Genomic DNA, 144,179 nt, shown 5'->3' on the forward strand with positions numbered 1-144,179 from the left:
AAGCCAAAACTCGACAGATTATATATATCACGGACCCTTATCATGTCCCAGGTATGCTTTTTTCGAGCATTGAAACAGCCGGCATGGACAATGTTCCTGACCTGCAGTATCCAGATATATATATAACTATCTCATCAACTTTCCTTCGTCCTACTCCGGAGAGTCACTGAAAGCATACATTGAAGAATTTTTTCTGAGGAAGTTCATGACAGTAACGCATCTACAAAAACAAGTAACTGTTTCAATCCTGCATTTCTTTCTCATTGCGAGTAGTTTTAGTGCTGAATGAGCGACACCCCTTTGTAATCCACATTATAAACATTAGCCTAACTTGCCTTTATGAAAAGAAATCTGTTGGACATCGTGTTAAAACATGTTAAATAAACAAGACATTACACAACACTGGATTCTGTACCTAATATAAAGTGATCGCTACACAAGCGAAACCCGTTTCTTGAGGGATCCCACCGCTCCGTTTTCTCTTGCCTGCTTCTTGCACGTTTTATTGCAGTAATCCACATCTGCCGTCTTGTGGGATCTTTGAGAATCCTATAAAACGGTTTCCCCTTTGTTTGTTCCCGACTATTCTGGCATCCTGGGGCACAACAGCTGTCGACCGTTTCTGGATGTAATTGGTACAAGGATAAGTTAGTTACTCGCAGTTCTCAACCGAATAGTAATTTGAAAAGCGCGCTTTCCAGCCTATATGGCGGTGTTGTGAGAGATATAGTTTTGCTCACAGATATACGAAATGCACACATTTGATATTTGATATAGCAAAAACATGTATGCAGACAAAACAGCACCTCAATACTGAAATTATTCAAAGCACTATTGATGTTATGTTAATGCTCCATAGGACTCAAGAGTAAAAAAGAAAAAGATTTACTTATCATTTTTTCAGAGTGAACTTTTTTTTTTTTTTTTTTTTGGACTTAGTTCCATTAATTCTGTTGCTGTGGTTTCATTTCTAAGAAATATCCCCCAGCTCGTAACATTTACCCTAAAACTCTAGTGGTGAGCTTTGTGACGTGTCACGTATTGTTTCCACTAGTCCAACCCCTGGCCCTGACTTTTCAGCCAATTCAACATTGTATTGATGGCACAGACTAGAATATATAATATATAGAAGACTCTTTTTGTTGCAAATATTCACCTCATCTGAACATTAAAACACATGAATGTTTTTACAACAGCATGGTCATTCAGCATGATTCATGTGAGGCCAGCTCCATACCTCCGTTTGTAGCTCTTCCTAGCTAATAGTAGCTCTACTGGTTTCCCCTTTTGAATGATAAATACAGACTACTGCCACATGCTGGTATAAAGACTTACTTTCTTGCAGAATGTCTTTGCTGTGTTTTCAAGTGCAGCTTTTTTGGCCCAGGCACAGACAAAACGAGACAAAGCCACTGTCAATTTACAGATATTTAAATGATTATTTGTACTAACAACAAAACGCAGCACTAACACCTGTCTTTCATCACTTAAGAATGCATTTGGGACACACATGTGACTGATAAGGGAACACTGAAAAAGCCGATCTCTAATATACTTGTGTTCATCACACCTCCTTCTGGCTCTGCAGATGCCACTACTGTGTTGGTGACATTATGGGTAAGGACGGACCTTGGTGGTGAGGTTGCAGATAATGACTACGTCAGTAATGGTGGCAGTAGGAGTAATCATAGTCTGACATTACCATAACTGGCCCTGCTGTCACTGATGAGGGCTCAGCAGAGTTACAATCTGCAATAAACCCTGCAGGAAGTAATGAATGATGGCATATAGAGCTGGCAGAAGAAACATGCTGGAAGGCACCACCCTCATGTCCAATAACTTCTCTTGTTACTCATAATCGTCCTTCCTCCAGCAATAAAGCGGGAAAAGAGATTTCACACGAGATCACTCGTCACTGTCTCAAACTTCACAGTCACATCATGGCAGTTCAGCTTAAGGTTAGATGAACAAATAAGAAAGGTTTGTTTCCATAAACATTTCATTCAGCAAGTAAATCTGCCTCACAAGGTGTGCTCAGATGTGTTTACATTCCATTGCTGCCTGGCCTGGAGCCGGTCTGCTGCACCTGTCTGTGAAGAAGAGAAAGTTCATCTATCTGTAAATCCCATCCTCTGGCAGAGTACACTCATTAAAAAGCACTATCACCAGGTGAAGCCTACTTGGAGTGGAGGAAAATGGGCAATAATAACAATACAACAGGACGTGGCCGCAAATGACTTGATTGACGTGATGTATTATATTACTTCACGGGACATGATGTGACATGAAATAACAATATGATATAACATGATGGCTACAAAATTAAGTTTATTCCAACACATTATGCTGACTTCTGAAATCTTCATCAGCCATCCCTTTTATCCATGTCATGTTGCTTAGTTTTAGACATTTATTCAGTTGGGGTTTTGTTATAGATTCTTCTCATTTTACTTTGAAAGCCTGAAAGCTTATGTTTTGTGTTTTGCTTACTTCTTGTGTTATTTTAAAAGGCGTCTTGTCTTTTATGTCCCTGTTTGGGCCTGTTTTGCAGAATAGATTCTGAATTATTTCAGCAAATTATGCAGCAAGACAATGACCCCAAGTACATGAGACCTTAATCTGATAGAAATGTCGCTGAACCTACCTGAAGCAGGCAGTTCATGTGTGCAAAATCCACCAGCATTTCAAAACTAAAGGGGTTCTCTATTAAGGAATAAGCTAAATTTTGTCCAAGGTCACCGTAGATAACTGATCAAAAGTTACTGGAAACATTTAGTTGCTGTTACTGCACAGAGAGGTCACACCAGATACCGAAGACAAGGGTTCACTTACTTTTGCAACTCACAGATATGTGCAAATAATTAATTTTCTTGCATAAATAAATGCACAAGTATAATATTTATTTTTCATTTGTTCAATTGGGTTATCTCTGTCTACATTCAGGACTTGTGTGAAGGTTTGCTGCTGTTTTGAATCATTTTTATGAAGAAATGTGGAGAATCATGAAGGGCGCAAAAATCACTGTCTAGGTGTACTCCACATTTTGCCTAATGACACCCAGGATCGGCTCCAGTCCTTGGACAGGATGATGGATAATATGGATAATGGATTGCCAGATTACATAATGTAATGGAATACTGTGCTTTATAACAGGATTATCCAAAGTGCATACAATTTACCTTAATGCACAACACATCTAAACCATAGCAGTGTTTCCCATACAATGTTAATACTATGACGGCCCGCCAGGGTCTAATTTGCTCTGCCATGGTCTCATAACAAATCAGCAATATTTTTGTACGTTTCAAACAATGTTGTGCTTGCGTTATTTTTCTTATTGCTCCAGAAATCATCTCTCTCCCTCCCCTCCCCAAAGCCGCCTCGGAAAGTCGTCTGTTTCTATAAATTAGTGAATTAAATTTATTCGCTTTATTTAATCTTACATACATTTGTCCATAGAATGCCACATGTCAACAGCTTATGTTTAGTTTTCCTGTATATAAACTGCACAGGCTGCTGCTGTTTGTCGCTAAATCAAATATTGTTATATATTATTATTGATATTAGGTACGGTAACTTAAAGACAGACTGATACAAAATGCATGCTCTTATTGTATACTGTATAAATAGTTTATAGATGTTAATAGTTAAGATAGCATCTTAAATAAAGGCTTAAACAGTAGACCCCCCCCCCCCCAAAAAAAAAAAAAAACGACAAAACAAACAAACAAAAAAAAACAACACACCACGGTCTCATGAAATTTTGTGGGAAACACTGCATAGATGGTATATTGTCCAAATCCAAACACTGAGGACAATGACAATATAGGATAACAATGCATAAAATAAAGTGGTTAGACATCATGATATGATACATATTACTCAACATAACTGTGGGACACAATATCAAGTTACAATGGTGGCAAAATGTTCAGAGGAAGACTGATATGTGCTGGATGATATTAAAGTGTACAGTGCTTCAATGTCTCATATGTAATTACCTCCATCAATGCACTGATTAAAATATGAAAGATGATAGGTTAATCTATTTTCCAGAGACACTTACTGACAAATCTGAGGTAATGACATTTGATGGTTGATATTGAAGACTTTGGAGGTGAATTCTTTTTGAGAAAGTGAAGACATAGGATTTACTGAATTGAAACTATTATACACCAACCTTTACATGTAAATGTACACATGTGAGAATTGAGAATTCTACCCCCTTAAAATGAACTGTGCATGGGGTTTCTGCTGGTATTAGAATGACAACCACATTCCTAGGATCAATGAAAAAACAACTACCTGCCCAGAGAGTAAATCCTATTCAAGAGACAAACATCATAGGAGATGCCCTTTAATGTCAACTGGAGCAACCTCTACTGCAAATAAAAATATAAAGACTTCTGCATCATGTGATGCACTTTCATCTTTGATGAAATAGATGAAGAAAAACCTGGAGTGGTTTCTCTGACAGGTCGTCTGATGAAACCACAGAAACATCAGATGGCGTGTTGTGCATAAATCTCACCCTCGGGCCATCTCAGTGAAGACCCTAGCTACCAGTTACCTGTCAATGTAAAGTCTAAGGTTGGATCTCTTAGTACCCAAAATGCCTGCTACCTGGCTTAAGTGTCCTTGAGTTAGATATTGAATCTTTAGCTTTTTCTTCACAAGGCTGAATCACAAGTGGACCTAACCACTAAACTTGGTAAAACCAGGATGGGCACTGCTTATTATCAATTCTGTATTTCTTTTTAACTTGCACACTAGGGCTGGGCGATATGGACCAAAAGTCATATCCCGATATATTTAGGCTGAATATCGATATACAATATATATATCCCGATATAGAGCTTTTTCGGGTTGCAGTTTGTGCCAATGTTTTAGGTGGTGAAAAAGATTTGTAGTACTTCCACCCCTGGCTGTAACTTGTTTGTGGCACTCCCTACATATAACCAGGGATCACGTTAACCAAATATTTTCTGTCATGACGGAAAAATCTGAAGGCCATCTGTCATTTTGACAGATTGCAATTCACACCCCTGACCACTTGGTGGAGAGTGACATTATTAATTTGCTCTTGTCTCTAATCGCAGTTTACATTCCAAAGATTGCAGAACTTTTATCAGGGAACGATTTTCTGGTACACCGATTATACTGATGCACACATCAGAGCTCGGCTAACCATAGACATGTATACAATATATATTATGTCTATGTCTATGCGGATAACGGCCACCAAAATGGAGCAATTGGATGAAAGCATGTTGCTAGGACTGATGAGTTTTTGTGCAAATTGTGCTAAATAAAAGAGTTTGCATACCACCGAAGCACTTCAACCCTACAGTACCATCTAAGAGCTGTTAAGAGTCCCGGTACGAGTACAGGCAAGACGTGTCGGCAGCCCAAACTTTATTTTTTTTCCTGCCATCTAGTGTCAATACTGAAAAAGTACTTAAAGTTAATGAAATTTTAATGAATATTAAATGTTACTGAATTGCATTATTATCATTTTAAAAAATTAAAGTGACGGGTAAAATAGATTATGACGGGATTTTTATGACCCTGTCAGTCAAAATGACAGACAACGAAAAAGTCTAGCGCAACCTCTGCATATAACGTAATTTTGTTGCTGATCTGATACTTTTAATCTCCAAATTACTGAGCCACTGCTTTTTCTTTTACGAACCAATTTCCCCTCCGTACACTCCGCTGCCGTTGTTGCGCCCCTCCTCTGTGCATGAAAGAGGAGGGGTGGGTTCGCGGGGAGCAGTGCCGAAAGCTCCGGGTCAGCAGCTTGCCTGGAGCAAGGATCACAGCGCAAATTTGAACTATATCGATATGTGCGATATGGTCTAATTCCATATCACATTAAAAAATATATCGATATATTTTTTATATTGATATATCGCCCAGCCCTATTGCACACTCAAGGAGTGCATTAGGACTGTGAAAAATTGAGTATTCGAAAGTGAAACGTGAGAGAAACATGTTGAAGCTTTAAACAAAAGACTGCAAAGATTATCTCCAACACAAAAAAAACAATACCATCATACAGAGTACATCTGTGGCCTGAAACAGCTGCACTGCATTATTGAAATCCTGAAATGCCCCATTCAGACCTTTCATTAACATCTGTCCTGGGCAGTCCAATCACAAGTGCACTTGTGAGGTATAAACACAGGCACAGATGTGAGCACAGGTACTTTAAGCTGGTCATGAATTCGATGCGCAGTATGCTGTTGTATACAGCTACAGCTGTATCAGACCCACAAACAGCTTTTTCTTGTGTGTACACCATGACTGGGAAATTAATTTGTATTTTGGAACAAGCTGTGAAGTCTGAAAGTACATGTATTATTTAATTCTTGTTTTGGATTATTTATTATATCATTAGTTAACAGCTGCAAGGACAAACTATTTTAACCAACGTATCAATGGGGCCAAAGTCGGCTTTCATATTTGACACGGTCATCCAAAATATATGATCAAATAGACTAGAAATCTGGTCAGCATAAGGACAACTTTGTGTGAATAAAAAAAGTATATATGGTGTTCCCCAAGGCTTTGCACCCGTGCCTCTCCTGTTCACATTCAATATGGTCCCACTAGGCCAGATTATGATAGACAACAAAATACATTACCAACTTCTTAGTATTTTATATTTCATTTGTTTAGAACTGATGTGTGAAAATGTCATGTTGTAATTGTAGAGGGGGTTACGTACCCTAGGACAAGACTCCAGGAGTTAGTTTTCCACAGTGATTTCCAAGGGAAACTTTGTACAATAAAGAGATATAACCTTGTAAAATCCAACCTGTCAGCAAGTATTAGGCAACACTCATTTGACTTGATGGAAGAGTGGAAGTGACCTCTTTACTTCCACTCAAGTCAAAGTTTTACAAAGAGAGAAAGCCAAAAAGCAAACTTTTGCCCTCTACAATACAAAATGTTTTATATTATTCGGTCATGTATAAAGCATCAAGTCTCTTTCTTTCATGCTTAAACCCAGAGGATATTTCAGTGCTCCAGGCACAGTCTAAACACAAAGGTGAATTTCCAAGAAAATTACAGTCAAAGTCCCTTTGATATGATAAAAAAAAAAACTTTGTGGAACTTTTTCTCTGTTGTCAGATGTAGCTGAATTTGCGTTCATACGCTCGGGGAGCCCGAAGGTTACAAGAATGGCCAGGCTGAACTATTCAGAACAGAAAAAAAGAATAGTTTACTTTTCTTTGAGCAGTTGCTGCTTTCTGCCCTTGAGCGGGGCATTTGCTACTGCAAATGCACCAATAGAGTAGGTAAACTGTGTGAAACGCAGCAGAACCAGTGGGTTTCATAGGTTCTGTGGGGCCCCAGGCAAAGATATATGTGCGAGGGTTATATACAGGCAGTTAAACACTACAAATCCACGTTGTAATGCAGTGATCTAGGATTTCAGCTCGGCTGTTGACAGCAGAGGGCAGCATTGGTGAAATATTGATGAGCCTTCCTTCTCCACCTCTCTAGACTCCTTCCAGCAGCATGTAACAGCCTTTCAGAAATGAATTTCCAACACATCATTATAAATAGTATACATATTTCTTCATATCCTCTCTTCCTAAATATATTGAACTTCTTCTGTCCTAAGGAGTCTCATTAAGTGTAGCCAAACACAACGTTTAGAACTCCATTATCGGCGTGTAAATTGTAGTGTGTGTGTGTGTGTGTGTGTGTGTGTGTGTATGTGTGTGTGTGTGTGTTTGAATGACAGACGAGAGCATCTGATGACACCAACACCTGTTTTGACACCATACAGTCAGGACATAACAAATGTGATGTGAGTGTGAGTGAGTGTGAGCGCTTCCCTGCGTGATCCATCAATTCATGGTGTGAGAGAACTTAAGGCACCGCAGATTAAGAAAACACATGCAGATAGGTAAAACAACAACAACAACAACAATTAAAATTAAAAGAGAACATATTCATTGGTTTGACCCGTATGATCCAGATATTCACAACATCAGAGAAAACAGAAATGTGGTGCAAGCAGCACAAACATCAGAAAAACCCAGGGCTCAAAATAAATGTTTAAATATTATTAATGCAGTCAGTCTGCAGATTAATGGGGTATGCCTCAGATTATTTGATTTGACAAACTAATAAAAGCCAAACAGCTTAGAAGAAGTCATGGGATCAGGACTTCAAAACAAAAAATAATTTTCAACACCACTGATGAGAGTCACTTCTCAACAACTTCAAAAGTCATGGTGCTTTGAACGAAAGGTTCATCACTTTTTGGGGGACTTACTGGTGTTGGAGTATTTGCAGCGCACGTGTTGTAATGTGATGAGTATGTTTTCTTACCTTTCTTGTGTCTGCCTTTGCATGTTTTCTTGTGTTGTAGTGTCTGTCCACCACTGTAATGTTCGCTATTGTTGCTTGGCATAGTTTAAAGTTTGCTGAGGTTCGCTTTATAAAAATGAAAAAGACACATAACTCAGCATACCTCTCTCTTTCTCCCTCATCTCATTTCATTCCTCTCCAGAACAAACACTACACCTTCCTCCTCTTGCCTCTTGAGGGCTGTACACATGACATTATTTGCATTATTCTTGCATTACCTCTTGTTATTTATTCCCTTTACTCAGTTACTCTAATATCCTTTTAATGAAATGTAGGGCCATTCATTCACTAAACCACACACATTTCCACAAAGTCCTTCCAGTCAGAACTTCCAAACCATCTGAATCGAGCCCCTGTAGATCTGCTTCATTATTGTAAATTATGGTTTGTCTACAAACTCTGTTTCAACCCACAGAAGGCTGCTTTATCTTCTGAGTTATGTGTTGAAAGCAGACCGAAATGAAAATATCAGCTCGCTTGCTTCCTTAGAAATGGGCGTTAATGGAATTAAACTATAAATAAACAAACTGTTTAGATGATTGAGCAATGATCAAACTGAAAAACTCATTCTGGTCATAATAGGCGACTCTTTTCCCTAGAAAGTTATGTGGTGTATTTTTAGTTACAAGCTATCAGTTTGGTCAGGCATCAGCTGCCACCAGTTGTCAAACACAACCTACTTCATTTGTTTCTCTAGGTTCACTGTACAGCCATCCACAGCCTTTATAAAGTCCATGGCTCTGAACTGAACACTGGACTAAGAGCTATGTCTGCACTCTGACAGCTTTTTGGAATAATGAACACTTTCCACATATTTTTACCAAAACAGCTTTTCATGAACTCCTCCTTCGTCTATACATGACAAAGAGATAACCACCTTCATGTCTGAAGCATCACTTCTTTGTAGGGTTTTAGTTCAGTCCAACTTCATGCTGGTAGGTCCAACACTGGATATGTCTGTGCCGCTTTGGGCCTTGCTATGGGTTTCTTAAGTTCTTAAGACTTGCTGAGTGACCAGATTAGAAAGCATTCACGTAGTTGTGATAGTTTGAAACAGCAGATTAGATTTCCAACATGCTCAGACAGGCAGGCTGATGAACTAGTCCTGAGACACGTAGTAGTAGGAGGGAGGTAACGGGAAGTCAACAGTGATTCTCCAGTGATGCAATCCATCATTGTCACACATTCATGCATTGAGCAAGTACTTTCTTGGGTGCGTATATTGTACAGCCTTTTGAAATGAAACACAAACTTCTCAATCGCTCAATTGTTCTATTCAACAAATCTCTAGGCTTCACTGCAGTTTGTTATCACCAGAATATTTCAAGTTGCTTTTGTTTTTGAAAAACATCAGCGAAAGCAGCGGGGTGAAGGTCTCAGCAGGTAGCCTGTGTATCGTTTCAGTTAATTATTATTTTTAATGATTCACTGAGAAGACTGATATGAATGAACGCCCCCAAACACTCTAATGGCATTGAGAGACAGATGTTATATGAGGTTTTCTTATCATGAAAAGTTGTCTGTGTAATACATATGTATATTTTGAATTCCCATTATATATTGTGTGTGTTCACATTATTTTGTCATTATTATTTTGTTGACGTGTCTTGATCCATTCAAAGAAAACGCAGAAAATAGGATCTTGTTGGAGTTAATCTCTAATACAGTTTGTTTTCCCAGATCTCTACAATGGTGCTGGAGTGTGCAAACTCAATATGACCCATAGAGTCACTGTAGCCACATTACTGTAACATTTTGAGGTCAGCTGAACACAAATAATAGGTTTGGTGTTACGAACTAAAAAACCCATTGAGATACAGAATCCTTTGCTTATTTCTGGGTGGGTTTCCGCCTTTATCATTTGTAACTCGAGTGAGTGTGTGAGGACATTTTATACGTTCAGTTAACGTGACTTGGCATTCATTTGGTCCTTTGGATCCAGAAATGAACTGTGAAGTCGGTCTTTCTTGTGATGGTATTGCAAAACAGCTGGACTTTCATGTTAAATCCAACAATGTGCTGTTGTTCTTTAACCACAAAGCAATAAAGCGACCAGAGTCCAGTTCATCACATGTGGCTCTGATTTTCAGTTTCACAACACTAACAGACGGGACAACTATATGTAGAAGCTTTGAAAAATCATGTGTTATACATCTGGCATTTCTGGCATGTTAGAAATTAACATTGATAATGTTTAGTATGCATGTAACAAATGAAAGAAGCGGATAACGCAGCAAGGTTCAAATGGTCACAGCCAACGTGCTTGTAAAACGGTGACACACTGAATAATTCATGTATCGCTGATCGTTCACACACATGTGCAGGTGCAGGGTTCAGCCTGGTACACGTCTCATGCATCTTCACAGGCTGCCACACAGCGTAGCTCAGGGTGCTTAACCTTTGACCTCAACCATCCGGCTCTGACAACCCCCCACCACCACCAGCACCACATGCACACACACCTCTCCCTGTAGGCCTGATGATTACTTTCCAACATGCCGTTACCGGGTACAGACTAACACATACACACACTGGAGGTCAACAGGTGCCGTCAGCCAGCTGTTATTTTAGAGGGCACCTCTGGTGTAATTGTGTGTTTTGGCCAGCAGAGTGCAGTAGTAGGTTCATATATTTATGGCGGTGTGTGCTGGAAAGAATTCTGCTTGCCCATTGGCAGTGTGTGTTCCTGATTCAGGAGTTTGTACATCTGTGATTATGTATTTATGTTTCAGTCTGTCTGCAGTGTGTGTGTGTTCTTGTAAAGTTGTCTTTTTGAGGACCAGTTTGAGTTTTACACCTTCTGAGTGAGGACGTTTGTGCAAAGTGAGGGCATTTTAGCCAGTCCCTACATCTTTACAACGCTGTTTGAGGGTTAAGGATTAGGGGTAGGCACTTAGCTGAGATGGTTAGCGCAAGGGACTGGGGAATGCATTACATCAATGAAGGTCCTCACAAAGATAGAAGTAAGACAGGAATAAAAAGAACAGACAGGAAAGCAAAAAGAAGAAGAAGAATTTAGGAAAAGACAACAGGAAATTAAATCACAGAAGGCCGAAACCAGGCGAGAAAGAATTTGACAAAGAAAGGTGACGGTGAACTGTGAAGAAGTAAAAACACAACGGCAGAGAAGGAGAAAGAAAACAAAGGATTTAGTCAGGTCAGTCTGGCCTGTCATCACTCTGATCACAGCTCCATATGTGAAAAACTGTGGTCAGAGTGAAACACGACTGGAAAGAGAGGGAGAAGGAGAGCCAGAAAAGTGGAAAGCTGAAACTGCAAGGGCTGCCGATGAAAAGCGGAGATATAAATGCGAAAATGAGAACGAGGGAGGGATTATCGGGGAAAGCTGGTTAGCGACGACATTCAAAACAAACCCGCGGGCAGCCCCTCTTTAACCAACAGACATCTTTTTTTTTTATTTTGTTTCCACACCATTCAATAAATACAAAATACAAACCAGCTTCATATTCATAAACGACAATGATAGAAAAAAATCCATAAAATATTACTTAATTCAAAACAGAAATAGGAACAACTGAAGCGGAGAAGCAATGAGATCAGCAGGAAGTGTTTCAAACATCTCTTCCAGGGAAACGACACCGATCCCACATGACGCCCACTTGAATTATACTGAAATATACTCTTACAACAGATGGAAGCTGCAGACTGGCTGAACAGACAGGTGATAGCACGTTTTCCAGGTTTTCAGTTTTTTTTTGTTTTTTTTTACAGTTCACAAACACCTTCCTGCCACCCACTCAGTTTACTGTCTTGTACATCTGTATTGCTGATTACTCGTATTCTTTACTGGTAAAAAGAACACACACACTTTCACTCGCGCACATTCACACACATTTAAGCAGAGCTTTCCTCACTGTGTCCAGTGAGAACTGCAGCAGCCGTGGCTGTACTTCGAAAAGAAGCCCTGTTGATGGAATACAACTCGAACAGTCTTACCAACATTTAAAATCCAGCTGGATTTCAAAAGTCCCGCTTAATGACTGTGTTATATTTTACAGCTGCACCACTTGTCCCGTTGAGCTGCTTTGAAAAACAGAGCAACAAGAAAATTCCAGCAGACACTGAAGGCAGGAAGCAGAAGGCAGCAGATGAGTAAAGTCTGGTTGGTCCTCTCCATAGACTCAGCCCTTCACTTAATGAGTCTTTTATTTCTGTTTCATTATTCCACCGCATCTGCTGGTCTTTCTTCATTACAATCCTGAAGCTGATAACAAGGTGGGTGTCAGGTGAGAAGGGTTGGGTTGAAAGGGAGGACCCCAGTGTGCAGCTCTGGGTTCGGGTCCGTCTGAAAGGAGGAGGGTAGGGGGTAGAATAGCTGAAGGATTTGGGGTTCTTTTTTTGGCGAGTGTCCCAACTGATCAGTGTCTCCAGGTCCGTCTTTTGTCTGGAGCCTTCGTCATCAGGTTGTCTTCCTCTTTGTTATCTTTGGAGAAAAGTAAAATCTATTTAGGAGGATTTTGTGGTTGTGGTTTGATACTGACATTAAGCCAGTGCTTCGCAACTTCAAAGAGGTCTATTCTTTTCATGTTAGGATGGAAAAATCCAAAGGAACACTTGATTCATCATAAAACAGGAAAACCTTTCAGTTGAAGCCAGACACATTCAGTGTTTTAACCAGCAGCAACATAAGGCAGCTTTTAAATGACTGTATGAGCAAATAAGCTTTCAGTGCAGAACGTTATTACATATTTCTGCTTTATATTCTCCACTGCATCAGAGACGGCCAGTGCCTTGTAAAATGTCCATATATGTCTGTGTGTATGTGTGTGTTCATTGCTCACCAACACATTCAGGACAGCATGAGCCCTCTGTGCGGGTGATGTTGGAGCAGGTCAGTACTGGACATTGCTTCCTCTGACACTTAGTCACACCGTGCTGTGGGGAATAAGGGAGGGAGATGAAGTTAGTGAAGAGCATACAGCCTAACATTGAAAGCTATAAACGTTGAACAACAATGACAATGTGTTGACAAACAGTTTGTAGTCATTCATAACTCCATTATTCACAGCTTTTGCTCTACTTTTGGTCTCCTCCACATTGTCAGCAAATCTTGCCCTTGAGCTGCTAAAGGCTTCACTATATTAAACAGATACACGGTAACAATGTTATTTGTGTAGGACAGCTAGGATAAAATGTGTTTCTCAAAGTTTGAACAAAAAATAAATAAAAACATAAATGATGAGAATGAGCTAAAACAGTGAATCCTAAACAGTGAGCTAAAAAAAGACGCTGAAATTCTAAACAACACTGAGATGAACTGAAGAAACAAATGATGATTCACTGTGATTCATTTGTTAATATGAATGACCCTTCCACATCAGCTATTTTTGTCTGTTGTTGTCCATAGCACTTTATAAAAAGGCCCCACACACAGTACTAGTACAGCCCACTTGAGGAAATTCTGGCTTCAGATTATCCTGATTAGAGCGATCGTATTCTGTAATGTGGAAACATTAGATTTCGAACTCTGTGAACTTGCAGTTTCTTGGGACCCACAATACTTACATCACACCAGCAGTTGATGCACTTCATCTCACCCACCAGCGGCACCCAGGGGTGCCAGCTGTCACTGTTCTGGTAATAGTTCTTGCCAAATTTGCAGTGTCTCGGGCCGTCTGCTTGCATCATGTCGCTGTGCTCCAGGCCTGCGGGGGTCCTCTCCTCCTCCGGACATTCCTTGCAACAGTCAGAGGGGTTACGCCTCACCGGATGACTGCAGGTCAACACTGGACACGTCACCTTCTCACAGTGAACCTCTCCTGTAGATCCCTGCAGATAAAATATAACATCATCCCCAGGTTAGGAAATACTTTCTTCCAGCACAAATGACTTATTGCTTTCTCCACATAAATAGTCTGAACATTCCTCAAGAAAAAAATTAGGAGAAATAGATTTAAGGCTTTTTTTTTTTTTTTTTTTTGGAGTCAAAAGGAAGATAAATGATCCATTAAGATTCCTTGGGAAGTAAACTTGGCCAGATGTGAGTTGGTTTATTGATGTATATTTACCTTGCAAGTACAGACAGCACATTTAATGTAGCCAAAAGGAGGAACAAAGGGATGCCATGTGGTTCCTGGCGCATGCATCTTCTGGTCTCCTTCAAAGTAACAACCTGAGAGACAGAAAAGACGCAAAATAAAAGGTTACTGGGGACAGCAAGAAAAACGTCTGCAGAGAGAGACAACAAAAAAAGAGAAGGCCGTCAAAAGAAAAGTCAGAGGTGGTAGCTACCTTCTGGATTTTCTTCTACCCTCTCTGGAGCTTTCATATCCTTGGGCTCCTTTCTCTCTGTACAGGAAATGGGAAATGAGGCATAAAAAACAGATTAGTGTTATGCTATGATTGCTAAGGGGAGCAATTTGGGACTTTATTCAAAAGGATAAATTGTCTACAGAACCCGGGGTCTCAAATCAGTATATCCAGTGTAAAAGCTGATACTGTAGGCATTTATAGAATCAAGACTGACTTACCGTCACAGATTGGGCAGCACTTGCCCTCAGGCTGAATGGTTCTGGAGCATGTCAACACTGGACAGATGACTGGATCACAGATCACAGTTCGCTTCTACAGAAAAAAGACAGAAAGAAGAACCTTTGTGACCCTTTTCACATTTCAGGCCCAAACGTGCCTCTCCTAGTCAATTAAAACATTAATTGCTACCTTCGTGTTTGTTCTCTTTACCTGGCAGCTGCAGGAGAAACACTTGTCGTAGTTGGGCGTCCAGCGGGAACCGTGAGCCTGGTGCTGGTTTTCAAAGAAGCAGGTATGAGGGTCTTTCTTCAGCTCCTCGGGGTCCTTGACAAATAGGTCATCAAACTCAGCCTCCTCTACCTCCCCTCTGGTCCCAAACTCACAGTTGTTTGGCACATGGACCTGGATGGAGGAAATGTATTGGAAAAGAAAGGAAGGTGATAGAAGGTGGAGGAAATGAAAGGAAAACAAGAAGGGTGGGTTTAATGTTTTGGGATAAAAGGGGGAAATGAAAAAGAGGCAGAGAAAAGAAATAAAGAGAAGGAAGGTTAAGTAATGAGAAGTTTGTTGCCCACACCTGAACTAAAGGCTGGTGACTTTTAAGTGTTCCTAAATGGAGCATTTCTGTGCTCCCAGGCAGATGGCTGTTTATGTGCTGAGCCTGTTTTCTATTAAAACAGCTGGATCCTACTGTTGTGAGTGTGTGTCTTCACTTTCCTTGTTAGTACCTGGCAGCCTACAAGAACTCATCAACCACTACACCTGCAAGGTTGCAGCAGGTTTTGTGGGTCTGTGTTTGTGTGTCTCTGAACTCCAATAAAATGGACTATTCACTTAAATCTCTCCAGGCAGACAGCACCTGCTAGTGAAAGTGTGTGTTTGTGTGGGCTAGTGAGTGCTAAGTGACCAATCACACAGACACATAAACACTCGGGTGGTTAAAAAAAGCCCCAGGGACACTAGTTTACTGCTCCTCTTTTATTTGAATCACCTTTGCCTTCCCATAGCTGCAGCAGCAACAACTTTGTTTAATTTAAATATTCAATGTTTGCTCAAGAACTCAATTAAGAGTGTGAAATATCTGATCATTTATCTTACCAACTATTAAAAATATATTCCTGCACTATAAATAGTCAACAAATGTTTAGATATTTAAATGTTTTATATTCATCATAGTTCATCATTCATCACTTTTTATGTAACCCTCAAAGCCCAAGTGAACCATGACTATTATATTATACAGATAATAACTAAACCATTCAGATTTTTAAAAGCACAAAAAGTGAGAGTGCTGGCCGCGTGGCTTTTCTTTACGTACCCGTCCTCGTATTTCTCCTCGAGGGTTGGTCTTGGTGCTGACCTGGATGAAGGCCGTGCCCTGATCCAGGTGTTGCAGTAACTCAACACTGATGTCCTTCAACACGCCCTGGGCCTGGAGAAGCAGCAGAAAGAAAGGATCAAGACCAAAGACCAAGCTGAGTATGGCTCTCTATTATGTATTCATGTCCATGTGCGGGCAGTTGCCTGTGTTGTATTCGTGTACACACTGATGTACCTGGGAGCCGTAGAAGCCGGTCAGGAGCCTCTTGTGCGTGGTCCTGCTGTCGTCTATCTCTCCGATCTCGGCCAGTCCGTGAAGGTGGGCGTTCACGGTGAGGTCGTCGGCCTTACTGAGGCCTGCAACGACTATCTCATAATGCAGGTGGCACTGTTTGTCCACTGACACCCAGGCGTGGCCCGAGGCGCCGGTTCTTACTGGTGGGGACACAAAGTGGCCGGCTAGAGGAGTGGGCAGCTCTACAGGAGGAAGAAAAATGTGAAATGAGGTGGAGTAAAAACACCCATACGTTACATTTCTAAAGCATTTCAGTGTACTGTAATGAATTATAAGTCATGACCTCCATCCCCTATATCCATTGATACGTACCTTGTCTAGATGCCTCTAAACCACTATAGTACAGGGCCTTGATCTGACCCCTCAGTTCCCCCTCCTGGCTGTGTGTCGTGGCTACATTGATGAAGAGTTCGTTCTGCAGCAGCATGTGGATGTTTCGAGCCTCCAGGCGACTCCAGCTGCCCACTGCCTGCCCTGTGGCCTTGTTGTACTCTGGCGTCAAATCGTACAAGACAGAACGTTTGTTTCGCCGCCGCGGCTTCAACTCGATGGTGAGACCAACAACGTCACTGGTGAGACCTGCAACTTGAACCTGGAGGAAGATGAGGGAGAAATGGGTTAAGTCCTCCACTTTAACTGTGTTTTACTAACTTTGAACTTTTAAAGAAAATATTATTTGAAATGCACAATTTTCCCCTATGAGTGAATAAATTTATACCTGGTAGTCCAGGGTTCCATTATCATGGAGGTTGAAGATACCAGATCCAACTCCTCCTGTCTTCCCCGGGGTCAACGCATCGCCGCTAGACATCACACTCTGAATAGCTGAGCCAAACAAACACAGATTAATATCAAAAATCCACTTTAGTGCACATTCCTGCTCATATTACTTATCTAGAACACATCGCTTCTCCCCTCGGACCTTCCCTCCCTTAAACAATAGTACGGCCTGACAGCATGCGAGATGAGGCAATGATTTCTGTCATGATACAATTTTCTGGTTGGTTGAAGGAGGAGAAAGAAAAGGGACACATGACACTCTCTTGAGTTATGTAGCCAAGCACACATCGAAGCCACATAGCCACAATGTTCACAAAGAAAGAGTCACTGAGGAGACTCAGATTCAGTTGAACCACTAATCAGGAGGCGTGTCTGCTGGTGTAACTGTGTGAGGCCTTGGCCCAAAAACATACATGTTGCTGCACACACACATTAAAAAAAAAACACCAAAGGTTAAGCCTTAAAATGAGGTAACCCTCGTTGAATGCAGCAGGCTTAAAAAGACTGAGCTGAGAGGACAGGAGGGAATGAATAACAGAGAAGGATGAGAAAAGTGAAGAGAACAATTCTAAAAAGGACAGAGAGGCTTAAAAAACTCAGAGAGGTGGAATGATGCCAAAGTTACTCAAAGAGGAGACCAGATGAGGGGTTCGAGGCATGGGGGCAGAGATGGAAAGACTGAAGGAGAGCGGGAAAGAAGAGGAGAGAGAGGGGAATGAGTGTGTTGGGTCTGAATTCTTCACACATAACGTCAAGCTGTTAATCACAGCACTGGAACACCGACATGAAGAGTCAGGTCCAGCAGACTGTGACCTTGGCAGCACTAGTGTGTGTCTGAGAGACCATGTGTAAACATTTTACAAACAAGCATCTTTATGCACATTTGTGTTAATATATGTGTGACAATAAAAGCGCCTTTCAAAGTGTTTCAAAGCGCCAGACACGCTGATGTTCAATGTTCATGCTCGAGTATGCGTCGCATGGAAAAGACCATGTGTGCATGCTTTAATGGTTTCAGACGACTGGCTGTCCACAACATTCCTGAAACCTCTTTCTCCCCGTCGGTCTCTCACACACACACACAAATACACACAGATGCATGCACAGTCTTGGTGGGCCACCAAGCCAAACAGAAGGTCTATAAACATGGTTTTCCCCTAGCGATAAGACTTGAAAGAATGGAGACAGAAAGAGAGTATTTATAGAGGAGAATGACAAAAACAGCCACAGATGGACACGCACAAACCAACTACGACACAAAACACATTCTCAAATGCAGACTCAGTGTTTGTTGCCTCTACGGTGCTGAGTACCAACTCACACGTGGACGAAAATCTGTTTCCATTTGGGGGAAGGTGTTTGAGTGCAAGGACACTTACTGTCACACGATTTTCTGCCAGTGATAAAGCCGGAGATTTGTCTGGGATCCTGACCCTCTGTTGCCACAGCGATTTCCAGCTGACCACGGGATAACCAAAACAGTTCGCGGCTGTTGAGGTCTGTCAGCACCTCCGCAAAGTCCGGATCCTACACAGATTGAAATAGTGAGGCAAAGATGTTAAAAGTGGATCAGGAAATGCATAAATACAAAACCATATTCCTCGACAAATGATTTTTCAATAGCAGAAATAAAAATGTCACATTATATCATAAGCTCTTGTTGACAAGATCTTGGTACAACACTGTCATGTTACCAGAGTAACCAGACCCCAAATCGTTTAAACAAAAGACAAGCTGGCGATTTGTTTCCAACGAAAATTATCCTATTTCTTCAGTTTATACTAAACAAAATATGAGCTAAGCGCAGAGAACAAAACAATTCCCAGCACAGTGAAATATCCCGATAATAAAATAAATACAGCAGTCACAAAGGCATCAGAAAGTCAGAAACCATTAAGGACACAAACAGCTTTGTCACACGAAAACACATGACTATAAATAAACCCACTCACAGGTGCATATGTAAAATGTGGCAAAAACGGGCATAAATATGGATTGTACTGCATAAAACATTTGATACTAAAGTTTAACTTCAAACAGGCAGACTGGACTCCAAGAGAGACGTTGAGAAAGGTTGGATTAATAGGACAGATGTATGAGAGTGTTGAAGAAATGTTACTTTTATGACCTTGGGGCCTCAGTTCAATATAAATATACATGTACCATAAATCCTCACAGCGAGGAGCCAAAACAGAGCTGGGATGGAGAAGGGGCTGGACAGAGGGAAAGATATTATTTGGGAAAACGAATGGACAGAATGATGAGAGTGAAGGGAAGGAAATACTGTTGTTGCTATAGCTCTTGTGTAAATCAAGAATCACAGCAACACTGCAGGGATTGCTTGCCCATATGTATATTCAGAGCAGCAATCCTCTTCAGCTACAAATTCTGTATGTTAAGTTGTTATGGGCTTCCTTTAGTCAGCTGCATTCAATGAATGAGCAGTTTGGGTTTCAGCATTTAGCTCGAGGACACTTTGAGGGGTCGTCCCGGGATCAGACTTTGCAGATAGTTTTCACAGACTCTCTCTCTCTTGTCGCTAGGCCCGAAACAGGCGCATCGACCCTTCACGCAATTCCTGGCAGAATTAAAAACAGACCCGCCTTTCATCACTCCTCCCCCTCCCTCCTTCCTCCCTCCATCCATCTCAGCCCACAGACCACTAACCACTGACATGTGTGAGGAGTGTGTACGCAGTGCATCCTCTTTACCTCCCTCCCCTCTTTCGTCTGCGTCTCATCCCTTGCTCACATCTGTCTCCTGCAAAATCTCCGCTCGCGCACTTTCTCTCTTCTTTTCCTCTCACTCATCCTCTCCATCGATTTATTTTTTTTTTTTTACTTGTCATGTCTCAGGGTAGTTAGCTGTGATCAGAGCGCCGGCGACAACATCACTGGGATGTGGTGACAAAACCACATCCGTCTCCCAAGAGGTGTGTGTGTGTGTGTGCTGGGTCATATGTTTCTAACCAAAAACAACACTGCTCCTCCTGAAGTCACCCTCTTAACTCTTAGTCTGCCCCAGATAACACTTTTGCCTAAACCTCCCCATAGAGTTCTCAGGGTAATTAGTTATTTTCCAAATAATCCAGAGGAAATGCTAAATATTTGTGTTTCTAAACTGTTTTTGTGCAACATAAACTGGTAATCAATCTCTTAAAAGGCTTTTATTGTTTACTGTTACTCACATGAGAGGTGATGTTGGCACGGATCTCTCTCAGGATATGTTGGCGGTACACCAGCTGGACTCGGATGGGCACCAAAATAGGCTCTGAGAAGACAAGAAGACTGTTTTGTTAATATCACCCCTTGGCATTCCCTGATGTGGGGAGGTTTTTTTGAATGAAGCAATGAGACACTGTGATTCCCAGAAAATGACTTTGGTCCCCGAGGTTTTGTTTATTCTTCCAGGGAGGATTAACCAAGAGAAATTAAACTTTCATTTAGCCTCCATCTCACTGGCACAGTTTTCCCATGAGCTTTGCTTTTAACTTCAGCCTCTTCCCGCCACATGTGTTTCTCTTCTCTCACCTTTTTCTTTGTGCTTGATGAGGCCCTGCAGGATGAGGATGAAGTGCAGGTTGTTCTCCGTGTCACTCAGCGTCAACATGGCAATGCCTCCCATGCCTGAATTATCCTCCTCCGACGTTAGCATTGAACTGAAGGTTTCTGTAAATAAGACGCGTACACATTAGCATAGAGTATATGTATTCTCTTACACGAACTCTGTGCTGTAAACAAAGCCCAGACTTTTTAGCTACATTAACCCATGCAAAGCCTTTTAAGATTGCACCACAACATATACAATTCAGCTGCTCTGTATATATTGAGTTTATTGTGTACTACATCACAAATACAAGGGCTTGCACATGTTTAAAGCACCATTATAAAAAAATAATCCACTAGAATCCTGTCATATCTGAGCATACACACCAGCAAAGAGTGCCCTGTGTTTGATGATCTTTCCCTCGACTTCTTCTCGTCTGCTCGTAGATGTAGCCATGCTGATGCGCATCTGCTCAGACTGCAGCTGTCGCAGATGAGGTTTGGCCACGTTCTTCCATACTCCACAGATCTGCACACATACACACACACACGCAAGTTAGCAGTGTTGGTGCAGTTAAGATGGAATTGTACATGAACATTAAACGTAATAAATCTAATTTATTTTTATATTCTTCCTCCTCATGAAAACACATTTAAGCAAGCGTGCAAGCACACATCCAAAACAGACAATACACGAATATCTGTTAAATTAAACCGTATCACTGTTCTCTTTAACCCAGAGCTGCAAAGCGTCAACATGAAACCGCAGCTTTTTTCCTGAGAGTTGAGGGAAGAAACGTGGCAGCGTGCCGGCGCCTCCAAACTCAGGGTTCACGGGTAATCTCCATTTTAATTAGCGATACTCTCTGTCCCCCTGCTAAGCGGTGATGTAACATGTGAAAAATTCTCTCTTTCCAAAGGCACTGCTCCAGTGAACCCCCTCCTCCTTCCTTTTTTGTGTCAGAGCGCTTTTTTCTAAGGTCCTCTGGTGCTTGACGCTGACATTTATCTAAAAATAATAATAGGCCAATTTCTAGGACCTGTATTTAAGGGGCTCCTGCCTCGCTGAACAGAGTGTTCAGGTCTGAAATGGAATGTGGAGATGTGTGTATTTTGGCAGGAAATGGTGTGTGGCGATAGTCAGACGTTAGGGAGTATGTGGGCACGCATGCGTGATTATTACTGTTACACCAACATATCAGCTTACTGATTTATCTGGATAATATCAGACTTTTATTAAACTCAGTGTTGGACACCTCAGCCCTGATGTTTCTTGGTGTGAGTGACTTGTATGTTGATGTTGACTGCAATCCGGCTGACTTCTAAATGTTTAGAAACAGGCCATGAAGCAGAAAGGAAGTGTCACTGTGTGTATGTGAGTGTATTTATCGTTTATTATTGCAGAGTGAGTTATGAGAGAAGGAGTCAGAGTTTGACCGTAGAGTCATGGGGTGAGAGCATTCATCATGCGAGTACTTAATTTCTCTCCCCCTCTCAGGAAACACACAGACTCAGATGCACATGTAGCAAAAGGAGCACTAAAGGAAGCAGGAGGAGATGATTTTCTATTCGTGTAAACTCTTACCATGTCTGACTGTCCCTTGGGGACTCTGTACTCAAAAGCAGTGTTTCCATCTGAGTCCAGGAAGACTATTTTGGTGGGACGGCCCATTCTAGAAAATGAGAATGAGATGTGAGTGGAATGCAGGAATAAAAACAAGACAACAACCAAATCCACTGTATTATTATATTCAGAACTATTTTTCTGTAACTTTAAAGAATGACTCCGTTAGAGACTAAAGCTACAAAAGACCAAAAACAGCATATATTTCCACTGTGACACACACAGTGTTTTACCTCTGGTATGTGATGGAGAAGGCCAGGCTGGTTCTGGTCAAAGCAAAGCGAACTCTGGCAACTCCACTCGAGCTGGGCAGCCATGAGTCTGTCACTCCTGTCAACACTGCTACAAAGTCTGCAGAAGAGAAGAGGCACAGTGCTTTTATTACCCTGTACATGAATGAGAAGCCTTATGAGGCCTGAAAACTTTATTTTTGCAGTTACATTACAGTCGAACAAGCTGCAGTGTTTTCTATTGTGTTGTTTTAGGTTCCACATTATGCGTGTGTGGGGTGCTCAATGCTAACCAGTCCGGCTCTCCACTGGGCCCATGTCCTCAGAGCTCAGGTAGGACCTGTCGTTGTAAGATTTGTGAAGGTCGCCCTCCTTCTCTTTGCCTTTCTCGTGGAAGTATTCAAAGCTATCCAGCACAGCGTCTGTCTGTTTTTTGTCATCTGCAAAGAAAAGAAGGGGAAAAAAGTTAGTTTCTGAACATATGTAGGTTGCTTTAAAGTGACTATTGCCAATGTACTGTATATCGTATTCATACATTTGGCTAAATCAGTTGGTTCTGGTTTTATAAGAACGTGAATCTGATATGTGTTGTTATAGGGAAGGAATCCTTTTAGCAGTAATGCTATTATGGTTTCTAATAAAGACTTTAAGCATTGGCATTTGCAACTATGTCACTACCTGATGAGATACAGTAAATTACATGAACTCTAACATTTCAAAACACTTTCTGCCGTAGTGCTGTCCAAAGTCTGGTGCGCAGATGACAGTCAGACAATGGCTGTTATGTTTGGAGAAAGAATAAGAAAGTGAAACATGTGGAATTAAAGCGTGAGACAGGCACTGTGACAAATCGAAACTGATCAGGTAAAAGTTAAAGGATAACTATAAGCACTGAGAAGAAAGGATTATACAGAGGACGTTATTATCCACCAATTTCAGTCCAGTCCTGAAAGCTAACGCCTATTCTGTCTGTCCTCCTCGCTTATTTCTCCTTCGTCCTTCCTCTGCCAGGGGTAACAAGCCAGGGTAGTTTCTTGCAGTTGAAGAGCTTAAGGGGAATTGGGAGCGACACTGGCGTGCGATCCTAACAATGACCCGCTGTTCCACACAAACTGCTGTGCGTTCTGATGTAATGTGGAGACCTCACTGCTATGCACAAACGTACATAGTGACACATGCAGCGGTGCTCATTCAGCCAAACACGGCCCCTCTGCCCCTACAGCCCTCTTAGTCACCCGAGCGTTATTTCTCCAAGGCTGATTTCTGAGGAGCTGGTTTCTTTCTTTTTGCATGATTCACACACACACACACACACACAGTCCACAAATCTAAAATCTCATCATTCCTCCCTCATTTCTCTGCTCCACTGGGCACGACTGAGGGCTTCTGGGGAGTCTCACTCTCACTTCTCCCCACTTAGCAATACTGTATCCTCAGGTGCACCAGTCATTACACATGCACACATATAACACACAAATACACACACGATTTTCCATCACTTACACAAACATGCTGGGCGCAACGGTGCCAAAGCTAAGACCAACACACTCAACCTTTTCCTTAAAACTTGACCACAACACACACAGAGTCGCGGGCCTGTCTAAATTTTGACGCGCGCGCACAAACACACACACACACAGCATAGTGTTGTCCCTGCAGTGCTTTACCTTTACTTTCCATTCCATTACCAGACACACAGGATAGAAAAAAACAGCCAATCTGCTGAATAACAGTGCAGCATAGAGACCCGTGTGTGTGTATGTGGGGGAGCTCTTACTCTCTAATAAGGTGGATTGTGTGTGCAGCAGTGTGTAGACAAGGTAAGTGAATGAGGCTGAATAGATGGGTGGTACTTTCAGTTCAGGCTGGTTAGAGAAAATGTCCATTTGACATGGTTGAATGGAAAACCAATTGACTTGCTCATTGTACACAGCAGCTGTTCTGAAGGCTAACTAGTTGACCCACGGGGAAAAGAAAAGAAAATTAAAGAACTGGCATGCAACAAAGACAAAAGGAAAATATAGGGCAGGAGAGGAAGAACGACAGGGGAATTAATCAAACGGAGAATAAACAAAATACGGCATTGATGTGAACAAGTCAGGGCAATTCATTTTTGCTTTTGAAGCAATTGAAGCTTTTCTCTCGTGTTATTTCAGCTGACTATTTCTCATGCATTTATTTAAGGACCTGAGTGCAGCAGGAAAATTACCTTTAGCGCAGGTTTTGCAGCAGTGCCCTGGCAGCAGGATGGGGTCATCACAGCCCGGGTCTGGACAGTCCTGCTTGATGTTCTTGCAGTTTACCTTCCCGAACACTTTACCGCGACGACTCTTTTGCTGCAAGAAAAGAAAGGCATCACACGGACCCACCAGTTAGTTTGTTAGTGCAGTCTGGTTCTGCGCAGATCCTGAGTGACGTGTGTCGAGGACAGTAACAATTAGACAACACTTACAGGTTCGCAGTAGCACTGGACACAGTGCATGATGCCGAAGGGTTCTCCCAGGTCTGGGTGCCATGTATCCTCCAAAGAATAAAATCGGCCTCCGAATGAGCATCCTGTAAGACAGACGTTGCAGATTACACATGGGTGAGTCTTAAAGGTCAAACATCGGGTAATCACAATTCTAGACAGACTAAGTAAAATTATATGATTACGCGCTGATGTTTGCTTGAAAATATGCTAGAACTAATTACAGGGAGTAAAGAAGAGCATATTAAGATATGGCCTGGACCGTGGTGAGGCCCATATCTTAAAAAGTTCAACTTCAGGATATTTATTAAGTGTTTGCAGGATGATAAACTACACAGACTGGACCACTGTTCTCGTTTTCATATTTGGCAACAAATTAATCCCGCATAGCTCATTGCCCAGGCATGTTGGAGGCGACCGAAACTCCCTGGATGCCTCGTGAGTTTTGGGTCTCGGCCTTCCGTCCTGTCTCATCTGAATAAGACGTGCAGATTTCCACTGTAAGCTTATCAGAGATTCCCAGAAACGTACCCATTGCAGGCCAAACCATATTTTAAAACAATCGAGGTGAATTAAAATGCATGTTATAAATGTTACTAGTAGTAAACAACAGGAGGGAAGAAATAGGAAGCAGGCAAGGATTCTACGAGTGGATTCACTTTATACATTGACTCTTCTGTGTTTGTAATAAAACTCAGGCTTCAATGCTGACTTTGTTTACATCATATAAACTAGTAGCACTCTTGAGGCTGAGGGTCAGCCCCTTACAGCGTTTCACTTCTGATGCAGCTTGCTGGACTACAGCCATTGCCATAAAATACACATGGCCTACCTGTTGTAATACACAGGGCCTGGACTGTGTGATGCTAAAAATAGTCTTTAGTCTTATTATTACTACACTACCAGCCTAACTGGTTATTTGTCATGCTCGGTTACTGCAGTATAACAGTCATTTTTGGTTGGGATGAGGGCCTACGTTGGTGCGCACACAGACCTGATCCTAACCCTCGACAGCTTCACCAGAGCTGATGGCTCGTCTCGCTCGCTGCCACCAACCTGGTCCGCATTATTATTTCATTAAAGTGACTACACGCTTTAAACAGTCCGGTCGAGTTAAAAGGAGCCAAGCTGTGGGCCGCTCGCTCCGCCTGCCACTTGTGTCTCTGCTCAAATAAATCATCTCTCGGGAGCCAATGCTTGTAATGGAAAGTCGATTGATTGCAGTTTCCAGCATTGAATTGCACGTTATGAAGGCAGTAGTTAAGTCGTGGCTGTGTTCAACCCCACAGCTGATACACCTTGTTAAATAAATAAATAAATAAATAAATAAAACGCAGCCAGATCTTTCACACGTGAATCAAAAGGCATTCACTGCGGTTATGACTCAGAAGTTTGCCGCTAGTTTACACACTGAGACACATTAATTGAGGAATATTCCAAGGAAAGCAAGGAAATGTGTAGTTTTAACAGCTATCAGTTGTTAAGCTGCGTATAGTTATAGCTAGTTAATTAAGGTTATCTGCAGCTTCCAGGCGGCTGAACCTGGGGTCATAACCTGACCCCGGGGAACGACGCATCATAAGAAAATGTCACAATTTAAAGTCTTCTTCATTTTTTTGGCGATAAGTGGCTACAAGGCCTGTTTATATTTGCGAAACCAAAAGTAATAGGGTGCTAAATGAAATTCGGCATAACCGTAATATAAAAATAGCACTTTTTTGAACAATAATAATCTTTCCTCTTTATATTGGTACTAGCTAATAGTCGCTGCTTCAGGTTCAGAAACTTGAAATTATTAGTAACTGAATACAACATACAAACTGATGTTTTTTAGTGCACATAGCCTAACATTACATTTTAACCCGTGTAAACAAACGCTGAAGTTGCTTGGTTCCCTTACCTGACAAGCCTTTGGACGGCTGCGGCTCTCTCTCTGACTGGATGGGCAGAGCGGGAGACTTGAGTCGCGAGGCCGCCCCGGTGTGCAGCCACCACGCGCAGCTCAGCGCGCACAGCAAGGAGCGGAGCGCGCGGGGAGCCAGCATCCCAAACCTTCACCAAACAGCTCCCTCAGAAACTCAACGGCGTCGAGCGAGAGCGACTGATTTCCTCCTCAAAGTGGCCCACAAGTCTCCTTCTTTATATCCAAAACGTCCGTTGTCAGGAGTTTTTGAGAACAGCTAAGAATCATCCGGGTTTCAGTCAGGCAGAAGTTTTCCGAGAGCGGCATACAACACAGCACCGTGTGGCTTTCCTCAGTACCGGCAGTCTTTCTCAGAGCCCCGTCCCGTTCTGCTTTATAGCCTGCTTCCCTGACAGCTTGAAGCAGCCACCGGCGAGGAGGAGGAGGAGGAGGTGGGAGGAGGTGTGTGATGGGTGGGGGTGGATGATGGAAAGGGAAATCGACGCCCCGTATCAATTCACTAACTCTAAAGATATGGAAACGAGCCTGCGTCTGATTCACGTCGTGCACAAAACGTTCATTAAACTTTCATTTAACAAAAAGACAAACGCCCAGAACAGGTTGAACAATGCATGAAAGATGCACCACTTTTTGTGTCCTAGGCTACTGTCCTGCATTACTTGTTGATCGCAGTAGCAGTATTGTTATTTTGGAACATCGATTTCCTAATTTGTTTCTAACGTGACACATAGATTGATGACATTTCTGATTTCTACTCTGCAGCAGGGATAAAACCTGAAAAATGCGCTTAATCAACGTGGGGATAAAGTGTGCACCATCTGATCACATAGAGTAAGGAATGTGCGACAGTCTTTGGCTGGTCTCATTTTTCCAAGAGTGCTTGGAGATGAGAGCTAAGTGACTTAACAGAAACGAATGAAAATAGCTGGGATGCCTCAAAGCGAACTTCTGCCGTCCTTCCTCAGACCTGTGTCCTCTCTTTAGACCCCGCGCTGTTATTTTTGGCCGATCTAAAAAAAAATAAAATAAAAAAAATAACCCTACCTGGACGAGCCTACTTAAAATCCTATTTGTTATGACTTTGTTAAATCTGTAGGCGCGCAGGTGCCAAAAGCCATTTGACCTGGAATCTTTTAAGAAAGCGTCGAGGCCTGAGCTTCACAACATCAACATCAAGTGAAATTTATTAGGGGCCTATTTAGATCTGGGAAACGTTCCCATCAAACAAAGACAGAGTGGTTGAGTAACAGTCCAGTTCCTCGCAGCGGGTCCCTTGGGGGGCCAGAACAAACGCTCTGCGGTTCAAGTTTACATTACTGCAGTGCTGCTCATGGCTGATTTATACGAGGGGGGGTTCCGGAGAGGTCGGGCTTATTATATGCCTGAGATGTTTGGAATAAAAGAATAATTGATTGGGATTTTGGGAAGAATATAATTGTGGTAGTGCTTGCAAATTCATACATTCTGTGCTCCTCAATTTGCTGCTTTTCTTCCTATAAAAGTTTGCAGACCCCCTCTTTGAGAACCACAGAGAGACAGCAGCACTGCGTGCTTCACTGAGTTTCATTTAAATACCCTGCTTAGTCCACAAATACTCCGCTGGTCCCCCCTTAATCTCGGTTCCTGGAGGCAAAGCTGCGCGTAAAAAGAGCCAAATCTAAATGGTTCTGTGCCAAAAGCGCAGGTAAAAGTGCGAGGGCAAGGTGTTATTTTTATGCATGTGTCACATTATGTGGCCTCTGGGAGCCACTTCCATCCGGGTGTGAGCCTTCACGCGGCTCCCCAGCGGCAACCAGGCCCCTTCCACCCCCCACCCAACCGGCAAGTGGCAGTCGATGATGGCCTGTTTGCACTTCATCATAGGGTGATAAGCGACGCTTTTCTTCTGCGCTGCACACGGTGATTCATTAAGAAGACTGGATGGCAAATTGTCTATTTGCGCTAACAAAACCCAGTACACGTACAGCCCCGATGGGATGTTGACCACAGAGCTGTGTGTGTATTGGAGCAGTCCAGCCAGTAGAAACCAAGTCTGGGAGGTTTGTTCCACAACAACACCAACAAATCTGACTCTGGATGTAACAGCAAAAACAATAAAATAAAATAAAAAAAGGTTGCAAGTTCTCTATGCAGACTTGAGAAAACTTTAATCGAATCATGCAGTGCATTGATATTTAAACGTTAAGTTAATGACATTTAATCGCGAGTTTTCTGTTCCAAAAGCATATAACAAATATAAAGTTTGTGGAGCTGAGACGTGGTGTGAAGCCTGCCTAATAAAATCCAGCATTTATACGCGGAACATGATAAATACAGTATCATTTTTAAGATAGGCCCTCTTTTTTTTTTTATGAGTGTGCTTTGGCCTCAGATCCCTGGATTTCGCTCAACTCTAGAATTTTAATTTACAGAGACGTATCACAGTCATAGTCGTGTGTTTTTCTTTATTAAGCCAATGGATTTTTCTTGGATCGACCCATATCCCCATAAACCCTCTCGGTGTTTCTTTTTAGGACGGAACTGAGAAGAGAAAGAATGAGGGGGAGAGAGAGAGAGAGAGAGAGAGAGAGAGAGAGAGAGAGAGAGAGAGAGAGAGAGAGAAAAAGAGTATGAATGAACCATGAAGTCATGTCTAATGTGCCACAAAATATTACGACCTAATAAAATCGATTAACCGTGGATGAGGATGCTGGCAGCTTTATGGATTTCACGATTCCGATCAGAACTTAATCAGAAGCAGACACAATGTTCTCTCACTCTCTTTATAAATTCCCGCTCTGCAGTCCAGGGATCCCTCAGGAGAGCGCAATAACGTGATATGAAACACTGCTGGCAAGGAAGAAAATGTCAGCAACTGTTTTTTTGTTTTTTTTTAAAAAAAAAACATTCATTTATTTATTCTTCTGCAGAGCGAAATGTGACATCATTAAAATTATATTATCCAAAGTCGCTTTGCAGACATGCCTGGGGAGAGTGTGCGTGCATTCGTGCGACTGTGGGAAGGAAAGGAGGGGGGATGGGGAGGGAGGGAGGGAGGGAGAGAGGGAGGGGGGTGCGGGGTATCGGCTGTAAATCATGCAAAGTGGTATAATGGTGCAGCTGGATGGATGCACACATGGACACTCCACTCTCCATCAGCGCTGTGTATTCGCTCTTGCCTCTTCTTGTCAGACGCCCCGGCTCGCAGGTCATAAACGCGGGCCCTGTTTAACTGTATCACCCCACCCCAAATCTGTCTGACTGCGCGGCGCATACTCACGGGGGACCGCATCCTGTTTGCCGGTCCAACTGGGAGGTGTGAATGTTCCGCCAGAGAGAGAGAGAGAGAGAGAGAGAGAGAGAGAGAGAGAGCTATGGATAGCCCGGCAGATGTGCCTCCCTTTCAGTCACCACCTGTTCCTCATCACATGCAAACTTGGAGCAAGATTAAAATGCGACTTATTTGGAGAAGGATGCCTGACACACACATATATAGTAGCCAGTTGAAATGGATTGTTGGCACCAAAAGTCTCCAGCATGGCTCACAACACGTTACACTACACCCTTTCCCGTATTAATTTCCTGGAAATGCATCTTAAAGACCCAATTATTCCTGACTCATGTTTGGATAAACAAACATGAGCAGTTGTAATTGCGCTTTCCCCGTCGGATTCCTTAAGCGCGCACTGCAGATCAGGTTATTCTACCAAAGCGCAAGACATCTAAGGAGAGGAAACTCGGCTAGAGATGCTGGGAAATCCTCATTAACGCCAATAAATAAATAACAATCAGACCAAGGGGACTGCACTAAAGCGCATGCCGTTTGTTTTCCACCACGGGGGCTGCAGTCTTCGTCATTCACGGGATCATTGTGCATCAGGATGTACCTCAGAGAAAATAGCCCGAGTTGACCCTAAATGGCAAAGAGGCAGAGCAACAAAACAAGAAGCGCTCTGTGCTCTCTCTCTCTCTCTCTCTCTCTCTCTCTCTCTCTCTCTCTCTCTCTCTCTCCCCCTCTCTCTCTCTCTCCAGCCACTGTTATGCTGATGCTGATAATGATGGTAATAAGAGGCGGCCCGCTCAGTTGTAAAGCTAATTTTGGTGTGGATGCCGGCAAACGGGGGTGGGGGGGAAGAGGGGGCGAATGTGTCTTTCCTCACTCAATATGCAAATGGGAGAAGTCTTGCAGAGTTGATGTTTATTCATACAAACGGAATCAATTTGCAGACGCAGTCGAAACTTTGGTGGAGAAAAGCGCAACTCCTTTCTTCTCGACATCTCTTATTTCCGATCGTACAGGAGCCGTGATGACAATAATTAGGAGGAGGGACTATGTCCAAATGTGTGTGTGTGTGTGCGTGTGTGTGTGTGTGTGCGTGTGTGTGGCTGCTTAGTTTGCTTTGACACCTCAGGGAGAAGACATATGTACTCTGAGGGAAACCACGCCAACATTTAGACATCGTTTGACATCAGTAAAGAAAAATAATAATAATAATAAAAACACCACTTTGAGCGTAAAATAAAACAGGATCAACTTGTTATTGCCGAAACTTTATTATATTATTATTGCCAGATTTTTATAATACAATTATGATCAGATAAAACGCCACCATAATAAAATGTAGTATTTCTTTTCTTCATTAATCATCATGTTAAGCTTGTATTTGTAGGGGATAAAGATAATCTGAGGTATTTTAGTTACTCTTGTGTTCAGCCTGTGACTCTGTTTTAAATATACTGTTTAATGATGTTCATTCATTCATTCATTCATTCAGTCATTCATCTATCTATCTTCTGTAACCGCTTGTCCTGTGAAGGGACGCGGGGAGACTGGAGCCTATCCCAGCTGTCAGAGGCGGGGTACACCCTGGACATCACTAAACAAGTGATGCGGTAAACACAATATTACCTGTTCTAAATTAATATTACACAACTATCTTAACAAAAAAAAAAATATATTTTAAGCAAAGCAGGCTGTGTCATAGTTTTATATTTCTGATCACTGGTGCATTCAAATGTCACTGTTGGCCGCGGGGAAGCTAATTTCCCATACTGTTGGGTTAGTGACACAGTTTCGTCAGTGTGATTTCACCCATGTTAACACATTCCAAAGCCTATTTTAAACTGATTTCTTGTTTTTCTGAACATCATATATGTTTAAGTTCATTTAATATTATTTATAAGCCTATTGTGATTTACTGGGCCTCAGCCCAGTCAGTTTCCCCCCGTTTTCCCACTGTCCCCTGCGTTGTCTCCATCCATCTCGCTCCCCGTTTGCTGGGTGTGATTCTGCAACAGGCCTTGAATTTAACATAAATAGTGTTTAACCTAAGATTAAGTAAACTGATCAAGGGTTGCGTTGGCTACGCCTGTTTCATTGCACATTAAACACACATAACACGCACATTTATAGTGTGCTATTGTGAAACAAAATAATTGGGGACAGGTTCATTTTACTAGCTGTCTACTATTACTCACAATTGTAGCAGGACTTGAAGTCTGTTCATAAAAGTCTTACTCTGTCTACTTTCAGGTAACATGGGTCTAATTAAAAAAAACAAAATCGAAACAATATATGTTCCCTTTGGTACACCGTACCATCATACATGTTTGTATATGAGTTATATCTACAATATGGTATTCAGTCAAATTTTATATACATATCTACACCTCAGACTCAAGCATATGTCATTTCTCTTACACCTTGTTTTTGTTTTTGGGGTACCATTCATGTTTGAAGCTGACCAAAATTCCCCGGTGATGTTTCAGCAACTACTGTACGTCATGTAACTTAGGTAATGTATTTCCTCAGCAAAGCCACAGCACCAATTGCTTTGACTTACACATGTCAGGGCCTATGCATACAATGCTGTCTACTCATGCTGTCCCAACAGGGATCTGCAAAGTGACTATAAATGTGGCTGAACACAGGATTGTCTGGAGCACAGTGTAATGCGAAATACTTTCCCCACAAGACACAATTATTAAGACGTAGTCAAATGAAATAAGAGGATAAAAAGGATAAAGTGTTGGGCTTATTTAAGAAGAAAAAGAATATGAGATGTGAAGCAAGAAACATACAGTGCAACGATTTAATTGTAGCCCACTTAGCTGCAGCACTGTGATGTTGAGAAAACCATGGGCCTACAGCAAACGCAGCCAAATACTCACACATGGCACAAGGCCTTCTCCATCCTTCCTGGCAGACAACCCCCTCCCTCCCCTCTCCTGTCGGCCCTTTGAAATCTGCATCTCTCTGGTCTCATTTCTGTTTACAAGAGTCAAATTGCTTCCACACACTTTATTTGTAAAAGCGGATATATCTGCAGAAAGAGAGAGAGAGGGAGAGAGGGAGAGAGAGAGCGCTGAGCCAAAAGTGGTCACGGCACACGCATTTTTTACTCGCGCGGTAAATGCCTCCACCATTAAACATCAACACGCAGTCATCCTGATGAGTGGTCTGAGAGGCGACAGTCTAGCAGGCTTCTCCTTGACTCATCGGGTATTACCGAGTCTGACCGGCTGCTTAACGGATTTCGTGCATGCATGAGATGAATGATGCTCAATGGAAAATTGGCCCCAGCTCCTCTGCTGCTAATGCTCCTCAGCAGAGGGAGAGCTCCTTCTGACTGGTGCTTGCTTTAATTGCAAGGATTTTTTTTCTTCTTCCCCGTCTTACAATGAGATTTACAGTTTGGGTGGTCTGATTAAATATACTGAGAGTGTTCCTTGGAAAAAAGGCAAAAACAGCCACTGAAAACCAGTCAGACAGAAGAGGATGGGACAGGAGGGAGTTGTTCAGTTGGCTCAACTTTACTAAATCATAAGTCAAGTGGCCACAGGCAGAATGAATGGGAGCATCGGCGATGCCAAGTGTAAATACTCCTCGGCACCAGTGGTTCTTCAAATGGGGCTTGGAGCCCTGAAGATTGGGGAGAAAACGAGGAAGAGTTTGTACTTTAACTATTTGCCAAAATCACACAGAATGAATCCGTGCCCAACATTTAAATCCAGGAAAGTGTGGAGCTGCTAGCAAATGAGGAAGAGACACAAGAGAAAAGGTTAGCGAGGATGCATTAAATTCCAATGACAGTAAAGAACGTGTCACTTTCATTATTTAAGGCTCCAAGACAACTAATATTTCTGGTTATTACTGCAGCATAGTGGTGAGTGGAGTGAAGTCAGGGCCCCAGTGATGTATGAGGGCTTGAAAAACAGAACACTGAGGATTGCTTTTAATCTGCAAACTAGAACTTTATTTCATATTAACAGTTTAACTAAATGATTAGTAATTAGTACAGTAGCTTGTCAGACTATCTCTAGTACGTCCACTACCATTGGAAGGGTTCACATGGTGTAGTCTGCTCTTACACAGAAATACTTACTCTATAAATGTTAAATTTAACCTTATTCTGAATCTTTTAATTGGATTTTAAAGAAATAAATTTATTTAAAAAAAAAAAAAAAAAAAAAAAAGCAAAATTAGGCCGCCAGTTACTAAAATTAGAGAAAAAACCCTGTGGGACCGTAAAACAATCAACTCCACTTGCCAATAAAGATTCAGTTTCATTTCCATTTTCACGGCCTAATATTGGCACATTATACTCATAAACTTGTACACAAGTGCCGCAGGGTTATATTTATTGAAGAAGATTTTTTAATAAACATGAACTGTTCCTTAAGGCATCTGAGGTTGTACTGGATACCACACCCGTTCACTGGGGAGGGAGTCGTATCCAGTGCTGTTAATACATCCATGCGGCGAACCAAATGTCTCCCTTTGAACTTTAGCACTGTGTAAACAGAAACCACTTCAGGCTACACCTTTGTGAAAGATGAAATTAGACATATGAGGTTCCTTCAAAACACTTTTGCCATTGAATGTGGTGATCCACGTTTGCAGCTAACCCTCATTTCTGCCCCCAGTGGCTATGGACCGAATTGCATCTTGGTCGTGAACGACAACATTGGCAACGAATGTTCTAAATGGCGGGAGCTAGTCCTGACACTTATGGGAAACTTTAGTAACCCACAAGTACTATATAACAGTGGAAATAAAACATAAAACACTGAAGTTTATTCTGTTGCATTTTTATTAGAAAATACAGTAAACCTTCCCTGGGTTAAGGGTCAGGGTAAGGTAGCTTTTTCACGTTGTTTTATGCTCAAGTTTTTTTTTTGTTTTTTTTTTATGAAGACCCCCAAAAAAGTGAAAACAGTGAACGCTTCGTGCAGTAACTGCAGAAATATGGCGGACATATGGCGAGATCATTTGCAGATTTTCATTCATTGTTGATTATGTTGAGAACCAATACAGATGGACGTGTTTACTTGCTGATTCTGTTATTTGTAAAAGGATCACAGTACATTAAAAGGGGGAATGAGCCCACTGAGGCTTCCTGTGCAGAGGGCACAACGTTTTCCGATGCTACTGTATATACAGTGCTACCTCAAACAAATGATCAGATGTTGTGGTCTGAGCCAGCTGATCCGCTAGGGCTTCTTGGCATGAAAGATGTTGGGAATCCCTCTCCCAGCTAATTCCTTTTTTTTTTTTTTTCCAGTTTGTCACCTGCTGTCTTTAATTCATGCCTGCTGTTTTCTCTTTCCTCCTCTCTGTACTCCCGCTCTCTGTTGCCCCTTTTGAAGTCATTTGGAGCCCTGTGGTTTTCAAAGGGTCAGAAAAGGGCAGCCCTACTGTCCTATCTATCGAAGGCAGGCTGTGGGATAAACGTATGCCACCACCTGTCCTCGCCGCTCTGTGTCAACACCGCTGGTGTCGCTGTACTCGCACCTCGTCATCTCACCCCCTATCGCTTGTACATTGTTTTCTCTTGCTCTCACACACACCGAAATGCATGAGCGACTGAGCAAACATAGAGAAACGTGCGCGTTACAAGCGTAGGACCCCTACCGTCTGACAACAGTCACACCGAGACAAATCAAGGAGTCCCACTGCTAAAAGCCCACCCTTTCCTCACACTTCACATTGCAGAGGGCTCTCTCTGGCCCAAGCCCAAACCAGCGGGGGATGTTTAGCTGAGAGAAAGGGCCATGTCCTGGGGAGAGAGTCAATTGCAGGTCCGGGGTCACGCAGAGAGTGGACAGAGGCAGCCAAAAGTCCTTCAAAATGAAAAATTAGCCTTTCAAATGACGTTCGAAGATCAAACCACTCAGGAAGCGGTGGGTGTTTTTTTATCTTCCCATTGAAGAGAAAGTTTAAGAAGCCCTTCTTATTCAGCCCCAGTTTCCTGTCCTGCATGCCCAGAGGGAAAGCTCCCGGGAATTCCCACATCTGGAAGGGAAGCCAGTGTGGAGCAGGATGATCCAAAACTGGACACCAGGCCCGAGTCTGAGTCTGACAACGCCAGCTCCTCAAACTTCTGTATCACCGTCCTCACTGGCCGGAAGGAGACCTCCCTGCGCCACCGACCTTCACCGGCCCCGGAAGGCCCCCTGTAGGCCGAGTCTTTGCTGAGAAACACGTGAGGGGGAGGGGGTAGGCCGCAGCGCAGCCTCAGGATACCTTGGCCCAGGCCCAGCGCTGGGAGAACTCCAGCAGGACTGAAGCGAGTGGGAAGTGTGGCGAGATGCTCTTGGGTCAGGGGGTTGTGGAAGCTCAGCGTCCCTCCTCCAATGTTGAGGAAGACCCCGAGGGTTTTGATCTGAGGCGGGACAGTGCATAGCGGCTCGCAGCTTCCATCATATTCAGTGAAGAAAGACAAACCATGCCTCTTGAGCCACCAGCCATTAGAACCGTCCAATGAAATCACACCTAAAGGAGACAGAAGAGCAGAAGTTTCGTATTTACTGGACACATTTAATTAATGGAGGAATTCAGCAATCGCACAGTCTGGCCAGGATACTTCTAGATCACTTGCAGCACAATGAACACTTGTGTCTGGGATGATATTATTTTTCTGGATCTTTTGGACACCTCATCGCACTGACATCATTGATAGGTAGATGGGTACCAGTGATACCCTGGTTTGAATCGCTGGCTCCACCAGCATGACGTCAGACCCTTTATTTAATTCATTAAAGCTACAAGTTGAAAAAGCATGTCTCAAGGATTGATTGACTGAAATATCTCAAAGTCCACTAAATGGATTTTTGTGAAACTTAGTTATTCACACTCCACAGAGAATGCATCCTACCCTAACGTATTGACTTTGGTGAACCCCTGAACATATTTAGTGTTGCGTGGAAATGTCTTAACAAGGATTCAAATGGATTTCCATGAAATATGGTAGAAATATTAATATATCCCAAAGGATCGGTTTTAGTAACTATGGTGAATGGAGCACAATCATCAGGTTTTAATTACCTCAAATAAGATTTGACCAAATACGTCAAAACTAATGATAGTTCTAACATTTGTTGTGTTAATTAGCAAATGCTAGCCTGCAGGCACTGTAAACTGATGTGGTAAACTTTATGGCTACTTAACACACTGTCAGTGTGACAATGCTAGCATGCAGACATTAGCATGAGCATACAACTGATGTTGTAACCTTATGGATTATATGTTTTTGTGCCACAGGATGAATCAGGACTGCATCAGGTTATATATATATATATGAACATAAAATTAATATTATACATGGAACTACACATGGGGACATATCAGTGAATTGACACTATCATATCAACATATCAGTAATCTGACTATACCATGTGGATAAAGAAAATAAACTGCTTTTTTTTGTATTGTATTGTTGATTTTTGTGGTACATAAATAACGTGTTTCTACAGAAGTTAGGTCAAGATGTTCTGCTAACCCCACAACACAACACACATGCGTAACGCACAACTGTGCAAGCAAAAAAAAAACAAAAACACTACACAAGCCACTTTCAACAAATATGGACACTTGGAGATGGGCAAAACTATCACTGTAAACCCGTCTCTACAAATTAGACTATGTACATCTACAGATAACAAAACAGTTAACTCTTTTAATTGCAGGTAGCGTATATATCAGTAACAATGTTCATCCATCCTGTAATCAGACTTTTTTACTAATAGTTGTGTACATCAACAACAGTAGCTCATTAATTATATAGTTAGCTTTAGTACTTAAGGTTATCCTTTGTAGTCGTATATGTCAATAACAGTGTACATTTACTGTACAGTTAAATATTCCACCTGTATATCTCCTGTTTTTATATTGTTTTGTATTCTGTGTTGTGATGAGTACTTGAATTGGTGTGGTAGCAGCTGTAGGAGTAGTATATAAGTAGTTATTGTCTGTGTCTTGTATGGATATATGGATATATGTAGCACAGTGGGACTAGGAGAAACAGCATGTCACCTCTTTACCTCTTTATGTTTTCACTATATTTCATTACTGAATCTTGAATCTTGAAGTTTAAACTGAGCGTTTGAGACTCCTCAGAGTTTGAATGTGCCATGGTGTTCGGTGCCAGACGGTGCCTGGTCTGAGTATTTCAGTTGTAGATCTACTGGTATTTTCAGGCACGATCATCTCTGTGACGCCAGAGGTCAGAGGAGAAAGGCCAGACTGGTCACCAACACGTCAAACCTTGGAGGAGATGAGCTGCAGTGGCAGAAGACCTCATCAAGTGCCACTTCTACCATACACCCATTATAGTAACATTCAAAAAATAAAGTGTAACAGTAGATTTAAGGTTTAATGTCGGGGCAAGTACATCAGTGACTGATATGATCAATTCTTAAGGACTTTTGATCCATCAAATTGTGCGGTTTAGAGGTTTTGTCTGTGTCCAGAATTAATTTTGCAGCATGATATCGACCCTAACCACACATGAGCAACAAGAACAATAAGGAGTATTGCAATAAGTTGTGATCTCAGCGTTGTAGAGGTAGTATTGGATTACAAGTCCAAAGACACTGAGACAGATGAAACTACCATGAAGAACTGGGGCTTCTTCAGATGGTAAAGGAACCATACCAACAATGTTCTTTTGTTGTTGTTGTTGTTTACATCCATTTGTTTGACACAAAAATGATACATTTTGCCACATTTTGAAGCATCCCCACTTTACTGTTATGCTCTCTCTAAAGCTTTTGGACAGAATGGGAAATCACCTTTCTACAGTCTGTTAGTCACCTAACCACATGGTGGTACTATGAACTATGAAGCTCCCTGATTGTGTGTTCACATGTTCATGTGTGTGTTTACAAGTCTGCGTGTCATATTCAGACATGTGGTTTAAACAAGCACGGTCTTGCTGACTAATGGTGAGGGTTTCTGGAAACAATAAGTGCACTGGCACCGAAACAAACGAAACAAACGAAACAAACTCCAGAGAACTCTTACCAGTCATGTAGCTGAAGCTGTTACAGACGTCCACCTCCCAGTAGTATTGCCCCCGCGTTATCACAACATCAGCACACACATGACAGCAGGCCCCGGGGTTAGAGCTCATCACTGACGTCCTGATCTTGTTTTCTGAAGGTGGGGTAGGGAGACTCTCCTCGTGATAGCTGACTGTGAGGGAGGAGTTGGAAAGGTGGAGAGCTGGAGGGGCAGTTGACGGATCCAGAGCAAAACGAAGTCCTAAAAGAGGCCAGAGCAAGAATAAGACCGGATGCACAGTCTAAGGTGAATATCCAAATACGACACTTGTAACAAATACTGTAGACATCCTGACCATAGACAGAATTCTTCATTTCCTCTTCTTCCAGGTCTACAGCGACATCCACTGGTGTCATAGGGGAAATGGAAGCACTGGCGCCTGAATAAAGTGAAACATTGGAACTTTCCAGTGCCGACAGTGACAATGACATAGTAAATTCCTTGAAAGTGGAAGAAGAATACTCACAATATAAACCGGTCTGTGCTGTTCCCTCTGCTGTGGCATCCTAAATAAAGCCACCGTTTGCACCCGTAGAAGAAAGAAACAGAATTATTTTTACTATTTGAGGAATGAGACTCTAAAAATGATACATGCCCAGATAAAAATCAAGTATATTTTAATGCTATAAAACAAACTTCAATATAATTGAGTACATTTGTACACAGTGTCATATTGTGTGCTAAATATAAGTGAAGCAAACGTATAAGTGTACTTTTAAAAAAACAATACATTAATCATAACTTATATTTATTTATATATATTTTTATTGTATTCATATAAAGTATACTATCAAAAAAAGCTTTGAACGGATTAAATATTAGTTCATTTTTAGTGAATTTTCATATACTACTGCCAAGCGTTTAGCGTAATAGTTTTGACTATAAATGAGTGTGTTTTTTCAAAGTGCACAATACACCATTGCAAATCAGTGAGTCCTTTCCTTTAGTGTGATTTGATCAGTTTCATTTTAATAATAATTTTTTAATAAATATTGACACATTTTAAATTGTAATTTTAAAATTGTGGTTAATAATTGTGGTAAATAACACAACTAATGTCTAGTTAGTTCTATTAAAAAGTGCATTTGGATTATGTTTAAATCTATGTAAAATCACAAATTTGGAATGAACAAGAACCTTTTTTCCAATTTGCAAGAACAGTCGACTCAACGGCATTTCTAATATTGCTATAACAACGCAAAAACAGGACAAAGTTGAAATGTATGTGTGCAATTTTTGTAGATTTATTGCAATTAGACATCATATATCTATGTCAATGCTTGCTTCATTTCACACACATTTGACAGCAATGAAAAAAAAAATATCTCACTTGAGAACACGTTAAACACACTGGAAAATGAATCCTTTTAAAGACTTGGATTATATAATACCACTCATCTATATTTTTATCTATATTTTCTATATTTTGAGGACTGGCATCAGACAGAATCCTTTTTAAAACAAGGTCAATTTTATCAGTTCTTTAGTTACTATTTAATCTCTCTCCATGATGTCGGGGAGGGTAACAACATGCTCTTTATCTGCCGACTGGATCAAAACATTTTCTGTAGAGTGGATACAACATACACGTTCTTGGATTCCAACACCCCAGACACAAAAGTGGAAGCAACGCTAAGGTAACTGCAGAGCGGTCTAACAGTCGTATGGGCTCCTTTACTAACACAGAGCGCACTGATAAATTCCCATTTCTGAGTAGCTATCGATTCTGCATCTTCTATCTTCTGTTAAGTTGGTCAGTTTTTCAACACTTTTTTGTAATAATATATTAGTCCTCCTCACTGCATTAAGACCATAAGATCCACTAAGATTTGTTTGCAGCCAGGACAGACATCAGATCAAATAAGGTTAGCTTTAGACATGCAGGTAGATTTGTGTTAGCTTTGGAAAGAGCCAGGGTTCTGGTTTCTCTCAGTCTCTGGAAGCTGAACACACTGTGTGCTGCAGCTTGAGAGCAGTATCACTCTCACCATCTAACTCAGAAACCAAATGAAGATTCTCACAAAACGTCAAGCCATGCAAAATAAAGGAGTGCACTCTCACCTGCACGTGCTGTAGGGGATGTTTGGGGAGACAGAAAGTGGCAGATGACCACCCCCTGCATGGCAGCTCCACAAGATGTCGACAGCAGGGGCACAAAACAGAGCAGGCAGACTGCCGTCGGCCATGACGGAGAAACCGGCTAGTTTCCTCTCCAGCTGCTACACAGCGGCCGCACATGGTATGAGAGCATGGCAGGATCAGGGCGACGTCATAGTCTCGATTACAGGCTGTACAGCGGGGGAACTGCTGCAGACAGTCTGTATCTTTTTCCTCATCCTCTCCCCTTTGGCGCCGTACCACATCCAGGTCTGTGGGTCTTATTTCAGGACTAAAGTTCTTCACTGCCATGTCATTTCTTTATTTACATGTGTACTTACAGTAGATGTGTAGACAGCATAACTGTCTACACATCTTTCTGTGTATATCCGGCTATCATCTTCAGTAAGAAAAGCCTCAGAGGAGGCAACATCACCTCACAAAGATGTCCTCTTGCTAGAAAATCACAAAGATGTTGTAACGGGTAGAGATGTCCCACTGTGGCAAAGATGACGCTTCGCAAACTGAGTCGAATCTCTTTATCAGAAAGAAATCCCCCAGTTGAGCAGTCCTGTCTGTCTCCCGGCTGGCTGTGGTGAAAGAAATAGGTGGAGTGGCCTCGCTGCAGATAAAAGAGAGCGAGAGAGACTAGTGGAGAGGGAGAGCCTTTTGAAACATACCCATTGCTTGCTGTTGCCATGGTTATGGCTATTCCTGCAGAGACACACAACTGCGAGGTAATGCGCCTCGAAGACCACTTGTGCACGCACACATGCACAAAGAGCTCAGAGCGCGAGCCATGCCACTCAGACACAACCCCTGTTACACCGGTGTACATATGAAGCAACCCGCGTGCACATGTTTACGGCATGATCTTCTGCTCCTGTTCGCTTTCTCAGCTGTGCCTCCTTTATGCAGGATTACCAACGAGCGTCTCAGCTCCAGAGCTTTAGGACAACATGACATGAATGTCAAAGGAACTTTCGACGTTCTTTGTAATTCCCTTTGTAAAGCCCGTTATTATCCTCGGCTTGTCTACAATGCCTAGGGCACATCCGAGGTCATGGCAGGGAGGGTCATCCAAGGCTATGAATGGCAGAGGATGTGTCAGTCATGGAAAGGTGGATGTGTGGGGAGAAGAACAAGCGTAGGCACAGTCTTCTAGTAGAATCTGGTTCTACTATCCTTATGGAAATTCCTGCGAAAAACTATCACGTGGTTGTGGTATTGCACAATATCACACTGGAGTAATCTGTCATAGCCTGTTATCTCTCCACTATGAGGATGCAACGATTGATTTGTGGTGTTCTTTTTTGTGGTGGTAGGATTTCTGGGCTACTTTGCTCTCTGTCGATGGATTTATTTCATGATACTAGTGGAAGTTAGAAATATTGAAATTATACATAATCACACACAGCAATGTACTGCAGGGCTCACACTCATCGGCATAGTGTTTGGTGTTCACTGTGACTTACTAGAAGCAAACATTTAGCCAATTTATTGCGCTTAATATTGACTTAGAGCGGCACCAATAAGTGTTGTACTTTATAGTATTATGTAACAGTTAGGGTAGTGCAGTGTTGCTTCACACCATACTCTGGGTCCAAACCTGTTGGTTGACTGGGCCAAATCTGTGTGGTGCTTGCCACATGAAACATGGGTATTCTCTGTTCTCTTTCTGTTTGGTTAAATTGGAGTTCTTAGGCCCCGTTCAGACCTTGCATTAACATCCGTCCTGGGAAATCTTCTCACAGTTCTAATAAATGTTTCCCTCTCTGTATTAGACCTGCGCTGGACTGGCAGCCTGTCTGGTGGATCTTGTCTCTTTCTTGATGCTAGCTGGGATAGGCTGCAGACCAAGCAACCCTCTGCACTGAAAGACAGATAAGATAGATATGGAATTGGATGTGTGACTAAGCCACAGAAAATGAACACTAACAACACTTTTTACCCAGACCTGAGCAGCAGACAAAGTTAGCAACTAGCTAGTGAACAAAGTGGCGCATTTAGGGGCTAAACAGCCAGATATTCACAGCCAAAACCACGTTAAAAGGAGGGTACACATTGCATTTACATTTAGGTGACCAGAAGCATGAAAGTAAATAAAAGCCAATGTTGCTCTAGAAATTGTTCACTAAACTTTAATGCTATAGCAATAACAGCAATAACAATGGCTGTGGTATGAGGAAACACAGAGGCTGGTCCTGATGTAAAATAACAGGGCTCTTTATTTGCACATGTGAACATAGTGCAACTCACCTTTACACCAATTTTCCTGCTGAAACAAGATGAAGATGGAAAGATCTATGGGCTTTTCTGCTACCGTCTTGTGGCAAAAGTATCAATGAATGCAGCTTTAGTATTAGACTTCATATTGTGTGCCCTATTTAATGTCTCAATCCTGTTATATTCCTACTGTGACATTTGTCTACTCTGCAACACCTACTGTATGGATGTCTGTCCCCAAAAAAGTTATTGCTCTGAACAGTGTGGCTCTTGTAAATTGGCCAAAATAAATTTGTTTCCTGTCTGTGGAAGGAACATTGTCGGACCATTACTAATACTGCTGGTGGTAACAAAGTAGTATTTGTTGTTCTAGTTGTGCCACATTGGTCTGTAGCCTAGAGTCAGATAAACCCACTGATAAGGGTTTGAGTCAAAAAGGAACAACAAGAACTCATCAAAAACGTTATGAGTTCAAAAAATCTGAATCGTCATGTTATAACTGGGCACACACAGGCTCTGGTGTTATTTGCACTGACTCTAGAGTCAAACATTAACTTTAGGCCAACTCAAACACGCAGCCTACTTTCTGTGGAACCTCGCAGCTTGACGAGACGTCATTCTTGACGTGCCAGTCTGTTACACAGTCCTCAGAAAATTCAAAAGAGAAAGTAGCTGAACGCCGTCTCAAGACCTAGCACGGGTGATTTAAAACCACACCTGAACTTTACGGGCAGAAATCAGACACAGAATGAGCTTTGATCATCCGTGATCTGAGCTCGTTTCTATGAAGTCGAAGGGAAAAGGGATGCAGGGCGAGAGACCACGACTGAGACTCAACATGTATCCAGGAACGGGTTATGGCGTATAGCAGTAAGTGAAAGTGCACTGTATTATAAGTCTTATTCACAGAGAGGGAGATGTGGCATCACTGTGGTCTATGCGTTCTTCTAGTGAGATGTAAAAGATGTGACTTTCACATCAAACATGATGGTGCATACCGTTTTGAAATAATGCTGCAGTATATTCAGAGATTGCACACTCTTTGATACAAGCCGTGACCCATGTGAGATCACATTCCCTAGAAAAACGTATGTATATCTTTTGATGCTTCATTCATTACATTCCAGCTTTAACACTTAAAATAAACTTGAATGGATTTCCGATGTACAACTTGTCAGGGCACGACGTCTGGGTGTGATTCATGCGCGATAAGGGTATGATACGGAAACATTTGAAACCCACATTCACTTTCATTGAAAAGGGGCTGGATAACGTAAAGTGGGAGGGAGATATAAAAATAAATCATTGCAGGGTGGTTAAATTCTGTATGCTGCTGCGCAAAGGAGCTAGATGGCAACTCGTCAGTCATCTCCGCCGTGTGTTCCCCTAGGACTCCTGCTTCTGCTGTTGGGAGTGTTTTCCACACACCTACCTGAAGTCCACACCAGGCCTATTGACTTTTGGTGCAGAAACAGTACAACGAATACCATGAGCGTGAGTAAATACATTATTAGTAAATTTCCAGCATCGCAAACACCTTCTGAATAAATGTTTAAATATATATATATATATATATATATATTCAGTTCAATCTGTGGTGGACTTGAGTCTGTTTGTACTTGATTTCTGTTTGCGCGAGGGCTCAAAACTCTAACATTGTGTATACTCAGGTTACCTGCTCGGGTTCAGATGTACTGGTCTCTCCTGTCAAGATATGTGTTGCAGTCCGGGCAGGAGAATGGGCAAGTAAAACAGTAAGTACTGCATGACATGCACCGAAACAACTACGCACACACACGCACATATGCCACATCTACAGTAAGAACATCTGATTTTCTTTTTTTCCTCGATCCACTTATCAGTGACTGCAGAAAACTGTGCAAAAAAAAAAAAAGGCATTTTGAATTTCACTACCTCATTTTTTACAGTGGGACTTCTTCAGTGCACTAGACTGTAACAAGATCACTAGATTTATCAAGCAGCATGACAAAGATGTGTTTATCCAACAGAGACTGCCAAGGATGTCATACAAGGCGGTGCTTTTACGCTTGCCAAAAGTTGCTGCTCTTCAGGCGTAACAGCTAATAACTGTCAGGGGTTATTAATGAGCAAAAGCCACAGGTGTTCCTATTTGAACCCCAACTCCCCACCTGTTATTTAGACCTGACAAAACTACTTGGATGTGAAACGTCTTTAAGAAACCTTACAAGACCTCATTTCGGCTTGTTCTATTATATAGACCATGACCTGGCCTGAGAATCTTCCACTTAGCATCAAAGTATGTTTTTGTCGGATCTAAATAACAGGAGGGTAATTCCTCCTTACCCTGTAACACCCCATCTTCATCAAGAAAAAAAAAAGTCAGTGTGCAAGGTCAATATATTAAGTACTGGTCTAAATATGGCTGCCAAATTTTCAAAAAGTTGTTATATTGTTTTCTGAGACAATAAGTGATTTTTTTAATTTTTATTTTGGTCCTTATTAAACGACAGACCGACAGTCATTTCCAGACCCATCCACTGCTGCTGTGGCTAAAAGATGGGATGGTTTAATTAATTGTACACCGGAGTGACAAACAAGGCACTTCTCAGTCATTTCTTCTCCACAACAGACACACTTCATGCTCCCTCGTCCTGCTTCCATGTGGGCTTCCCTGGCGTCACACACCTATCATTCAAAACGTTACTCTTAGGTCAAGCATTAAACAACAAACCTCTGTGTATCTGAGAAACAAAAACATATTCCATAACATCCCATGTCGCATGCTAAGTGGCAATGGCAAAAAAAAATTTTTTTAAATAAATCTCAAAACAGTGAGTGTTGCCATGGGTGCTATCTGTAGTTGTTATATGGCTTTTGAGCGTGGGGTATGACTTTGAAGAACTGTGCCAAATAAACCTGCCATCCATCGCCTGCTTCTTTTATTTCAGGTTGAAGGAGAAACTGTGGAAGGCAGTGTAACAGTTTAAGCTTGTGCCAGGACTAAAATTCTGTAGAAATGGACAGCGTCCAAGGATCATGTGGCAGAGGAGGGACTTAAGTGTGACGTGGTGTCATTTAACAACCTATTGCATTTACTCACGAGGACATGAAATGTGCGAGACATGATTATTGTTTTTGTATTTTATAATTACATTGTGACTCATGCTGAAAACAGCTCTTCAGTTTTCATCTGTGTTCTCCTGACTTTTTACCTAGTGCCACTATCATCGCCTTCGTTACTTTCGTTACTAGCCACAAACATGGCTTTAGGCCAGGGGCCTTCAACGTTTTTCAGGCCAAGGACCCCTAAATTTATAGCGAGATGGATTAGGGACTGTCTGCTACGCCGATCAGGCATAACATTATGACCACCTTCCTAATATTGTGTCGGTCTCCCTTGTGCCTCCAAAGCTGTTGTGACTCATCAGAGAATGACCATAGGCCTTCTGAGGGTGTCCTCGGTGTAAATGTACCTTGCTAATTAATAAATTATTCAAATAATACACAGGTTTATATATTAATGTTTTTGTATTTAAAACATCTAAATTAGTGGGAAAATAATTTGGGGAAAAAAAATATATGAAAAACTGTCTAATCAACTAAAAATTTTACGACCCCTTGCAGTACCTCCCTGTTGAAGACCTCTGCTTACATACGACTGTATGTAAGCAGAGACTGTTAGTCTTGTCAAGTACTATGTCAAATACTAATGATATGTGGCCACAAAGGTAAACCTTGTACCTACTAAACCAGCCGGTTGTATTTCATAGCAACATTGTAACCATTTGGATGTGTGTGTCTTTCTCTGTGAAGCTCCAGCAGAAGAAAGCAGAGGTGATGGCGTCCCTACAGGTGTTCCATGATGGAGTGCAGGATGCAATGCGAAGCGCGTCGCAAAGTCAGCACCCTTGTTTGGAAGGACTGAAGGGCAACGCTAAGCTTTATCTGAATAGAGTCAAGGGGATTGTTTTACAGGTAATGCCACAAAACACTAAGTGCTTTCACAAACATAGCTGCACACACACTTTTTTCGATAAACACATGGAGAAAAACATTCATTAATACACTGGATAAGATGTTACAATCCCTTGTGGCAAGATCTCAGGTGAAACACATTTAGACGCCCAGTCTACCTGAAAACAGCAGGCCAGCTACCAACCAATAAGAAGACGCCAGATACCTGGCCTAGTCAACGACAGTATGCCGCATGTCATTGGGGTTTTCAAGTGGGCACCTCCCTTCACCGATGTTTTGTTAAGTTAGGCCCACAACACCCCAAGAAGGCTTAACAGTGAATTCCAGCATCCTGGAGTCACCCCCCTCCATGCTGCCACTGCACAACCCCGTTTTTCCCACCGTTCAGTCACTTTCATCAACCTAGACGTTGACCTAGACCTTTTTCTGCAGCAATCAGAGCAAACAGTCAAACTTGCCTGAACCGTTAAGATCTTGTGATTTGCCCCGTTCATGCGGACTGAAACGTGACCAAAACATAAAATGAATCCAACAACTATTGCGGTCTTTTTGTAAGTAAGATCAGCTTAGATGTGCGATAAACACATGGAGGGGGGAAAAAAAAGATAATTTGTTTGTAGATTTAATGCTAAGAGTATGGATTTGGAGAAACAACGTGCCATGTGACAATTTATCACTTGAACACATTAAGTTACACAGTAAGCCAGCAACACAGACATCCTACCATCTTACCATGCTTCTCAATAACAAATACTGGTCAAACCCTGCTGTCCAGTGTACAGTATGTTTTAATTTATTATATTTTCTCACAGAATGAAAACCAGACGCAATCCAATTCTGCAGTACAACTTTGTAAAGAGTACACTAACCTGAACGATGTGCTGGTAAATTACAAGAAGCTGATCAATGGAAAACTAAATCGCTTCAAGGAGGACATCAAGAAGGACGGTGTCTGCCCCGACAGATAATAATAATAAAGAACCTCAAGACTAATCAAATGGACAGGACCCTGTTTGGGCTGCTTTTTCACCAGAAAACTAATCCGATACACAGAACCACGTGGAGCGTCAGAGTTGGTCCTGTCCACAAAAACCCGAGGGAAAGGACAAGGATTAGGCTTGCACGGTGCGCAGTGTGCGCAATGATAAAAGTATTAGCCAGGAAGTGGTTTAAAAGCCACAGGAAGTAGGAAGAGTTTTGAGTTGAATGTTGAACTTTTCAGTGCGGAAAAGCTTCTGAAGGCAATATCACTTAGTCCTCATCTGCAGAAAGCTTGGGTCAGCATGCTAGCATGCTCCGAGTGTCCATCTCCCAACTCTTGCCACCTTTGCTTTGTGTGTCATCACACCATGAAGTGCTCTGAGGCTGCCATTAGTTCTGCAAGTATATGATGAGAAACTTCAGACTGCAGACGGGTCAGCATGCCAACATATCCATGCTGCTCTTGTGGCTAAAACAGAGATGCAAAGGTGAGCTTAACTTGACGTTTTTGGGACACGAGTGAAGGATTGTATTACGTGCTTTCGATTCAAAAGCGCACGTGTGATCTTAGAGATATAGCGCATGTTGAGCAACCCACTGTTTTAGGAAAATTACACGCGCAGTTTCACAAACAGGACTTTGTGGTGTTTTAAGAGTCTGACATTTCCATGAAAGTCAACCCACCTGTGACAACAACTGCCTGTAACTGACAGAAAATAAGCAGAGGGTGCCAGTCCTGTTTGTTGCTCAAACCTCTACATGCAATGTGACTGTAGCACCCCCTGTGGGTGCTGGATGTGACATGCTTTGACAGAAAGGCGCAGCTTACATTGCACTGATTTATCTCTTTCAATTCTCTGTGATGTGGTGAAAGTCAACCTTGAACTGTGTAGCTAAACAGAGACCATACAACAAAATGAGACAGTACACATTTAAGTGTACTATATTTCAATTTAGGATTTAGATTATATCAGTGTTGAAAATTTAAGAATGTATTGTGTAAATATGTACAGAGAATTTGTTCGCCTGCATTACATAACTATACATTATACATTTTGTTGGAACTGTATGTATGCATTTACTGTAACATATGTAAAAATGTTGTATACACATATATACATGCAATATAATATAATGTGGAACTATTACTAGAAAAGTCAGAGTGTTATGTGTCATTATGTGTTATTTATTTACTGTGGAGGACTTTGGACTGTTTGTGGTAGGAGTTGGTCCATTACACTTATTCCCTACTCTGTGTTAAACCAGCCACAACTTTCAAAATAAAAGCCTTAAAGGCGAGTAAGCTTTGCATCTTGGAAACACACATCAAAAAAGAAAAGGAGAGTCGTTGGATAGTCGAACATATATTGCACTGTGTTTTCAAATAGTTCCATGTAGGATGGCAGCACCTGATGGACTGAACTAAACTGGAAATGTTCTCTGGAAATCTGAACCAATTAGGAAACACTGTGAATCAGTCATACTTAAAGCATATTACGCTTAATACACTGTTATTGTGTTTATTGTCCTTTTTACATGCACAAAATAAAGCAAGAAGAAACAAGTCCAGTTACCATTGTGTCAGCTTTGTATTTTAGAGACGCCATGCCATGGATGGCTGAGATCCTTCAAAGACTTAGCTATGTACCTTTTACAGTTTCATCTAGTGATAATGCATACATTGGTCAGTCAAACTAATTCAAGAGTAATTTTTTGTAGTTTCTTTTTTGTAGAGCCGAAAGCCCGTGTGTTCCAGATGTGTCATGGTTGTCACTGTATCCTGCTCCTGTATGCAGGTTGCCGGAAGTAAGCAGCGCGCTGATTGGTCCAACCAACACGATCATATGACCGAAAGCAACAGGCTGGAAAACACAGGAGAATCCTGGCGCTAGAAATATCTGTCAAGCTAGATACGGACAGAGACAACAAAACCGGAAATTGTTCTCTTTAAACGTTTAATAAATACAAGTGTGGTTTAATTTCTTTGTTTTCCTCCCCAGACTACGGCATATGCTATTGTGCTGCATTTGCATCAGTTGTGACGCCTATTGTATTGGTGTGTGTGTGACAAGAATTGAACTAGCTTGTCAATGGCTTTTATACTGAAAATCTAAACCGGAAGTTGTTGTTGATTGACACACCTTGACGTTCGGACGTCACATGATATTCTATTTAGTAGTTAATAGAAGAAACGATACTGAGCTACAGTGGCTAGTTGACATGGTTAACTAGCCGGGGCTTTAACTGACATATAAAGAGACTGTTAGTTTTAATATGTAGGGTTATAACCTCGCTGTTTTTTATTTTGTTTTAATAATGAAAGCACTTGCTTCCTGCTTTGCTATGTAGCGAGGTACAGTGAGTTTTGTGCGGTTGGCAATCAGGACGAGTCACTGATAACTATTTCATCTCAACTACCGGAAACTTTTATTGACCTGTTCGCCGATCGAACCTCATCTGGAGCTGTGGTAACAGCTCGCTCCGACTTTATTCGTGGCACTTTATGAAGTCGTGAAGCTTGTCCGGCGGCAGGTTTCACTATGACAGAGCGGACACCTCTCCTCCACTACCGCCTCTCCACCAGCGTCAATGAGTCCGAGATGCAGCCACCTCCGGCCGGGCAGGCCCGGGAGAATCCCCCGTGCAGCCCCAGGAAGAGGTCTGCCCCGGAGCCGAAGAAGCTCAACATCTTCTTCGGGGTGGTTGTCCCCACCTTGCTGTCTATGTTCAGCGTGGTGGTGTTTCTCAGAATAGGTGAGTGCTGATGGTGACCGATTAAATCTGTGCACGCCGCCGTCTGATTACACCTGCGCCGAACCTCATTCAGAATTCAGAGGATTTAAGGTTGCCTCGCTTTTCAGAGGTTGGCTATGTAACAAGAACACACACGACCTTATAATTTAAAATCTAAATGAATAAATAAAAATCTCAGATTTGTTTTTACTGAATAGCAACAAACATTTAAGTTTTTGGAGAGTCACTTAAGTGTAGTATGCACATTAAAGTAGGGGCCATTGTTGTTCCTGACCTCTGGCAGCTTTGCAGTACTAGTATCAAGAGCAACCTATCTACTTATTATTATTTATTATCTTTATTATACTGTATCAGTTAAGTGAGACTCACCAATAGACATGTGTTTATTAAATGAATGAATGAATTATGAATGAACAGATTTTTACACGTAAACCTTTAACATCTTGCACAGTCTTGCGTATAACCTGCAATTGTATGAATTCCTCCAGTCAGCAGGAGAGCTTTTCATTTCCATGTTCTGGCGTAAGCGTGGTCTTTCACCTTCAAAGTTGTTCCAATCTTAATAAAAGATTGCTCATAACACAAATGGAGTTATTGACAATTCCAGAGGTTTAGATTGAATGGGTCCAATGACGGCAAGAAGTCTTTTAATCTTAAAATAATAGAAAGTACAGGAGTGTAAACTCACTAGTCTTTACACTTTTGGGTCACAGGTTGTAAGTTCCTACGGCTTTAGGATCCTTGTCTTTCTGTGAGCTCCATGCCAAGAGGCTAAAAGTTCTGCTTTCCTGGTAATCGAGGGAAGTAATCATAATATGTCATGCAATCCCTAGCCAGTCGGAGCACGAGGAAGAGGCCACAGTGCTTGTCAAGCACTACAAACCAACTTGTCTCACTTAATTCCAGCGTCTCACCTCCTTTCTTTAGTGTTCAGTTATTTGGGTGTTGTGCTTATATTTTTCTCTGACTGTTATCATCCAAGTTATTTTATAACTCCTTTTCACTTTCCACCATCCCCCCACACCCCACCACCCCACCACTCCTAGTCTCGTGAGATGTCAGCTGCTGTGCAGTTAACACACACACACACACACACACACACACACACACACACACACACACACACTCACATAGGCACACATACTAGCCGTTTGTGCAGTGCTCCACATGTTTCCGTGTTAGTCTGCGCAGGAACTAAGACAGGTTTCATTGTGGATGTGAAACTACTGTAAATTAATCAGCAACCATAACAGAAGTAATATGAAGAAAGGTCTGTGTTGTTGGGCAACACTTCAAATTAAATTATGTTTCTATAACATTTCCTCAAAAATGTCCTTAATGCTAAAACAAACTCAAGCTTTTAATGCAGTTACACGCGGTGCTCTGTGTCTTCTCCATTACCTGCTGTCGCTTTGGTTCCAGCAGTAATCATGTTACATCAACCGCAGTACAGAAATATACCATGTACAGTCATGTGTTCACACATGTTGCCTAATTCATTGCTAAGTGACCATCATATGTTGTCTCACACTTGGTTCGGCATCTTTTCCAACCTTTTTAAAATCAGGAACCAGTTACTTTCTAGTTCGGATAATGCAAAGCGAATATGTCTCAATTGGCGTATTTCCAGTAAAATGTTGAAAGATTTCCCTGGCAGAAGTTGGAATATTTTTGAACACATGAACCAGTTTTCACTTTGACATAAGTTGGAATGTTATGATTAGTCATAGTGAGCGGTAATAGTAACAGCTGTTTTGCTTTTTAAGGGACTTTCACAGATGGATTCACCGTAAACTAAAATCAGACATGAACTCGTCTGCATCACAACAAACTTGACTTACTTGATTATGTTTGTGTTTGATGTTGTTTCTTTGCCACTTTGAATGCCAACATCATCTGATCTGTGTGTGTGTGGCATGTAAGTTTAAATTCCTTGTTATACCACACTTCTGCAACTTCCCTGACTAAGCTTCTGCTTTCAACCGGCTGATCAGGTTTTGTGTTTTGTCTGCCTAGGGTTTGTCGTGGGACACGCTGGACTGTACCAAACTATCGCCATGTTCCTGGTGGCCTACTTCATCATCAGTATGACCGTGCTGTCAGTCTGCGCTATCTCCACCAACGGAGCCTTGGATGCTGGGGGAGCCTATTGTATCCTTTTCACACATTAACGATCATGTGACAGTCAGCATGGCTTCAATACAATGTCAATGGTCAAGGTATCAGGAGAGCACGCACGCTGGTAGACCTCCTTTCTGAGTTAAACAAAAGCCATTTCTCCACTGCAGACCTTTTACAACCTTCACCTTTGTCTTCCGACTGCAGGACTTATATAAAGTATCTACTCCTGGGTAGGTACTTGTGAGTGGCCCTGAGAAACATGCTGTATGCAGCAAGTCTGGAAGGGCCAATTAGAGGGGGGTGTTCCTCTGAATATTTGCGCCACGTCGCGCCTGCCCCGAATTCTTGCAATGGAAAAAGACAGTCTGCATCTTTGTTTCGTTCAAGCATTGTCTGTGACACTGAATGGAGCTCCATATGATCATTATCAGCACTACAAGACATCATTAAAGCCTTGAATTGTAGTGCTCGTTTCACTGGCCAGTGCAAAGTAACCATGAACCATGTTGCTAAGACAGGCACATATGCACCATGTTGAAATAAGATTCCATGTAATTCCATATAATCTATTACACATTTTGCTCACATACCATGCCTTGGCCAAGACTCACACTGTTATAGAGCTTGGGAACACATTAATGTTTCAGTTCCAGTCTTCCAACTATTTTCATATCTTCTTGCCAGTCCTAGTTGTGATCTGAATCCAATGGTAAATGATCTTGTATTTATATCTCTCTTTTCTACCTTTCTACAGTCACAATGACACATTACCCCATTCGTTCATACAGAGGCACACGCATTGACATAACAGTGCCAAGCATTGCTCAAGGGCACTTCGTCATGTGGTCCATGTACTGGGGATAGACTCACTTAACCTATGGTTTGTAGACAACCTGCCCTATCTACTGAGCCACAGCCGCAATAGTACAGTATGTTGACACCTTGGGTAACATTTTTGTTAGATTTTATATTTCCCAACCTTTTCATTAAACGATTAAACCGGAAGGAAGGTAGTGTACCACAAAGAGTGTAAAAAGTAAACAGCTGCTATGGCTAAAGAGTTATATGCAGTTACTTGAACCTGTTTCCAGAACTGACCGGCTTAAAAGTTAGGTCTTCATGTGTACTTGTACAGTTTGTTCTCTCGTTCAGTATTTGTAAATTTGATATTACCAGAGCAAACATATGTCCATCTTTTTAGGCACTTTGATAAACCAGTGCCTCTTTTTTAAATCAGAAAGCATTTTCTTTTTAGTTTCTAGTTTTCCCATCACACAAATCACAAGAATCTTTCTGAACATGTGATTCCAGTTTCACTTTCACAGAGCTGGGAACGCAGCGATGAGTCATAGTGAGCACTAACAGAGGGAAGAGGTGGGTTGGTGGAGATTAGCTTAGTATGTAAAGTGAAAGCAGAGATAACAGCTAGCCTAGCCCAAGTTGAAAGGTTAAAAAAAAAAAAAAAAAAGCCTAACTTGCCAATACATTTTTGGACAGCTTGCTAGCTCTTTCCCTCCTTCTCTCCCATTTTTCCAGTTCTTTATGCCAATCTGAGCTAACTGTCTCCTGGCTGTAGCTGCATATTGAACAAACACATGAGTCGAATCTTCTCATCACAAATGAAAAACCACTAACCAGTTTCCCAAAATGCCAAGACAGTTTTTTTTCAGTCTTTTCTCATGAAAGAGGAACAGAAACAAGGTGAGGTTTGGAAATGGCCATATGTTGCTGGATGTCTTAATTGATTGGTTTCCACACAGGTTTTTACAGTGTATGCAACAAATCTGCTGTACTTTGCCTTAACTCACGTCACTCAGACATGATCAGCCGTGCGTTGGGTCCAGAGTTTGGTGGCAGCATTGGCATCATGTTCTTCCTGGCTAATGTGTGCGGCTGTGCTTTCCTAGTGCTGGGTCTGGTTGAAGCCATTTTGGACACATTTGGTGTACCAGAAGGTAAATTTTCCAGCTCATAAAATACCAACATATTGGTATAATTTTGAATTTGTGGTGGAAAATGTGTCATTTTTGTCATGAGCGTCTTGGAATATCCTGGGACTTGGAGCAGTGTATTGTAGTAGTGTCTGTTTATATTTAATTTACAACACAAATTCAGAAAATTCACAAATCATATTCTTAATTGCCTTGCTGTGACTTCCTGTTAATGAGGAATAATGCAACCCACATGTCCGTACAGGAAGTGTAAAGCTTCATCCAGCATTTGCTTCGCTTAAGTTAGTCTTTCATTATTTATCAAACGAAAATAAAGTAGATTAGCAAGGTTCAGATGTCTGACTAGAGGATGTTTTTTAACTTTGAGTCATTCTAGCTCTTTGCGCGTTTTCAGTGTTTGTGCTAAGCTAAATTATGCTAATGCTACAATCTTCTGCTATGCAGACCGTTTTTGCAGAAATTTACAAATTCTTTAAGATGTGTTTCTCCTTTCTCAATTATATGAAACGTACCGAGCATAATCACATCTGAGGTCACATATTTTAGGTTATAGAAACATAGCTATGGAAAGTAATGAGAATCGACATGAATTGATTAGGCTAACATATCAAAAATGCTTATTCTGCTCAGTAACTGCCAGTGTTACAATACTGAATATAATGTGTGAATATAAAGAGAAAGAAAAGGATCAGAGGGTTTGTTGTTGCAGGAATGTTTAAACACACATTTAGTATTGAACATAGCCTGGCAAACATTCAAGAAGAACATTATTAGGACCACTCTCAATCTCATCTTCTTCCTAGATGGGAGTACGGCCATTTCTCATTACCAGATCCTGCCATCGGGCTACTGGTGGGCTCTGCTTTACGGCACCGGTGTTGGCTTAATTTGCCTGGTGGTGTGCATGGTGGGAGCCGCCATTTACGCCAAGGCCACCTTCATCATCTTCCTGGTGGTCATGATTGTCCTGGCTACCATCTTCATCAGCTTCTTTGCCGTACACCCTCAAGTCATCGTTCTGCCCAGCGCTGCTGCCCTCCACCCGCAACCCAACATAACAACGGCCAACTTTACCGGCTTCAAGTTGAACACGCTGCTCGGGAACCTTTGGGGTAAGATGGAGGAATGCTGGGCCAAAATTGTCTGTTGAGTCGTGTTCACACCAAGCATGTTTGCAGCTCGGTGTGTTTGATCCATTTTGTATTTTATCAGGTGATAACATCACTGTTCAAAGTAAGGTTTAAATGAGGGATGTTTCATGGTTTACATCAGACATTATTGAAAAAATGGTCTGCACACTGTGTATGCTCCAAGTGCAATTTATTTATTTTAAACAGGCAACGTTTCGATCCTATGGGATCTTCATCAGACAATGAGGGAAATAGTTGAGATGACTTATATCACGTGACCCCCCACTCTAGAAAAAAGAGTGCACCACGTGAGGTGACAATTGGCATAGCATGTGCTCAAAGGCACTGGCTTACATGCATTAAACCACAAGAATAATCAAAATTAGGTGTGTGTATCACAATTAGCAGACCATTAAAAAGACAATCAAAAGAAGTTTTTGATAGTACACATTGATATATACATATATACACAAGTACATTACAAGCAAATTCATATATAAACTTTTGAATGTAGAGAGTGAGCAATCAAAAAAAAAGGCCTAAGGTCAGACTCCATATTGAGGCCCTTAGGAGACAGTGTATTTAGCATATATATATATAAAATGCCTCCCTCCTAAGGAGAAGATTGTCAAAGTCTCCTCCACGTCTGGGGGTGGAAACATGTTCAATACCAATGTATCTCAAGGTAGACAAATTATGTTTAAAGGCATTAAAATGAACAGCTACTGGGTTCTTTTGGTCATTTGATCTTATGCTGCTTCTATGTTCTGAGATCCGTGTTTTAATGCAGCGTGTAGTCTTACCTATATAAGCAAGGCCGCAAGGGCACTTTATCATGTAGATCACGTTCTTAGTGTTGCATGATATGACCCCTTTTATTTTTAGGGTCTTCCCTGTGTGTGGATGGCAGTATGTTTTACACTTATGAGTGAAATTACACTGCGCACACTGTGCGCACCTGTAATTTCCATCGGGAGGTGGTGGGAAAAACTGCGGGGGCTTATCGAGTGGTTGGTCTGCTCTGACGATCATATTGGAGATATTGAGTGAGCGCTTATAGGCAAAACGAGGAGGCTGTCCAAATGACGCATCCTTCAGAGTAGGATCGGAACTTAAGATGGGCCAGTGTTTTCGTAAAATATTTTCAAATTCTCTACTTAGTGGAGAATATTGCGAAACACATATTAATCTATTGTCAGTTTTGGCCTGTTTTTTTCTTCCCAGACATTCCTCTTGATCCATATCTTTAAAACGGCCTGAGGCCGATTGGATCCAAGGCTCTGCGTAGTCCCTTTCTCTGAAGCGCTGAACCATTTGGGCATTGCGTAAAGCATATTCTTGGTCAGAGCTACATATACGGCGTATTCTGTTAAATTGACTGATCGGTAAGCTTCTTTTTAAACTGGTGGGATGGTAACTTCTCCCATGTAAAATAGTGTTTTTATCAGTAGGTTTTTTGTACAAATCGTTTTTTAAAGTATCACCATCTTTGGAGATCAAAAGATCTAGAAAACTGATTTCACTGTGGTTAAAATCTCCAGTGAACCTGAGGTGCTCACTTTTATCATTAAGATATGCTTGAAAGACAGACAGTTCACTACATGTACCCAACCATAGAAGGAAAAATTACATCAGACATTAACATTAAGAAACAATGGCATTTGCATTTTGATTTTTACAAATTCTGCAGATTTATTCTACTGCCACTTTGTCACCCTATACGACCCTTATTTTTTCAGTTGTTGCTAGGCCGTTGAGAGTCTCCCTGTAATGACATGTCACCAGGAGGTCACCAAGAAATTGTCCTGCTCATAAGCCCTCATAGTTCCCCACTGTGACGCATTTGCGCTGGTTTTATGTACATATTAAACAAATGAAATTCATGGCCCATCTGTATACCATATGTTGCCAATACACCACCTTCATTCATGCAGGGAAATGACTTTCAGCAGGCTAATTACATCAAATAATCAAATTATCATGCCAGTTGAAAAGAAATGGGTCGTCATCAAAATGTTGCTCTGTTTCTGAGTTACATGCATTCCTTTTAAATGTCAGTTTAGTCAATGAGAATCATACATATTCTATCAGACACATCTCATGTGTCATTAAATAATACGTCATTTCAAAAATACACATTTATACTTTTCAGTTTGGCTTAAATCAGATTACTGGACCCTTACAAATCAATTTCAATAAGAGACGAGTTCCCAATTAGGGAACAAACAATATTTTTTCTTTGCTGAACAGAACAGTGCATCATTTTCAGTGAAATAATCAAATTGAATTTCCTTGTAATTGGACTGAGCCAGGCTAGCTGTTGTGGTAAGCTAAGCTGAACAGCTGCTAATTGTAGCAAAGAGTGGAATAGCATTCACAATTTTATTGTATTTTAGAGAAAAGAATAGACTTCAGAATTATTGTATTTCTTGCTATATGATCTTAGCTCCCTTTGTGCGGTGCAGCAAGAAAGACATGGCCCGTCACACGCTTACCAGCCAGTAACTTACTACTAAGAAAGGAACCAAAGCTCTGCAAGAGCACCTTTTGCTGACCGTGTGCCCCCTGTTTCCTGCAAGCACATAATCGTATTTTTGCACTGCTGGCGGAGAACTGATGTTTTGATTGATCTGTGATTAGATGACGTTCATGCTCTCTGGATCTTAACGTGCGCAGAAAACTAACCAAGCACTGCGCTCTGATTGCAGGGATTTATATCCGAGCACATGATTACTGAGCTAATTGCTGTGACTCAGTCATGCTCACGTGAAAACTATTACACACACACACAAACATCCAACTCATGTTTCTAACTTTGAAAGGACCTTCCACTGAAATACTGCATTCCCTAGCCCCTTACCCCAACCCTAAACTTTTCAAGTAAGTGCGTAATACTAACCTTTGTCTAAAACCCCAACCATAACCTAATTGTAGTTGTAGCTTTAACCCTCACAAAGTATGGCCCCGACAACTTATTAAAAACAAGAACTCACACACGTTAAACAGCACTACATATTCCTCATTTGACTAAATACAAAAATATAAAATAAAAGTTGAAGCTCTGATTTGAATGTGAATAGTTTAGAGTCCAGAAAAATTAAATCTGTGTTTCTTGGAGCAAAGAGCCAGAGTTTCAGTCCATCAAACTCTTGTATTGAATACAACAAATGTAATACATAATATGAGATTAAGTAATTTTCTTTGTCTACCAAAATCCATAAGCGCTGTACTTTTCAGCAGTTTTATTTGTATTGGAACTCGCTAGGATGAAACCGAACTTACCCACTTATTGTTGACAATTGTTTGACATGTCCGTCACCATCCAAGCCACAGAGGTTTGAAAATGCTTAGCAAGAGTCTCCTATGAGCTGCTCACATGAAACCTCATCAGTGAAGATTTGTTTTCTTGGTGTGTTGTCCCATTGAGAAGACGGAAAGTGAATCTCTCCCAGGTCAAAACTGTGAAGTAGAATTACTACAAATAAATCACAGGATTGAGTGAGTCTGCGGTGTCCTGTAAACAACAGAACAAATACAGTAACTGTACGGACCTGTTTCCTCTGCTCTGACGGCATGAGGGAGTTTGGCGTGTGAGGAGCATGTGCCAGCAGACCAAATTGAACTTTCTCTTTGAAGAGTGATGATGATGATAATGGAAGCACAACTGCAGTGATTTATCTGTTCTGTCTTCCTGCAGCTGGCTACGCTCAGGATTACACAACGGGAAACATGATGACCTTCGCTACTGTTTTCGCCGTCATGTTCAACGGCTGCACCGGCATCATGGCTGGTTCTAACATGTCAGGTATGTGATATCTGGAAGGTTGTGTGTGTGTGTGTGTGTGTGTGTGTGTGTGTGTGTGTGTGTGTGAACTGTGCAGGAATACGCAGTTAAATGTGTGCTATCCACCAGGTGACCTGAAGAACCCCAGCTACTCCATCCCGCGCGGCACCATCACAGCCGTCATCTTCACCTTCATCATCTACATCCTGCTCAACGTGATGGTGGCCTGTACTTGTGAACGGTATGCAACACATTTCTATTTTAGACTGCTTTGTATTTCCACATTCACGCCTAATACTATTTTTATTTACTGTAATGCATTCAGCTATATCATTAATACCTATAAACAAACAAAAAGCAGTGAAATGGCTGATAATTGTCCATTAATTCACACACATCCAAACAGGGTAATTAAACTTACTAGTGCTAATGCGGTGCCATGGTTATAGATGTTAGCGTGTTTTGTTTTCAGTAGATGAAATCCAATACTTGGGGCTATGAGATAATTCAGACAGGGTTCATTTTCTGCTTCACCAAACAAAACTTGGGCGTCAGAGGAGGCTGATTTCTAAACCATTTATTCTGAAGGTATGGTATCTGACGGCAAGTGTCAGTTAATCTAACTGAACCACTGCTGCATGTGTGAATTAAAGCGGACAGTATAATGAAAGATCACTATTGTGCACACTGGATAATGGACAATAATTATCAGATCTTTTCTATATCGTTTGTGGGTTTATGCTTGCCTTTGTTATTATTACAGTATAATGCTGCTAAAGCACCCCTCTTACAGAAGTAGCTGAAGCAGCTGGATCAATCTATGGCTGGCGATGGTTACTCATTTGTGGCTTAATATTAGGACATTGGTGAAGTGGTTTTGTGTTAGCGCACAGCTAACAATCCGTCAAGGACCATGGGTGACTTTGATGTCTGTGTCTTTACTTGTAAGGTTGAAGCAAGTCCTTGATGTAGCTGTTGGTATTTACTTGTTTCTATTTATCTGCCATCCCTTTGCCATTCAATGACCATCTTTTCCTGTCTGTCTTTTGCTGAGTGCCAGAGTTCAGTATTGATATAGCTCTAAAGCGAGTGTTGCCAAGATGCTAAACTGACATGACAGGGCTATAAAAGAGCATTAGAGATCAATACTGCCATCCTTTACCCTGCCGCAACTGTCCTCCCTGCATCTGCCTACCACACTTATTGGTGATAAGAAGTTTCTTAACACATTTTCTCTACTTCCGCAGTATTATGTATTTTCCTCAAAACTGTGCATATTACCTATATTCAATTTTTTTTTATCTTACTTACTATCTTGTGTTGTAACATACAGTAAGCTGAGTAACAAAACATACACTAAGCAGCAGTTAATTGGCCATCAGTGAAATGAGGAAGAAGTGGGATCACATCCGCATTGAACCCCCACTCACATGACACAACACAGAGGCCACAAGGGGTCCCTCACATGACCCACAAGAGCATGTGTGAGGCTGTGTTCACGCTTGGGATTAAAGCTTTGTTAAGTCTCGTGTGAGAAAACATCCATACATGTGAACCTGTCATTCAGGTCACATCAGGATCACATTCAGCAGTGATTCCTACCCAGAGCTACTTGTACTCCAGGGGAAACTCGTTGACGTGTTGAGACAGGTTAATAATACATGTTGCAATTAAGGGCCCGTGAAAAAGAGTTGGCAAGCGAGCAAAGAGATCAGCAGGTAGATTAAACTAGAGCTTTAGTGGTTGGAATACATTTCAAAATGAATGGACAAACTGTTGAAATACGAAGGAGCAAGTAATGATAAATAATGTTAAAACTAGAGCTAAATTTAATGGGCTGATTGTTGACGGACTTTATAATTAGCTAAAAGTAATGTATATATGGTTAGATAAGACGGCTAGTCAGTTAAAATAATTAGCAATTTAAATAAATAGCTAAAAGTGCTGGAGAAGATGTACATTTTAACTTCTTGTCCAGCTTTTTTTTTTAATTTAATTATTACAACTGTCTTTGTAGCAGTTTAATTATCTAATTTAACCAATTGTACGTAATGTACAAAAGACAAAAGTAGCAAATAAAAGTGAAAAGTAATGGTTAAACAAATGAAATAGTTTTTCAAATGGATAAAATAGATATGAAAAATGTCAAATAAATGTTTGAACACACTCTGGTTAGTGCAAACATACAGCGTAACAGAGTAATGGTAAAACGAGAAAACTTCACACAGGTCAAGTCAGTGACTCAAAGTAAAAAAAGCTAAACAAAGTGGATTAATTTGGGACGTTATTAGCTCTTCCACTAATAATCAGAATGATAATTCATTCATTCATTCATCTTCTGTAACCGCTTGTTCCTATTAAGGGTCGCGGGGTCTGCTGGAGCCTATCCCAGCTGTCATCGGGCGAGAGGCGGGGTACACCCTGGACAGGTCGCCAGTCTATCGCAGGGCTAACACAGAGACAGACAACCATTCACACTCACATGCAGAATGATAATCAATTCGATTAAAAAAAAAAACATAGCGCCTAATAGCTATATAAACGCTTCAACCGATTGTTTCTTTGCATATAAAGAAATCCTAGCCCTTTGTTTCAGTGATATTGCAGGTATATTCGTTTTGGAGCATGTAAATGTGTATACAATATCTAATAGGATCATCTTATTTAGTGTCCAAGTCAACAGTTGGAATCTCTAGTCAGAATTATTTCAGATGGCTAGCTAAAATTACAGATTTACAGTTTATTAGCAAGATTATTAGCAAAAATAATGGACAAATAGTTGAAATGTCCAGCTTCTGCCAAGCCAAGTGGTAGTAGCACAACTGAAACTTCGACGTGACCTGCTTAAATAATTATAGTTCAGCTGTAAACCTCATGGTGTTATATAATTAGTAGTATTGTCCAGTTTAAAATACTTTTTGTAACACATTCACATCATAGTGTGAATGAAAAGACTGCTAAAGTTCTTATGACAGGGCTGGTAACTGGTTTGGTGTAAATTCAAACTCATCCCCACTGATTTGGTCTAGCAACAGTTTTTTAAGTTATGTTTGAGGTGATACTGCAGATAGTCCCTGTCATCCAGTCTTAAGCTGTGTGCTTCTATAGCAATGTCACCAGTCATGTGACTTAGAGCAGAATAATAAAAGGAACAGAGAGTTAGGGCAGAAAGTGAAACATCAAGTTCCTCATACCATAGCTGTGCGGACTGTTTGAGTGTGCCACAGACGTTGGTGCATATGTAGTTTAAAATCCTGTTTTATTGGTTTCATGCTTAGGATATGGCTCCTTGTCTTATCTTTGGTTTCCTCAGGGTCCTTTGGTTTATTGAGGCTGAGCAGAACTGAACTGATAGGAAGTGTTAACTGTGTGGAGAAAATGTTCAATAATTTCTCAGAAGCACCAGCAAAGTGTGGCCTTGAATGTATTTCCTCATTTGTTTCTGTTCGTTTCGATGCAGGCCAGATGTCTCTGATTGGTATTTTTGACTTTTTACTTTTATACATTTTGGCTGATGTACAAAAACAGGAAGACAAGTTGCTTATTTAACTTTAAACCAGTTATTGTCATTTGGTAGGCTGGCTCATGTCTGTGGGCTATTTTTGGCTCTGCATAGTATTGCCTGGACTTTGCTGTTGGCACATCCCTCGATATACACAAAAATCTGAGCCTACAGCCCAAGAATGCATTCATCGACTATCTTACAGTCACTATCAGGAAATGATAAGTGGGCAAGTAGTGACAGTGGAAGGGCCCCCTGGCCAACAGTCCATTTTAATATCCAGCTTTCTTTTTCTAACAGAGCTAGTGGGAGCTTCGATGCATTACCTGCTTGCAAGAGGTGTGCGCTGCCTTGTATTTCACCTCCTGCTTGCAGGAAAACATTTACATTCGCCACTGTTTATGCCGCATTACGCCGACACACCACTAGAAAAATATTGCCAACAATACCTACAGTGCATCATAAAACTTTATTGAATTTCTGCAAGGAAATTGCAGGAAAACCAGTGTTTATCATGGCATAAGAATTCATATATCTCAGACTTTTGTGAAAACTACCCGGAAATGTCTTTGTATAAATACAATCATCACATGTTCGGTTTGTTTTTTTGATCATGTGGTTGTTAAACTAGTTTGTGTGTAAGTTGCACACACTTTGCCAGTCAAACCTGTCAGGCAGCGACACTTTTACAAAATGAGACATAGGCAAGCTGAACAAATGATCATGGGTTAGAATATGACTGTTTCTGTAAACCCCAATCAGGCATAACATTATGACCACCTTCCCAATATTGTGTAGGTCTCCCTTGTGTCTCCAAAACAATTGTGACTCATCAGAGAATGGACATGGGCCTTCTGAGGGTGTCCTGTGGTGTCCTATGGGTTGAGGGGAGGGAACTCTGTGGATCAGGCTTGTTCCAGTGCATCCCACACATACTTGAGCAGTTTCAAGATGATCAATGTTATTTCCACTTCTCCTGTGTTTTTAATGTTGTGGCTGATCATCACATCACCATCACCACAGCACCACATGTCAGGAAATCCCTCACTGTCGTATCTCATGATTATGGTATGTGTCTACTGAATTGCGGTGGTCAGTTTTATGAGAGAGATTTTTTTTTATTTGACTGGAAGACCCTTTACTTTACTTATTTATTTCTTCTGTACAGCACTTTAGCTCACTTAGGTCACTTAAGCTTTTAAAATGCTTTATAAATATAAATAAAGCTGGGCTGGTTTTGATTGGATACTTTAACCCTCTACTTTAACATGCATGCTTTTATGTGATCACTTCACATCAAGCAGCCCAACTGGTGTAAAAACAGTTAGTGAATCATTTATAACACAGCATGTCATTGCTGTAATTACATCTAATGATAAAACAGACACACGCAAATAATTGTCCTCATTATATTCTCAAACAGACTGGATTTGATTAAAATGTGTATAAATCCAGTGTCTTTCAGCTGAATCCCATGGCCCTTCATCAGCACACAGAGCGTACTCATTTTTCAGAGCTGTCTTTTATGTATAAATGCTTAATAAATGTGCTCAGCGGCCATAATTCTCTATAATACATGCTTATCGTTTCATATTCATAAGAAATCACTGATATTACGATTGTTTCTACAGCGGTTATAGTGTAAAAAACTGATCGTACTTTCAGCATCACTGGGGGAGAAAGAAAGAAAGAATTGCTGAAAAATGTCCGCATATGGTAATTTCAAAATGACCAGTATTACTCATGGCACAAGAATTCAGTGCAGGCGTGTTGAGGAATTATTGTGTCAATAACTCACGTCTCATATGGGGATGAACTGCATCTGAGGCGGGTTAGAAACCATTCATTAAATGCTGCGTATGAAAGACAAATGAAGGGTTTAACATGAAGTGTTTGTGGAAGAAGGTGTAAAATGTAAGAAAGTTAAAGCTCTTAGAGTTACAGGGTGCAGATCACTTCTCTGCTTAGCTTCCATGGACTGCAAATCAAGCTTCTGCTGAAGCCTAAAAGTAAAAACCCAGTGCTTGTTATTGCACGTGTTGGCCAAAGTGTGGCAGTCACGCTCTCTCTACGAATACCACCACCAAGATTTAGAGTGGCAAACTAACCTTTACATAAAGTTCCTCTAAATTACTACCTTCTGCAAATTGTAGTTCTGCATCATAGCTCTAAAAGGTAAGGCAGCTAAGATTGAGAGTTTCTAAAAGTGAGTGTCGGGGAGGTGGGAGAACGGCCCTTGACAATGATTGTGCAGCGCGGTGAGGGCATCTCTTCATAACGCAGTACCTGAATCTGTGTGCGTGTGTGTGCGCGCCAGTGTCACCGCATCAGTGCCATCTTGTCTCGCTCAGGTGTGCGCTGTTGTCAACATGTGCCCATTATAACAAAGGATGGTATTTAACCCTGAGCAGTCACCAAGTTCACGCTTGAATTTAACACGAGCTGCAACAACCAGTACTTTTCTGTTATTCCCAGTACGTAGAGGTCTGGCTGAATATGGAATTTTTTGAGAATCGTGGCATATTTAGCTGTTATTTTCAGGCAGGGCAAATGGGGAGAGCTCACTATACAGAAATATCGGGGATCATGCCTTCAAATATCCCAGCTAAGCAAAGCCACTTTGTTATGAAACACTGTGGATTTTTACGCCATCTCTGTAGTGGAGTGGGGACTTGGCAGATAAACAGATAAAGTGTACATTTTTATTTTGTTAACAGCCGCATGAGCACGTTTTCTGCCGCGCGGCCACTTACGCCACGGAGAATATGAAGCTCATTTGGATGTGAAAGCCGTGCAACTGGTTTCCAGGTCACTGTTAATAGAGTGGCCACATATTTTGTCTGTTTTGAGATTATCGCTGATGATATGCCAGCATGGTAAGAGGGCCAGTGACGATGTCCATGAAGGCTGAGGGGAGGTGAGATAGAGGAGAATCTATTAACCTCATGTGACCAGCCAGCCAGCCATGACAGATTGCCCTGTCGCTTCTTTATCAAGCTCTTTTGGTAGTGTGTGTGTGTGCGGTTTTGTGTGTGCGCGTCTCTGTTGTTCCGCAGTGATTTATTTTTTTTTTTAACTGGTTTCATGGCACAGAGTATTAACCGGTTTAACTGATTTAGTTTCTGTCTTTGCTTGGTTAACTTCCTCGTGTGTGTGAGTGCTCACGCTATGCACACACATGTTTTCCTGCAGCACTGTGCATCAGTGACCTGTGGGCTAATCTGCCCTGCGCTTTAGAGGCTTTTCTATTAAGAACCGACTTGATAATTCTATTAATTTGAATGTGCTGGGCCTCCCTTTGTGGTGCTATCTCTGACATGCAGCTTTGTGCATGTGTGTGCAATCCCCCCCCCCAGTTTGCCTCTGTCTTTCATCTGTTCTTCTGCCATCACCCGCTACACACACACTGGGTTTAATTCCTCTCCCTTTTCCAGAAAACTCGCATCTTGCTCACATTGCTTTACTCTTTTCTTTTTTTCTTTCCATTCCCCCAAAAACATTCTGTATTTGTGTTGTGTCTTTTGTCTTTGTCCACACACTGTCTTTTTCCATTCCTTTGTTTTTCATTTGTGTATTTCCTCCTTCCGTTATCACTCTGGTTACTTTCTCAGTCATATACTTTTGTTTAGTTTATTTTTTTTACTTGTTGAACACAGTCTTTTTGCTTTAGCTCCTTCCCTCTGCAGGGTCTCCTCACAGAACTCGGAAGCTGTTCCAAGAATTCATTCATTCATTTACCTCTTGCTCCATCTGGAAATAAAGTTCTTGGATATATTTCCTGTCCCAGCTAAAAATCTCTGTGACCTGAGCTTTATTAACAGATGGGCCAGAAACTATTAAACTAGACTTTTCAACTTTGTAAGTGTTTGAGGTGGGAAATACACTGATACCCACATTAGTATTGGGCTTATGTACTTACACTCATATTTCTAAAACAGGTCTAATACAACTTGCTGGGCAGGAACGTGGTGGTAACTGACTGTTAATGAGGGTCTTCTGTCTCAGAGCAGTGCTGCCGATGTGGTGGCAGTCGGTAAAATAGTTGGATATTTTAGGCATTCCACATTTGCCTACTCCCGCCTGAGAGGAATTCAGATGCAGCTCAATTAGCCTCTAAAAATCCCAAAAGATCCCAAACTGATCAAGTATCTGTGGGATACTTGGAACAAGCCTGATCCACAGAGGCCCCTCCCCTCAACCCATAGGACTCAAAGGCCCCCACTAACAACATTCTGTTTCCAGACACCACAGGACACCCTCAGAAGGTCCATGTCCATTCTCTGATGAGTCACAACTGTTTTGGAGGCACAAGGGAGACCTACACAATATTAGGAAGGTGGTCATAATGTTATGCCTGCCTGATCGGTGTACTTTATCAAAAGACCAGAATGAGACCAGAGTGTAGCAATAGTCTAGGCAGTGTCGAGCTCAGCCTACAAGCTCAACCCAGAGGTATACATTGGCAGATTTCGCTGAATGTGCGTTATTTAAAGCTGCTTTAGCCTCGCTACCCTAACTGTTTCTCAGCAAACGACTTTGCAACCCACCCATCCCAGCTCCTCCTCTTGTGGTCCTTGTCTTATCATTGCTCTGCCACTGATGCCAGATTTGCTCTGTATCCGGTTGCATGTGCTACTGCTGCTCTCCCAGAACAGAGCCATACTGCCAAAACTAAGTCAAAAACTTCTTTCAGTGGTTCTCAATGAACTGCAGTTAGACTTTCGTGTCACCTCCTTATTGGGGTGTTTCAAACTAAACATTAGCAGGCTCATGATTGTTTTTGTAGCGTATGAACTTTTTTTTATCGTCCCAATAATAGTCAAGTACTACTGTATTTATCTCCTGAGGAGCACATTCAGCTTCGATTTTAAGCTTCAAGTCACTACAGTATGTGTAGGATTTAAAGGTCTTGGCATGCATGCCCCACAGCCGGGGTAGCAAAAAAGACACTTTGGCAGGGAGCGTTATTCAGTCGAGGGACTGTCTTTTTATCCCTCTCCATCTCTCCAGCATTTCCTCTCATTCTTAGGTTTTCTCCTCCGCCTTGTTTAGGCTGTAGTTACGCAGGGGCAACAAGTCCAGCATCCCTCCTCTCCAACCCTTTCTCTGGCACTATCACCCCATGGCAGCGTCCTTGGCTGCCACTTCTCCTTTCTTTCTCCTCTCCCTGCCGTCCGTCCATCCATCCATCCATCCATCCATCCATCCATCCATCCATCCATCCATCCATCCACACAGCCATACTTCCTTCTTTTGTCATTCGTCTCCTATCTCTACGCTGCAGAGATTCCAGTCACTTTCACCTTCTGTTTTCTGTTTCTTACGGCTGTCCTGGCTTGTTTTTTCGAGGAGGTTTTATGTGTGTGCGTGGCGGAGGTGGTGGGGGCCTGTGGGAAAAACAATAGCAGTAATACATGCCAACATGTTTTCCCTGAATGAAAAGCTGCAGTGATTGGAGAGAGATGGACACGACGAACTTCAGACACAGGAGAGGAAGGGAGGATTTATGTGAAAAGGAGGTTTGGATACTGGGCTTCTCATTTTAAATGTGTTGTCAGGCTCTTGGTCCATGACAGATAAGGAGCAGCCTAGTGTAATTGACTGATACCTCACATGCTGTTTGTGAGATGCACTGAACTTGAATTCTTATTCAGCCTATTGATCAGATTACACCCAAGCACTAAGATTAGCCCTGTCGCACAAAATGAAAATCTCAGTATTTACCATTAGAACTACAACAGTTCAAGAATTTACTAAAGCAAAATAACCATTTATCAGTGGACAGAGTAATCACTGGGTGTCAGTTTTCACACAGTGAACGGTTCAGTTCAATTCACTCTTGTTCATATGGTGTAAATAACAATCCAAATGGTTATTGACGCTTTAGAGATACTGGAGTCTGAAACTCCCAGAGTGAGCACTAAGGTGGCGGTGGAAAGGAAAAACTCCCTTTTAACAGAAAGAAACCTTGAGAAGAACCCAGCTCATATGGGGGGACCCATCTGCTTGAGGCCGGTCGGGTAGAGAAACAGAAAAAGAGAGCGGTAAGAGAGAAGAGAAGGGAGAAGAGAACAGCTTAAGCAAGCAGATGGACTCATACATGCATATGAATAAAGCCTCTAAAACAAGAGTACAAGAAGACTAGGTAATGCATGATACATGGGAGACTGATGATGACTAAAACCGAGCCACAGCCACGCCTTTGCCACAAACCAAAGTAAAGGGACCCCATTTTAAGCCTATGATGAGTCTAAAAGGAAATGGTAGTGGGCAGTAATGTCCAAGAGTAGGTGCCAGTTATCATGCCGTTACATCCAATAACCGGTGAGATACTTTTCTGGACTATCCGACTGACCAGCTGGCCCCATCAACACGTTTCTAAAATCATGCAGTGTGGTCCCCGCCCTGTCTGGGCCGAACCACAATACAAACTGTTCAGTGATTATGCTGCAGCCCTGGACTTGAAGTAATGTGCATCATTACAAATATGTGAGTGATTTACTGATGTACTCGCCTGATAAAAGCTGTTTCACTGCAAGTATCAGGGGGAAAATGCAGTCAGTATTGCTATACCTTATCACTCCCCCTTCTTGTTACAAGCATCTGTTGCAAATGATGGAGTAATACAAACAAGTGGCTGGAAATGGGATGTTTGTGCAAAGAATAACTGAACAGAGAAGCGGGAAACTGAATGGTGAGATGGAAAGCGGCAGTAAAAAGAGATGAGTGTATCTGGAAAAATTCTTAAAACATTTTAGACAATAAAAGAGGGAAACAGTCCCCCGGGACAGATCAGATGTGCGGAGTACATGGAAGTGTTGTGAGAGATGGGAAGGCTGGGGACTGAAGAAGGCATGATAGAGAAAAAAAAGAGAAGGAGGTTGTGTGTGCTTGTGTGTTTGTGCACACTGAGGCCTTGTTAGTTATTGATCCCATTTAATAATCCTTAACCACAGTCTACTCCCCCGGGAGCACTTAACTCCCCTCTCCCTCCTTCCCTCTCTCTGACTCTGACAACCCCTCTCTGCTCTCTGCCTCCCTTTTTACTTTGAGTTTGCCTCCTTTTCCCTGGCTGCTACTTCACGTGTTTGTGTGGCTCTACCTCACCCTTCTTGTCCCGTGGCTACACTCTAAAAGTACCTGCAAGGTCAAGGTGAAATAAGGCTAAAGACCAACAATAAATCCCAGCAGTAAAGGGTGTAGTTGTGCGCCGGCGCATTTGTTGCTATGGAGTTGATTCAGTCATCTCTAAGAGGCCCGAGCTCATTTGAAGCACACCTGGCCAGATACAGACTTTGTAGAGGTACTCCAAGTCTTTTGTGAATTGAGATCCGCTGGATCAGGCTATTTCTGCTCAGACTTTTTGAAGTGTGCTCTGAGGGTTTTGGTACTGGCTTTGCTTGCAGAAAGTGTTCTTCTTTGTTTTTCCCCACTGGCGTGGTGTAAAATTGGGCCATTGAATTGTCACCCTTTCATGTCTTGCAGCTGGGGTGTTATATTATTCTTTTATGTGATACACTTAAAACAGTGGTTAGGATGGTGCTGAACATCTACAAAACAGGCACATTCAGTACCTGCTGCTTTGAAAAATTAACCCTTATCTTGGCCTTTAGACTGTTTTTTACACCAGAATGCCAGGATTGAAAACAGGAAGTGTGGGCTTTGAAACAAATGGGCATTTAGGAGATGGGGCATCATATGAAAGATGCATTATGAGAAATGCATGACCAGTATTTGTGAAACTTAACTGATGCCAGAAACTCCATAATTACTGCTAATTTGTCTCTTGTGTATCCCCCAGATTTGTGTGCTGCGACGGTCACCTACCTAAATTTATATTTGATGTTGACCTAATAATTGTGACCCGTGAGCTTAAATACCCCATGAAACGGCATCTTGAGGAGTTCACTCTCTACTAGAGGCAGTAACCAAAAAGTGCAGTTGGATAACTGCAGTTTTTTTTAGCAGTGAAACAGTGTCCATTAATAGTAATAATATCATATAAAACTTCAACTGCATAAGTCACATCAGGCTACTTTATATAGCATAAGTTCTAAAGCGTACAGTATCATACGTTGATACCCAACAGTTCACCCCTTTAATAATACCTGATGACCGTGAGGAGGCAAAACTCCCTTTTAACAGGAAGAAAAATCTGACAGAGCCAGACTGTCTCGACCTGACTGGGTTGAGAGGAGGGCAGAGAGAGACATTATCAGATTGAGCCATAACAGAAAATAAACACTAAGCCGGTCAGTGAGGCCAGTAACCTATAGAAACTTACAGCTTAGGAGCCAGAGATACCTGCAGAAGGGTATGGTGAGAGTTAATGAGATGTAATAGTAGCATTTAGAGAGGAGAGTGAAAGAGAGGAGTGTAGAGGAGAGGTGTTTAGTACTTGATGGTAATTGCCCCAGCAACATAGGCCTATAGCAGTATAAGTAAGGGATGGTTCATGGTCAGCTAAGCCAGCTCTAACTATAAGCTGTATCAAAAACAAAGGTTTTAAGCCAGACCTTTAACGTAGAGACGGTGTCTACCTACGAAACCCAAACTGGGAGCTGGTTCCAAAGAAGAGGTGCTTGACAGCTGAGGACTATGAGGACTCTTGCAGAAGCATTCATTTGACACTTCATATGGATCCCTCACTGTCTAACGTCATATTAAGAAAATAATATACACATGCTAGTTGCCAGCTTTTTGGACATGGTGCTGGCCTAGTTGTGTAATCCGGGAAATGTCTGCCTGCTGTTGCTATAAGCAAGGCTTTGGGAGCAGGGAGTACCTCCAACATAGACTTATCTACGTCGTAGTTTGCAATGTTTGAGAAGACACTTTCTTCACATGACAAAAGGGCATCTGACATTGACCTTTTTTTGTGTTTCTGGGCCCCCCACGAATCCTTCACAGGACAAGTGGTTACAGAAGATGAATGAATTTTAAATGTAATGCCTGAACATTTGTAATTTTTTTTTTTTGTGCCAACATGAAAGAAGTTGCAGTTTTTACAGTGTGGGGTTGCCCCTTTCATGTTTCTACACAATCAGTCACTGCTAAAATAGAAGACATTGATTTGTGCATCTTAAATGCTATTTAAAGGGATTTGTTAGAACGGAGAGAGTGCAGGTCTGTGGGAAGCTGGAGAAACACTCTAACCTTTCTGAATGTAAAGCCACCACTAAGGACTTCCATATATTTTTATCTAAAAACATCAATACTTTAATTGCCCATCTCTGTTGTCAAACATGGAGAGGCCTACCAAGAAAAATGTAATAAAATAAATGCTGTCATTGTAATGTTGATAGAGAGACTCATATGAGAGACTAACCTTTGCAGTGTACAGGGAGTGTATTGACATACGAGACCGTGTCTATGCTCTAGAGGCTCAGATGGTCACATAATAGAGCAATGACCATAACCGTGATGTTAGCCATAAGCCAGAGACATCTGAATACTTCGCTCTGATGCCAGTTGAGTATTTATTGGACATTGTTTAGGATCATTAAACTGGATGATCCTGAATCGTTAACGTTAGTCCTGATGAGGAGTGACCTCGGCCTCCAAGAGCAGCACAAGTGCTGTTTGTGACGGCAGTGTTTACGCTGGTGCCACACTCTCGTTGTCAGCACTCTTCATTTTTCATCCCGTTTGAAAAATTGCGGATAATTAATCCGTAATGTTTTACCAAAGCGCTGGTGAATTATCAGAAGCACAAACACATGAAATGATGGATTAAAAGATGAATACGCGTGAATACACAAATGAGGGCATGAATAAAAATGGTAAACAAATGAGCTGAAGGATGGAGTGGGCCGGGAGGAGCAAGAACAATCGGCCAAGCCATCTCTGTGGGCTCCTTTTAGTCGTCGAGCTTTGTTTCCCTCCTCTTCCCTAAACGAGCTCCTTTAATCTGTCACGCGCTCTCTCGCTCTTTTGTTCTCCTCTTTATTTTGATGGCAGAGCTCATTTCAGCTGGATGATCTGATCAATAATTACTATCCAGGGCCCACACACAAACCCACGCACAGTCACATGTACACAATTGGTAATGAATTCACAGTTTCAGAAGCATCGCAAAATTATGAAAGACAGAATACGTACTCGTATTCATTCTAATAATACCCGATATTCGGACATCCTCCCTCCCTCTCATCACACATACACACGCACCATTTGTCACGGCTGTCACCCAGTTCACAGTGGCTTTGTTTTTGAGAGGCAGTTTGGAAATGTCAAGCTTTTCGAGATTTATTTAGCTCCTGCTGCACGTCAGAGAAATTAATAATCAACCTATAAGTTTCGACCCACATCATTACTCACCTGTGTCTCACACACACACGCACACACGTGTTATTTCCCCGTGTTATCATGTTTAGCCCTTTTTCGATATTTTTTGTGACAAGCACAGACACACCCCACCCATTCAAATATCCTTATCAGACCATTGAACAGTTTTTATTTATTTTTTTGGTGTTATGAATATGTCACGGAGTCTGATTAAAGCCATGCTTCATAAACTCTGCAGTGCTCGCACCACACGCTCAAACCTACACACACACACACACACGGCAAATAAACAAAGTAGTTGGCATTTCCTAATTTCAAGGGTGATGTTCAGTTCTCTGCAGAACCTTTGTTTAGTTGATTTGTGGTAATGCGTAAGCCTGTGTGTGTGCGTGCATGCGCTGACTGCCTCTTGGGCTCTGTGTGAAATAATAGTGTTCTCAGATCTTTGGATGGAGTGAACAATACTTAATAGGGCCATGATAATAAGTATTAAAATCAGTGGACCTGAAAGAAAACGTGATGAGACTCTTAATTAGGAGAGAAAGAGCGGACAGTGGTACAAGTAGAAATGAAACGAGGCGGACTGAGACAGAAAAGCAAGAAAAACCTCTGTAATGGGTTTTAAAAACATCATGATGAAGGAGATGGAGGTGATGAGGGAAGGCAATAGATGGATTGTGTGTGTGTGTATTGAGCTACAAAGAGAGACTGAGACGGATCAGGAGAGAGAGAGAGAGAGAGAGAAATACTTTGCACTCTAATTCTCATCCCTCAAGCTGTGTTGTATTGAAAAGAGGTAGGAGGCTGGCCATAATCACGCACACCCTGCTGTGTCTTTTGTAGTTCTGATCTCTTTCTCCATGTCTAGTGCACCAACTCCTCTGCACATGCAATCTCTCGCACACACTCACAGCGTAATGGGTCCTGTATTCCAGGATCTCATCATTAGGCACCCTGGCAGAGTAATCATCACTTCCTCTTCAACCTCGTTCTTTTTCATCGGACATCTGCACACTTTTGCCACCCAGAACAAATAAGTTTGTAATGACACGCAGTCCTTTGGACTACTTGATTTTGATCTCTCGATGTGAATGTAATGAAATGATGAGTTGTCTTTTGTGTCACGTTGGTGTGTAAGATATTTTTTTTTTCCAGTGCTAGATTTGATTACTTTTATAGTTCTTTTCCATTTTCAGTTCAAGTGCCCCAAAGCTGCTAACACAATAGGTGAATTAGATGGACCATGTATGGACCTTTCAAACATAAACCAGATAAACATATGGCTATGTGTATTTTTACAGTTTTAGTATTTTCAAATATGCAAGTAACCCTATATACCGCATAAGTATACTTTTGTACAGCAAATATTATTGAATAATACTAACAAATGCTAAATCCTAATTTAACACCAAAATCAAACTGTATTAAACTAGAGTTGAGAAAACTTAGAGTTAAATATACATAAAATATCTGCTAGTAAAACATTTATTGCCATAGTTTACTGTTCCGTAATATCGTCTTGCATATGCGCCAACAAACACTCCTGTAAAGTATGTCTAATAACCCATTACTGATTGATTACACTGGTGGTTGGGTTGGTCGGTTCATTTTATATTGCAATATTGATAAATACCATAGTACATTTTCTGGCCATCAACCAGGCTTAATCTTGGAAATTTCCAACAAATCAAGGTCCTTTATTACGTCTATGCAAAGCCATATTAATATCCAGTGTTGCCTTTTCGTAGCATCATTCTCAATGATGAGAAAGTGGATAGTTACTACAGTATGAAAACTGTGTAGCATGGTCTATTGCAGCTGAACAGTTTCTTTCGTTTTGTAATTTTATCCTTCTACATGTTTAGCTCAGGCTTGGACTCTAATGACGACTGTAGTTATCAGTAATTATTTAGTTTTTATTGCTCTGTTTAGGAAGCCGTATAATGTACTGCGAACTTCTTTATCACGTCTTACCTCATGTTTTACCCATCTTTTCATCTTTGTCTTTAGAAAGTCCCCAGATGTTTTAGCTCTGAACACTAATATTCAGGAACCTTTGAAGAAATGTTTTTCTTCTTTTTATTATCTATTGCCACTGTGATCTAAGTCTCTGTAGATTAGTCAACTGGCCTGTCAAAAACTGACGAGAGACATTTTGCACATGACAAAACATGACAATCTTAACAGACTTAAGGTAGCCCTTGTTCCCACTGGATGACTTCCTCTGCATCAGTGATTAACAAGGCCAGTACTATGTCATCACTCCATTTATCATAGAACGCTTTAGCGTAGCAGTTGTTGAAAGTGGTGTCAACCCGTAATCGACAAAAATGAAGCAAACCTGTTTCCACTTGCAGATTTGGGTTGCTGATGATGATGGTTAAATATCCTGTGAAAACACTGGCGTATTCAAACAGGATTACCTTTAGACAATGTAGAATCACTATGCGAGCAACAGCTATGCAAACTAATTGGTTTATTTTTTTTCTCTAAACCTGTGCAGCGACCTACTTCGGAGGGATTACAGTTTTATGAGAGACATCAACATCTGGCACCCTTTCGTCACCATCGGGGTGTATTCCTCTACGCTCTCTGCTGCCATGAGCAACCTCATTGGGGCCTCACGCATCCTCTACGCCCTGGCCAGGGACGACTTGTTTGGTGAGTAGCGTTTTAGTTTTCCTGCAGGAGAGGAATTTCTGAGTTAATTTCAGTGTTTAAAATATGCCAGAAACACAGTTATGATATATGTTTTTTGCAAAATTCCCCATGACATCAAACCCACCGCTCATTGCATTAGTTACCTTGCTGGTACCAGGTTGGACCACCTTTTGTCTTCTTGAACATCCTTGATTCTTCATGACATTGCACCATATTGAGCTGATAGCATCACATAGTTGTTGCACATCTGTCAGCTGCACTTCCATAATTAGGACTTCCTGTACCACTACAACCCTAAGGTTCTCTATTGGATTGAGATCTGGTGAAAGGGGAAGCTGTTTGAGTACACTGAACTCATTGAAACTGTGAACAGTTATTCTGCTGGAAGTAGCTATGAAAAGATAGGTACACTGTGGTCATAAGAGAGTGAACATGCTCAGCAACAATACTCAGGTAGGCTGTGGTCTTTAAACAATACTCACTTGGTACTAAGGGGCCCAAAGTGTGTATCCCTCACACCATTACACCACCACCACCAACCTAAACCGTTGAGACGAGGCGGGATGGATCCATGCTTGTTTATGTTGCTACCCTACCATACGAATGCTGCTGCAGAAGACTCATCAGACCAGGCAACGTTTTCCTTCTATCTTCTGTTGTCCAGTTTTGGTGGGGCCCTTGCGAACTGTAGCGCCTTAGTTTCCTGTTCTTAGCTGACATGAGTGGCACTCAAGGTTTGTTGACATGTTGTGCATTTAGAGATTCTCTTTTGCTTGCCTTGGTTGTAACAAGTGGTTATTTGAGTTACTGTTGTCTTTCCATCAGCTTGAACCATTCTGGACATTGCCCTCTGGCATCAACAAGACATATTCTCCCAGAGAACTGCTGGTCACTGTATATTTCTTCTTTTTTTTCTAAAAAGAAAAGAAGAGATATTTTTTTTTCTTTTTCTGAGATGAAAAAGAATAAATATCATTCTCTTCTTCTCTTAAACCCTGGATGGTTGTGCGGGTAAATCCCAAAAGATCAGCAGTTTCTTAAACGCCACCTTCAAAGTGCCTTTAATCGCTCAGCATTCAGCAGATTGTTTGCCCATGTCTGCATGCTTAAATGTGATACTGCTATATGACTGGATGGTTAGTTATGTGTATTAATGATCAGTTGAACAGGTATACCTAATGAACTGTCACAGTGTCTATGAAGGAAATAAACCTGGTTCTCTAGTTTCGCAGCACTGTCAACTAACAGACAGTCAAAAGAAATGTTTAGTTTCAGCTCCAGAAACCTGGAGAGGAAGACTTGATACCATATCTTAAAGTGATGAAGCTGGGAAATTCTTTACAGTATATATATATTTTTTTTTTATAGTATAGTAAATTGATGAACTACATCCCTTCCGCCAGAGACTTGTTTAATAATTTCCGTTCTCAGATGAGGCATCCGTTGGCACTGGTCGTTCAGGGCGCCTTAGTTAACCTGCTTTATCCTCCCTACCTTTGCTGTTTCATCTGCAAGCTGCTTTGCACCTCTCCACCTCCACCCCACCTCCTCCTTTTAAGCCGTTTCGGTCTCAATCAGTGTCATTTCTGTTTGATGTGTGCTTGCTCTGGTCTGTATCCAGGGGGTCTTTGCTGCTGCACTCCATGTAGGCACATGGAAGGAATGAATAGAGACATGCCACCTAAAATAATTTACTGCAAATTCAAATAAGGTGGTCCTGACTGAACTGCGGTCCTTTGTGTAACATTGACGACACAACGCCAGCTATTTGATAACGTAGTCAATGTATTATAGCTACAGTGCTAACGTAGAGTCTGATACATAAAGTACATTATCATTCTGGTACATCAACTTTTTCGGCAACTTTGTGCAATTCTCTCTTTTTCTTCCTCAGAATCTGTTTCTGGTTCAAACACATATGGATGAATTAATCCAATATTACAACTTGTCATTGTGTAGCGTCGAGTCATTTTACAGTGTTTGAGCATTTGAACAGTCGTTTGCTCAAGGTCTAGGTGAGCGGCCGTGGGGTGATTGGAGATAGACACAGGTTCTCATTTGCATATTCATAGATCTGTTCATACTATACAGGGGGCAGATTGTGGAGTTAGATCTGAGCCACCTGAAGGCACACAAGAATTATATTCATAGAAAAACATTCTTAGAAGAGGAACTTTAAAATGCATTGGATATGCTTATGATATTCTTGTATAATATATATCACGACATAGAACATACAATATATTGGTTCAGTGACTTTTTTACATTCTTAAAATTCCTCTGCTATCAGTATTGTATAAGATTTTCCTACTTTAAATGAGTTTTACTGTACTTTACAGTAACATATATTCAGTTGTAGATATTCATATCTTTAAGTAAGTTTCTATTTCATATTTCTAACAAAAAGGGATCACTGTGTGCATCCTGTGTGAGGTTTTGTCTGTCAGAAATATTCCTAACCGTGCCCACATTAGCAGTGACGCGAGGAGCCCAACATTTGGAGTGCTGTGTACCGCCCCGAGTGTGTTTGAGGATGACTCTTACTTTCCGAATTCCGAATTCTTCAACAACTGCAGATCTCTGACCACTGAGGACGTGTATTTTTGAAGTGTCCTTTATTGCTTCTTGAAAGTTTTAACCGAGTTGAAATCTTTCCCATATCAAGCGAACGCAACGTTTGTGTTTTCCATCACTTCTCTGTGTGAATCCATGCTGCCTGCTGCTTTGTCATTATTAATGACTGTGAGCAACTTCCTTATCCAATCCCCTCCTCCTTTGTTAAGTCCATTGCAAATTGATTTGGCCTGTTTCTGTCTGTGTGTGTGGCAGTTTATATGTGTGTGTGTGTCAGGGGAGATAAATGGGTGTATTAGCACAAGTTCCTCTGTGAAGTGATCAGACAGAGCAGAGTGGGACGACTCTGGTACAAGTCCGTGAGCTCACCAACTGCCAAAGGGTTAAGCTAAATTAGATTAATCTGTTTAATTAAGACTCACCGACTGTGGAACCGTAAATGTGTAATGTTCTTGTAGTGGAAGGGGGTGTGTGAAATTGTTAGTGTGACCACACCATATGTGCGTAAGTGTGTGTATTGTTCTTGTTGTCATTCATGCATGCTGCTCAATGCTTAACCTTGCCACTGTCCTATGCAAACTGAGTGATGGATGCATCAATTTCCTGACACACACACAAAAGGAGTTTTTATTTGGCCATCCCACACACCTTCCACTTTAACTCCGCTAATCTCCAACTCCTTCACCTCTGTCCTGCCTTTCTCCATCCTCTCCATCACTCAGTCTACTCCTCTCAGCCACATTGATTTGACTTTAAAGTCTCACTGATTTAATTCCAATCCTTCATCAACTGTGAAATTTACTCTTAACTGAGATTCCCCACCGCTGCTCGTCACCCGCCTCGTCCCCACCTTCATTCTCTGCTGTACTCAGCCCCCACAGGGTTCAACACAAATGTCATCGTTGGCATGAGATGAAATGTCATATTTGAATATATGAGATATATACTCATTGTTAAGTATTAGTCAGTGTCTCTGTTTGGTACACCCACTCACTGTCTACATTATTAGTTATATTTGCTGCCACTGGAAGACCTTTTTGGTGAACTAAATTGTACAAAAATACTAAAGCAATTTGGCAATCCTGGAAACGCAACTCACATACTCTTGGACCGACGTAACAATGTTTATAGGATGGCAAATGCTGCAGATGTAATGAGTCTATTTTGCTTATCATGAGTTAAGGTTTAGAGCATCAGGTCGTCATGAAATCACTCTGTACCCGTCCACCGGCAACCAGCTTTGCGTGCTGAGATCTCCTTTTCATTTGATAAGTGAATACATTAATATTTCATGGTGGCTTGTGGGAAGTGGTGTGTCAGAAATGATCAGGAATAGCCGTGAGGAGGAGGTGTCAGTAGAGGAGCTAAAGTTTCTCTCTGCAAGTGTGAGGTATGGACAACAGGCAACTCTTTGAGTGACATATGATGGACGCTGTCCACTTGCCAATTTAACTTAATCTATACCCACACTGTGAAAAATTGTGTAACCTTTCCCAGTTCTGGGAGAACATTGAGAATGTTTAACATTAAAAGCCAGGGACGGCCATGCTTTGCTTTTTATATTCACATGATTCACTAATGTGTCTTTTGAAGGCTGTTTTTATGTGAAAGCTGCGGCTAGGCTTAACTTATAGTCATGCATCAAATCTATAGTGTAGCTACGGCTTAGCTTCTGATCCAGTGGCATAGCCTGACATCCACCTTCCCAGAAATGCATCCACGCATCATGGCAGCGTAATCTGCAATGCCTGTGACTTGTCAGAAATGCATTTTCTTGTTCATGTGTCTCAGTGGCCAGATAAGCACAGAAAGTTCTTCTTTCTTCAGCCTCCTACACACACCATCTACTCAGATGTCTTCTCTATGCTCTGTCCTGCAGTGGCTCTAGTGAAAGTAACTGTTGATTCATATTTATTAACCAAAACGCCAATATTAGCCTCTCAGTTCCACTCACCATTTTGTGAAGTACAGAGTGAAATATCTGACAAGTCAGCGCCTAGTGTTTTAGTGGCTTAATTGCAGAACAATATAATGTGTAAACCAAGCTATAGAGGAGGTTGTCATAGTAAGAGTAATGACCGTGTCTCTTTTCACCCCTACAGGTAAGGTGCTGTCTCCAGCTAAGAAGACGTCTCGCAGTGGCAACCCCTGGGTCGCCGTGCTCATCTCCTGGTTCCTAATGCAGGTTAGTGGAGATAAACAAATGCAGAATAAGACTTTTGATACTTGATAATACTAGCACGAATCATCAAGAGGGAACCAGTGGTTGAAATCAAACGAAACAGTATTGATAGGTGAGGGTCTTTGCATAAAAGTGTTGTTGGTGTAGAAATCATATTTTTGATCAGCTCCACATTTTATCTAACATTTCTAGGTGGCACTATCACTTGCAAAAAGTTGTCCTTATGCAAATAATGGGTCTAAAACTAGAAAGCCCCAAGAATAAAAAATACAGACATAACCATAGAAGCCTTAGACATTGTTTTAAACACTTGACTGAAATCAATAAATTAAGGATATGTTCCAGCCTAGCTATGGGAGTTTCACAGCTCCGTATGACAAGAAGGCAGAGAAGCTTCAAACAAGTGACTATTATTTCTGCATAATAAATTCTAGGTTGGCAAGGTAGGGGGACAAAACCAGCCAAACTCCTGTTGTTTGGATTTTGAAGTCTCGTCAAAGAAACGTTCCTCAGGCAAAAAGATGAGAAAGTCCTCTCTTCTTTCAAACAGAACTTATTCATTCACAGGAGGGACTACTTCAGCCGAGGCAGTTTCATGTCTTTGTATCCTGTGGCTGTTCAATCTGCATCCAAGCGCGCCTGCCATACTCTTCCTTAACTTTGTGCGTTTGTGTTTAACAAATAATCCTCAAAGTCAGTCCTTTTGTTGACAAATGCTTTACAAAAAAAAAAAATACTTCCGGATTAAACCATCACTAAAGTCTTTGGGTTTTAATAGTGTTCAGTGAGTTGTCCAGAGAAGTACAAAAATCTTACTGTATTTTAAACATGAACATAAAAAACTGATTGATCTTGCGCTGCTTTCTCTTTTCTGCGTCTAAAATGTCACCCCTTCCCTTCCTCAAGCAATGTTTTTTTTTGTAAAATACACTTTTTATTCTGTTGTTGCTGCCACGGTTGACATTTCCCACACATGCTACTGCGTGGTGCCAATCTTTGCAGGGCCACGGATCATTTCACCTGTGGATTTCTAACTGATAGGTAAAAAAAGAGATTAGGATGACACCTTTCTTAGCATCTGATGTAGTTAGTTATGTGAAAAGCAAATTAAGCTGAGGTCAGATATGCACTACATTTAACCGCGAAACAACAGAATACTCATCTCCGTTGGTTGGTGCAGTAGCCATCTGGGCTGGTCATTATTAAAACTGATTGAAAAAATAAATTCCAGGACTAGATGAGCAGAACAAACTGTCCCTCACATGTATGTCTTTTAAGTCTGAGCAAACACGGCAAAAAAACTGCACATAGCATTTTTCTTTTGTATTGTGTCTTCTGAGCGGAGGAAAGAAGTCAATTTAGACTGAGGAGAAAATATTGGCAGAGTAGAGGAGGCTGAGGCTAGAGAGACAAAGAGGAGGCGGAGGATCTTAGGAGCAAATAGGCCTGACTAAAGCATCATTATCAGAGGTGAGTGTTAAAGGCTCAATGGCTTGTCATTATTTGCGCCTTCTCTTTCTCTCACTCTCTGTCCCTCTCTTGTCCTCTTCTCTTCATCCCTCGCCACTCTCCGGGAGCGGAGGAGGAGTAATTATATGGAAATCGTTAGCTGCGTCGCCGCCACCATCAGAGATCATTGACTCTCGTCCTCTTTTTCTTGGCCTCTTCCTCAGCCATTTGAATGATTCACTGATGACAAAAGTCTGATTGTAATCTAGCCTCACACACTGCAGGACTGAAAGGAAGGAGGAGGAGGAGGAAGGGGAGAAGCCAAGGCTTTCTTTTATTGAAAAGACAGTTCCAGATAAAGGATTAGGATTGCGGTGGTGAATGGAAGATATAACCCGGCATAAATGAATGCAACTGACAGTGAAATAGTTTACAGTGGTCACTTTTGTTTGGTACCTCCAAGGCTTCACTGTTGTTGCAAGAGTTGTTGCGAAGGCAGTCAATACCAGAAATATTTGCATCTTTAATGCATTCAGAACACAATCTCTTTCCAGCTGGGCATTCCATGAGCAGAAATACATAGGTCCAGGAAGTCTCCTTATTAGATGAACCCCTCAACCTATACTTTCACCATGATTGAGCAGCACTTCTTCTCCCTGCTCCTTCTTGTTGCCTGAGCTCCTCATTCTAAATGTGAGCCCGGCAGCCACCCTGAATTTAATCATGTCAGTCATTACCTAAAACCCATGAGCATAGAGGAGGTTTGCAGGTTTGGTTGACCAGTATGTCTAGAACTCTTCAAAATAACAATCCAGCGCATCCAGCCCTCATTGCTCATACCATTCACCATGCTAATTTCATGAAAGAACATGTTCTCAAGAGACTTGGACTCCTTCACTTCTGACAGCAATTCACTCTCAGCCCAAATGGCCCTCTCTACCATTTTCTTGGGCAGTAACATGGCCTCAGATGTTGAGGTGCAGACTCTTATTGCTAGCGCTGCATGCTTCAGTGAATTCCACTTTTGCTCTTAAGATCAATCTAAAGCAGAGGCGCTGACACTTATTTTGGCTTGCGAACTACTTTTACAATGGCCAAGTCAAAATGATCTGCCTACATTCTGCTTGGATGTGGTAAGTTTTCAGTTTCTTACTTCGTCCAGCTCTCCCTCTCATTTTTATTCCCCTTCTTTGGTCGATATAAATTGAAAGGCCAACTTGCAGCTGCTCCTGGTTTGACCGCTCATCAGTGCAGAGATCTCAGACTGACCGCCTGTTAATCTGTCATTGTATTGTACGTGTCAAATGCCATGAGGATAGGATAGATGTTAGTCTAACATCTAAAACATTTTCATTGAATGACAAGCAATCTACTTGCATTACTTTTGCAATCTGTCGATCGACGTATTGAGCACCCCTGGCCTAAAGTATTCAGCAAAACTAAACATGTTGTTATTACAGAGAGTTTAGTCTTTTAAAGTGACCAAATGTCACAGTAGAGGAGATTGTAGGTGTGAAAGGTCACAAATAAGAAAGAAAAATGCTCAGGTTGCCTTTTTTTCCACAATACTTGCTACATTATGAGTGTTGAGACACCAATGGCAACAAGTGGTGGAGATTTTGGCTTGTCTAACTAAACGTTTCTCAAGTTTAAACTCCACAACTGAACTAAATTAGTCATTTACGCATTAAAGTAATCATTTGCATTACTGACCTTTTTGCCAGCACTGCATGTAAGGAAAAAACACAAGGTTGAATTAAGGGCGAGATTCAGGGAAAATGGAGGCATATTCAATTATCTGGCAAGTTAACATCGCTGGCTAGCAGTTAGCTGATGCCCATGTTTGCCCAGGGCATTGCTGAGACTAAATGTAAGTTTATTACACATCATGACTAGCAATATGCTCTTTTAACAGTCGCAACACTTTAGTGATGTCTTTCAGTTTTGAATTTCTGCTGTACAGTACTCAAACTGAACCGAATGGTTGGAACATTTTTGCTATTAATAGAAAGCTGCTTCAGTTGTCTGGCTCTACAATTATTTTTATCGATCGTACACACTGAGGGAACACATTATTGCGGAAATTGTGATGATTATGTCTTGACTTAACTGTTAAAGAAATGATGCATCTTATTGGTTCATCGACCGTTCTGTACCTGCATCCGAACCCAAACAGCCACTACAGCATGCATTGTCCGATTGCTACCCGTACCCCTGAGACAGGCCTGGCAAAGACTGGCTTTTTTGTCGAAAGCACTGCTGAGCTCCCTCCACTCAGTTCTTTTTTATTTAATAAGCGTCTGTGTGGGCCCACTTATTTCAATGAAATGCATGGCAATGTATGCACGCTGCTATCCAGTAAAAAGCCTTTTAGATCCCCAAACAAAAATGTACCCAGGAGAGATTTAGTGTGCGCACATTTTCTGTTAAACACATGCACGCACATCTCACATACGCGGTTGGTGTGCCGTCACAGCAGTTGTCCATTCTGGCTTGAATCTGAGTTAATGGCTAATTAATGCTCTGGTAGAGTCAGCTCCCAGGGGAGCACAGGAGAGACACCCACTGACTTTGACTGCCAGAGGTCAGAGAAGCTCCCTTACCACTTGCTCTTTCTCTTTCCTCTCTTCTTTCTGCCTCGTCCTTTCCCCTCCTCTCTCACCCCTTCCTCTTCTCCATCATCACTGCTCCTTCAGTCCGCCTCATATCATTTTCTTTCTTATTGTGACCGCCTGTCAGTAATGTGGTATTATTAATCCTCTTTCCTCTTAACTTTACTTCTGCCTTATAGTTTCATGACCAGTTAGTGACTTAATGCTCACAATGATTCTACTTTCTCTCCTCCATAAATACCAATGATATGCCCATGAGCTCAAGAAAATATGCTCCAAACTGTGGTGGAGTTTCCCAGCAGCCAGTCATGAAACACATGCTAATTGGAGAGAAAGACTCTTGTTCTGTGTTTGTTCAGTGCTGTTGTTACCTCCCTGCTCTGTGCAGCCTCTGTAGCTCACATACAGCTAAAGAAAATTAATGATGATGATGATGATGGTGATGAAACATCCAATGAAAATGTTTTTCCACCCAGTACAGAAGAGCTAATGATTGCCTGAAAGATCTGCATGCTGTGTCCCTCCACCAAAGTGAAGGTGGGCTACATGTAGAATGGAAGGTAGCGATAGCGAAAATATCCTTTCTTGCTACTTGAAAGCCTTTCGAACCAATTTTCAACAGAGATGGGTGGTAATGAGTATAATTTACATGGTGAATGAATTGCTATGCGTTTCTGTGATTGGCACAGCTGATTATGTGTTGATAAAAAATAGTGTGCAAGTAGAGTGAAGTTACTTTGAATGGTGGACGTCATCTGGTATTCTTGTTTGTTTGGTCTCACAGTTCTGAGAAATTATTTAGTTAGCTCTGGGTTATAATTATTGATAGGATAGCGTGTGTAACCAGTATTTACAAGCAAGGCAGTGATAGATAATTTAATTTGATATGAGGAGACTGCAGCATTCGGTTTCAAAGAGACTAAAATGTAAAACTTATTTTGATATGTCACATGAGATATCTCATAGTTTCTAGTTCTGTTTTGTTCTATGATGTAGGTGCATTTTTGACTGGCACTGTACAGAATTACCAGTCAGAAATTGATTTTTCATATTTTTTTTTAAATCTTTTAAGTATCTTTTAGTTTCTTAAAGCTTTTTTTTTTGTTTGGTTGTTTATTTTGTAGTGGGTAGAGACCAAAACTAGAGCACAAAGTAGAGTGCCTGTTGGACTTGAACAAAACTAATATTGTCTTGTGTTCCCGCTGAATGTGGAAACCGTGTTTTATCAGTTAAATGAAAGAACCAAAGCCTGACGGACTATTGTACATTGTACAGCAGCCTTGAAAATGAGTGCATCAGATATTGCACTAGTTATGAAAGAATTATAACGGTATTGCTGATTGATATTGCACATAACGTTAGAAATACATTGCATGGGATATAGATATATAGATAGATAGACGACTTTATTGATCCCTTTGGGAGGTTCCCGCAGGGAAATTGACATCTCCATCGCAACCAGCACTTTCAGACATACATGTAGGAAACAGTATAAAAAGCCCAGAATACCAATACACCCAGTGAAGAATAATAAAAATAGTAATACAAAAATAAATATTGACTGTACATGCATGGTTGTTGCATAAATAGAGAAATAAATATTGTGACTGTACATGACTGTACATATACTGTTATTGCACTTTACTATTGCAGATTAGTTAAAAAAGTCATTCAGGCCCTTTCCTTTTTGTCCTCCTCCCCCCAAGTGAGTGGTGGTTGTACAGTCTGATGGCACGGGGGACAAAAGAGTTCCTCAGTCTATTTGTCCTGCACCTTGGGAGGAGCAGCCTCTCGCTGAAGGTGCTTCTCTGTGCTTCTATAGCTGAAAAGTATTGCACACAATGTTCAGAGTAAATGTTCCTAGTTTCAGCTTTCCTCCCTACCGGAGGCGTTGGCGTTCTACACTTTTATGGCCATGGGAGGGCGAGACCTCCTGTGGTCTTCTATGGGGGTAGACTCCTTGGTAGTCTCAGTCAATGGCTGAGTGTGCTCCGGTAGGCCTCCAGTGGGGCGTGCAGCGGGAGTGAGACAGATTGTTCAGAATACTGAGAGGGTTTCTCAGTATTCTTCTCTCTGACACCTCCACCTGCTTCCCCAGAACGCTACAGCTCACCGTTCACTGAAACAAATTTAAAATATTGTGTTTTTAACTCGCGCTTCTACCCTAAATATCAGCTGATGTAGTGTTAAGATTAAGATGAACATTTTAGCAGGTTGAATATTTGCTACTTCCTCCAGTAAATAGAACCACCATTTATTATGTTGTGCCTGTTGCTTTTGTTGCTATTGTGAAGCAGCTGTGACGTTCTTGCTACTATCATTCCTGGCATTCACATTCGTGGTATCTCGCAGCGGTTTGCACACAGCCATGTTCACACATTCTGATGTCAGAGAACATGGCAGGGAGCAGCACTTATAATGAGAATATCATATCCCTGCTCTATTAGAAGTCAACGGCTGCACCTTTGTCAGAGAGGCTGGACCTCATTCTATTCTGTGCTGTCATTATCAATAGATGTACAACTCCCTCCGCAAGTCAGGGGCTGAGAATTTTAAATGTAACTCGACTTGGCTGTGCGGTCGCATAGCTGCCGTAGCTAACGTAGCTGGCTGCATGCAGCTGAACAGCAGCCTAGATACCATCTTAATTAAAACTGAACATTAGTCATAATCACTGGCCTCCATAGACCACCTGTGGTCCTCCAAAGGTCCCCAGGATAACATAGAACCATTTCATTTCCACATTGTCTTGCTCCCCCGATGTTGGTCAAATCTATCCTTGATGTCACCTCTTAACCACAGCGCAGCCATATAATCATATCTAACAGCAAGTAGCTTCCTGGCACCAAAATGGACTAAAGCTCAATTATCTGGGGATTGTTATCTTAAAAACATTATTTTTTTACTTATTTTAGTTTTAGTTTAAGGGACTGATTCACATATTCTAGATTCTATGGAAATGACATCGTCTGCTGCTACTGCCAATCTACTTTTGCTAACCCTCTAACTACTTCAACTACGAGATACTGTATTATGAGAGAATACACAAAAGAATATATTTAAAAAAAAAAACATAAGCTACAAGTACAATGTCTAAGAATAAAATAAATAAACATTATTACCGTCATATACAGATAGATAACATTATTATCACTACACACGAAAACTATACGGCTGTAATATTCAATATCAGACAATAACAAACAGGAAGCACTTTTAAGGATGTCGATCTGCATTATTTGTTAAAAATAATTTTAAATTAATTAGTTCCAATCTCAAAATGAAAATTTTACATCCACTGGTTATGTTATTTGCCTTCTGTAATAAAGTGACGCTTCTGAGCAGAAGAATAATACAAGAGCAGTATCTCTACAGTCCTCGATAGTAAAATGAACAGTCAGGTCTGTCAGACTGCATGGCTCTGCCGGTCCAGAAATGGGATGTTGTTGAGCAAAACAACAGCTTCTCCATCTACTCTACAATCTTCTCGATGGTTCATACTTGAAATAGATTGTTTTCAACATCTTAACAAACCCAGGCTCTTTGACTGTGCCAATAGGTATTTGTTTTTTCCACATGTCGTCTTCGCTTTTGTAATTTTCTTTCATCAGCACCTTGCTTTTTTCATATGGGGTGAAACCACAAAATGAGGATGCTAGTTTACTGCTCCTTAGTTGTGGTTTGGGAGCTAGCATCAGAATCAGTTAGAGACAAACACTGCTACCATTGCACTGCATGCTTTTGTTTCAGGTGCTTCAACAGGTTCAACAATTTAGTTTTAATAAACTTTTCGCAAATTTAACACAGTACAGCAGTCTGAGAAACCAAATCGGACCTTGAGAAACCAAACTATATCGTTGAACCGCACAGCCATTAATCAACTTGTTGTTGGCGTGCCAGATAATCAATGAAAACTAGGTCAGCCTACGTCACTAATCTTGATTTTTGCAGTTAAGGGATTTTTCGTAACTTTTAAAAATTGGAACTAATTCAGCCCAAAGCCTACTTAAGCCCTCCATGTTTGTATTAGAATTTTTAATGAAAACCTTTCAAAACATTTTGACGACATATGTTTTGACTTTTTTGGTTCTTTGGTCCAGAGCTGCCAAAATATCAGGATTTGTTTAATTTATCAGACCAACAAATCTCTTCTCATACTTTTTAGTAAAGATCAAATGAGCAATGTGCCAGATGTTCCAGTCGCAGGCCTCTCTATTTTTAACCAACCATGACTGCGACATTTGCCAGTGAAATGACACGGTGATGAGAGATTTACTGAATAAGCTTCCTTTTAAATTAGAATTTCGTCACTTTACTTTCGATTAACATAAAGATGCAAATTATGTGGCTGACTTCATATTTTAGATGTATGTTTTTCAGGAGTGAGGAGTAGGCGTGTGCTGGTGAAGGTCATGTGAAAAAGGCATTAAAATGCTCTGTTGTCTGACTTTGGAACGATGAGTAGCTGTGAATGTTAATCCCCACCTCTTTCTTTCCCCCTCTCTGCCTCTTCTTGTGTTTGGCTCTCTCTTTCTTTCTAGCTGGTGCTGTTCTCGGGGAAGCTCAACACCATCGCCAGTATTGTGACCATTTTCTTCCTGTTGGTGTATGCTGCCGTGGATCTGGCTTGCCTTGCCCTGGAATGGGCCTCCGCACCTAATTTCAGGTACACACATGCCACTTACTTAACACACACACATTGTCATAATACAGACCTGTAGTCATCATTGTGCGATTTCCTGGAGTACTTGTTCCTCATTGAACACACTCCCTTTCCTTTGTCTTTTTTACCTCCGTCTTTGTTTAAGCTTGTGTGTAAGGAGGTGATTGTTTGCCAGCTGGATGCTGCTATAGCGACTGTGTACTAATTAAAAGACATAAAACTGGCCACTGCTTATAGCCTCATATTGAAGAGGGACTGACAATAAACTAGTGAGGGTGTTTGTTTTTGTGGGGGCGCAGCCTGAACTGGATGTTCAAGTAACGGCGCGTGGAGATGCTTAGAGATTTAGATTTACAATGTTTGTGTGTGTGTGTGTGCGCACGCTCATTTCCGTGTGCTGTTTGTATTCCTAGGACGCTTGCAATGATTCTGATTTATAAAAGCTCCCTGAAGCCTTTTTCACACAACCGTGGAGTAACCTGAGGACGGGGTGTATACGTGTGTAGCCCGATGACATTGTGACCCACACAGCCGGAGTTTGGCATCTCATTTACTCAACTTGCAACTTTTAATATATAACTCTGGTCTGAAAGGTTGCCAGATTTTGTAGAGTTTCTGCTCTTTGTTTTTTTTTTCTCTTGAGAGAACTTAATCTTTTAATCCCAGGTATTTCATCCTCTCTTTCATTAGGTTTGAGTGTGTTGGTGCAGTTTTCTGTTTACAGTTTGGTAAGATCAATCTTTGTGCCAGCAGGCTGAAAAATTATAATAATAATTTAAACTTTATTGATCCCTCATGGGGAAATTATTTCCCTGCATTTGATGCATCCATTCATTCACACAAGAGTGGATACATTTAGAGCAGTGGGCTGCCACATTTGTGCAGCGCCCGGGTAGCGGTTTGGGGGTTTGCGGCCATCTCCAGCAGGATGCACACAGACACACAAAAAAATGGTTTAGGAACGACTCAAAAAACATGGAAAACAGCACAAGGTGTTGACCTGGCCTCCAAATTCACTAGATCCTAAACTGATCAAGCATCTGTGGGATGATCCACAGAGGCCCCTCCCCTCAACCCATAGGACCCAAAGGCCCCCCACTAACAACATTCTGTTACCAGACACCACAGGACACCCTCAGAAGGCCTATGTCCATTCTCTGATGAGTCACAACTGTTTTGGAGGCAAAAGAGAGACCTACACAATATTAGGAAGATGGTCATAATGTTATGGCTGATCGATGTATAACCTAATGATGCTGGTACACACCCGCAACAATCACATCATGAATCTACTGTATATCTGGGAGCTTTTGTTTAGACCAGTGTGACCTTGTAAATGTCCATGCTCTCTAACAGACTGAACCGTCGTGAATCTGTTTTAAGGCCGTCTGTCCCTGTTCTTGTGTGATCTCTAGTTTGCCAAACAGATTTCAAGTATTCAATAGTTTCTATACATGTCAATTGACACAAGTCACCTTATAAAATATTCAAGATACATCTCCTTTATTGTGTGGATTCCTGTAGAAATAGTTACTGTCTGGTTTTGGAAGTTAGGCTTAGGAAGATATGATGGAGTATTTTCCTATTTAAGGTTCCATATTTACAGGTATTTAAAAAAAAAAAAAAAAAAATGACTAAGGTATCTTACATATATTCTATAACTTAACAAAATAACCTGTTATTAAGTATATCCATAAAAGTATGAATTGTTTTTTCCATAACATTTTCAGACCTGTGGCTAATCTCAAGTTTATGAGAGGCCCTTGAATTTTCTAATGATTCCTGAGTTACAGTAGTAAGACCTGAGAATAGCTAGGTTGGAAGAGAGGAGAAGAACTCCTTATATTATATTTTCTGCATTTGGTGTTGAAGATGTCACACACAAAATACGTTCTCTGCTACCACAGAAACACATTTCAAACATCATAACTGCAAGTGTTTATATTTGTTGTGAAGGAGCGAAACTGTTTTAACACCATACATTGCTTTATTGTTTTGACAGACTGCCTCCAGCGCTGCATCTGGTGTTATATATTCCTCTGCAGTGATGGTTGGAAATGAATCAGAAGACATGAGAGAACACTTGCAGCTACATGTGTCAGAGGCACATTAATAAAATATAACCGAAGTCAGAATACAGCAGCGAACAGTGTAAACATCCTGTACGTCTGCATAACAGAGACTGAAATCTAATTCTCAATTTGACAATATTGATTCTCGGCACATAGATTTTCAGCTCTGGGCATTTGGTTGGATGATATGGGTGGATTAAATTGATAGCTGCTTATCTATCTTCACACCACTCCTGTAGCATTACTCCACCACAGCAGTTTGCTGACTGCATACCTTGCTTAAGGGCATTCAAAAGGAAGGAGAACTGACTCACCTCTAACATGATGCTCTACAGCAGCAGCTGCTTCCTTTACTTGATGTTGAATGGGGGCATTTCTGCCTGACAGAGCTGTGAAGGCAGCCACAGAGGTTATTTTGGTTCCAATCCTCTTTTTAGGGAAGGTTACCAATGACCATCTTATAAGTTATTTTTATACAAACCTCTCCTCTGTGACATAAACTTTAGAGTTTATAAAACTGCAGTAGTAGTGACAGAGTGGAAGTATTTCTGTTTTGAACTGTGGCACCATATATTTGATAGAAATGTATATAGTTTGTAATGTTAATGCAAAAAATAAGTATAATAAGTATAATTTAAAGTATGTATTTAATTTAGAGTTAAATCTATTTTCCCTACTGTATACTTCTAATTTACATTTACCCCAATCATTTAAGCAATTTGGTCTTATAATTAGGTTTTCTAATACTAAAAATATATAGAGATAAATGCTTTGAAAAAGTTATAGTCCTAGCACCACGAAGAGAGCCGGAATAAAAACACTTTGTCTGTGACAGTACAGTTTATAAGACTATGTCATTTAGAATAATGAAATATACATCATTATATGTAAACACTCAATTCTTCTTCATGAAGAAGAAGGGAAAGGAGAAAATTCAGTTGCACGTTCATGGGCATAAATTCAATGAATGAAATATTTTTCATCTCATGTGCAGTTTTATTTTATGGCTTCTATAAATCAAAAATGTATCATTATGTAATTTTAGTTAACAATGGCGAAAAGGGTAACAGCTGTAATAGGGCTAATGTACTACTTAGTCTGAAGATACCTTTTTATAAATGATTCTCCCTTTGGTTGAATAGAAACTAAAGCTCAGTGTTTCCTGTTAATACTCAACCAAAGCTGATTCCATTTACCTGGGAATAAAATACAGTATCTTCTGGGTCCAGACACCTTCAGCATATGTATGTCATATGTAGTAACATCATCCACAGATTTATTAATGCTTCCACACAACAGTTATGCAGTTATTTGGTAGTGATAAACGTTTGGTTGCTCTGGCTCAGTAGATAGAGCAGGTTGTCCATGAACCAGAGGGTTAGTGGTTCAATCCATGGTAAATGGACCACATGCTGAAGTGTCCTTGAGCAAGACACTGAACCCAGAGTTGCTCCTTGTGTTTGGCATTGGTATGTGGATGTGTGTGGGTTTGTAAAGTGCTTTGAGTACCAATAGGTAGAAAATAATAATAAAAAATAAATAAATACAAGACCATTTACCAAGACCAAATAACAGTTCATGGTTCAGTTTGTTTTCAGCTTTTAGATGAAGTGAGAGGAACAGTATCTCCAAATGGGAACAATTCAGCAAGCTGCTTGCAAACCGCAGGAGTGGACCATTAAGTGCAGACAATTACCAATGTTACAAACAAATTGTACGAGAACAATTGTCCAGTTCCTCAATAACATGCAAAAATGGCTCTAGAAATAACCTTGGGTCTGCTTTTTAATTATGATTTTAGGATAGTGTATTTTTACGCACAACACAAAGGGTCAACATGTAAGAAGGAACATGTTTTTCATTAAAATAACAAATATGAAACTATTCATTAATTACTTCATGTGCGTACCAGACAAGTGTCTGGTGAGCCCTGCCCACGCCCTCTATAACATTCAGTCAATAAAAAGACTACAAAGAGACATAAAAGGACAGCAGAAAGATTTGACAGCTACAAAGAACTGCAAAGAAAAATACAAAATGACCAAAATAGCTTCTGCAAAGAAACGAAACATGATGATAAACATGCTAAAAGACCACAGTCCCATCATCTGGATCTGCTCGTACTTGTTAATATTCTCCTTGCCAGACTCCTCAATCAGATTATCCTTTCCAAATCCAAAGTATTTTTCCTCTATATATAGCTGTATATTTGTTGAGCTTGGGTACCTGGTATGTGTACAGAAGTTGACTTAAGTACATCAGTGAGTTCTTGGGGGTTTTCATACGTCTGCCAGCTGTGGCAGAAGTATTCCTTGGTTATACTTTGTGTCATCTGAAAATCACAGTGCGTAACTCCAACCAGAGTGCACTGTGAACACCAGTGTCGAGTGCGTACTGTAGTAAAGAATAGGTTGTTGAAGAGCGAGTGTGAGAGAACAAATAACTTTCTGTGCGACACACTCGACACCCAGTGTTTCCTCTAGTGCCTTCCATGTACAGTGCTGTGTGCTATCTGCCCATGCCTTGTTATCACTATGTGACCGCTGGCGAGGGCTACAGGACACAAAGTTAGCCGCGAAACTTTTTCCTACCGTCCTCTCCCTGTTGGCCAAGGGACCCGCGGCCCCTGGAGCTGATAAGGCGACTTGTAGTCTGGCCTGTCGCCTGCTTTGTTGCGCCTGCCTCTTCCCCTGAGCTGTTAATTCTGTTAGTTCGCTGCTGCTGTGTCACCGGGCAAATTTCAACGCCGGTTGTTTATGTGTTTATTGGTTTAATTTTTCTTTTTTTTTTTTTTACATTTTTGTTTGTGTTCCGTGCTTCTTTCTCTCCGCTCTCTGTCTGGCTCCCTCCCACATCTCTTTCCAGGCGAAAAGAATTAAAAGCCATTTAGCGCCGTCTCTCCCCCTGAGAACTGCTCTGTAATTAGCATAACTAATTTAGCAGAAATATTTCTCTTTCGCTTAAATTCGCTGTTGTGTAGGGGAGGGAAGGGGCCTAAATTATGATGTAGCGGAAAAGATGCCTGCTTGTTAAGTGTGTCTCTGTTTGTTTGTGTGTGTTTGCACAAAGAGCGTACAGCAAGACAGTGAAGGCATGCAATTTTGGAGACGCGCTTTCTTTTTTCTGATCATTGATGTGCTAGTGTGTATGTGTCTCTTGGACTATTTGTGTGCGCTTGCTTGTGAGTGTTCCCTTCCGTTTTTGTGTGTTTCCACTTTTATCTTTATGTGTGTGTTCAGTGGGAAGGGCGCCTGTGCTGGCTGCAGCTTTATCAGCGGTGGCTCCAGCTGCATGGAGCATTCCTTGCGGGGTTCTGTATGTTGGTGCAGCACAATCACTGGCCTCTTGGACTTGTGGCTCAAACATGCATGAACACACAAATAAGGAAAGCACATACACACACACACACACACACACAGAGGCTACACGGAGGCCACTGGCCAGGATTCAGGATACAACTCAGCACTCTACACTGATGCCAGAGGATGTTTGTGGAAAACGTGGAAATTCAGTGACCTTCAGTGAGACTGAAACTGGCCGCTTAACATCACGACACTTTTTTCTTGTACCAGCTCGGTGCCATCCCATGTTGTTCGGCCTGTTTGATTGCCTTAGAAAAAAATAAATGTGTGATTTGACCAGCTGAACCATTTGCTTCCAAAACAAAAACCCTTCCCTCTGCTGGGCCTGTCCTTTGTCCAAATATGACTCAGAGTGATTTGAATGAGCCGTGCATTAAATTAGATGGGGGGCGTGTAAAAATCCAGATGGATCATCAACTGTGTCTGGATGGATGAGAGAAAGTAGGTTGTTAGAGGATCATTATCTGTTAATGGAGGGTTATGGCAGGATGGTGGTTGAGAATAAAGGTGCCTGAATCAGTTCAGATCAGGTCTTTTTAAGAAGTCGCTCTGTGATGTACAGTTGTGTTCTGTACTATTTATGAGGAGACTACATCTCATCCACAGTGATGGAACACTTTGTCAAATTTACTCATTAAAGATGATTCACTGAACATAATGTGAACTACTCAGCTTGTAAAACCTTTCTATCATATCTTGGGAACAAGGGTTATTATCTTTGACTTGTCTTCTGGAAGAAGTCTGAGAAAATAAACCTTGTCTCGCAGCATAGGCCTAAGGACGGACTACATTTAACTAGGTAGTTACTTAGTACATTTAACAAGGGCTCCATTTAATTACGATTCACTATCAGTTCTTTTAGATAGAGATATTTCAGTTCTGAAACAATTTCATTTAAAACTAAAACTAATGTTGCCATTGATTCCAGAGATTTGTGGTATTTCCACAATATTTTATCTCTAGTTAACACATCTTCCATACAGTATGTCTTTGCTTTTGTGCAGCTCTTCTCTGACTTTTTAGATCCAATCAGCTGTCAGGCCTCTGTCATGCTTTGGATCTCCCTAAAACATTAACTAATCTTGCCCAGTCTTGCAAGATTGCCTCGACATTTCTAACAAGAGGATGCAGGAAATGGCATGTATTTAAAAAAAATTTATGAGAGGATTTTATGAATCTATATCAGATGTTTCAAATGAAGATTAGTTTGAATCGGAAACTTTTTTTTTTAAACCCAGCCCTACATTTGAGACGAAATGATGCAAGCGTTAACCAGACAGGAATGATCTGACGTCACACATTATGTGGTTTAATAGTGGAAAATGCAGACATCTGCGTTATTTTGTGAGCTTGTGCAATACCACAGACTCAGACTACCAGTAGAACATGATGGCTTGTGCTCACATGATTTTGACTCTTCTCGCTCTCTTTTTTCTTGTCTGTATGGAATTGCAATACTTGTAGTTTCTTTTAAGGATAACCCTCAAATCTGTGGAAATTGCAGCTGTAGTTATTCCTAGGGTAGAGGGAGAAAGATCTGGGCTGTTTATACATGGCTATTGTATCTTGGGTGATTTGATCACAAGTGGACAGCTTCAAGTGTAGGTGTGAAGGAAAGCAAGACTCACCAATAACAAATGTAATTTAAGTTTTGACCAAATATTAATAGAAGCTAAAATATAGTTTGTTGTTTGCAGCTATGTGTAGTAATGCTTTCTCTGAGTACCGGTAGAATTGTTCAGCCACAGGATGCATTTGAGCATCTCCAAAATGAGAAACTTAAATGCCACAATTGCTCACAATCACAAAATAACGCCCACATGGAAACAAGATTCACGGCATCAACGGCAAGAGATGGTTTCTAGTGTGCTAAAACATACAGTATATTCAGTATTATGCAGTGGTGTTGGATGTTTGTCATTCTGGATTCATAGGGTTCTGTGAGTAGGTCAGATCAGATTTCATATAATAGGTTGATCCTGTGTTGAATAGTGTAAAATTTCATTACTTTCAGATTCAGTATCAATGACGCTGGAGCTTGTTCATGTTTTATCTAAGCTAAAAAATGATATAGTTCAAATGCACCTCAGTATCAATACGTGAGTACAGCACGGCATCACAATACCAACAAGGAAACACGGCACAATTCATAATGCCTTGACACTCAGCACTCATTCTGAACGGCTCTAGTTGAACGGCAAATAGTGAGACAGACTGCTGCTTGGTTCAAGCTATTACGTTCACTTCCGTACCCAACAAACACTAAACGAGCACCTTTTCTAAAGCTGTCAGCTTAACCATTATCTATTTGCAACACAGTTATCACGTTGTGATTGTTTTTGTGGCTAAACCATAGATGGTGGACCTGTCCTACTTCACAAATAATTGACGCTTCATAATAGCAGAAAATGTCATTGAGGTCGACTGCATTCTCGTGTGTGCATAGAAAGTTTGGTCTTTTCATTTTGAAAAGTGCAGTGAGTCAAAATTAACTGGATAGAAAATGATCATGCATATCAATGCATGTCTGCTGCAGATTGATTTATTTAAATGGTTTATTTATTACCTTTATTACCTAGGAGTGTGTTTTTTTTATGTTGACCAGTTGGACCACATGACACTCATCCTTGCATATGACAAACTAAAAGACAGACCGAGGCCATGTTCAGACCTGTTGAGTGATCAGATCACAAGTATCCAGCTTTCCACATTCTTTTCCTGAACAACCAAAAATGTCCTGAACATAGAACATAGAAAAATAACAAAGGGAAAATGGGTATATGTCAAGCTTGTTATGCAAATAAGTAATTGGACTTATTAACACCTGAATACTTTGGAATATATTTTAACACCAGTCATCTATTTGGTTTCATAGCGTCGTCATATATTACACTCTTTCATCACAGCAACAGTTTCTTTACATATCAAACTGATGCACTTCCCCTCATTTTCTGTGAAGAAATTTTTATTTTTCCACCGTGCCTAAAATGTTCAGCACTCACTTGCTATCTTGCCTTTTTTGGTTTTGCCATTTTTAATCATCTGTGGCAAAAGTTTTCATTAAACTTTTGTGACAACACTGCAGCGTTCAAGACACTGCTGCCACCTACTGGTAAAACTAAATACTACTATACAGTCAGGTCTAGTTTAAGGTGTTGGCCATATTCAATTATATGTTTAGAATTTGTTGCAGGCCAGTTAAAAAAAAATAGAGGCCAGCGGATCCTGGTAGGCATCTCTAGCAGGATCAGCACGGAAGTGGACAGAGGTATGTAGAGAGTTAATTGCACGATCCAAAAAAGTTATGTTATTATTCCCTTGTCATGCTAAAGATGTTTTTTTCACACTGTGGGGTATCTTCAGGTTGATCCCCTCATACATTAAGCTGTGTTGAGGTTAACAGGATGCCATTTATCAGGTTGATCCACTATCAAGTAATCTTAGGTTTCTTAAAGTCAGTCTAGTCTCCACTGATGTTGTGCCAGTTGGGCGTTGCCTGACGTAATGTCTCATATACTCACTGACCTCTGACTTATAGAATCTGGCATCTCCCGACTGGCTCCCTTTTTGTATTTGTGTGTGTGTGTGTCTGGAAGGATAAAGTTTCTGTTCCTACTTCCCCTCAGTTATGACGTGTCTTTTGGCTAAAGCCTGGGCCTGTTCTCTCCATCTTCATCGCTCTCTGTTTCTTTTTCTTAATGTCTCTAAGGACTTGATTGGCATCGTTTTTTTTATTTTTTTGCAGGGTGCTTTTGCTGTGTCAGCTAAGTGACATCAGTCGCTGAAGAACAAGCGGGGAGGGAGAGGGGGTGAGGGCGATGGTGACTGTATGAGGGGACCGCTGCCGCTGATGATAGAAGAGCCGTAGAGACAAAAGAGATGGGTGGGGGAGGGCCGACTGGGTGTGGGCAAGCTTTTATCGTAATTACACCCGCTCTCCGATACGATGGAGAGAGGGATAAGATGAGGGAATTGTGGGCAACGTTGATGCTAAGTGAACAAGTCAAGAGGAAATAAAAGCAAAGTTTGAAGACAGTAGGTAGATATGATGCAACTGTGGCAACAAGCAAGGATGGCAATATCATGACATTTCAGCGCCATCCTCGCTTATACCATAGGGCCGCTTTTTGTGAAGACTCACGTTCTGATAGAGTTTTAGCTAAATTCAAGCTTTAATTATTATTATTTATTATTTCCTTTCAAATTGGAGCCTTGTACTGCCACCTTTTCCCATTCATTAATTTAGTGGGCATCCTCACTTTCTGTGTCCTCTTGAAGCTTTTTAGAGGCTTTTACTTAACAGCCAGATAATTAAGCTTGTCCGGAAAGGCTTGAAATATATTCAGATAAAACTCATTGGCTAAGTCAACATTGTGAATTTCAAAGAGCCAGAAATCCTGCATTAACGTCAGTAAACTCTTCGTAGTTAACCCATGTGTTTGTGTGTTTTGCTGAGAAAGGACAACTTGGTGCACGGTGATGATTCTTGCTGTCAGTCCCTTTTTATTGACGATCTGAAAATAATAAATGCTTCCAATAAAAAATGCACTGGTAACAATCTAGGGTAATCTACATCTACAAAAGGAAGAAACGTAAAATGTCCAAATCAAACCGGAATTGGTAATGTAACTTACATGGGAATTACTGTTTTTTTTACAACCTAGACCTTATTTCTGGCATGAAATACGATCATTTACTCACCCATATAACTTTGGTGTCATTTGGAGTCATTCGGTCGATATTTAGATCCACGTATATCCATATAATGGGAGTGAATGGGGCACCGAAACGCAGCCTCTAAATAACGCATTATCTGCTGCGAAAGTCTTTCATTTCACCAATATTTTGTTATGATACGCTAGTGCTATTCCCCGTTGAGTCTGGAGTTTGAGCTGAAAGCATGTGCTTTCGAGTTTCTAACCTGAGACGTGCACTTATTTTCTAATGCTCCCCCCAACAGAAAGACTAATGACCTCCTCATGGCTATTTCGTTTTGTTGATCCCTCTGTGTTTCTCTTCTCTTTTAATTTAGTTTCCTGCTTGTTTTGCCCCCTGCCAACCTCTCCATACAGTAGCACTGTTCTGCTCTATATTGTTCAGCAGTTGTTCCTTTCAGCCTCCTAGGAATAGTCTAAATCTGTAAGTGGATCCATGGAGGAAGTCATTTAAGCTGCACTGTGTAATTATAGCAGGAACCATTTTAATGGCTGTTTATCTGCATAGCTTCAGCATTTGCAAGGAAATTGGGATCAATTACATGATCCTCCAAAAATGTGTGCACTAACATCCACTGTCTAGCTCCCACTTCCATGACCTTCTCACTTAAAAATGGCCCACGTACGTGCTATATTGTGTCTGCCCACTGAATACAGCTAAAGCACTCATTCGTATATGCATTCAAGCCCATGCACACAAGCACTGAGAGGTCTACAGGCAGTGAGCTGCGGCAGCTTATTATCTGTGTGGGGTGTTAGTTTTAATTGATCATGTCCCAGTGTTAACTCCACATTTGTTTTGATGCTGCTGTGAAGTCACGCATTAGGAAATTACTCCGTAGGTGTGCGCGTGTGGAAAATTTGAGACGTTAATAATGGTTGGTCTAACATTAAGATTGAGACAAATTTGGTTAAATATGACCTTTTAAAAACTTTTTTGCATAATTATTGTCAATTTACATTGCTTAAAAGTTTAATTACAACATTAAATTGCTTTACTTTGCCAATATAACTTCTCAGTGAAGCTAACACCTCATAATTCATAGGACAAGGGTATGTGCGCATGGACGACATCAGCTGTCACGTACATACATTTTCACAGAGTTGTTGTTGTATCAGTCACAGACAATGGAAAGTTACATTGTGTGGGGGCAAGAAGGAATGTTTTTAAAAAATCATGATGCCAAAAGCCCAGCCAAACAAGCACACACTCGGCAAGTAGAGCCTAAAAATTATGGCAGAAAATACCATAGGGCCGCTGAATAAATGTGTTTCCATTCCAAAACTAGATGAACTTATGTAAAAATGCTAGACGCAAGTCAAGGCCCAGGCTTCAGTCTGATCCAAGCGTCTCATGTATCCTCTACTTCCTCACTTAACTAACATCACATTGTTGCATATATCAGTTTCAATATACTGTAGGTGTAGCGACAATGCGCCATTGAGATTTCATGACGAGGCGAATTTCAACCAATTATAGAAAAAAGACCTTTTGTTGTACAGTCCTACAACAAATCAGAGCCATTTAGTTGCTATCAAATTCAACTCTGCGTTGCTCAGATGACGTGTATGGCCGTGACACTCTTAATCTGTCACAGCATAAAGCCCGTCCAAATTATTTGATTGGCTCGGCAGATCTTTGCCCGGGTTGGTCTAGCTTCCAGGCTACAGTAGGTGCATCCATTCTCTCATCAAGTTTGTTTTTCAACTTTTGCTTGGGAAACGCCTCTTTCAGGCGCCAGTTCTCAGTATATATGCATTGAAATGTACTGACAGTTTATTCTCAAATGTCCTAAACTGGACGCCAAATCACAACAATCATCAACGTTGCATTGGCGCACACACTGAAAAGTCATCATGAAACCACATTGCGGTTGTTTGTTAATGTGGAAAACAACATTAGCCTGAATAAAATGTATTCATGTACAATGGCTAAAAATGGAGAAAAACAACAATCCTACGTTTAATCTTGTCATTGCTTTTTAAAGATGGGCTCAGTAGCGTGGGAATAAGGTCAGCAAGCAGTAATACTCTGACTAAAAATGTATTGCTTCGCTCTTGCAAGACATTAATAAATCGGTATTAGATTCCAGTTATATTGGCTTTTTCATCCCACATAGATGGACAGCCATGTTAGGAGAATCTTAATTTCATTTTTGTCTGTTTGTTCTTTGAATTCCCTGGTGTTTTGTAAAATCCTCCTCAGTCTTAAAAACTGATATAAGTCTTTCTTTAGAGGTGTGAGATGGGAGTAAGAAGTTGAATAAAAGGTTTTTCTTACCACATTCGCAAAAAGATCCCTCTGCAAGACTTCACTCAAAGAGCCATCACTTTTAAAACCCACCCATGTTCAGAGTGGATAGTACTTTACTTTATTGCATGAGGATTGCCTTATTAAGGTAAAAAGTTTAGAACCCTATCAGAGAGTCATTCAGTTTGCTTCGTAGAGTCAGACAATGTTTGCAAATTGATAAAATCCAAATCAATTACAATTTAATTTGCAAATGAAAAACGGCAAAACAAAAGATTCAAGCGTCTTCTCCTGTTATTGTTGAAATGTGTCAAAATAGACTTTGTGTTAGATTGAGTTTGCGAACTGGTCATCTCCTGTCCCCCTCAGATAGAATACTACCATCAAATGTTGGAAACTCTGACTGATCATGATATTTATTCTTTCTTTTTTCAGTTTTCTGTGAGTTTTGCTGTTACATTTACCTCCCTCCTGTTCTCTTTCCAGGCCCACCTTTCGATACTTCACCTGGCATACGTGCGTGTTAGGCATCATCGGTTGCGCCGTCATGATGTTCCTCATCAACGCCATCTACGCCTCGGCCAGCATCGCCTTCATGCTGCTGCTGCTTCTGCTGATTCACTATCTCAGTCCCTCATCCAGCTGGGGCTACATCAGCCAGGCTCTCATTTTCCACCAGGTCTGACAAACACACACACACAACAACAACAAACACAGTCGGACACACACTCTCAACGCTGCCTTGTCATTACTATAGCAACTAAAATCTCATTCCCTCAGCTTTACAAGAGCCTGTACCTCTGCCAAGCAATCGTTCTATCAGCTTTATGGAGACAAGCAGACACACACACACACACACAAACACAGACAGACTGTTCTCCAGTGCCTCTCCCTCAGCCAATCGCTTTGCATTTAGGAGACAAACACACACATTTTCCCTCTCTCTTTTCTCACACGTACACATGCTCCCTTGTCATTCCTACAGCAGCTATCTATCATGTTTATATCGGGCCTACCAGACACGAAAGCACACATCTGCATCTTTATCCCTCAGCAAAGCTCGCTACATTTACGACACGGATACACACACACACACACACGACTTTACATCATCTAGCTCTCCATGTCCTCTATCTGGTGAGCCTGTTGCTCTCAAGGAGAGGGTGCACAGTTGCCAGGAGGGCCTGTCGCCGAAGGGAGCCGTTGCCAAGGCTTTAGGAAGGGGCTGTGGGCAGGGAGGGTGAGGGTGGCCGGCGTTGCCAGTAGCTTGTCAGGAGGCAGAACGTTATTACAACCACTTAACTTATTGCACTTTTCTTCTTCGTCCTCATCCTCTCTCCTTCCAATTTTCTTATCCTGGTCTCTTTATCTCGTCCCTCTTCAATTGTTTTTCCTCACCCTTAGACAGCAGACACAACAGGGAGACAACCTCCACTCCTGTGTAATCTGATTGACCCTCCTGATACCCCTTCCTGCTAGAATCAGGTGGTGATACAGTGGCTAGGGATGGGGGTTGGGTATTGTACCTGAAACCTTTGTTTCCCTACTGTTAAATTAAAAATGTCGTTGTGTCTGACCGTCCACTGATGGTTCATTTGCTAAGGATTAAATTAATGGTTCACTCATTTGTTGTTGTTTTACTATAGTTACACAGTTAAACCACAAAGCTAAAAGAAACCCCCACATAGCTCTTGACGAGCAGCTAAACTTTAAACATTAATAAAAGAATAGCTGGCTGTGACTGTCTTCCTACTGTTAACATTTTAGTGTGTGATTCTGTCATTAAAGCCGTAACTGTATGTGGTGAATTGTTGATGTGATTATGTTGATGTATAGGGAGCTGCATGGAGTTTCAATTTTTTCCCTAAATAATCATCTGCGTCCTTTATTACCAGAGGTTTTTCTGTCACTGCTTTAAATGGCTCAGCAATGAAATTATTTTACTTACGGAAGTTTTCAGGGTTCAGTTATAATCTAAGCTTTGTGCGGGTCTGTAAAATAACCAACGTCAGGACAGAGGTAGATAAATAATAGCTTAACGTGTGTTTTCAGTGAGAGAAACTGAGATTGTTAGTAGCGGGTACTAGTCAGGGGTGAACACAAACTTCAAGCTGGCCACTTGCGGTCAGACTGTCCAGGTCTGATATTCATGCAAAGTCTGAAAGGGGTCCATAGCCTGAACAGCCCTACTGGGTTTACACAACCTGGTACTCCAGGAAAAGACTTGTTCACTAGTCTGTTCAAAGTCATCCAAATTAATGCTGAAAAACGGAGGACGGCATAAAAGAGTTTCATAATCACTTAGAGGAGACAGAAAATGACTTTCGAGAGACACAAATTAACTTGTAAGATGCAAAATCACTAGAAAGAGACACAAAATGTCCCCATAGAGATGCAATTTGCTGTTTTATATTGGAGCGTCAAAGCAGTTTATTTGTCATTCATATTTTAGGTTTAGTAAAAAAGAAGGTAACTTTGGGTAATGTATTGTGATCTATTAATAATCTGTTATTTCCAAGAACTTTACAACTTTTTATTAGCCTGGAAGCCAGTTTGATTTCCCCCACCCACAACAGTTTTGTGTCTGGAGTCGCTCCGTTGGGAACTGATTGTGCCCCATTAAAGATCTGCTGGGCCAATCAAATCATTTGGGCGGTCTTTATGTGGTGATGGACAGAAGAGTAACAGTGATGTAGTCATACGTGTCAACTGAGCTATGTACAGTTGAATTTGTTTACAAGAAAAGGCTCTTTTCTTCTGTGTATCAGTAGGAAACATGCCCCAAATCCAAATGCCATGTGTACTTGATAATTGAGTGTAGCTACGCCAGGCTACATTTTTATACTCATTTTACAAATCAGCTTCTTTCAAACCGTGCCTCAGTTTTACCCCCTCCCCTGTTCTAAAGCTTCTCAACCCTTCCATGGCAGGGAGCCCAGTCCTGTGGAAGTGATTACACTGATCTACTTAGCAGAAGGGACCGCACATGTACATGTAAAAATACATACACTCGTCTTGTGCTCCTGCGCCATCCAGCAATAGCCGTGGTGGCGGGTTGCCAACTAGGTGACATTGAAGCAGGGACGAAACACACAACGGCTCACAAAACACAACAACACACAGCTGGAGATAACAGGCGCCGACAACGGTGTTTAGGGGAGAAATTGAAGGAGGAAAAAGACAAACTGAGCCAGGAAATGCTGATGGTATCACAGGAAGAGAACGAGGGAGGCAGAAACGAAGCAGGGAGAGATGATGAGTGATCGAGAAACGAAGTGATGGATGGAGACTGAAGCGACAGTGAGACGATGATAGTCTGATGGATGAGAAGACAGGGAGAAATGGAGAGATAAAGAGAGACAGATGATTAGATGAGTGGAGGCAGTTGGACTTTGCCTCTGGGACTTTGTTTTTTCTTTCTTTACAGCAGTTACTGAATAGAAGCATGAAAACAGTCACGGTGATTATGATGGTAATGATGTTGGTTGCAACTTCATTTTAGATTGATTGCCATATGGACATATGCACTGAACAGCTTCAGGAGCTTGAGCTGAACTTCTGTTGCACTGTTAAGATGCCATTATCGGAATGATTTTCCTTGGTCTTTTCAGGCCAAACCCCAAAGTGGAGCTGCAACGCAAGAACAGTGTCGTTCTTTTATTTTTTTCCTACAATTTCATATCATTACCTTAAGTCTATGAAACACACCCTGAAACTGAAAGTCAGTTTTTTTAGTCATTCTCAAGTGATGCACTTCCATTTAACGGGAGTTCCTTCCAGCCAAAAAAGTGCCACTGCTTTAATTGGCTGGAAGTACTTTAGTCTCTACCACCTCCCTCATCTAAATGTGAAGTGATTGGTGGACTCCAGTAAAGTTCACTCTCCTCGCATCGCTTCCCCTCTGCGCTCGTGTCACAGACGACTTTCTCCCCAACTTTACTGTTACACCAAGAACACCACTTTTAATAAGGAATACTCAAGAGTTCAAAAGCCATGAAAAACATAGAATTAGCCTTTAGAGTTGCCCGTCCTCTCTCAAGAGAAGTGAATTTGAAAGCATGGGCTGCGGCTTTAACATGGCAACATGTCACCACTGAGTGAATGGTCATTAATTCCCACAAGGGCATAAAGGGAGTGTTAATCATTTCTCGTAGACAGTAGGTTTCGAGCTAATGTTTAGTTCCACTTGGGTACATTTCCCTCATGGTACCTTGGTGCCACCTCGTCAGCACACCTTCAGAATCCTGATGATGGCTGTGTCATAGCATTTTAATACAGACTAATAGACGCTGGCATTTAAATGTATATTCATAAGCAGTCACGTTCTCCCACTAATAGTTTAAATTACACATGGATACACACAAATGCACACGCCAATCTATGTGTATATGTACACATAGACACTCATGTCCTAACTGGATGTTAATTACAGAGGTCCATGTGGTTACCATGCAACAGCGCATGCACTCATGTAAGATAGGTGTACGCACACAGAGCACCTTCAGAGTCTACGACCTAAAGGAAATAGTTTTAGGAAATAGAGCAGTGCTTTCTCTTTTTTCGGAGTTAGACGGGTCGATTAAAGCCATCCTCATGTCTGCATGGTTAATGTGAAATTACAGCCAAGACAAGAGTCTGAGATGTTACAGCAACTGGCTAATAGTTCTTCACATGAACCAGGGTCATGAAGAGTTCGTTCTTAATCTTGGAATCAGTCTGTCAAATCCATTTAGAGGCTGTTGGGGAGTAAGAGAGATGCAGCAATGGGCCCAGGATGGAATTGAACCACTGCATTGAGGACTGTAGCTTTAGTTCACGGAGTCCCTGCTCAACCACCAGGGCATACCCGTTCTTTATCATTGCAGATGACATTTGCCCCGTTGTCACTGAATTGTATCTTTTCACTTTAAAGAAAGACTTTGCGTCCGCGTTCACTAAAATTCTGAGACTGAAAATTCAGTCTGTCAAGTACTGAATATTTAAGTGGATTCCCTGCATGGTGCGCTATCGCTTCACTTGACATGGCTGATGCCCTCTGCACAGTTTCAAATTCAAACTTGTGTTGAGACTTGACGAACTGTGCATCAGCTGCCAAATAGTTTTATCTGTTGTTTGGCGCACCATGCAGGGAAACCACTTAAATATTTCTGTAGTGTTTCTACGGTATGTTTGGCATCATTATTTTAATCCCACAAATTTCACACAGTAAGCCTCCTGAGGTTCATGTGTGAAATGAATTTTGGTGAGTAAGTATCTCATAAAACTGACCACACTAGAAGTTCTTTGATTTCTAAAGTGGTTATTTTGCAAATTGTGTAGAGATATAAAATTTATTATTGGGGTTAATAAAGATTGTTGGATGCACACTGTATTAAATCTGCACTGATGACCCATCAAAGTTACTTTAATTTTCTGCACTTAACATGAAACAGACATTAGACATCGTGAGAGAGCCTGTTGAATACCATATGTGGCCAATTTCTTCTTGCTTCATAAAAATCTTGCACTAATCTTGCAGGCATACGTAATGTCCATTTGTACTGCCCTGAGAGTCACATACTGTGAAATTTAAATCCCAAAAAATCACTGTGTGCAAGTTATATTACTTCCAGACATGGATTTTAGGGACGTGTGTAATTAAACTGGACTTATGTTTCAAACCTGAGTATCAGATAACTGCAGACATAGCTCTGTTTTAGGGAGACTCCACCCAACACCCAGCCACAGGGTTAATTATGTAGGAGAATATGAGTAAAAATAAACATTGAAGCCCAAAAACAACACTTCTCACATGTCCATTTTCCTGCCTGTAGGTGCGTAAGTATTTGCTGATGCTGGATGTGAGGAAGGACCACGTCAAGTTCTGGAGGCCTCAGGTCCTGCTGATGGTTTCCAACCCTCGTGGCAGTGTGGGCCTCATCACCTTTATCAACGACATCAAGAAGAGTGGCCTCTATGTTCTGGGACACGTCCAGCTGGGTGACCTCAGTAAGACACCAACATTCAGCTTAAACTTTTCTCCAGTATTTCAGACTTTACTTCTGCGCAACTTCAGATCTAAAGCAGCTCAGTGTGAAAAGGAGGCTATTATGTTGAAAGAATATGTTTGGATAATTTAACATGAGTAGGATATTCAGTGCCAGCGAAGACAAAAGCTTTCTTTTTTTAACCGATGCTAAAAGTTGAATCGCAATTTATTATACTAGACTATAATAGAAAAGCAAATATTGCCTCTATGACTTGACTCGAGTGTTTGTTTTTCATTTGGGATTGGTTCAAAATTGGCAGTAGGATTTTACACTGAGCACGGCATCTTTTAATGGACCTTTTTAGAATGCTAGACCTTTCTCTGTGACATTGGCTCAACTTCTGCCTTTTCATTTTCAGGGAAGTACTCATGCGCACTATGCTCTCGGGGGCGTCTATTTCCTTTTCTGCAGAGACACACACTTGCAGATTTTCAAGGAGCAGGGCCATTGATTGTCTTTGTCTTTTGGGCATTTTGTTGGGCTTGCACTGGCCGAGAGTGGAGTCTTAAGAATCCAAATCCTCTGAGTATTTCACAGTGTTAAGAATTACATGTTCATCAGCTGCCGAAGAGCCCTCCTCTCATTTGACAAGCACTTAGTGCTGAGAAATATGAGTCATTCATTCACATAATTACACTGAAGTTGAGTTTGTTGTTGAGGACTATTTCTACATTGAACTCATAATGTATTTTAAGTCCATCCATTTATTCTTGCCCTTGTCTAGCAGCTGTTTTCCTTAAGCCTGAATAGAATATTTATACATGGGACAACTGCGTTAGCAGCTGAAGAGGTCCTAACACAGCTGAAACTACCCCATGAATTGTCTATGAAGCCTGTAGATGTGGCCTCTGGGTTGCACTCTACATACATATTGATGTCTTTCTGGGGTGATTGATCACCCGCCTGCCTGTTTGTGCTTCCCTGTATCTTTTTCTCGGTCTCACATTTTGTCTACACTGTCATTTGTGCTTGCATCGTTCTCTCTCTTCCTTGCCCCCCCACATCCCAGAATCTCATCTGCTGTCTCTCTCTTGCTCCACCTCTGCCTGTGATTCTAGCTTCATCTCCATTGTAATGACTTCTCTAGTCTCTCCTTGTACGGGTTTGGTTCCTGGCCTTCTCTTTCCCTGCCATTTTCTATATCTTAGCACGCTTCTATTGAACCGTCAGCTAGATGTCTTAACTCATCACACGTCTGTATTTCTCCTGTTGCCAGACACGTTACCATCTGACCCTCTGCAATCCCAGTACGAGTCCTGGTTGTCCTTGGTGGACCAGCTAAACATCAAAGCCTTTGTCAACCTGACTTTGGCAGATTCTGTACGTCATGGTATCCAGCATCTCCTCTTCATCTCAGGACTCGGTCAGTACCACTGTCAGCATGAGTACAATGTCCCTCTTGGTCATTAGAGATATCGAAAGACAATAAACAACAGATTTTGAGACTTGACAGATGTTTTCACTGCAAATTTATTTAGCGAAGGTTTCCTTCCTAGTTTACCTTATTCAACAAGTTTCCATGTGGTCAGTTTAATTTTGAATTTGAGTTAGTTGAATGACTGAACCTCTACATGGACCTTTAACATGTCAACAAAATGACATGATAATGATAATAATAATAACTAATAGTTAGATTTGCATATATGGCCTTGTTTCCTCATTTGTCTTTTATCTTCCTTACTGTCTAGGTGGGATGCGTCCTAACACCCTCGTCATAGGTTTCTATGATGACTGTCTTCCAAGGGACAAGTTGGTTGATCCATCCTCTAGTCAGTCCACAGATCTCTCAGGTCCTTCTCAGGAGCTTGAGGAACCTCCTCTCTTCCATTTTTGCTCCCTGCGGGGGTCCATTGACAGACAGGACTATGGTGAATTTGAGAACGGGAAGGTACTAGGGCCCCAGGAGTATGTGGCGATCATTGCTGATGCTATAAAGATGCTAAAGAATGTGGTACTAGCTCGATACTTCAACGACTTTGATCGAGCCCAGGCCCTCTCGCCGCCCTCCTCCTCTTCAGGGAAGGGAGCTGTGTATGTCGACGTCTGGCCAGTCAACCTCCTGCGCCCAGACAGTTCTAGCTACGTTGATACCTGTTCTCTGTTCCTGCTACAGCTAGCGTGCATCCTCAACATGGTCAGAGACTGGCGCAAAGCTACGCTGCGTATCTTCCTGTGCGTCGAAGAGGGACGAAGTGTGAGAGGCTCAGAGGAGAAGCTAGGCCAGCTGCTGAAAGAGTTGAGAATTAAAGCTCGAATCTACCCTGTACCCTGGGACCAGCAGGTGGCGTTGCACTGGCAGCGGCAAGGCGACTGGAGCAAGAAACAGCCGTCACAATCCCCGGATACCATCCCAGAAGAGAATACGCTGAGAACTGATGAAGAGGAAGACGAGAACGAAGATGATTATGTTAATAGTTTCCCGAGCAACGCCACGCGCCTGTCCAATGACTACCTGTCATCTGTAAATAAGCTGATCCTGGATCAGGCCCGGACACCACCTGCTGTGCGCTTCCTGTACTTGCCACGCCCTCCAGCTGACACTCGCCGCTACACTGCCTACTTAGACCAGCTGGAGCTGCTGACTCAGGATCTGGGGCCCACGCTGCTCATCCATGGTGTCACGCCTGTCATCACCACTGATCTTTGAACACTCCCCTTCATTAGAGATTCAGTAAAGCGTGCCTTAGAATCTGAGGGCCGCTGAGTTTTGCAGTGTCCTCAGTAAAGATGTGTGGACCTCAGCACTGCCTTAGTAATGAACGGAAGAGTGAGGAACCCCCTAACGTTTGACCCAGACGGAGACATCGCTGCTCACTTTCCGAGACCATCTACACTGCCTCGTATGAAAGTCTCCAATGTCGAAGTCTGCAGAGATACAGCTAATTTTAGAGTATTTAAAATGAGGACCATATAATTATATTATATTTAACCTAAATCCTGACTGTCACTAACCCTTTCTTATTTTATCTCTGATCTCTAGTTGCAGTTCTGGTATCTTTCAAGCACCAGAAAGCACATGGACATTTTTAGGTCAACCTCGTGGCAATTTAAGTATAACACAGTTGGATAACAGTTGAACCTGTGGAGCCTGCTGATGAATCAAAATTGTCATCAAACAGCACATGATGTTCTTTTTAATCCATTTGTACCAGTATTTGGTAAATCTGACAGGCCCATAGGAAAATGTACACTCCACCAACCACAGTTATTAGTATATTATTAATATTGGCCACTTTATAAACATGAACAAACCCTAAGATTTCCCAGGAATAATCACTACCATAACTGTAGTATAATTACCTCCAAAAGAACAAAGCCAAAATCTCTACAGACATGAACCTAACTAGGTCGGTTCATGTCTGTCGAGGGATCTTGACTTTTACCTCCTTGGCAAATTTTTCCAGCTCATCTAAATTACATGTTTATTTTCTTGTGATTCACTGTATAATTGCGATCTTAACTTTTAGAGGGCTTCTCCAGAACAAGGATTTTAGCATCTTTTAAATCTTTTTGGGCCGACTCAGAAATGTGCTTTGGGTCGATGTCTGCCTGGAAGATCCAACGACGACCAAAAGCCAGATTGGCAGCAGGAAGTGTCAACTTGTCCTTCATGACCCCATGAACCTGAACAAGCCTCCCTGTACTTGAAGCAGCATAACTGCCCTACAGAATTATTGACATTTTTTAGTATGGGAACAGTGATTTTATAGTTGAAGGCCTCTTCTTTCCTCTGCCAAAAGAAAGCACCATCCATGCGCACAAATCCATCCAGTTTTGTCTCAGTCCAAAGGACCCTTCCAAAACTCAGCCCTGAGTCCACTGTAATGAAAAACCATCACAACAATCTTCCTTGACACTTCAGACAAAGTTCAGAAGGGCCAGTTCAGCAACAATCATCCTTGCAGTGATCCAAGACGCCTTGTTGCCATTTCTGACGATTTTAATCTCCAAAGCCTTTGGCATCTTACAACCATGCTCAAGATTGTACTGTGCAATGTTCATCTGTTCTAGACGCTGTTAAATGCGTTGAAATGACATTATATCCATCCACAAAGATGTGTCTCCACCACTTTATTTAGGAGGTTCAAATTTTTTTCCTTTTCTGTTCGGCATAATGAAAGTGACTTGTTAGAAAGAATCATTCTCATCTAACAAATCCTGGAAGTGCCACTAACCATGAGCATTGTCAGTTTAATGGAGCTCAGTGCTGACTGATTGAGCCAGTCAGGTCGGATGGTGTTAAAGTGTGATTTGAAACGAAACATTTGGATTTTGCTTCATTATCACATGGGGGCTGTTCATTTTGGATTTCTGAAAAATTATCATTCCACGTGTCTTCAGATCAAAACGTGCTTTGCTAGTTCGGGAGCTGAAGTTGGACTGTTACCTTGAAGGAGTCATTTACATGAAATCTGCTGTTCCAATTTAGGAGTTTGGATCGAAGGAAACAACTGAACATTAACAGCAATGGTGCTACCATAAAGTTTTATTCCAAAAGTAATTTTATGTGGAATCTCAGGACAACATTCCTCTTTTATCCAAATGCACTTTGTCCTTTCTCTGCCAAACTACTTGTTGTACAGCTTTCCAAATGTATCTTTGTTTACAGGACCAGTAACTACTGTGATTAAGCAATGATATTTTATTGATTGGTTTTTAAGTCTGTAGGTACTAATCACTCCCAATTTCCACTCACCAATGACCATGTTTCTTGACCAGCTTGATGCTCCAGTGCCTGTATGAGTTTAAATATCAGCTCAGCTCTGTGGCCTTGACCTTTACTCAAAGTACTTGGAACATTTGGAGTGAATTTATGGAACTTTTGCTGAACTTTGCTCACACAAGCTGCTTTTATGGGGTATTTGTAATTACTAGATTATTAGCAAGGTACGCTGTCTCGCTTTATGCTGTGTTGCCACTGTGGCAAAGAAAGTATTTCCATTCCTTCAAAGTTTCCCCTGTAACAATAGACTAAAGTGTAAGGACTGCAAAGTCATTATTAGTAGAATAGATTCATTCAGTTCAGTAGCTTAAAACAAATCTTTCTAACGCTGATTTCAACAAGTCTTTGGGGTCCAGATCTGAAGAGAGGCTGGGTCTTAGATGTGGACTCCTCTTGACATCTGTTGACTTTGTTTGGAATGAGATATATGTTTACTTGCTGGACAATTGGAACCACTCTCTTTGCACAGATGGGTTCCTGTTTGGACGCTTCTTAACAAACCACTGACACTACATTTCTTCAAATCTTTGTCATGGGTTTCTGTTTTTCAACTTACAGGACAGCAAAAACAAAATGTGCCTGACACACTTTATTGAAGGAATTAAACATTCAGTGTTGGAATAACTGTTGACATATGAAATACTTCAACTTGGTGTAAATTGAAATAACAGAAAAAAAAAACACCAATAAAATGTTTTAATGCATCCTTTTTCACTTGCCCCGGAGATTGTTTGTAAAAGCCACATCAAACTAAGTAACCGCTCAGGTTGTCTGGATTTTGTTTCATTTCAGTTGAAGACCAGTTTGTGTGTCGCCGAGCAGAGAGCCGAGGGCTTTTTGTGCATGTGTGCTCTTGTTTGTTTGAGGTAAATTGTAGAACGGGGCCTGGGAAAGCGCAGCAGCTCAGACAGAAAGGTACAAGAGGGTGCCAGCTAAATTACCTTGTCCTACAGTCACCCTCGCTGCCAACCAGGCAGAAATGGATTCCATCTCCGTTCTGAGGTGAACAACAGATTGGAGAAATAAGCCCAAATAACCATCGATATCTGTTCAGGGGGAGAGAGGTTGACATTTATCACTGAGTGAAAGACCTCAGCTCGGAATTAATTTAATGTGTGTGCGCATGTGTGTGTTTGTCTCTAAAATAAAAGAACCCCCCCCACACACACACACACACACACACACACAAAAAAAACTAAAAAAAATGGCTGATTTAAGTAAAACCCAGAACACAAAACAAAACAAAACAAAAAAACATAGTGGTTCTGAAAGCACCTGGTTAGAAAAACATAGGCCACCGAAGAATGATTTTATTGACCAATGTTTGTATTGACCAGTATCAAATAGATTGAATACAAAACCACAACATAAGAACAAAAACGTGTCCTGCAAAACGGAAATAAATAAATTTATGCATGAAAACGACTCAAAACATCAGCAGATTCTGACAAAAGCCCTGAATATAGACAAAGAACCTAATCAAACAAATGAAACCGAAATATCTGTGTATTTATTTATTTAAAAAAATAATTTGTACATATCCATGAGTTGTGAAAGTGTGGGAACCCTTGTTTTCAGGATCTCGTGTGACCCCCTTGTGCAGCAATAACAACAACTAAACGTTTCCAGTGACTGCTGATCCATCGTCTACAGCGGCTTGGAGGGATTTCAGCTCCTTCCTCAGTACAGAACCACTTCAGTTCTGAGAAGTTGGTGGGTTTCCACACATGAACTGCTCGCTTCGGGTTCTTCCACAACATTACTGATTAAGGTCAGGACTTCGACTTGGCCATTACGAATCATTAATTTTGTTCTTCTTTAACTATTCTGTTGTAGAATGACTCGTGTGCTTGGGGTCATTGTCTCCCTGCATAATCTAATTTCTCTTAAGATTCAGCTCACGGACAGATGGCCTGACATTTTCTTTTAGAATTTGCTGGTGTAATTCAGAATTCATTGGTCCATCAGTTATGGCAAGCCGTCCTGGCTCAGATGCAACAAAAACAGGCCCAGATACTTCCAGCGTCCCACATGCACTGAAAAACCTGACATGTTTTAGTCTTTTGTTAAATAGTTTGGTATTTGCTTGAGAAGTGGGAATTACAACATATATTGTTTTTTTTTTATTTGTACATTGTTAAACGTTTATTTAACACCAATTTCCCTCTGTACACATCAGGCTCTTTCATTTCATAAAATTTTGGATTCCACATGTTTAGCTTAAAAAAAAAAAAAGAGAATGTGACAGGGAGCAAGAAAGTGTGAGGAGTAGAGGAGAGGACCTTCTCACCCATAGGGGTTCTCCTAAATGTGTGTGTTTGAGTGTGTGCGAGAGTGAGAGAGATGAACGATGGAGACCATCAGGCTGAGTGTGTGTTTGCCTTAGAGTCTTAAACTCTGCTCTGTCGTGTCTTCAGCCCTGATCAGAGGAAACTTGTCACTACCTTGTCACTTCTACGGTGTGTCAGCGCCCTAACCACCAGGGATGCTGTTGGCACACACACGCACTTCATCCCTAATAATTTCTACAGCACTTAAAATTTCATCTTCCTCTCTGCATCTTCAGACCCACTTAATTGTACATGACACGCAGATTGCCAGAGTAATCAGATGGATCGGAGAGAGAGATGAAGGGAGAGTAAGGTGCGGGTGTCGAGCTGGATTTGGTCACGCTGACACCCAGATTGGATTACTAGTTAAGTTTTTTTTTTTTTAAGTTTTTTTTTTTTAGGCCAAACAGACCGCAGGCACTTCCCGTGGATCATGTTTGCATTCAAATGTGCTGAGAGTGCGAGTTCACATTTATACGGTCACATTAAAAGAGTTCAAACTGCTGAAACTCTCACATTAACGCAGCAGTCAAAATCTTAATGCTCAAGCATTTAAGCATTAGTCAGTGCTGTAATTGATTGTCTGTTAAACGGTTTTAATGGCATGGCACTGAGATAACTCTCACTGCTAGTAAATACTCTGTTCTGGGTATGTAGTCATACATGTGTTTGTATTCATACTGTATGATTGTACAGCTCAATCATACAGTATGAATAAAAAGCAAATACAATGGGTTTTTTTCAGGCAGATGTTGGTCATCTGACATTCTCTTGCAGTGTTTGAAGTGCAAGAATGAAAAAAGCCTTCTAGAAATAATTTCTTTAATTTGAAGAATCTTGAAAACTCGTCCTGGATGTTATGATACGAAATACATATAAAATGGGAAAAACGACATCCGGCAAATGTCAAGTTTCCTTCACAACAAACTTCTTGATATTCATAACGTATGGAACAGACTGTCGTAATGTAGTGGTCTGAACGTGTCTGTAAATGTGACGCAGTCTTTTAAATGCAGATCAGATTCACAAACAATGCTGTGTCGCTGTGGTCTCCCTATGCAGGGAACTTGATAAGCTGTTTAAACTCAAACATCTCCTCAGGTTGTGCACGCACTTGTTTGAATAAGGGAATTGATTTACGAGCTGAAAGAAAGCAAATCTGCGCTGTTTATCTTTGCAAGGTTTGAAAAAAAGATTGAATACCGTGATTCTTTTATTTTTATTTATTAACTGAAGTCTTGCAGTGTGGTCAGTGGTTATAGACAGTGGTTACGTATTGACTGGTGCAGACTTGAGTTACGGGGCCTGAACCCAGGTCTTTCCACGGGTGTCTCGCTATGTCATGAGTTAAACTTGATCAAGGGCTATTGGCAAGTAAAATTACACCAGTCCTGTTGTCATTATAGGACATGAACATTTTGATTCGATATTTCCCTGAAGGTCAGCTGGCCCCTTGAAGATGGTGCTGCGTTCATACTGAAATAACAATGAGAAAAAGAGACTCTCTTAATGTAGAGAGTCGTTAATTGTAGTCTCTCCAAAGGTTTTGATCAACTGGCAACATGACACAGCAGCACAACTTGGTTAGTGTTTCTCTACTCTGCCTGCGAGTAATACGAACGGTGAAAGCACCTGTGTTGACGCCACCCTTGTCAAGTGCACTAATAATGCTTGTTCACACTATGCCCCCTTGAGCGAGCCCTTGGTGAGTCTGTTTCACTGTTTTATATTCATGTAATAAATATAAATGTCAGTTAGTCGGTAATCTCGCTAGTAACTTCCAAGTATATTCGTTCAGGTGTACAGTGGACCTGATGCTGATCACTACCCCTACCCCTATGTGAGTTTTGAAATGAAATACACAGATCATCCACAACATTATGACCACCGACAGGAGAAGTTAATAACATTGACCATCTGGTGACAATTTAATGTTCTGCTGGGAAACTTTAGGACCTGGCATTCATGTGGATGTTACTTAGACATGTAGCACCCACCTAGACCAGACCAGGCACCCCCACCTCATAGCAATGACACTCCTTGATGGCAGCAGCCATCCCCAGGAGGATGCAGCCTGACACAGGCACACACGCAAAGGTGGCCTCCAAATTCACTAGATCCCAAACTGATCAAATATCTGTGGGGTGATCCATAGAGGCCCCTTCCCTCAACCCATAGGACCCAAAGGCCTCCACTAAAAACATTCTGTTCCCAGACACCACAGGACGCCCTCAGAAGGCCCATGTCCATTCTCTGATGAGTCACAACTGTTTTGTAGGCACAAGGGAGACCTACACAATATTAGGCAGGTGGTCATAATGTTATGCCTGATAGGTGTATGGTGATGTTCTTCCAGAGCCTCAGGTGGAGGAGCATTGCTTTTCTGTTTTATATTTGACCTCCTCTGCGCAGTGTCTTCGTTCATTTCCACACACAGATCGGTCAGGATGAGGTGCATAAAGACGGCTGAATTTCATTACGTTTTCGATTCGTTGTCCCGCCAGCCGACTCTGCAGCATTTTTTATTTGTGTGTGTTTCTCTTCGGGGGAAAGGAGATGTGTGTGAGATGAGAGGAGACATGACGAACAAATCTCATCAAACGGAACCAATACCGAGGCCACGCAGTTTTGGGAAGGTGCGTGGATCTCCCCTACTCTTGGCATGACGGCTCAGGAAGGTCTAACTTCTGTTTATCGGGGGACTTTAACATCATCAGGAACACTTTCTGAGGTTGAGCTCAGATGAGGTGCCTGATGATGTTTGTGTGTTGTTGTTATTGATGTTTTTCAGGACCACTGTAAGAGGCCTGTTTGCGTGTCCCTGAGTGGTGGGAGTGAATGGGTCCCACTGCCTTGGCAGATTCTAAAATAATTTCATGTCAGTGAAACCGAATGAGTAAACATACTGTGGGTGACTGTGTGTGTGTGAGTAAGTGTTGGCAGCTTTCAACATCATCCCTCTCGTCGCTCTCATTTAACCTTGAGTTTTTCCCACTTCTTTTCTCTCATCCTTCACCCATTTATCCACCGAGCCGCCTGGTCCTGTTCTCTCATTTGGACGCTGTCCTCGTCTTCCAAATAGTCTCCGCATTTCCTTTTTGCATTACTCATGTTCCCCCTTTACTCTTCCAGCACTTTCTTTTCCAAGTTGGCCTTAACGGGTTGTGGTCTGTGTTGCAAGTTGACATGACACTGAACAGTTTTGAGCTCAATTTGCATGATTTCCATTTGCAGCCCCTTCCAGCAAACATTGCTAAGACAATTTTTTATCCACATGTAGCGCCTCTCTAGTGTATGAAACTATAGTGAGAGGTGGCTAACCTGAGCTCTTTCTTGCTATCAAGCAATAAGATTGGGTCTCTGTAATAAACTTAAATGTATACCCTAACAGTATGTGTGAAAAGTGATTTTTAAATGTTGACTTAACTTCCCCTTTAAATCAAGTTTTTAACCCTCAATTTACTCTTATGAACTTAAATACTTTTTTAAATCACAGTACCTTTTAATCACTTTTTAAGCATAAAATTATTCCCTTTGACCTTAATGAACTTAAAATATTAAACTCAGTGACCACAACTGTTTAGTGTATATAAAACAGGAATGGTTTACTCACAAGTTATGTTCAGCAGGTTCACACACTTTTTTCAGACCTTCTCAAAAACAATAATTATCACCATGACATTTAAATGGGCCCCATGAAAATAAAATAGCCGGCACTAAAGTAAACTCAATTGTTCAAATATACCGTTCAACCGATGCAGGCCTGAATGCAGCTCGGGTACGTTGTAGCCTCAAACAAATGGCTGCTTCGCCACTACAGGGCAAAAGAAAAAGGAGGAGAGGTACCTTAATCCACAGGTGTTGAAGCCTCACACACCCACGCTGGAGAATGGCCGAAACAGGAGGAGGAGAGGAGAAAGACGATACACACAGAGGAGGAGAAGAAGACACACACCGCCGCCGATCTCGCTGTGGCTCGGCTCCGTCGTCCGCAGCTCCACACGCGTGGTAACACAGGCTCTGCCGTCCTACGGGTCGCTAGCCGCTAGCCTGTTAGCAAAGTCCGTGCAAACTACTAGCCACTTGTTTAGCCGCTAGCTTCACTTCTTTCACTTATCTTGAGTTGAGCTGTCCGCTCAAACAGACAGTAAAGTCACCTCAAAGTCTTCCGAAGAGTCCTGGTCGAACACCTCCTCGACCCTGGTGATTCACTCACAGTCTCTTTTCCCTCACTGTTCACACCGAGCAGTCCATACTTCGTTCTCTTCCTCGGCCTCTCTCTCTCTCCCGCTCTCTCTTCACTTCCTGTTTGTTATTTTTTTTTTCCACAGGTACAAGGCTCACTTGCACACCTTTCAAAATAAAATACATTCAAACCCATTTGTGTGTCTATTTCTTCCTGTACTTTAGTCATAGTTACAGACATTTATAACAACAAATAATTAACATATTAAATGCATAGTTCAATACACCAATACCATTACACTATTTACTTTTTTACTGAATGCTTATTTTTACTGAATGTTTTTAACTTACTTTTTAACCTTAAATGACATTTATTAACCATGAACTTAGACATTTTTAAATCTTAACTGCTATTTATTATGCAATTAACATATTTATTTAAACATATGCCCTTTTTATTCTTCATGAATTTCCACCGGGCTACACACATATGGTGTGTGTCATCTTTAGGTCTGCTATCCTGTGCTTCTTAATACATCAGGGGAGTTCTAGTCAAGTTCTGAGCTCAGTTTGATGCTCTTAAATGTTGATCTTCCTTTCATGGCTTGTTGTTCCAAGCTGCGCCTTTGTCACTTAACAGCCAAGAATCCTAATTTCACGTCTTACAGAAATATGTAAAGAAGCCAAAATTACCCCTTCCTGTATCATTGAAGATACGTATAATCCATTAATTCCAGTAACTTTTCAGAAGTATTAGAAGTCTAGAAGGGATTGTTTTATTTTCTCCCGTTGAGGTTTGCAGCTCAACAACAGGAAGTCTCAGCTGCCCATGCTTTATGACTGAAGACACACTCTAGCACGTGCTCTAAAGAAATACAGAAGCCCACTAAAACACGGCAGCTATTTTTAGAGTATGTGCCAATGTAAGGAAAGTACAGTAGGTAGAGTGATGGTGAGCCTCTTAAGCGTGTGTTTGAGTGTGTCTTATCGGTTATTTCAGTTGGGCTGGTTAATATACATAATGTACAAACTTTATAATCACCAGTAGGACTTTGTCCAGTATGTCTTGCCATTAAACCATTAAGAAAAAGTGTCTTCTGTTGCTTTGTAACAGCACTAAGAAGAAACTCAGTGAGGACAAACACTTAAGCAGTTAGATCTTTGATCCACTGTTGGTCAAACGTGGCCTAGGTGAAGGCAAATTGTAAAACTGTCCTTTGACAACAGTTTACAGCCCAACTACCAGGTTAAATAAAATCTCACCTTCAAATAGATTGTTATGTCTCTTGCCCTTCCACAGTGTGTTAGATTGGTGCACTTGTGTTGATGGGTGAGAATCACTTGCTAAAACCATATGAAGTGACCCAAGTTGCAATTAACTGCAATCATCCCCTCATCCGAGTATGCTCTTATTTAGTGCTAATTAAAATCAATTATCTCCTACTAAATGATATGAAGTGTTGTAATCAGGGCTTTAGTGAAGAGCACCTAAAACGAATGTGTGACAAGTCCAAGCTCAAGCAGTTTAAAGATGCAGAGTTGGAGCCAAGAAGAAATCGCATCGGCTCTGTTCAAGACTGAAATGGAACTACAAAAACTGAAACTGGAAAAAAGTTACAGTTAACAACCACGTCTGTCCAGTTTAAAAATAATAAGTTAAAGCTGTGGGGAGAGTGAATAAAATATATAAAGTGTAATTTTTAAATGAAATCTATCACTACAGTGATTCTATGATTCCACTGTTTCTGAGTTATGGCGTTAAATGGCCAAGGAAGGTGTTTTTACAGAGCGTTATGCTGTCTCATTGAAGTTGATCTTTAACCTTTCTGATATATGGGTTGTCCACCAATTGCAGGGCTGGTGTTTCAATCCTTGGCACCTCCCTTTGCTGAAGGTTCCTCAGGACAGACACATTCGGTGTTCACAGAGACAAAGCTAACACACCAGTGTTTAGCAGATTGTTGTTTACACTGTCTTCGTTTAGCTTGTTAACATGGCAGCCTTAAAGGGCAGCTCCTAGACATGTGGAGAAATAATTAGGGATTAGCCACAGGACGATTTTTAACAGTGATTTAGAGACAATACAATACATCAGATGTGAAATTTACATGTTAAAGGAGGTTGATTGAAAAAAGATAGGATGTCTTTCTGGGAGACATTAGGTTTTGAAACTTATGGCGCCGTCTCTTCCGCCTTTCTTTGTGAATAAATTGGGAAAACTACTTGTGTCTTTACAGGAACGGGATGAAATGAGTTTTCATAATTACATGAGAGTCCCCATTCAGCCTTTAAACCTCGTCAAATCTGTTACTTTGATGTAACTGTAACACTTCACTCATTCTGAACTGGCCTTGTTGCTTCTCTTCTCTGTCGCTGTAATCTCTTTTCCAGAAATGTCTTAATGACCACATTTGCAAAGCAGTAAATCACAATCAACAGCAGCACGATGTGAATTGCCTCCACACTTGGGTGGCTGGCACCCTATCCATTTCAGATGAATTAAAGAAAACAGTGCTTTCTATAATTGTTGACATTTGACACCAGGTCACTGTAATTGTGATTGTAAAGCTTTGAGTATCAGTAGTTAGAAAAGCACTTTACTTCACTTTATTTACATATTTGTATAAGACTTGTGAGTTTAGGACGCTCGGTTGTTACATGACAAAAGCACAGTATGGAACAACAAGCCATGAAATCAAGATAAGTCTTAGGTTACAGAAAAAAAAATAATAAATCGCTCTTGACATTGCTTGCCTCAGAAACACTATCATTTTCTGACTGGAACATTACAGTTTCATCTTTTCTTGCAACCCACAGAATCACATCTTTTTAAGTGAGTCACCACAGTAACAATTTAATCACCCTTTACCTACTGGGCTCTACAGGACCATTGGCGTCTAATGTTCCTTACAAAACGGCTTAAACAATGCTAAGAAAAGGCACACTAGTGCTCATTTTGTCTTCAGTAATCAGAGCTGTGACCCAAATGAGGAACAAAAGGGAGAGGAAGACCTCATCTGCCGTGTTCTACTTCAGTATTGCTGCTTGTCATTATCTTTCCACCTCTTATTTCACCTACTGTCGCCTCCTGCTTTCTCCCCTCCTTCGTCCCACTGCTCTGCCCAAGGATGTAATCACATCTATTCAGTGATGTCGGCGAAATTGCCCTCTCCCTCCACCCACTCCTCTTTGAGCCTGGTTAAATCTGGTCACCCTTTTGTCATCGAAGGAACAAACAAATTATGGCTTCTCACGCAGTTAAGACAAGAGGAATCGCTTGAATGGAATCAGGCAGAGAGCATAAGGACCAAGACGAGAGGGGCTGTGGCTTAGCAAAATTAGCAAGATAAATGGTTATGAGTGTTTGTCTTTGTGTGTGTTTACAGCTGTAATTAGTGCATTATGCTGTGAGTAAAATGCTCAGGCTAGCCATGCAGCGGAAATGGACAAGTAATGGAGTGTTACCTACGGCAAAGCACACCCACAGGGTTCATTTAGCGCGCACAAACACACACATAGTGGGTGTATCCACTAAGCGCAGAAAGTAAATGTCACACAAGCTAATTGCGAGTCTTTTACTTAAATGATCACTGGTCCGTGTGTTTAATCAGATTTTCAGAAGTTGAAAGACAACTTAAAGTCAAGTAAATTAGCGGGAATGCTGTTAGAAGACGAACGAGGTTTCTCTAACGGCGGAGTCAGGTCAAGGAAGAGACTTCCTCAGACTTTCTCGCCAACATGGTTCCCAATGAGGCCACTTAAGCCACAAATGGATGCACTAATGGCTCTTTAATGTACCAGGGTAGAAATGTTCTCGCTAACCTTTGCTTCCTATTATACACAGATATATATTTAAAAAAGAATCATTATCCGAATGCTGGTCTAAAAAACACAAATTCAAAAACTTGACTTGCTGTGTTTGAGGGAGGACAGCTAATGAACTATCACGACATATGCAACACTTCCTGACTGGCATGTCTGAAATGCTAAGGGCCCCTGGGGAAAATGTGATGTGGGGCTCTAATAGTTGAGTTTAATTGGTACGTTTCCCTTGTTTCTTTTCGACATTGTGTGATAATTAGGTTGAATGCAACATTAAAACGTTAAGAGAGTTAAGCAAAACTTTATTTTGACAATGAGACACTTAAGACAGTGCTGTTGAATAAGCAAAAATCATGACTGTCCTCTCAAGAGGAATAAGAGCATTAGTCATACTAGTTAGTGTCAAAGACCTCTCGTAGCCAGAGAGAAAGTCAGGAGATACCTGCTTTGTATTCTACAGATATTGCACTTGTGAAGGGAGGTAGTCAGGGTTGATGGATGAGACAACAAAACATTGGCCTTAAAGATGAGAGGCTGCTATTGACATACAGGCCTCTGGAGTTGTGCAGCTGCAGAAAAGTTGCCTCTTTGCCTGCTTGGTAGCCTTACTGGTTGCTCCGAAACACTAAATTTTACAGAACATTTTTCAAGTAGTTGCCTGCGTGTTTTCAAATGAAATCAAGTGCATTTGCTACGCGCACAGTATATTTAGGCACAGGGAATTTGTTCTCTGCATTTTAACATTTATCCAAGAGAGCACACTTTGAGCAGATGGCAGCAGTTTGGGAGGTTTTTAGGCGCTTGCTCAAGGCAGCTCAGCCATCGACATAGTGGGGTTCAAACCACTGACCAATGCAAAGGTGTTACCAGAGAGTTACATACGCCGCATGTGTACTCACCAGACACAGAGCAACGTTAACGCCGACTCCTGAATAAAGCAGCAAGACTTAACCACAACAGATGAACAAAAAAGAAAGAAAACCAAAATAATGAGATTATAACAAGGTGCACAGGAGGGCAGCGGAGTGGGGTGATAATCTGCATATCTCCTCATCATCTTGTTGTTTGACCCATGCCATCATAGGATGAAATATTCATAATATGAACCTTGGTGAACTTCCTTGCTCTCTCCACTGCACACATTCAAGTCATGTCCTCCTCTTCTGGGAGTAATTACACACACACTCATGTGGATATGTGTCATATGATTAGACTTTCCATGTCACTTAGTCTCGTTTCTTCTTTCAGCGCTCCCTGACATGGTAAAGCCACACCAATGCTAATCCATGTCAGTCGTTGAGTATTTACAAAACCATAGTTCCAGTACATCTATAATGCTCAGTTAATGCTTGTCGTTTCTGCAGCTGTCCCCATCCGTACTGACGCTCTCTCCTCTCTGCAGCTAGGTTTTTGAACAGCACCTGACATCCTCTCACAAGGTTTAGAGCCGGGATTTGCGAAAGGTGCAGCAGCATAAGGATTCTCAAACGGTCTTCAAAGATGCGTTAACCAAAATGTCATGTTTATCTGATGCACTTTGGCGTGTTGCACCGGAGGATCATATCAGCCTTGAAGTGCTACAGACATAATTCAAAAGTTTGTGGGTGTCTGTCAGCAAAAGAGAAGCCACCTTCGATGGCATGACGATCTCCCACCTCTATTCAGATTTCATTCGTGTCAGGACTCATTCAGCCCCAAATTTAGAAATCAACAGGGTCACGTTCTCTTCACTAAAAATACAAACTCCATTCAAGTGAAATGATCACTCACCGGCTGCATTTCAAACCTCCGCTGAAAGCGCCGCGGCGTTCAGTTGATGGATGAAGTCGTCCGTTGTTGAGAAATGCGAGGCCTGAATTTAGAAGAGCGGTGTGTGTTTGTTTGTTGAGGTAGCTGCAAAAGCAGACTGATGTCTCCTGACACTTTAAGTGCTTAGTGTGTTCTTTAGCCCCTGTGGAAAATGGTACTGTCGTATAAAAGTCAGTCGTGCACTGCAGAGTTTATACCAGGAAGAGGGAAAAAAAAGAATTGGACATAACCATAGAGGGAGGGAGGGTGGAAAGGGAAGGGAAAGCAATGAATGGAAAACAGTGATCTGGGTTGAAGTGCTGAAGAGCAGGAGAAAATGAGATAGGACATCTTCATTTAGCTTTAACATCTGCCTGACTCTGCAGTGCAACCTGCTTTGCTGAGGCAGAGAGCAGCAGGCTCAGCCTCTCCCACTAACAGATGGATTTAGACTTTGAGACTCAGACGCTTGGCAATATTCGCTGCCTCAGGTGAGGTTTTTGAATTTGGTATTGAATCAAGCGTATCAAACTGGTCTTGGGATATGAAGAGTCGAGGCATAAATGGGATTTTCTTTTTTAATTAGTCAATCTGCTGCCATATTTCCAGACCCCACCTGTATGGTTTGTGCCTGCAGGCTGTGAATTGTGTGTATTTCTCAATTAACTGTCATGAAAAGAAGAAGAATGGCAAAGAAAGAGAGAGATGACAGGAGCCGGGTGTGACAGCAGCTGAGACCATATTGTCATGTTTTGCTTCTGCAGTGAGAGAGAGAAAATACTTCCCGTACATTTGTCCAATTTATCTGTCTCCTAGTCATTTAGATCATTCATTGTTATTTTAATTAGAAGTATGTCTGAATCTCGAGAAGTTACTTTCCCATTCAACTAAACAGTTTCTCCTGTTATGTATTGTATTTCAGGAGGTCAGGGTGGATGGTGAGGTGTAGAAAGCACAGGACTCACAATCAATCAAGTTGGTCAAAGTTGTACAACACCATAATCACTACAAGTGAATGCAAGACTGGATTATCGGATTGAAAAACAAATCAGTTAACAATATTCAAGGCTTTTGTTTATTGCCAAGCAAATAAAGATCCATTTTCTCATGTTATTGGTTGACAGGTATTTGTTGATCCACTGTCGGGTGCAAAGGGCAGGTGGAGTCCACCGTTCAAGTTCGGTTGAGGTGACTCAGCACAATCATGTTCGGGTTCACTGAAGGTGCTGACTAGCCGACTGTTACTCGTGTACAAAACATTACCTCACAGTTAGCCAGTCGATTTAGTTTGTGTGCACGCGCGACTTTCTTTGCCCCACAAACGAATTTGCAGGGGAAAAAAAACGTACATACAAAACACAGTTTTGACCTTTTTGAATTAAGCAGTAGTCCATAGATTGATCAGTTGTACAGTAGTGGTTGGACAAGAAGGCAATTTGTATGGAGGACCAAGATGGTCGCCCTCACCACAAAAGCTGAAAGATCAACCAATCTTGTTATTGCCACCCTGCACAGAGGTGCACGGATGCCTGTGTGGTTCCTTCCTGGCTCATGCCTGCATTATGTTGACGGCTCTTGCAATGAAAACACGCAGGGTTAGTTTCACTCATGTTGAAGATTTTAACAAATCTGTGTCCTATACAAGTGCCCCAAGAGCAAGTTAGGTTTCCCACCCCACTGTGTGTCTGTGTCCAGAAAGTCAACACTCCTAAAAGTTTCCTAAGCAGTAATTGGGCAGCTGATTATATAGGTATGATTAATCGGTTTAATGGGTGCACTTGTGCTTTTGGACTGCACCAACCCTGCGCTGGCTCGGTTTATTTCAGAGAAGGTAAATAACTAATGAGAATATTTTCGTTGCATTTCTCTGCACAGCATAAGAAAAAACTTTTGTTTTGGCACCTTCTTTGTACGGTACCTTCAAAAACTGCCATTTTGTTGGTGTTGTGCACACCCAAAGACTTGAATTTGAGAGGTCATTCAGTACACTATTTATGCTTCTGGAATAAATACATGTTATTTTATCAACATATACCCACAGGGAGGGAGAGTTAACATACATTTGCTAACTCTCAGCATAAATACGGTGAATCCAAGCAAAAACCTGACCTGAGCTAGTCATTGATCATAGATTTAGCCTTAAAACTAGAGAAAAAAAAAGATTGGATTTAATCCTGTGGTTGAGAAAAGCAATGAATTCTCCGAGTGAAAGGTACTTAAAACTATAGTCAGACTTGTTTGTCAGCTGAGGTTGGAAAATAGATTAAAAACCTCTCTAAGACAAGACCAGCCCCGCTGAAACAAACCCAGTAACCAAGTGCATCTGGTCTTTGACAAGATTATTTGTCTTTAAAGAAAAAAATTCTAGTCATCTAATCATCCTAAAACAATGACATTATGATTTTCAGGAATTTCAATTTTTGCAGTTCAAGCATTACGTTTGGAAAAACTTTAAGTTAATAGAAGGTTCACACAAATGAAAGAATAAAACCTCAGTGTGTGTGTGTGTGTGTGTGTGTGTGTGTGTGTGTGTGTGTTTAGAGCGCAGCTGAAGTGTGTAATAAATCTTGAGAGCCGGACTGCGAACAAGCACCAGTTGTAATTCACTCCTCCTGTCACCTGCACCAACACACCCATACACACCCAAACACAAACACACACACACACACACACACACACACCACCACTATGTATATACAGACACACTCCTGATATGGACCATCAGCAGAAACTTTGCATCTGTAACTCACTCGTCTCTCTTTCGCCGTCCGTGTGTCTGTCTCTGTGTGGTCCTGTTGTATGTCTGTGTTTAGCTCCACAGTGCGAGCAGTGGGAACATTCAGACTAAAGTTATTTGGCTCCAACCGAGAAACCAAAGTGTCTGTGTGCGTTTGTGTGTGTGCGTGTCTGAAATAGAACGGATAGGAAAATAAAACAACAGATAGGAAAAAAACAAAGGCTCCCCTCTGATTGAATCTGTTGAGGCGTGGCATTGAGATAGATCAGAAACAGTGATGTGTGTGTCTGTGTGTGTCTGCGAGTACGTGTTTCCTGGTCTGACCAAAAGTGGAAAAAGATGGAATTTCTCCTCCATATCTGAAAGACACGTGTCCCCGCGTGTTTCTGCGTTTGCTCATGAGCGTGCAGTTTGGGAGCGTTTGCGCGCATGATAAACACATTAGTGTGTGCATCAGCATTCATGCAGCCCAGTGTGTGTGATTAGATATTTACTGGGTGCTGCAGTGTGTGATTAAGTGCAGTTTGAAGCTGTGGCTTTATGCTACGCTGCGTCCTGGACTCTGCAGTCACAACAGCACACACAGGTAGAAAGAAAAGCACGTCAGAGTGCTGCACCATTTCAGATCTGCTTTAGAGCGGTTCACCGAGTTTGGCCCATTCATAAACCAGCTGATTACTGACGAGAAACAAACATCCCTGATATGAAAATAACTAAATTAAAAACCTCTTGAAACAGGCCGTGAACACACTGTCACAACATTTTTGACCACCTCACTAATTTAATGCAGAAAACTACTGGTTGGGAGCCTTGGGTGTGGTTGTGGATAAACATGTGAGGTTTAGTTTCACCCAGGAATATATTATTGACCATAAAAGCACAATCACGCTGATTTTTCATGCCTAGTTCCTATTTTAATGTGTTTCAGTTTTTATTTTTACTTGCAGTAGGTGACAAGTTGTCACCAATAATCAAGTGGAAATGTGACGTTGCCTTGAAATGGGGTCGTGTTTACTGCGTTCAGGAGAAAATGAAAAAAATAAAATAAAAAATACATGAACGGCCCCTTTGACATATTCTGCAATGACAACCATAAAGCTCCTTAAACCTATAAATACCCTACAGTGCAGTGTTCTATCTACCCTGAGACAGACTTGGCTGGTTTGGACTGGGGGGGAGGAAGCACACGTATATCTTTGCCCGGGGCCCCCCAGATCCTTGCTACTGACTGTGACCTCTTGTGTCTGTGTTATTAACTCAGCAGGAAAAGTCAGGCTGTGAAAGAAGGGAGAAGACGTATATGAGCAGAATGTCTAAAAATGCCTAAAAATACCAAAAGGAGGAGATGGGTTTGACTTTGATACAGGGATATTGCTGTTTCAGTTTAGCTCAGTTTAGGGAGAGAGCACTCACTACTAAACCATAATACATTTTCCAGCAGAAGTGGCCCAACCTAACAGACACAAAGCTACAATCCTAGGATGATAGTGCATTGTAAAACATTACAACCCCATTAAGAACGTATCTCTTCTCATTAACTCAAATGGTCATGACAGGTTTTGATATTGAACTCAATTTTTCAAAAAGTTTTCAAAAGTCAAACTTAAAGCTTTCTGTTGTCTTAACTGTGTGAGTTTTGTTGACGTGGTCAGTGTTCAGTTAACCCATGTCTTTAAGTTTTGAGATGAAAAAAAAACAATAGAGGAAGAGGAGGAGGAGGAGGGATGATGGGGAATTTGAATTAGACAGAACTATCACTATGAAATGGAGATACCATTGAAGAAAGGGTGCTAAACTGTTTTAAAAATACTAGTGCAGTGCCCGTCGGAAGTATGTATTCCTATAGTGGGAGCCTACAGGTGCTGTGTATGAGGATTAGTGGAAATATTAGAGCGGAGAAAACCTATTTTACCGATATATTTTACATTTCTTATCCAAACAACGTCAAACTTAGCAGTGCACATCTTCGTGCCCGTAGCGAGACACCTGCCCAGTTTCAAATCAATCGGGCCAACGGTTCGCGAGATATGCGTGCCACAGACAGACAGACAGACAGACAGACACACAGACGCTTCTTGATTTATAGATAGATGTTCCAACCGTGGAATTACAATGCCAGCAAAAACATACATGCCTCATAACATCAGGCATAACATTATGACCACCTTCCTAATATCGTGTAGGTCTCCCTTGTACCTCCAAAACAGTTGTGACTCAACAGAGAATAGACATGGGCCTTCTGAGGGTGTCCTGTGGTGTCTGGAAACAGAATGTTGTTAGTGGGGGCCTTTGGGTCCTATGGGTTGAGGGGAGGGGCCTCTGTGGATCATCCCACAGATACTTGATCAGTTTGGGATCTAGTGTTTGTCATGTTTTTGAGTTATTACTAAGCTGTGACTCATCAGAGAATGGACATGGGCCTTTTGAGGGTGTCCTGTGGTGTCTGGCTAGTGGGGGCCTTTGGGTCCTATGGGGGGGGGGGGGGGGGTCAGGCTTGTTCCAGTGTGGGATGTACATAGGTGGGTGCTACATGTCTAAGTAACATCCACACGAATGCCAGGTCTGAAAGTTTCTCAGCAGAACATTGTATTGTCACAAGATGGTCAGTGCTTCTCCTGTCAGTGGTTTTAATGTTGTGGCTGATCGGTGTACGGTGTACTTCACTACATCAAAAGTAAAATGTTTGCCTTGTAAACACGCGTATAGCTTTCGCTTATAAAAAACAATTCTCCGGCTCAGGGATTTTTCTGCAAACTAGTTTTTCTAAATGCTCCATGTTTTTATTATTTGCTGGAGGCTATAAAGCAAAAAAAAAAAAAAAAAAGTGGTTATCCTAGCATTTGAAACAGATTTATGTATTTGTGACTTTGTATTTTTTATTTTTTTTTTAAAAAAAGCGTGTGTAAATGTAGATGCGTTGTCGTTTTAAAACAAGTTTATTTTCCGCGGGAACATCTGTGTGTCTTTCCGATTGTCTCACTAACAGATAAATCACAGCAGAAAGCATCCGAGGATATGAAACCCATCTCCCTGTTGAAATTACCGGCTTCCAAATGTCTCACTCATATGCGTGTGCGGAGGTGTGTGAGTGCTGCTGCATGCTGACGTTTGTGTCCCTCGTGTCACCTGTGTCCCACACACGGCGTTCTGGTTTTGACTGACATCCACTGCAAGAGCCACTTCTCCTCCCAGAGCCCACCTCTGTAGTCCAGTCCAACCAGTGAGGCGTGTGTGTGTGTGTGTGTGTGTGTGTGTGTGTTATGAGGCTTAAACAAACATACCCTCTTGTCATCGGAGCCCTCAAAACACCACATCCACATCTCCTTTTCTCTTTCCATCCTCCACTACAGATGCTTCTCTCTCCCTGTGGGTATATGTGGTTACTTCTGAGGGACTGCTCATGTTCTACAGAGTGTGTGTGTGGAAAGGGAGAGAGTTGTACGATGATAGATTTATTGCCCACTCACATATGCCGGAGCAATCAAGGAATCACCCCCGACTCATATCCTCTCCTCTAATAAAAAACACTGGCAACCGAAGAGAAAGAGAGTGGGCGAGAGAGAATTAAAATGACAGAGATAGACCAGAGCGATATGAGAGAGAGAGAGAGGAGAAGAAAGAATGAGACCCCGGACAGATGGAGAGTCTGAAGTGGGAATGAGCTGAAAGAGTGGAGAGGGGTCTTTACGTCTGTTGTACCACAAGGACGGGATGTGTAAAAAGGCATTGGTGTAGTTTGGATGAGAGTACAATGAGAGATGTGGAAATGGAAAGAAATATGACGAGTGGGGCTGGGGGGCTGGGGGGGCTGAACGAGCTCGATTTAATGTGGCACGTGTTCACGAGGCTGTAAGTCTTGTTTGTTTGATGAAAGTCAACTCTAGTTTATAGCTCACCCCCAAGACTCTCCTCTCTTCCTGTCTCCTTCCTCCATCTCCTCTGCTAAATTACACGGTAAAAGACATCCAGAAAATATATATATATAAAAAAAGAGGGATGTTTTTCCTATAGCCAATATCTCAAATGTCATGCAGGTATTTTATTCTCATACACCACTGAGAAATCAAACAGTTCAGTGTTTTGTTTTTTGTTTTTTTCCCAGGGACATTTCTACATTTCTTAACGTGGCATCAAGGGCAAATTTAAAGTTCTCCATTGAATATTAATGAGGGAGCGGTTCTCTGAAAGGATTCTCTCTCCAATTTATGAAATGCAAAAGGTGCTTTTTGTTTGAAAATATACTTATTGAAGCATTTGAGGCATTTAAAGTTGGATGAGAACTTTAGAGCATCACATGACAAACCAGACCAAAGCCCTTAAACCTGTTATCCGTGTCCACCTCCTGAGACCACTGATAACTGAGGCCACAGCAAAACTGTTAACTGAGTAGTTGATACTGCGTCTAGATTTGACCACTATAATAATAACAGTATTTACACTGATCAGCCACAACATTAAAACCACTGACAGGAGAAGTTAATAACACTGACCATCTTGTGACAGTTCAGTGTTCTGCTGGGAAACATTTAGACCTGGCATTCATGTGAATGTTACTTAGACATGTACGAACCACCTAGACCAGACCAGGCACCCCCACCCCACAGCAATGACACTCCTTGATGGTAGCAGACATCCCCAGCAGGATGCAGCCTCACACAGGCACACACTCAAAAATGGTTTAGTAACAACTCAACACAAGGTGGCCTCCAAATTCACTAGATCCCAAACTGATCAAGGATCTGTGGGATGATCCACAGAGGCCCCTCCCCTCAACCCATAGGACCCAAAGGCCCCCACTAACAACACTCTGTTGCTAGACACCACAGGACACCCTCAGAAGGCCCATGTCCATTCTCTGATGAGTCACAACTGTTTTGGAGGCACAAGGGAGACCTACACAATATTAGGAAGGTGGTCATAATGTTATGCCTGATGCCTCATTCTGATTTGATCATTGCTGTTCTTTTTCAAACCCACGCGTAAGCACAACTTGCACACTGTATTTCTGAGCTTATAACTTGCATGTGTCTAGAAACGACATTCAGTTTTATCCGTCATCATTATCTGCCGCTGCATGGAGCGCCGGCGCACTAAACTCAGAGCAATCAGTCTCAATCACAGTAATCGGAGAGGAGGAAGGGCAGATTCGTTGGAATGCTTCCGAACTGTTTTGTGGATGGAAAATGCCCAAATGGGTTAAAAAGTGCTCCGCCATGCCAAGACAAATGTTCCCCCGCTAATCACACAAGAGGTACCTCAAAGCTGCCCGGCCTGATCTGGCAACGCTGAGCTAGAAGAGGCTCAGTGATCACAGTCTGCGCTGTAGGAGCCAGAGCAACTCAACTCTAACCCCAGCAACCGTTAAGCCCTGTGCCGAGCTGCTGAGAATGTCATTATGGGGCTAGGGTAAAAAACTTGTTTTACTCCAGCTTAAGTTAAGGAAAAAAAGTTGCATATACCTTGCAGATTTATTTAATGAATCACTGTGTGATGATGCTACACAGCCCAAAACAAACACACCATGATGATTTGTGGCCAGCTGATGCATGTTGAGTCTGGCTAAATACTAAAATGTTCAGGGTGGACGATGATGCTCTCATTTGTCTTTGAGGACAGAGAGGCTGAATGGACTGGTTTTGCATCAAAAATGTAGACACAAGACATTGAGTTTGTATTACTTACACATCTCTGTAGAGTTCCTTGATGATTCTTTATTCTGCTGTTACCTCTATAGGACGTGTCACGATATTTGATTTATGAAGTCTGAGGTTACCCACAGTACAGCCTTGGTCATCTTCTCTGGTAAATTCCAGTATGTAGTGTGTAAGGGATAATGCCCGACGAGGTGTCCATTAACAGAAATTAATGGACGACGCGGAGGCGTGAACTGTCCGACGCGAAGCGCCCTTCGAGGTGCCCTTCGAGACACCTCGAAGGGCATTATCCCGCTTATACCATGGTCACTTACGAAAGAAATAAATATTTAATCAATTGATAATACTTTAACGTGTTTTAGAGTTAAAATCGTGAGCGTTTTTTTATTTTTACAAGTCGAGCGCACTATTTAATATCTCCCGTATGCAGGCGTTGGCCATAGCGACCCGACCGCAGCAGTTGATCAGTGATGGGAAGTGAGATGATGGCTTAACCTTACGTTATGTGATACGAAGTATCATTTCAGAAGGCCAGTGCTACTTGTGTGTGTCCAGAGAATGATGCGAAATTTTGTTTCAAAGAATCAAAGTTCACAGATAGTTTCCTAAATCGTTTTCTTTGTGTTTATCTCGTCCTTGTCATCCTCTAATTCGTTCAATTCCTCCGGTGTCACCTCCTTGTGTCGCTTCCCCTTTTTCTTTTCATATTCTCTTCTGTCTTTTCCTTCTGCTGCATTCCAGTCTTCAAAGTTGTCAAACTCACCAAATAAGTAAAAAGAAATGATAAAATCACTCATGTTTTGTCTGTTTTGCGATGAATAAACTGTGAAATAACGTTGAGTCTCCGTTGCCATGGTTACCATCTAGCGTTTGAGCCAGCGCAATAATTTAGAACTGTCATCAGGCAATTTGACGGAACGTCTTTCCTAGGTGTACATTATCACTTTTTAACCCACACCCTCCAGCCAATCAGAATCGAGTATTCACCCAGACCATGGTATAAGTATTTATAATTCACAGAAGGCTGCAGTGGAGAGAAAGGTTCAGCAAACAATGACAAGATGATACCCTGAATATACACCAATCAGGCATAACATTATGACCACCTTCCTAATATTGTGTAGGTCTCCCTTGTGCCTCCAAAACAGTTGTGACTCATCAGAGAACGGACGTGGGCCTTCTGAGGGTGTCCTGTGGTGTCTGGCAACAGGATGTTATTAGTGGGGGCCTTTGGGTCCTAAGGGTTGAGGGGAGGGGTCTCTGTGGATCATTGCACAGATACTTGATCAGTTTGGGATCTAGTGAATTTGGAGGCCAGGTCAACACCTTCTGCTGTTCTTCATGTTTTCTGAGTTATTCCTAAACCGTTTGTGTGTGTGTGTGTGTGTGTGTGTGTGTGTGTGTCTGTCTGTCTGTGTCAGGCTGCATGGCTGCTGCCATGTGTCATTGCTATGGGGTGGAGGTGTCATTGCTATGGGGTGGAGGTGCCTGGTCTGGTCTAGGTGGGTGCTACATGTCTAAGTAACATCCACACTAATGCCAGGTCCAACTTTGAATCGTCACAAGATGGTCAATGTTATTTACTTCTGCTGTCAGTGGTTTTAATGTTGTGGCTACAGTGATATTTTAAAACATGTATTTGAATATTCTCCAGGTCATTGTCTAAAGTATTCGGGTATTTCAAACAAAGCAAGCAATTACAGTGGCTTGGTTTTAAATCATGAGTTGTGGTTCAACATTATAGCCATGTTTGTCCCTCATTGTCCCATTAAATATTTTAAGTATACCTCACTTTTTATTTTAAGCACATTTAAAGTACATTTTACATGATGAATTTTACTCCCCCCCCCCCGAGATTAAATTCAAATTTCAATAAATTCAAATGTGCTCCGTGTCTGCTGGATATAGAGGCAACAGGTTGCACTGCTCCTTAGCAACAGAAAATTTGCTAATAAGAGTTTAAATAGTCATAAAAACAAATTAATTTCAGTCATATTTAAATAGATTTCATTCATATTTCTCTGTATCAAATGACGAGTGGCAGTCGAGTGGCGCTGAAACTGTTTTCAGTAAGGTGAAAATCTGTGACACCAAATTCCACTGTACTACACCTTTCTGCACCATCCTAATCTTTTGCCCTTTTCCACTTCCCATCTCTCCTTCACTCCCTCTTTCTCCTTTACCTTTATCCTGTTCTCGTCTCCCCTCGCTCTGACCAATGAGGAGGGACTGGTGGAGGAGTCGGCCTCGACGCCCTCCTCACTCCACTGAGCCACAGTCTCATTAAGCAGGAAACATGCTGACACACACACACACACACACACACACACACACACACACACACACACACCATCATTTCATACTGTGGGACTTTGTTACCCATTGCCTTCTTTTTTTGCCATCTGTATAATTTTGACCTTTTCCCCCCGTATTCTTTTGCTTTTCTTATTTCTGACCTTTTTATTTCTCTGTGAGCATGTGATCACCTTTGTTTTCCTGGCACTTTCTTGCTTTATTTGTGCTGACAAACATTTTCTGATTTTACCTGCTACAGAGCTTCTCTCTGCTTTACTGGCGTATTCTTTTGTCTTACGCTCTCATTGTGCTTCTGTGTCATGTTTTCTAGATTATATGCTGCGCTGCCTGCTGTCAGACCTATGTGGTGACGCGACGACACAAGTTGCCAGTGGGAGAGGGATCAGTGAGAATTTCGTTCTTGTAATGACTTCTACGCTTGTTAAACATATTATTTTACACGTATTATTGTTAATTTATGTGCATTTAGGTTGTGATTTGTGACCCACAGTTGGTTTTATTAGCAGCTGACAATTTCTTATTCAGGATGACCAGAGATGTTTATAATTAATAATTACATTTGTCATCCTCTTTATACCTTTTCAGTTTCTTCTGTCCTGACACATTTCACCAAAATGTTCAAAGCAGAAAATCTGGTATCACGTAAATGCTCTTTATTTAGACAGCAGAAGGGAATCTGGATGATCTGTCAAAGTCCATGTTTGGAGAAAATAAAACCAGTGCATAAAGTAATATTTTTTGTTAAAATATGGTTACTTGCCATAAGTCTCGTGTAACAGTTAAGGCCCTTAAATGTCTGGCATGCTAATGATACATTAAGACAAATACCAGTAATGCCTCAACATATAGTAGAACGTATAGTGTATCATGAGCAAAACAAAATTGTCCACCAAGACAAGTGCAACCTTTCAAAAATAAATTAACCATTAAAGTGAGCAGTGCAGTTTCAGCTGTAGTATTTCAGTAAGTAATCTTTTGATTCATGAGGCCGTCTGTTCTCTCTCTGTCCTCCCTCCCTCCCTCCTTCCCTCTCTCTCTCGAACCACTCTCGCTGGTCATGGCAGCTTTGACAGTGAGTGAGGGGAGAGAAAGGCCATGTGGTGTTTCAGATAAGCCCAAAGTTCCTCAGGAACACAACATCCCAAATCACTCAGCTTCTGTCTCACGCCTCACATACAAACACACACGCACACACACAGATGCCAACAGACCGGACTGCAGCAAGTGAAGCTGTGTTTGTGTATATTCTCTTGTTGTGGTAAATGGTTGACCTTGTGCACTAATGAGTCGTCACTGGGTCACCTCATTCTGAATGAACGGCTTTGCAAAAAATTATCACGCCACAACAAAATGTGTGATCGCTCTATTTATTTGTTTCATTGCAACCTGCCCACCTCCTAAGGTTCTCAGACTATGGATGCCGTAACATGCAGGATTTTTGTTTCTTCTGAATTTCATGAAACCACATCAAGCATAGCTACAAGGAAATATTTAGAGCATTACTTTAAATATTAAAGCTGTGTGGCTAGCAGAATCCTATTTTTACACAAGGTCCAAACTGAAGTTTTCAGTCCATAGTTTGCATTAACCCTTTAACACCTAAGCTTCAAAAGCCCGCCATGGAAATACCGTAATGACACCATATTGGCTGAAAACCGCAAGAATTAGCTTTCAGGAAATAATTTTTCCAGTAGCACAGACCATGATGTAATTATGGTAATCCAAAGTGAGCTTGCACAAATGTGTCGCCGGCGACACATTCGGTTTTAAAAGGTTACGTTAATCACAAGAAATTTGTTTGTTGTCCTGTTACAATTCACTTACTTTTTGGAAACAGTGACAGTCACATATTCTCATATCCTAAAGTTATATTTAAAAAAAAAAAAAAACATATTGTGTGATCAGTTTGACCTTTTATACCATTGTCTGTCACTATGACTTTACCCATTTATAATTCCAAAATTGCTATTGTTTTCCCACTGTGCAAAAGATACGTGATGCATCAGCTTCTTGGCATCTTATTGCTTATTTTTCAAATGGAAAGAACATAAAACTCTTCAAAATTAGTTTCTGGATGAATATGAGACAGAAAACGTTTCCATTTGTCGAAGAATATTACATCATTCGAGTCTGAGCAGCTGTTCTCATAACTCCAGAGGTTGAAGAGACCTGAATTCTGATTTGTCCACTGTGCATCTCTTACGGCTGAACGCCTGTGGCTGGTTCCTAGCTGTAAACCTCCTCATCAAAACTGAACTCACGTGGATGATTTTGCCGTCGTATTTTCAATTGCCCCACGACAATTAAGGTGCCAAACAACATAATTACATCGCAAAGGCTTTAGAAGAAGAAGTCATACAAGTCACTCTAAAAGCTGCAAATCAGACTGTGAAAATGACTCTACGGTTAGGTAAAGAGCACCATTCGAGTATGTGTGTGTTCTTTAATGACCCTTATCTGTCTCATAATTATGCATTCAGCACGTGTGAGTCCATCGTATGAAGAGGCCACACACACACATAAAAATGCAGCGCACATTCACACAGGCAGTTGATGAAGTGCCTGCTTTGTGTGTTTGTGTGCATGTGGACGCACTTCTCCAACCATCTTTATGAGGACCGTTTTGAGTTGCAGGACATTTTGGAAAAGCCAAGACCCTTGAAGTGGTTGTTTACGGGTAAAGACTTGGTTTTAGGGGTCAGAATCATGTTTGGGGTTGTGTTTAGGTACGTAGTTGTGAAGGTTAAGGTTAAAGAAAGGGGCTATGGAATGTATCAACAAATGCCCTCCCAAAGATATTAAGGCAAAGGTGTGTGAGGGTGTGTCTGTGTGTGGGGGGGTTGTGTGTGTGCGTGTGTGTTTGCCAGTGCTCTGTCCCCAGTGTGGTGCTTTTATGGGACCGATTTATTGTCTCCGGTCTCCAAAGTGAATATTAATAGATTTATGCCTTAGGAAACTTTGCAATCCATCTACACTATGAAGGAGAGAGAGATCTAATCTGTCAGGAAAACAGAGAGCGTGAGAGTGTGAGACGAAAAAGAGGCGAGGAGATGAAGTAAAAGAATCAAGGAGCCCTTCTGGAGAGCGGATGCGGTTTACTGATCTTTACACATGAGTTGAGACATCTAGTCATCTGTCAGCACAAATAACAAAGTCATATATTTTTAATCCAAACCATGTGTACAAGGGCTGCTTTAATTCACTTTCTGATGACATCAAAGTTCTCAGAGTGTCCCCACAGTTTTCATGTTACAGTTCAGTGAAGCTGTTGCGAGTCTCAGTTTGCTGGTATCACTCCGTGAGTTCCGTTGCGCTGTCCAAAGCGCTAACGGCTGTTTGTTTTTTTTCTGCATAGCCTCTAACTATGTGCTCTAATTGAGAGTTTGTTTTGGTCGGTCAGACAGCGCGGGTATTTGACTGACTCCCCAATCATCTCTACTCATATTCAGCTGTCTGGGCTGTCTGATGAGATCTGCTGGAGAAGGAGTGTATGAGTTAGAATTACAAACGTTGTGGGGACTCAAATTTGTCAATGCAGTCGCTTTGTAGGGACGTCCCTCCCTGTTGGGACAAAAAGCAAAAACCCACAAGGTCAGCTGTGTCTCAGCAACGATGTCCTGTAGCTGGCTAGAGTTGGTTGTATTTTCACATTGTTACACATAGTTTGAACATAGCATAAGGTTGGCAGCTTCGTTTGAAGTTAATATAACGTGAGATTTTGTTTAGAAGTTAGGTTAGACTTTGGGTTTAGGAAATAGTCTCAAGGACTTAGATGTAAGCCAATGGATCGCCCAGGAGCACACCATCAGGACAGGCAAAATAAGCATTGTTTTAGGAGCCCCTTGGGAAAAAAAATGAGAAAGGGGCTTCCTTTTTTTACATATTTTTCAATGTTAACTATAATCCCTTGAATTTATGAAGACACGTCGACAACAGTGCACATCCACAACAAGGGGCCTCCCTCTGTCAACCATATGACAGATTTTGCTAGTTCTAGAGCCCCCCCAGAGCTAAGGATCTGCGCTGTGTGTGTCAGACTGGGCACCTTCAGGGTCATCAAAAAACCTTTTGCACAGTGTGTTGGCAGCACCATAGACCAAGGTTGGGTAGAAATACCATTTGCATTGATAACAAATCACTAAACATTACATTTTTAATAAACTTTTTTTTTTTTGAGCAAAAACAGTCATCCATATCACCAGTTTTTAATTATTTGTGCTGTATTCACAGGTTTAAACCTTGCTAAGCAGTCAGTAGAAGCTGCATATGTGTAAGGTCAACACCAACAACCTTGGGCTCTATGAATAAGAGACACTTGGGAGAAGAGTCCCTCTGTCCCCATTATCAGTTCAGAGTGAGAAACGAAAAACTGTTCTAAAAATACTCAGCTGTAGCACTGCTAAATTTCTTTTCATTTGGGAAAGAAGCACAGCAATGCTACACTCATTTTTTTGTCACAGTAGCCAGTGGGCAGCATCTCTGCTGAATATACTGTACCATGCTTTGCAATCTTTGAAAAATAAGTTTTAACAGCCTGGAACATGCAGTGTTAATACACAGTTCACTATACACACACCAAATTAAATAGTTTTTAGAGTATAGTAGAGTGAGCAGCTGGACTGCTGAGCCTGAAAAGTGTCTGGTTTAGCAGCTTGACTTTCTTCTGTATATATTTTCAGGACATGCACTCTGGTTGTGTTTAAGGTGTTGAAACAAATTGGTTGCGTTTCCCTTTGGAGAGGATACTTTTTTCTCGCAGTATTTGCATATACTATTGTCCTTTTCTGTACTGTGTTCACTGAAGCCAAAGTGCACAGCCAGCACTGCTTCTTGTTTCTGTCCCTTGTGATTGAGTTACACTGGTTAAAAGTGACAGCTGCTCAGGTGCTCTGCTCATGATTGCCACATTTACGATCTGATTGTGAGCACACACTAACTGCCAGTGGTTGATTTTTTTGGGGATGGTGGGGGTCAGTTAGAAGGACATGGCGCTTCTAAATCAATTTATTCAACTAATTGCAAAACACAGACTCTAGTCTAAATGCTTGCATCTGCCTTCTCCAACAAATGTGCATGAGTGTGTGTGTGTGTGTGTGTCCATGTTATAAGCTAGTAGTAGTTGGCCCATCGCTAAAACACCTAGGAGGACTTCCAGAGAATGAGAACAGTGACAATTTATGTGTGTGAGTGTTTGTGTGTGCCAGAGCTCTTTAGACCCCATTGGCAGTGTTTTTTTTCCCCTCTTTTTAATAGGGAATCTAATTGATTGAAGGTTGTTGGAAGGATAACGCTGTTTTTAAACTGTGCCTCTCGCTCTATCTTAAAGGAATCCAATACTTTCTGCTGGCCTGCTAAAAGCATGAATAAAAAACAATTCGTTTTGGCTCAGCTCTGTGCCAGTGTTTTAAGAGTAGGGAGGAAGGAGAAGAGGGAATATAAAATGATAGGAACAATAGGATGAGGGATCATTTGGAAAAAAAAAAATATGTAGAGAGGTGTTTGTTTGTGACTGGAGTATTATTACTGTTTGATTGATTCTCCAGTGGTTACGTGTAGAGCCAATGGGAGCGCCACATGCTTTATGGTGAAGCATTCACAAGTTTCCATCATGCCGTCTCCCAGCTCTGCTGACTTGATGTTGCCGGATGAAATGGCCCCCAATCACAGCTCCTACAACACACCGTCGCAGCCATAAACACACAGCAGTCAAGTCCGTACTGAAGTGCAGCTTTATGATTAGGAAGTGTGCACGGCGCGTCTGCTCATCACCCAGTAGTCAGCTTATCCAAACAGGCACCAATCATGTTCGACGCTGTTCGTCATCGCTTTCACATCCGACAGTATGCAATTTCTAATGTCATACCTGCACATTTTCACCTTTCAGGCAAAAAGAGAAGTTTTTGAATGAAAAATGTGATGCTGTGCACTCAGTTTATCAGGATGCAGGTTTGACCATGCTTAAAGCAGCATTCAGATCAAAAAGAGGGGCTACTTTGGTGGGGGAACTGTATAGTCGTATTAAAATACACACACCAAAACCAACTCTTGAAAATTCTAATTGCAGCTAACAGTAGAGGAACCATTAACTAGGAACTTCAGCTTGTACATATTTGACTTGCAGAATTACATCATGTTGCATTGTGCTTAAAGTGTTTAAATTATTTTGCTTCATTTATTTATCTGTCTTTCTGCTGTCTTCCCTCCTTTGTTGACAGACAGATTGGAGCTCCATTTAGCATTCGACTTGGCTGGGACTCCTCAGATATTCAGCTCTTAATGCAACCTGAAAGAAACCCTTTTGTTTCTACGAACTGAAATTCTGCACTTTTGTCAAGGTGAGCTATCTTTAGCATTTGCCTCAGTGGCAACAGCAAAGTGAAATTTGTCCCTGATTTTCAACGTGACATAACACTCAGCCCTGATGTAAACCACACGTCTTTCCAAACGAGCAGAAACTTGATCACATTCGGTCCTTGGATCAGCACAGACGACGTGACGTGACCCCCTTCATGTGGGTGTGGGGCTAAAAGGAAGGGGTCTCACCGTCAGCCATTCTCAAGTGCAGCTGAAAGATGAAGAGAAGAGGTTGATTAAGTGCTGAGAAATAGGCACACGGCTAAGCAGTGACAATGAGAACTTAAAAGCTTGGCCATGAGAGAGAAAAAGATTAGTGCAGCAACTAAAGATCATTTTCATGTCGATTAATCTGTTGATTACTTTTACGACCTAGAGAAGTTCCCCACAAGGTGACATCTACACATTTCTTTAGTTTGAGAGACAAGTTGAAATATCATTAAGTTTGAGAATCTCTTATGACATTTTTTGTATATTTGCTTGATCACATACCGTCACCTTGTTTTTATATTATAAATGTTCCATATCTCGGTGGTGTGTGACCGCTGCAGGGTTTCATTCTGATAACAGTAAGAGCACATGTTCCCTCGTGAATCTTTGTCAAGGTCTCATGTGTTTCCTTGTTGGAAAATCCAGATTAGTGTCTCTCCAGTGTTTGATAACCATGGTAGCAAAATATCAAAATGCACCTATATACAGTAGTAAATAGTCGCTACAATTTAGCTACTACCTGATTATGTTTTATATATTTATGTTTTTAAAATTCTGTGGTAACTGCAGAAAGTGTTGTTATATGATGAAGAACGTCTTACCATTTTATTTATGATTAGATTTTAGTGAATTGTTCACTTTTGTCAACTATAGCGACATTATTAGTGCCCCCAGACTTAAAAGATATCCCCGTGGTTGTCTGTGAAGTCATCTTGGTCATGGTATATCCAAACATGGGCAACTGGACTTGTAGAGTTACTTGGAGATGTTTCACCACTCATCCAAGTAACTCCTTCAGTTCTAAAAGACAGGCTGGGAGTTGGGTTATAAATATGATCATGCATGACTAGAGTCTGACAAGATAGTTAGCTGTAGTTGGAGGAAACAGTTATGATCCAAACCATCAAGAAACTCTGCAGGTCCAGTTGCCCTTATTTCAATTTTTTATTTTTTTTTTTTTTTGGGGTGGGGGTATATTTCCCAGGTTTTTCACCCATTGTTTGTTGGTTTCATGTGCCTGATACAGCAGGGCCACTGAGGACACACATATTTACAGGCACAGCAGTAGATGGACAAGTATATGCATTCACTCCCCAATACATGGACCCAAAGTCCTTTCCAGCGGGCAGAAGAGGAATAAGAGCCACAGCATGAATACAGAATAAATACAGAATCCATGAATTTTGCTGATTTCCTTTTTTTTTTTTTTAGGTTCCTGTCAAGAACTGTCCTTAAAATGTCTCCACCTCTTGATCTGATGAAGCTCTCTCACAAGCCCATTGAATGGAGTAAAAATGCAGAGTCACCA

At 41.4% G+C, this 144,179-nt stretch overlaps 3 protein-coding genes across 4 annotated transcripts; 2 read left to right on the forward strand and 1 right to left on the reverse strand.

The window, feature by feature from the left end:
• Positions 1-11,800: 11,800 nt before the first annotated feature.
• On the reverse strand, positions 11,801-27,392 carry chrd (chordin). Its single transcript, XM_084558891.1, has 21 exons — positions 27,045-27,392; positions 25,127-25,230; positions 24,884-25,010; positions 22,968-23,114; positions 22,678-22,795; positions 22,406-22,493; positions 21,208-21,349; positions 20,806-20,943; positions 20,463-20,545; positions 18,655-18,802; positions 17,214-17,320; positions 16,808-17,087; positions 16,436-16,677; positions 16,199-16,312; positions 15,091-15,282; positions 14,880-14,973; positions 14,641-14,697; positions 14,418-14,521; positions 13,915-14,178; positions 13,191-13,284; positions 11,801-12,832 (listed from the first exon to the last, which is right to left on the reverse strand). Exons 1-21 carry the CDS (start codon positions 27,187-27,189, stop codon positions 12,768-12,770), a joined length of 2,853 nt encoding a protein of 950 aa, XP_084415017.1. The 5' UTR covers positions 27,190-27,392; the 3' UTR covers positions 11,801-12,767.
• A 15,717-nt stretch (positions 27,393-43,109) lies between these two features.
• On the forward strand, positions 43,110-50,263 carry thpo (thrombopoietin). 2 transcript variants are annotated; one of them, XM_084558893.1, is made up of 5 exons: positions 43,110-44,583; positions 45,104-45,207; positions 45,384-45,467; positions 47,509-47,670; positions 48,483-50,263. In XM_084558893.1, exons 1-5 carry the CDS (start codon positions 44,571-44,573, stop codon positions 48,636-48,638), a joined length of 519 nt encoding a protein of 172 aa, XP_084415019.1. In that variant the 5' UTR covers positions 43,110-44,570; the 3' UTR covers positions 48,639-50,263. The 2 variants fall into 2 exon arrangements, with proteins under 2 accessions (XP_084415019.1, XP_084415018.1); XM_084558892.1 differs by having other exon boundaries at positions 43,110-45,207.
• A 367-nt stretch (positions 50,264-50,630) lies between these two features.
• Positions 50,631-114,183, forward strand: LOC311498349 (solute carrier family 12 member 9). Its single transcript, XM_084558890.1, has 13 exons — positions 50,631-51,405; positions 53,422-53,556; positions 55,344-55,481; positions 56,282-56,590; positions 60,306-60,413; positions 60,522-60,633; positions 76,685-76,842; positions 81,519-81,601; positions 90,201-90,325; positions 103,209-103,401; positions 108,536-108,710; positions 109,968-110,114; positions 110,440-114,183. The coding sequence occupies exons 1-13, from the start codon at positions 51,192-51,194 to the stop codon at positions 111,396-111,398; spliced, it is 2,856 nt and encodes a 951-aa protein (XP_084415016.1). The 5' UTR covers positions 50,631-51,191; the 3' UTR covers positions 111,399-114,183.
• Positions 114,184-144,179: the final 29,996 nt, after the last annotated feature.

Source organism: Chelon labrosus (genome assembly GCF_963514085.1).
Source record: "Chelon labrosus genome assembly, chromosome: 13".
In the NCBI taxonomy this organism is placed as follows: Eukaryota; Metazoa; Chordata; class Actinopteri; order Mugiliformes; family Mugilidae; genus Chelon; species Chelon labrosus.

Bases quoted from the DNA above. Each gene is read 5' to 3' on its own strand.
- LOC311498349 (XM_084558890.1), top strand. From the start codon at position 51,192: ATGACAGAGCGGACACCTCTCCTCCACTACCGCCTCTCCACCAGCGTC. The intron at 56,591-60,305 runs GTAAGATGGAGG...GTCTTCCTGCAG, and splicing joins GCTGCTCGGGAACCTTTGGG to CTGGCTACGCTCAGGATTAC. The intron at 110,115-110,439 runs GTCAGTACCACT...CTTACTGTCTAG, and splicing joins CCTCTTCATCTCAGGACTCG to GTGGGATGCGTCCTAACACC.
- thpo (XM_084558892.1), top strand. From the start codon at position 45,064: ATGGCAACTCGTCAGTCATCTCCGCCGTGTGTTCCCCTAGGACTCCTG. The intron at 45,208-45,383 runs GTGAGTAAATAC...GTGTATACTCAG, and splicing joins GTACAACGAATACCATGAGC to GTTACCTGCTCGGGTTCAGA. The intron at 47,671-48,482 runs GTAATGCCACAA...ATTTTCTCACAG, and splicing joins TCAAGGGGATTGTTTTACAG to AATGAAAACCAGACGCAATC.
- chrd (XM_084558891.1), bottom strand. From the start codon at position 27,189: ATGCTGGCTCCCCGCGCGCTCCGCTCCTTGCTGTGCGCGCTGAGCTGC. The intron at 16,678-16,807 runs GTACGTATCAAT...TTCCTCCTGTAG, and splicing joins TTTAGAGGCATCTAGACAAG to AGCTGCCCACTCCTCTAGCC. The intron at 12,833-13,190 runs GTGAGCAATGAA...TTTTCTCCAAAG, and splicing joins ATGCTGTCCTGAATGTGTTG to ATAACAAAGAGGAAGACAAC.